The 144,179-nt window shown below is 45.1% G+C and overlaps 1 protein-coding gene across 3 annotated transcripts; it reads right to left on the minus strand.

Annotated features, from left to right (window-relative positions):
- Window positions 1-30,570: 30,570 nt before the first annotated feature.
- LOC111144413 (interferon regulatory factor 2) lies at window positions 30,571-112,305 on the minus strand. 3 transcript variants are annotated; one of them, XM_022498690.1, is made up of 9 exons: window positions 112,102-112,305; window positions 69,716-69,808; window positions 61,868-61,967; window positions 60,485-60,661; window positions 60,135-60,181; window positions 50,668-50,785; window positions 39,506-39,670; window positions 32,538-32,584; window positions 30,571-31,242 (listed from the first exon to the last, which is right to left on the minus strand). In XM_022498690.1, the coding sequence occupies exons 2-9, from the start codon at window positions 69,800-69,802 to the stop codon at window positions 30,934-30,936; spliced, it is 1,050 nt and encodes a 349-aa protein (XP_022354398.1). In that variant the 5' UTR covers window positions 69,803-69,808; window positions 112,102-112,305; the 3' UTR covers window positions 30,571-30,933. The 3 variants fall into 3 exon arrangements, with proteins under 3 accessions (XP_022354398.1, XP_022354399.1, XP_022354400.1); XM_022498691.1 differs by lacking the exon at window positions 112,102-112,305 and adding an exon at window positions 111,679-111,730 and having other exon boundaries at window positions 30,934-31,242; XM_022498692.1 differs by lacking the exon at window positions 112,102-112,305 and adding an exon at window positions 110,578-110,866 and having other exon boundaries at window positions 30,934-31,242.
- Between the last annotated feature and the right edge of the window lie 31,874 nt (window positions 112,306-144,179).

Here is a 144,179-nt window from a genome sequence, read left to right on the forward strand (position 1 = left end):
ATCACAAGTAGGCAGAGAGGCAGGCAGAGAGAGAGGGGAAGCCAGGCTCCCCGCTGAGCAGAGAGCCCCATGCGGGGCTCAATCCCAGGACCCCGAGATCCTGACCCGAGCTGAAGGCAGAGGGTTAACCCACTGAGCCACCCAGGTGCCCCTGTACTGTTTATTTTAATGAAGCAGGTCACTATCAGAAACAACGGCCCTATGATCATTCCATTCTTGAGGAGAAAGCACGAGCCTGGGATGGACTGACTGATGGAGATGCATGCCAGTGGAGGTTAACTGCGCTGACATTTTTATTAGCACTGTTACCGGTTTTATTAGTGCTCTGGTTATAAATTCAATAAGCTTCGAATGATCTACCCCAACCATACTTTCCCTTTATAAGCCCAGTTATTCTTCATGCTTGATTTTGCAGACGTAAGGGGTTTTGTGGGGGAGGGGAGAATATATATACGGAATTATAGTAGAAACCCAAGTATTTGAGAATTTGTGGCTATTGACCCATGACACTGTTTTCTAGATTCTTGTATCATTTAACTTTGCTGTTTGTATTAGTTTTCTACTGCTGCTGTAACAGATCTCCCACAGGCTTAGTGGCTTAAAAACAACACAAATATCTTACGGTTTGAAGATGAGAAGTCTAAAACGGGTCTTCCTGAACTAAAATCAAGGTTAGATATTCCCTTCGGCCTTTTCCGTCTGCTGGAGCCTGTTTTCATTTCTTGGTTCAGAGCCAACACTGGCCAGTCAGGTCATTCTCATGTTGCATAACTGACTTTCTTGCCTCCCTCTTTCAGTTAAAGGGTCCATGTGATTACATTGGGCCCAGCTGGATAATCCAGGATCACTTCCCATCTCAGAGCTTTGATTTACTCATATCTGTAAAGTCCTTCTTGTTGCGTAAAGAAACATATTCAGTTTCCAAGGAATAGGGTGTGGACATTTTTGGGGAGGGGGGGGCATCATTCTGCTACAACTCAGTTCTTTACCATTCTGTGTGTTCGTACTTTATCGAGGGCACTGTTGCTTTGTTATTTTGCCTTTTTATTCCCCACAGCAATTGCCCAACTCAGATAGTCTGATGGCATTTTTATTTTTTTTAAGATTTTATTTATTCATTAGAGAGAGAGCACGTGCACACGCAAAAGAGAATGGGGGTGGGGAGCAGAGGGAGAGGGAGAAGCAGACTCCCTGTTGAGCATGGAGCCTGACTCAGGGCCTGATCCCAGGAAGCTGGGATCCTGACCTGAGCCAAAGGCAGACGCTCAGCCGACAGAGACACCCAGGCACCCCTAGAGGGTATTTTTAAATGAACTTTCCTTCCTGACTCTTAATTTGAATAACACCCAGGTGTACTGCTAGGTTGAGGTTGTGTTGACCCAACCATGGCATCTTACCTTCTTCCTAGGTCGGATACAAAGATAATTAACGATTGCCCCAGTTTTCAATAAATTTGAAATGTTCGAGATGACTGGTCAGCATCCAGGCTTTTAAAAACATGAATAACACATACAACTAAAGATAGAAATAAGTGTGATACAAGATCGAGCACAGGTTTTCAGAGCAGGGATAGAGCTGGAATTAAGGGAGCCGAGGACCAGGGAGAAAGAGAGTCAGAGTCGGTCCATTCTCCCCACATTTGGAATAAGGTCTTGGGGGAAACCAAAGCAGTAGGGAGGAGCCAAGATAAAGTGTGCGAAGATGTAATGGTATCGAAATGAGAACCCAAAGGATATCAGAGTATGTTTATGCCTAAATATATCCAAAGAGCAAAGGAGTGCACACTTTATTTAAAGCGATACAAATAAAATGTTAAGATGTAGAGACTCTTGGAGGGAAGGGGAGGGCAGGAGGAACTGATAGAAGCAGCTTCCCCGTCTTTTGCTTTGTCAGTCAAAGGCTCAAATGAATCCAGGTTCCATCAGCAGTTCAAGTTTGTCTCCATCTGTCCCTGAACCGCTCTCCAATACCATAGTCACACGATGTACTCACCTTTCCCTGTACTTCCCACCTCCCTGTATTTATGTGTTTATGTTTATTTTAAATCAACTTAACTAACAACTAGTGTATTATTAGTGTCAGAGGGAGAGTTTAGTGATTCATCAGTTGCATACAACACCCACTGCTCATTCCATCATGTGCCCTCCTTAATGCCCATCTCCCAGTTACCCCATTCCCCCACCCACTTCCCCTCCAGCAGCCCTCAGTTTGTTTCCTATCTTAAATGTCTCTTATGGTTTATCTCCCTCTTTAATTTTGTCTTATTTTATTTTTGCTTCCTTTCCGCTATGTTCATCTGTTTTCTTTCTTAAATTCCACATATGAGCAAAATCATATATTTGTCTTTCTCTGACTGACTTATTTCACTTAGCATAATTCCCTCTAGTTCCCTCTGCATCATGGCAAATGGCAAGATCTCATTCTTTTTGATGGCTCAGTAGTATTCTATCGTGTATATACACCACATCTTCTTCATCTTCTTTATCCCACCTCCCTGTATTTAAAAGTGCTGTCCCCTCTTGCCTGCCATATCTTTCCAGGTTTAGCTAAAATGCAACCATCGATGAGTAAAGATTCTTCCCCTCCCGGACCCTCAGAGCACTTTCTTTACAAAATGCGGAGCACAGACCACGTGTGGCTTCAAATTCTGCAGCACAAATGCTCACACAACCTCTAAAAGCTGATTCTGCTGTGGCTGTTGGTATTTTCCAAAGATGAGAAGATGACAGCTTCTACCCAGGTACTTCCAGAACTTTGCCACTAACCTGCCAAGAGGTAGTCTAATTCTCTTTCCTTTGACTCTGGGCGAGGCTGTGGCTGGGCTGCAACCAATGGAACGCAGCAGAAACGAGGCCGCAGGACTTCCAGGTCACAAAGGCCATTCACTGAGCTTTGTTTTGCTCCTAAAGCACTTACACTTAAACTTACACTTCCAGGTTAGACGTGCAACTACCCTAGGCTGCCATGCTGTGTGGGAACCACACCACAGGGAGAGGCCCTGGACGGATCCTCAATGAACTGTGCTCATCTTCAAATGCTCCCAAATCAGACACCAGATATTTGAGTGGAAGAGTCTTTAGATGATTTTTCTCCCAATTCCATATCCCCCAATATTATGGAACAGTCATTTCTGCTGTCTCAATTTCAAAGCCCCAGAATCCATGAGTATAATAAGACCATTGTTTTAAGCCACTGAACTTTGGGGGTAACTTCTTCTGTAGCAACAGTGACTGGGTTACCAGGTATGAGCTGTATATGCATTTTCACAGAATTTACTGTTTAGGAGTGTTTCTGAATCCGAGTCATTACTCTAGCCATTTTGTCATCGGGTAGATTAAATTAGAGGACAGTCAGCAACTTCTCCAGAGCCTCGGGCACTATGAGGGATGAGAGAAAGACATGATAAGGTTCAAGAAAAAAATATTTGGAGGGCATCTATCACTTTTCTAGAAGAGAAAAGTGAGCAGATGTGGGTGCCTACAGTCTGCTGAAAATAGGCACAACTCCCTCCCCATTATCTTCCTGGGGTGAACTGTCCCCCTGCTCTAGGGAAGACCACCACCCAGCCTGGGCATGAGTGGTCACTGCGGGAGGAAAGGAGCAAAGGAAGCATCTCAGACAGATGAGGAGTTTCCAGGCAGTCCTGAAAAACGTCCTTTCTGTTGCTTCTCATGTATGCCTTTTTCATGCCACATTGTGAGTGACACACACACATACACACACGTACACACGCTCGTGCACATCTGACAGTGCACAAGACTTCCCGGGGACTGGACAAAGTAATTGTTGCTGGGAAGAAAAGGGAAGTGCACGCTTCCGGTGAGTTTTGCCCTGTGTGGCTGACGTGTGAGGAAGTGGGCAAACTTCCCAGCACAAGGAGTCTTTGTGACAGGCTCGCAAAGGAGAGGAGAATTATCCCCAGCGAAGTTACTGAAGTGAAAGTGAGCCGTCCTCACAGGGAACCCTGTGCTGATAGGGGGAAGGGTTGAAAAGAAAAACAAAAGTCAGTAGGCATTGTAATGTTGTCTCCACCGTTAAGGAGTCGTCGATCAATATCGTTAAGACATTTAGAAATCCAAGAAATTATTATTTCAACTACTATTTTTTTTCTTTGCTTAAGACAACTGAATAATTTTGCCCAGACCAGGACAGGAATCTAAAGTTCTTGGATGCTATTTCCCAATTAAATTAATCAATCAAGAAGTAATTACTGAGCAGGAAACTCCAAAACTGTTCATTTGGTTAAAGAAAGTCCAAGAACGAACTTCTCGACATCTGTAGTAAATGGATGTTTCCTGCTGTATTAGCTGTGGCTTCTTATGCATTATAAATCCACTCAACATTCAAGGCTCCAGACTTACATATAAATTACCAGGCTTCCCTTTTCTTATCCCAAAAAGCGTAAACACAAACTGAGTATTGGTTTAAGGCACATAGGTGTTTCTTAGTGTAATCACCTACCCTACACCCTCAATTATCTGATTACCAAATAGACAAATCTCCAGCATGCCTGCGCTGACATTCTGGGAAAAGTCAATTACAAATCATCTTATTGGGACACCTGGGTGGGATCGTCGGTTCATTGTCTCTTAGTTTCAGTTTAGGTCATGATCTCAAGCCTTGCATCGGGCTCCATGCCCAGTGCGGAGTCCACTTAAGACGCTCTTTCCTTCTGCCCCTATCCCCCACGCTCCCTTTCTCTCAAATAGATAAAGCTTAAAAAATAATAACAACAAATACATAAATCACCTTGTATTAGTTAAGGCGGTGTTGGTTGCTATCACACATAAATCCCCAAAAGTCAGGGGCAACACTGTAGTATTAAATATAAAATTTTACTTACGAGGTTTATTCCCCCCTCATGTGGTGTCCAATGGACACAGGGCTCCACTCGACACAGCCCTGTGGAGACCCCAGCTCGAGGAGCAAATGTGTGAGTCCTCAGCACACAGACCCCAGCGCTGCCCTCTGACATCCAACCAACCGCCAGGTTGCGGAGACAAGGAATTATGTTTCCAGAGGCCAACACTGGAATTGTTTACATCCCTTTTGGCTGCATTCTAATGGCCAGAACTCGTCACGTGGCCCAAATTAGATGCCAGTGTTTCTGGGCAGTGTTATCCCTGGCTGAGCGTCCACTTCCCAGCAGCACAGAAGGCAGCATAGTTCTTTGGCAAACAGCCAACTCTTCTGCCTACCAACTTGTTTCCACTATGCATGCTATCCATCCCCAAGCCCACAGAGTAGTGCCACAGATGATCAGATCAAGCCCAGTCGCCACCAGATCCATGCTTTGCTGCCTTGGTCGGCATTATATTTAGTTTGGAGCAGTGCCGTGGAGCTGGGAGATGGTCCCTCCCATGACGACATGGCACCCATAGGTGAGGTTGTGCTGTCTCAGCTCACACTTGTAGCATGGTGATGCTATGACTCTCCATGTTCCCAGGGTTCATCTACTCAAGGGGTTCTCCCATATGTGCAAGGACTTTGTGGAAAAGGAGAGTGTTCCTTCCGTGCTGAATGACAGATGGCACATTGGCATGGTTGGTGACTGTAGGCCAACTTTGGGAAGCCAGCACCAGGCGTCAAGAAGATTGCTATGGGACTAGGCCCCTGCCAGGATCCCACCACCTAATAAATTCTAGCTGCCCTCATTCTTCTGCGAGCAGCCACTAATGACGTAATGCCCAGGACAAACAGACCTGTGTAAAAACCTGTTCATTTGCATAATAAATTGGCCTACTCTGGGGGCCCATCACCCTCCTTCTATATAGATCTAGGTTATTTTTTTTTAAAGATTTTGTTTATTTATTTGACGCAGAGAGAGGGATCACAAATAGAGAGGCAGGCAGAGAGAGAGGGGGAAGCAGGCTCCCTGCTGAGCAGAGAGCCCGATGTGGGGCCTGATCCCATGACCCTGAGAACATGACCTGAGCCAAAGGCAGAAGCTTAAACCACTGAGCCACCCAAGTGCCCCAGATCTGGGTTATTTTTAAGTAATGGCCATGTAAACCACATTTATTGTTATCCCACTATACTGGGCACTGTACAAAGTACAGTACGCGGCTTTTTATCTATACTAGTAACAATGGTGACATTATTGGTTTTGTTTTTAAAATGAGGTACCTCAGCAAGGTCTAGTAAGTTGTTCAAAGTAAATGAGTGGCTGAGCTGAGATTCGAGTCTAGAACTGCGTGACTCCCAAATGAGCCCTCCTGCCACCGCGCTGTCCACCAGCTGCCCCAAACACACCACGAGACGCTGACCACCAGCTGCTGAGAGCACATGCTAAGCACACACAAGGCGAACACCAACCCTTCATCCTTCCCTGGCAAGACTCACCGGCAGAAGGCCTCTCAGACTGTTCGGGGCCAGCCTGCGGCCTTCACATTGATTGAGTAACCCCCGTGTACAGGCAGTCTGATGACAATAGGTTCTTCGCAAAGCGTGTGTTCATTGTACACAACCATGCACAACAGCCTACGATCAGCGGCCACACCCTTTCCTTTTCAATCTCACACGAAGGGTGAGCCCCAGAGACACAGCGGCTGTTTTGGATCATTGTGTTCATGTCATCATTACAAGGCCCGCTTCTCTTCCCCTCACACGTCTGCTGCTTCACCTTCAACAGTCAGGTGTCCCTCCTCCATGATTCAAACAGTGACAGAGACAGCCTTTTTTGCCAAGCCACGGAATATTCTAAAAGACGGCTCCTAAAGCCAAGAATCCCTATCACTTAGCACCTTCTCTGGTGGCACATTTGTGCGTGTTTCTTTGGAGACTTTAAGAAAAGGCAGAGCCTTTTGGGGTTGGAGATCACAAGAAAGAAAAGAATGCCACACGGTCCCTGAGTGCCTTCATTAAAATAATGACTTCATTTATCGGAGTACTTAGGGTTGCCAGGCCCTGGGCTGAAGGATCTACACATACTGTCTTACACCATCTTCACAGTGATCCCACAAAGACTGTATTCTTATTTCCATTTTACAGAAGAAAAGCACAAAACAAAACCCAGAGTCAGATTAGGTAAATTCATCACGAAAGGGAGCCGCAGACCTGGACCCCAGGTTTGTCTGTCTCTGAAGGCCGTGCTCCTTTCCCCGAACCAGCCCACCTGGAGGTCCCAGAGCTGTCTGCAAAGAATACCAGCCCTAAGGAGATCCTGGCGTGGAGCAGAAAGCCTCTCCAGGGCTGTGTGGCAGGGCCTTTGTTGTGCAATTACAAGAAAGGGAACACAGTGTTCTGAAATTGCACAAGGAATGTAAACAAGACAAATGGAATCTCAGAACTGGTGCTAATCCTTTGCTAGAAGTTGTTTCCAGAAAAAAGGTCTTTTGTGTAACATTTGACAAGGAGGATAGGCCCCCAAATTGCTGGGGAAAAAGCACTGACAGCAATGGCTGAGTTTTGCAAAGGTGTGTATCCCTAAAGGAAATTTATTTCTTCCTAAGCAAATGGTTTCCTTGTTTAGACCAGATCTCAAATGCTTGCTGAGCTATTTTAAGAATTCCAAGGAAAATGAGAATTAGCTTTTATAGGGAAGATCCCAAAGCCAGCATTAGTTGATGAAAGTAACTTCAGAAGGTGTGATGGAATGATCTTGGTACTTCATAGTGAACCCCAATGGCAGCCACTTATGGGGACACCGTGGGAGGGAGTTGTGTGAAGGACCCCTGCCGTATGTCTCTCCATATACAACAAATAGAGAGATCAAGGCCACAAACTCCCCAAGAATTGCTTCAATCGCTTCAAATGAAAATGTTCACATGTAAAAATACCTATCTATTTGGTCATATTTTCTTTGTAGCAGAAGCTTCAGAAACTTATAGTACAAATGAGTTCATAAGATGTAACCATTCATGGAGCATTTACAATTTGTTAGGTCCTACACATAGTATTTATTCAATATTGAAAATACCCTATGAGTTTGTGGACAAAAGAATTCTCATGTCCATGCTACAGGCCAGGAAACTAAAATCTGGAGAGGCTAAATGATTTTTCCCAATATCAAATGACAAAAATAAAATAATAATGCGTTTGATGTCCTTTATTCAAAGGAAAATGATCCCCAGAATGGGGGAGTACAGTTCTTCTCAGGCAGTAAAGTACTCTTCCCGAGGGAATCTGGGCAAGAATAGATTGTTTAGAGAATAAGACACAGTAACTCAGAAACAGAGCATGATTGGCTAGGAGGTCAGTGACTTCCTTCTAAGGCAAGGGTTCCTATTTTCAAAGCGAAGGTAAGCTAACGCAGAAGGTGACTGGTGTGTGCTAGGTTTCTTTAACAGTGATGCATTTCCCTTACGTGTGACTGACTTAGGTTTCATTCTGTGTGGTGGGCCAGGCCACTTGGGCGGCCTCCATTTTGTGAGTCCAGTAGAATTACCTTTATCACCAAGATCTCATGGTCGTGGGACCCAGCCCTTCATCAAGCCCCATGTCGGGCTCCACACTGGGCATGGAGCATGCTTAGGATTCTCCCTCTCCCTCTCTCTTAAAATAAACAAACAAAAATCCAAGGTTTTATATGAGGTTCAAAGATGAAGGAACATAAGACCACATACACGTATATACTTATATGTATATATAGTTCCTTCCCCACCCCCAGAGTTGTAGAGATAGATAGACAGATAGACAGACAGACAGACAGACAAAATGAGATATAGATTCCCCTGAATGAATTTACAAATATTACACAAACTAGTATCTGCCCTGGGGTTTCTTAACAGACCACCATCTTCATGGGGCAGCTCATTCTCACAGAAATACCCAGGGCACTTCCATTCGTAGACTCAGCACCAAACTGAGCCACCACTTCAGAGACAGGGAAGTTGTATCCCTTCATCTCAACCCCAGGCCCTTATCTCCTGCCGTAGAATTTATCTTTTGCCAGGATGATTGCCAGTTGAGATCATGACCTGAGCCAAAATCAAGAGTCAGATGCTTAACAGATGCTTAACACCACTAAGGTGCTCCTGGAGTAGAGCCATGTTAAACGCTATCATGTTGTCTCAGCCATGCCATGAGGAATTAATGAAAATCCAGGCCCATGCAGTTGGTAGAAAGAGTATAGAATGCAGTGTCATCTCCTCCCTCAGGCTGGTAGCAGGAGCAATCTCTGGGAAAGGCCAGGTATGCCCAGTAGGTACATGGACATGATCCTAGGGCGGGTCAATTGCAGTGTGACCAGAAGGTCAAGACGGAAGGCCCCGAGAAACCTACCCTTGAGTTCAAGTCAGACAAAACTTCATGAATGGCCAGCAAACAACTGTGAAGACAGCCAATGTGTTGCAATAGTATAGCCAGGCGCCATGTCATTAGGACTGTCTGTTGGCTACATTGTGCCCTGCCGAAGACAACCAGCCAAGGGGGTGAGTTTGGGCTGAAATCTAGCCTGTGCTCCACTTACCAAGTGTGCAAACTTGCATGGGGCTGTGTCCATCTGGCAGAAGTGGGTGCATATTTCCAATTTTCAGAGAGGTGTTGTATGCACTAGGGCAGCCCAAATGCCATTGTAGTTTGACTTACACTTTAAAAAGTACAACTCTGGGGTATAGTTAACAGAATAGAGTCTATGTCAGGGTGAAGAGGACTCAGATCCACGTGAATTGACCCATGAAACAGGTTCGAGTAGAGAATTATCAGGGGGCTTGGGCAGTGGGCCAAAGCAGGTGGCATATCTCCTGTCAGAGAATTGGGAAGGGACATATATAGTGCCGTTAGCCAGTATTTGGAGTGCAGGGTGCCTTGGGCATTCATATCTATGTGCCACAGGATCCAGGAGAGCTGACCTCAGGGAGCATGGGCAGATGGAGAAAGGCCTGTGCTGTACCTTGGCAGCCAAGACATCTTCATAACCTTCTGGAAAATTCCAGAAACTCCTAGGCTCGTGCCAGGGAGAGTCAGAGCAATATAAATCTGTGACTACCAGTTGGATCTCATATCCCAACTCCCATCACCATCAGTGGCATAATCTAGGAATTATGGCTTACATCTAGGGTGTGTTGGAAGGTTTTATTTGTATACCTTCTCCCATCAAGACTTCCTTGGGTCAGGGATCATGTTCCATTCATACTTGTATCCCCCAAGAACTCCTCTAGTTCCTGATATGCAGTAGATGCTTAATCTATGTTTGTTGGTAGGACAAAGGATAGAAAGCTACAGGATGTGATCTCTACAGAGCTGGGCATATCATGTTCCCACTTACTGATTTCTGGCTGCACACAAGTTTGGGCCACCCAGTTTGACACTGCCGCAGGGTTAGGGAGCTCGGAAAAGGTTAAGATGTGAGAGAACAGCTGAACCACTCTTTTTTTTTTTTTTAATATTTTATTTATTTATTTCACAGAGCGAGATCACAAGTAGGCAGAGAGGCAGGCAGAGAGAGAGATAGAGGAGGAAGCAGGCTCTCCGCTGAGCAGAGAGCCCGATGCGGGACTCGATCCCAGGACCCCGAGATCATGACCTGAGCCGAAGGCAGAGGCTTAACCCACTGAGCCACCCAGGCGCCCCCAACTGAACCACTCTTGACAGTCATCCTGGGACACTTGAGCACTGAGGATTCTTGACTCATCATCTGCCCAGGCTAGCCAGTTCTCTGACTGACGAGCTGGGTGTGGACAGTTTGCTGAGCCGGGCAGACGACCAATGAGAGGAGAGAGTGCACAAAAACCTGAGTGTCAGAGTCCACTGTTTCTTCTAGTGATGGATGCAATCCAACTTAAAGACAAGAGTGGACTGGGGGCTCTCCTCTCCAACTCCTTGATTTCATGACCAGTGTACCAAAGGAGAAGACACAGTTGGGGGATATGGTTGGTAGGCTTGGCCACAAACTCCTAGTTTCACTTACAGGTTCCAGGAGATCGAGGTGTGAGCTTCATATTTCCATTAAATATCTTCTTCCCATTCAGTCAGGAACTGTGGGCAAACTTTTCTTTTTGACATTTGTCCTTGGTGCCTGGATAAAGGGAGAGTTCACATTTAAGTGAACTGATGTAAACACCTGTTAATTTACTTTAGCTGAATTCAACAGGGGTTTAGAAGCAGGAACTAAGCACACAACTCAATGCATCAATGGACTTATAAAAAAAATCTAGGATATCAGGGACTTCCACTAACTATCCAGGTACAGAAGTAGAACTTTGGAAAAATCTAGAAACAAAAAAGGCAGGATTTGATCAAGAGTCCCCATGAGTGGCCCAGTCACTGGGGAGGTCTGAGAAAGATCACTGTGGACTGGGAAATGCTCTCTGTGGGCATGAGCCAGACAGCCAAAGCTTGGTGGGTTAAGGGAGAAGAAGGGAAGGGGGAAGGCATTTCAAGTGGGTAGAATGGCATGAGCAAAGGTTTGGAGGTATCATGACTGATACTTCAAAAGTGTTTCTGTTAGGAATAGGAAACAAAGGGAAGTAAGGTTGAATGAGTTGGTTGCAAATAGATTAAATGATCTACAGAAGAGTATATACTTGACCACATGTACAGGCCAGCGTTTGGCAAAATATTCTCACTGGAAGACTAGCCTTGTTATCTTGAACATAAGAAAAAAGTTCCATGGTCAAGTAAAAATCACAGCCCCTGCTATCTTCCCATTGGGTAATTCATACTGTGCATTAACGTAGTGCTGCAGTAAAGAAAGAAACTGGTTTCTCTTGGTTTAAAGCCCTTTTAAACATGAAAAGATGTGCAACATCGTTAGTAGTTGGGGAAGTGAAAATTTAAAACATAGTCCCCTATTAGAATGACTTAAAAAAAAAAAAAAAAACTGGCAATACTAGGTATTAGGGAGGATGCAGAGCAGATGGAAATCTTGTACTACTGTTGGCCAGAGTGCAAAATGGTACCACAACTTTGGGAAACAGTTGGGCAGTTTTTAAAAATAAAGTCAAATACATACTATTTTAGCTCAGGGCTGCCATAACAAAATACCGTACCCTGGGAGGCTTAGCCAACAGAAATTTATTTTCTCACAGTTCTGGAGGCTGCAAGTCCTGAACAAGGTGCCAGCGTGGCTGTTTTGTGGTGAGAACTTTCTTCCCAGCTTACAGGTGGCCACCTTCTCTTTGTCCTCAGGTTCAGTCTGTCATCTATGCTTACTATACACCTAGCAATCTCACTCGTAGGTATTCACCCAACAAGATGAAAACTTACATCCACGTGAAAGTAGGACACAAATGCTTAAAACATTTTATTCATCATCACTTACTAACAACCCAAATGTCCTCTGAAGGGGACAAGGATATGCCACTTTGGTATAAGGATTAAGTTGAGCTGGAGGCAACTGAGAATGAACAGAGGAAGAAAGAAGCCTTCTCAGAGCTGCCCCTGATTAAGAACAGAAACTTCCGAGAAATGAGGACTGCTATAAATCCCCTCTCCTGGGGGAATTTTATGGCCACAAAGAAGATAGAAAGTCGGCACCAAGATGGACCTGCACAAGCGAGTTATACTAAATAATCCTTATCTCCCATTAGTTTCCCCATATATTTACCTTCCCACAATTTACCACCCCTCGAAGCTCAAACCCTTCTCCTTTGTCTTATTACATCTCCACAAATTTATTGCCCTTTTGCCAAATTGACATATAAACTTTCAGATCTGACTGCCTCTTTAGGGTTTTGATTTCTGTGAGGCCCTCCTTATGCATATGAAATAAACCTTTTCTTCCCTGTTAATTTGTCTTTTGTCAGTTTAATTTGCAGGCCTCCAGTCACTGAACCTAGGAGGGTAAAGGAAAAAGTGTTTTTCTTCCCCTGCACCTTTGAGGAATGAATGGATGAACAAACTGATACATTCGTACAAAGGAATACTCCTCCACAACAAAGAAGAATCAACTACTGACATGCAACCATATGGTTGAATGTCAAGTACATTGTTTACAGGGAAAGAAGCCAGACTCAAAAGGCTACATATTGTATAATCCTGGAATAGGCAAAATGTGTAAGAGTAGAAGGCTGACAAGTGGCTGCCAAAGCCTGGGAGTAGGGTGAGGGTTGACTAGAAAGGGACAAGAGGGAAGCTTTGGGAGTGAAGGAGACTCTTTACATCATGATGGGGGGTGAGGGGGGGATGGCTACACAATTGTGCATTTGTCAAAACTCACAGAATTGGATGCATTTAAAAGGTTAATTTTATTGCATATAAGTTGTGTCGCAATCATTTCTTTTAAATGAGCATAAAGGAAAAAATGACACAGAATGAATGTCAAACAAGTAAAAAAAGAAAAGTACCTATTCACATCCCTTGGAACTATGTTTACGTGGATCACAATTTGTAACTCGGGTTTGAAATCATAGATGAAGCATTCAGACAGTTACACCAGGATCCATCATTCATTTATTCATCCCACAAATATTTAGTGAGTACTTACATATACGTTGTTCTAGATGCTGGGGTATTTGAGGGCACATGCGAATTAAAAATAAGAAGCTTAATCATTCTTGTTGAAAATAAGAGAAGAGACACATCACCCTGTTCTTTCAGAATTTCTTTCTCTGTTCTTTGCCACACTATGGAAGAAAATGCAGGAAGGAGATTACAGGATGTGAGGAGTATACATTTGTCATTGTTAATATGGTGTTGAAAGAAAATCGCAATGAGCAATTGAAATTTAAGCAAAAACTTGTAAGAGATGAGGAAGAAAGCCATGAAGCTATCTAGGGGAAGAATGGTCTGGGCTAAGGGAACAGTAGGTGCCTAGCCCCTGAGGGAGATTGTACACCCGATCTTCAAATGCTCACATCTCACTGCCTTTTCTTCTTTTGCAAATGCTGCTTGCTGATCTCCCCATCCGATCCACTCACCATGCTCACAAAACAAAGACTCACCCTTTGGAGGAAACTGGCCTTTGCTTATGTCCGTCTGCACTCAACTTTATTATGGTGATTCTATTTCTTCAGCATCTTCTCTAAAGAGACCCAGTAATCTCACTTGTTTGAAGTCATCCCCAGTCCTTCATCCCATAAATCTCCGTTCAAGCAATCTGAGATGCTATTTCCCCAATTCTGAGATGTTACTGATAGTAAAATGCTCTGTCACTTAATAGCCTTTCAGTGGGAAAAAGAAATGAAAAAAAGAAGTAAATAAGAGAAGTTAGGAAGAAAGGGGGAAGGGAAAAAGAGAGAGAGTGGGGGCTAAATTTACTGTATATTCTCTTAAATTCTTTAGGACTTGCTTATCTATGCAATTACATGCTGCTATTATTTTCCTATAAACCAGCAATGAACAGTGGATTTTGAAATTAAAAACACAATACTATTCACATTGGCACTCCCCAAAGTGAAGTACTTAGGTACAAATCTAACAAAATATGTACAAGATCTTTATGAGGGAAACTATAAAACTCTGAATAGTATTAGAAGAACTAAATAAATAATAAATGGGGGGATGTTTCATGTTCATGGATAGAAAGACTCAAGGTTTTCAAGATGCCAGATCCATAAGTTCAAGGCAATCCCACTAAAATCTCAGCAAGTTATTTTGTGGATACCAATAACCTGATCCTAGAGTCTATATGGAGAAGCAAAAGATCCAGAACCTCCAATACAGTATTGAAGGAGAAGAACAACATTGGAGGACTGACCCTACCGGATTTCAAGTCCTGTTCTCAAGCGGTAGTAAAGAAGAAGGTGTGGTATTGGTGAAAAGAACAAGCAGATCAATGCTCAGCAGAACAGAGAACCCAGAAACAGACCCCCATCAACATAGTCAACTGATCTTTGACAAAGGAACAAAGTGATACAATGGGGGGAAAGACAGTCTTTTCTACCAATGGTGCTGAAACAATGGATGTCCACAGGCCAAAAAAAAAAAGATTCTGGACACACAAATCCTCCACTGTTCACAATTACCAAAGCCTCACTCTGGCTTATTTCATAATCAGAGACTATTCTTCCAGATCATTTTGGACCCCCCCCCCCATTATTCATAATCTTGTGGGGACTTGCTGCTTTTCAGCCACACTTAAGACCTTGGCCTTAATAACACATTTAAGATTGATCATGTAATTTGGAGGCATCGTGGAGAATCCTAGGGATGTATTGGCATTTCCTCTTTGGTTAAAGTTATAATTTTGTTTTTCCTTTTTTAAAGATAAACATAAACATAAACCTTCTACTGAAAGTCACTAGAAATTTTCTGTAGATTCTGGATTTTGAATAACAGGGTTTGGTTTTGTTTTAACAAAAAACCACATGAAGCGGTCATAACAATTTCCCCTAGCTTTGAAAACCCACTCTGTGTGGTGAGGCAATTTGTAATGTTTGGTGTGTGTTAGGCAATCTTACACATACATGACGTATGTTTGTTTCAACTCAGTAAAGCAGTGTAATCTTCGTGAAGTCATTTCCAGTGACCATTAGGGACCCACATCTAAGTTAAGAGTATGTGGTGCCACCAAATAAAGAAACAGAAGTAACGAAGTGAAGAGGTACTTGTATTTTGGCTCAGTCTGTGTGGCCATCGGCAATGCCAGCCACACGGGCACCTCACCCTTCTGCGCAGCCACTGGGAAGTATTTTTGACAGAATGTGCATTACAATTCCATAAGAGTTAACATACAGGGAGTCTTGAACTAGAGGAAATATGACAGCTCTCAAAACTCACAAGGCCAGGGGTGACTGGGTGGCTCAGTCAGTTAAACGTCTGCCTTTGCCTTAGGTCATGATCCAGAATCTTGGGATCGAGCCCTGCATCTGGCTTTCTGCTCAGCAGGGAGTCTGCTTCTCTCTCCCCCTCTGCTGTTCCTCCTGCTTTATGCTCTTATGCTCTCTCTATGTGTCAAATAAATAAATAAATTCTTAAAAAATAAAATATTAAAGAAAGTCACAAGGCCTTGAGAATTCTCTTTAGCCCACAGAGCTGGATCCTTATCTACCAGCTAAAAAGTTATGTCTACCTCTATACTTTCTGTATTCCCAACACCCCCTCCAGCTCCAACCCTGGAGATAACAGAATTCAAATCACCCTTTGGAGGGAGAAACAATCTAAAAAGGAAAAAGAAGACAATAGTTAGTGTTTATTTTAAACTTCCTGCCTGAAATACCACAGGACTAATTCCTTTCAGATCGGACTTGGTTTCCTGAAGGCTCCTGGGCAAACATGTATTTTCACGGCTTTGCTAAAACTTGGAGTCTCCCTTTTCTGGGGCATTGAACCTCACTTGACTTAGTGACTTAGTTGTTGTGAAACACCAACTCACCTCTGATAATAGGAATTAGGAATTCATCCTAGAAAAGTAGCCTGCCGTTTCGTGTGCTCATATGTATGGTTTTTGTTTGTTTGTTTGTTTGTTTGGGGTGTATTTTGTTTCTTCCTTTTTGAATAAAATCATAAAGCAAGAAGCTTTTAATCATGGTTACAAGCTATCCTACAGCAAAACCCCTCCCTTCCTGTTTCAGCAGTAAGAGCTTTGCCTTGCTGCCTCTGGAAAAATTCCCAGCTTTTAGAAAGACAAGCCCCCCCGCCCCCCCGTCTAGAAATATGTGACAAGAACCTGCACAGGAGGGCAAAGCCATACCAGGACAAGATGCAGGTGTCTGGAAGAAAGAGTCACTTTTTGGGGGACTCAGTGCCTCTGCCTGAGAGCCAGCCCCAGGGTGAGAATGGGGGTGGGGAGCTATACCCTGCAGCCACAGACAGAAGGAAAGCAAACAGGGTCACAGGCCTCCACTCCACCCACCTTGGTAGTGTTTGGTTACTGGATAGAAAAGAACAACATCTCTTCCGGGGCGGCTAAAAACCTTTTCCTGTCACGTCTGGCCATGAAATCCTCTACATTCAACGCAAGCTCTTGGATATCTCTTACTTATTCCAGTTGATTTCTTTTACGAGAAAAGGACTTCTTTTCCATTACCCACTGTCTCTGCATGGCACAGCACACTCGGAGGTCATGGAATTTCCTGGCCACCGGCACGGCCGAGGCTGAGCAGCAGTGCCACCCCCCAGAACCGATGGCCCCTCCCAGGGGCACCGCCGTTGAAAATGAAAAACATCATTTAAGAAGAACAGACCTTTGATGTAAATAAAAAGTCAGCACTGAGTCACAGCGATGTACAGAAACGCATCTTTTGTACCTACTGGTGTTAGATCGCCGTCTTCAAGCACAATCCTCTCAAAATAATTACTAACTTTTGGGGCGCCTGGGTGGCTCAGTGGGTTAGGGCCTCTGCTTTCGGCTCAGGTCATGGTCCCAGGGTCCTGGGATCGAGCCCCGCACCGGGCTCTCCGCTTGGCGGGGAGCCTGCTTCCTCCTCTCTCTCTCTGCCTGCCTCTCTGCCTACTTGTGATCTCTGTCAAATAAATAAAATTTAAAAAAAAAATAATTACTAACTTTTGACATTGATGCTGATCGTTCTTAAGACAATTTCGTCCACAGGTTTTCTTGCGGTCAGCCCCTGGCTGGATGGTAAATGTCAGCAGAAATTTGGTGTCAATTACATTTCACCATAATTTCCTTGAGAATGAGGAAATCAGTAATATTTTTTTTTTCACTAAACATGTACTTTGTAAAACTCGTATTGCTCTCCAAATTGTTTATTATAAAAGAAAAAAAGGAATTACTAAATGTCAAAATAAATAGTTGTGGATTCACAATACAATACGGGACAAAATCACGTGGGAGCATTCAGGGTACGTGGTCTCTGTGCTGTGGGAGCCGCGCTCAGCTTTTGTTTCCTGCCCACATGACACGACCAACCTGTAGTTTCCCGAGTCTGCCACTGCCCCTGCCGAATGGCAATGGGATGACGCCGTACATCTCACCGGCCACAGCGCAGACCACCCGGCACGACCTCGGGAGGTCCAGAGACTCGGAGGAGTCATCACCCCCTACACACAGGTGTCTGAAGGCATTTTATATTCTAAGCATCCCACAAGCTGTCCTTCAAAAGGAGGTATTCGTTGTGTTGTGTCGGGAAAGGAAGAGCTCGTTTCACTGCCCACGCGTCTCACGCAGTAAACGCAGACGTCTACCAGACTTGCCCGGGTTCACTGAACGCGACCCTAAGTAGAAGTATTTGACGAAGTTCCCAAAACAATCCATGTTCATTACGTTTGAAAAGAAGACAGAATCTCTATTATGAGGGCACAGTATTAAATATATATACAAGTTCTACCTTATTATTTATTAAGTTGTTCCAAACATTTATATCTTTATTTTCCTTCCGTTATACCTGTTATGTCGATTGTGTCATGTTAAAATCTGTTTTCCATCTTCTTCTATTCTCATCTCACCTAATTTCTGCTTTATGTTGGTTGTCTTTGTATTATATGGTACATAGATGTTTATAATTTCTCTTCATTGTGAATTGTGGTGATCAGCCTTAAGTGTATTTTTTGGTCTCTTTTAAAGCTTTTTGGCCTGAATTCACCTTAATTATTAGGAGTCATTACCCTGTCTTCTTATTGTTTTTATTTTTCTGGTGTATTTTTGGCCATTTCTTTATTTTGGGTCTTTTGAATCACTCTGTTTGGCGTGTGTCTATTAAATATAATATGGGATCTGCTTTTGTCTTGTGAGCTCATCTGAGAATTGGCTCATTTGTCCCTATAGCAAGACAAGAGAAGAAACCAGCAAAGTCCATTCTATTACCTAATATGATTTACATGTTTAGGGTCAAGCCTATTAAACTATGGTATAATTAGGCATGTGTTATATTTACTGTATTTCCTACTTAGTTGGACATATTTTCTTTGCTATTTATTTTCTTTTCATTGTTTTTGCCATTTCACAATGTTTGTATGTTTGTTCCAATGGCTGTCTTTCTATTTGTTCCATTTATGGTGCCCTTAATCTCCTTTAATTTTTCATACTGAGACTTTGCCGTCTGGTATGTCCATTTGTATCTTTCTTCACTTATTAACTATACAACTATTGATTTTACTATTCTACCTTTCTATTTCTCTCCCTTCCCTTTTTTTGGCTGTTTTATTTTTACTTTTCCAAAACATAAAATATAGAGATGCTGATCTTCAAACCATATCCTCACCCTTGTTTTAGTCTTAGCTGTGCAATTAAATATATTACAACATAGATCAAATAATAATTAACTAATATTGATAGGCTAATATGATAAAATTACATCATAAAATAGATTTTTACCACTAATTCTCTGGCTAAAGTTTTCCAGTTATCTCTCAGTTAGATAAAACTCTTCCTCTAGGGATGCCTGAATGGCTCAGTTGGTTAAGTGTCTGCCTTTGGCTTAGGTCATGATCCCAGGGTCCCTGGATCAAGTCCCGCCTCGGGCTGCTTGCTCAGCAGGGAGCCTACTTCTCCCTCTGCCTGCCTCTCTCCTTGCTTGTGCTTGGCGCATGCTCTCTCTGCTCTAGAAAAGCCCTACAGCATATGTATACAGTATTCCATGAGTTACTGAAGGTTAAAACCATTTCCTTTAACCTTGGTATTTGAAGGACAGCTTGGATGGATAGAAAATCTTTGGCTCACACTCTTTGTTCTTGGGCTTCTTAAGAATGCTGTCCTTTGTTGACTGGCTTTATAAGTTGCTCATGAGAAGTCTGATGTCAGTTTAATATTCTTACCCTTATAAGTGATTTGACCATTTAGTTAGGAGGCCCTGTAGTGGATTGAAGAGTGACTCTAAAAAGATACATCTATCCGAGTCCTTGGAACATGTGAATGTTACCTTATTTGGAAAAAGGGTCTTTGCAGGTGTAATTAAGAGTTTTGATATTAGATCATCCTGGATTACCCAGATGGTCCCTAAATTTAATGACACATGTTCTTACAAGAGAAAAGACAGGGACATAAATTTGAGAGGCCGTGGAAGAAATGCAGAGGAACAAAGAGGAGAAGGCCACATGAAGACAGAAGAGAGGTTGGAGTGAGAAACACCGGGAGTCACCAGAGGCTGAGAGAAGCATAGAGGATTCTCTCTTAGAGCCTTCAGAGGGAACACAGCCATGCTGACACCTTGATTTTGGACTTCTAGACTCCCGCGCCATAGAAAAAGAAATTTACGTTGTTTTAAGCCACCAGTTTGAGGTATGCTATTATTAATACAGGCATATTAATACAGGCTCTGAGGATTGTGTGTCCGTGTGTGTGTGTGTCTTTAAAATCTCATGGTTTATTAGCAGCTGTCTCAAAATGTCTCTTTCTAGATAAATTTTCCTAGATATGCAGTAGCCTTTTCAAATACTTATTTACAGTTTTCCTTATTTCTGGAGAGTTTTCTTTAATTACAGTTATGTTTCATTGCTTTGTTTTTCTTCTTTAAGAGCTGCTACTGTATGTATGTTGGACCTTATTTGCCTGTCTTCCATTTCAATCACATTGTCTTCAACCCTGGTAACACCTTTCTTAATTTTATTTTCATTCTCTCGATTACTTATCTGCCCTCCTCCAATGCTGAAATCATGCAACACCCAAATCTGTTTTCTTTTGAGCACTTTGTATTTGTTCTTCATTTTTGAAAAGTTTTTGTATTTTTCTTCCGTTTATTTCCCTAAATCAATCAACTCTTACTGCATTTCTTCCTATTTTGTACCCATGTATGGCCTTAATTTTTAAATTTATGATTTTGGTGTTTTCCTAAATATCTCCCTTACTGAAGTAAGAAAGTGTTACTGTACAGTTTTCTTATGCTTTGTGATTGGTTTGGGGTGGAGAATTTTTATCAGTTCAATTGCTGTGATTCTCATTTTCTGTGTTCTTCTAATAGCAACTCTTTACAGAGTTAGGTTGATTTTTTTTTTTTTATTTTCCTGGGCATTTTGTAACAGAGTTTCTAATTCAAGAATGTTCTCAGACCTTAGCTGTCAGTGCAGTGGAGCAAAATGTCATTAGTGGACAGTGAGGGGAGCAGAGCCATTATGCCATATTTATATGTCATTTCTGCAAGATCCTAAGTTTTCTCATTAGTTCCTTTCTGTGTCTCTTTACTCTTTTCCCCAGAGATTTTACGTCTCTTCTCTCCTACACTCTGTTCCCAGCTTATAGTGACAAGTGATAGGAACTCTCTTGGGATATGGTGTTCATTTCTCTACTTATCGGTAATTTGAAGTTTGAGGTATTCTTTCTTCTAATGCTGAAGTCATGAATCATGGATGGTTTTCTTTCATGTTGAATTTAAGGTCTGTATGAAGAGATTTGATTTCAGGTGGCTGCACTTTTCCTCCAAATATGGAAACTCCCTTGATGAGTGCTTCTTAACCCCTTTGAACCCATTTTCTCTTTTTATCATCATAAAATCTCATACACTATTGAAATGTTTATAAAATGCCAAATAGATGAAATCAGGTAACTAAACCAAATCAAAGCTATGAGACAAAGCACTATTTTCTTTCTAGACACACACTTTCCTCTCCTCAGATTCTCGTGTGTGAACATTTCCTCATCCTCTGCTCCAAATCCCTGAACTGAGTAATTTCCAGAGCCATTGTCTTAGTCCATTCAGGCTGCTATACCAAGAATACTATAGACTGAGTGGCTTATAAACAGCAGAAATGTATTTCTCACAGTTCTGGAGGCGGGAAATCCAAGATGAAGGCACCAGATGGCTGTGTTTTCCTGTGTCCTCACATGGCGGCAGGGAGGAGGAAGCTCTCTAGAGCCTCCCTCATCGGGGCATGAATAGTATTCATGGGAGCTCTACCCTCATCATCTAATCACCTCCCAAGGCCCCACTTCTCAATACCATCCTATTGGGGGAAGGGGCTTCAGCATATGAATTTTGGAGAGACACAAATACTGTCTGTAGCAGCGGTAATATAGGATCAAGATATTTTGCCATAGTTGTTTTGATGCAGGAATATTTGGATACTTCTAGACTTATGCCTTTTGTAATACTTTTGGTCTCTCTTTTTCTTAACTTGTTACTGTCTGATCTGTCCATTTTAAGTGGTTTGATAGGACTTTTACCCTATAACTATCAATACCATTGATAGAATGACTAATACAAGAGAATGAATAATGAATGCGACAATTGTCCCTTCTCTTTCTTCTTCTACCATTCTTCCCCCTTGGCCAGAACACATCCTGTTTACATACTATTATTTGATCACGTCCCCATCCTTGTTTTGGTCTTTGCTACACAATTACATACATTCAATGTTCACCATCAGTGCTTTTGTTGAAGTTTCCCCATTTATCCTTTGCTGGAAGCAGCTCATCCTTCAAGAGAGTTCCCTCAGAGAGCCTGTGTGTGTGGTATTGATTCCCTGTAGGGTCTTCAATGTAGCACTAAGAGAAGTATTGCTTCTGGAAGAGAATCAGACACACAGAGACGCAATGGTGGTCCTTGCAGTTCTGAAAGTGAAGAAGAAGACAAGAGGGGAAGTCTTGAGAATCTTGAAGAAATGAAAGAAATACACGTTTACATCATTATGGTCACACTACAATGTTTTTATTATTCATTTGTAATCTGAATGTCCCAATGTTTCCCAACCTTTATACAAATGATGCCATATGCCACATAGACTAGCTGTCCTAAACTTGGAAGTCCAGCCTATGCAACCTAAGGCTTTCAGAAGCATAACCCCTGCCACTACTACCACCAGTTTTTGAGGTCCCCCTGGCTCTAGTATCTTAGGTTCTCTGCTTTGTGTACCAATCTACTAAGTACACTTCTGGCATCTTTAGTCTTGGAGCTGCTGCTTCCTGTGCCAGCTGCCAGCCCTACGGCCTTGTGATTTTTAGCCAAATTCTCATTCCTTGGTTATGGCTGCTACATGTTCCACTGATGTGATCCTACTCCAGAGTGTCTGAGAGCTTCTCCTGGCCTCCTGCCTCTCTCCTTTCTAGGGTAGTTCTTGTCATTCTACTTAATCTGCCGCTCAGGCTCAGGCCACAGCTCATCTAACCACTACTAAGGAAATAAGGAGGGTGATGGGTCCTCAGGTGGTAGCTTTCCACACCTTCACCCATTCTCTCCTTGGGGGACACGCACTGCTCAAGCATGGCCAAGTGTCCTTACAGCCTCAAGCAAGAGTCTTGACACTACTGAGAGCAGCTCACCTGTTCACCTACCTGGTATATGTTTGGGCTCTGACAAAGCATCTGCCATGTAAGTTTCCTTGTCCCATCCGTAAGGCGGGGTAACATTCTAGGAGAGGGTAGGATATATCAAGAAAGCACAAAAGCTTAATTGTTTATTAGGCTGTTTTATAAGTATGTTGAAGTACACCTACTTTTGAAATTGCTGAGTCAAATATCAAGCATCACATGCATCTTGTGGGAAATACAGAGCACATCGGTCTGTAATGGATGGGTATTATACTGCTGACCCAAAATGAAGCCAATCAGAGCCACCTCAATAACCAAACATTTATTTAATTCCACTTGGTGGTTTTATAAGGCATTTAAAAAATTTGGTTGGGTCTATGTTGTTAAAATTGAAAGTAACTACCAGCAGGTTCTGACCCTTTCAACTTTTACCCAAAAGGAATGTTTTCTTAGCTCCTTCTAAGCCACTAATAGAATTAGCTTGTCCCCAGAAAAGATAGTCCAGGATCTTAAAAAACAACCAAACAAAAAAATGAGACCCACTGATTTTAACTATGTAGAAACTGGGGTCATGCATTTGAGCTCTGGGATCCTCGGTGGCAAATCCTTGAATTAATCTAAGTCTGGGAAAGAATGGGTAATTTGGAATCAGCCCTCCAAAATACGGATATTAGCTATTTTATATACAAGTTGTATGGTTGATAAAATTGAATCCCTACAATATGCCCCATATTTTTATAGCATCATCTTACTTAATGCTTATAACATCCTTCCAAGTGAGGTGCTAATACCCCATTTTATATACAAAGAAGCCACTTCTCATAGATCTTAGGAGATTGCCCAAAGTCATCAATAAGTGAGAGCTGAGCCTAGGTTTATCTGATTTCAAAAACCTAACGTCCTCCCACTATACCATGTTGCCTTCCCATATACCCTGGCTACACAGGATGAAGTCTCCATTCCCTGGACAGTCTTACCTGGGATTTCCTACTTTCTTTGGTGTTCTTGGCAAAGAGTGGCCTCTTCGAGGTGCATAGATGTCCTTAGTAAGCACTGAGTACCCATTTCCAATTTCTTCTAGTGTGCCTTTCTCTAGTGGAGAGCTTGGAAATCTAGCACCGCATTTCCTAGTCTTTTTTGTATCTGGGCTTCTAACTGTGAGTAATGTTCAACTAATTAAATCCATTTCCATGAGACCGGAAGTCAGCATGGCAGCAAAATCCACCTTCCTGCTGATTTGGCTATAACCCTTGGCGAACATGACTGTGAAGACACTGGGGCTTCCGGTCACTAATTCAGTGGGTGCCAGGAGATAGTCAGAATGAGGGTGACAGGGACTTCCTGATTCTTATATTTCAAGGACAGCCATGTGTTTCCAGGGACAGCCTCCTGATCGCCAACCTTCACAGCCATGGCAGACGTGGAAGCAGCCTGAAAGTTGGCTCCTCCAGCCTTTCACACAATGCTAGAAACACCTGCTTCTCTCTGTTCAATGCCTTTCTGCTTAAAATAGCTAGAGTGGTTTCTGTTTCCTGCAACTGAACCCTGCTGATACACACTGTTTTCCTTCTTTCCCACTAACTGCGGGCCTTTGCAACTGCCATCATTTCAACTGATCTTTTAAGCTCTAAAATGAAAATTTAAATATCCCCCATTCACTCCCTATCTCTCTTATCCAGCTTTATTTTTCTCCATAGTTTATTGTCACTCGAAGATGATTTATGGGTTGAATGTCCACCCCTCCTAGAATTTAAGCTCCACTGGAACAAGGACTTCATTTTGTTCATGTCTATACAGTTCTCTAACACTGAGAACAGCCCTGGCAAAGAGTGGGAACGTAGTACACGGTGTTGAATCTATGAAACCAGCCTGTGGTTTCCTTCCCATATCATGGCAGTGTTGCAAGTGATCCCTGAACCCATCAGGTGGAATTTGGGCAAAGGCTTTGAGCTATATTTCACACTTTTACCACGATTCCTGTGTCTATCCCCTGGATTGTGCCAGAGCTCAGCCTGGGAAATGAAATCTCTTCTGTATTTCATAATTGCATTAAAACTACGATTCGTCAACTTCGCAGAGAAAAAAGGTGCTGCAGAATTTACAGCACGAGATCCCGTGGGGAACGAAAGAGAAGTCAAAGTCCATAATCTCTTTGGGAGTCAGAAGAGTGAACTCCAGAGAATATTTTTATTTTATTTTTCCAGGTGTGGGCAGAGGGAGAGAATTATAACCAGCCTCCACATCCAGCATGGAGCCTGACATGGGACTCGAACCCATGACCCTGAGATCATGACCTGAGTTGCAACCAAGAGAAGGAGGCTTAAATGACTGAGCCACCCAGCCACCCCTAGAGGATATTTGTCAATGTTATTTCTTTTTTTTTTTTAAGATTTTATTTATTTATTTGACAGACAGAGATCACAAGTAGGCAGAGAAGCAGGCAGAGAGAGAGGAGGAAGCAGGCTCCCCGCCGAGCAGAGAGCCTGATGAGGGGCTGGATCCCAGAACCCTGGGATCATGACCTGAGCCGAAGGCAGAGGCTTTAACCCACTGAGCCACCCAGGTGCCCCTATCAATGTTATTTCTAAGCCATTTCTATTTCTTGATAGATTAGTTCCCTAATGCCAAGGAACTCACCCCCTTTAGCTGCCATGGTTCTCCTGAAACTTCAGACAATGGGTTCAAACATAACTTGGGGAGGGGTGCCTGGGTGGCTCAGTGGGTTAAAGCCTCTGCCTTCAGCTCAGGTCATGATCCCAGGGTCCTGGGATCGAGCCCTGCGTCGGGCTCTCTGCTCCACAGGGAGCCTGCTTCCCCCTCTCTCTCTCTGCCTGCCTCTCTGCCTACTTGTGGTCTCTCTCTCTCTCTCTGTCAAATAAATAAAATCTTTAAAAAAAAAAAACATACCTTGGGGATTGGAAATGTCAGCACCTTTGAACTAGTGCATTAGAGAGAATCTGGAGAGTATAAGCCTTCTCTGATCTCTGACCCAGGCTCCCGGCAGATGGAACATCTTGGGTATTCTCTTTGCCTGATGATTCACGGGGACGGGTGTTTGGGTGTTTAGATTTTAAAACATTCTTCTCAACCAAAACTGAAACCGAGAGGCGCAATCACTCTGGAATTTTTTGCACCTGCAAAAACAGCCGTGTTACTAAAATCAGCTGCTCTTGCCATGCAGGCTGCGGCGTGTGATGGTGGTGTTTCTCCAGCCATGCGTGTTAGGGCTTCACCGCGGGGCGCTTACACGGTTCCGGCATGGGACCTCTCGTGGAGCCAGCATTCTCTGTTCCGACGCGTTTATCAAGCAGATCCAAAGAAACGGACCAAATCTCCAAAGAGCAGCTCGCTTAGAGCAACAGAAGATCACGTGCAGCTTCTCTCAGTAAGAAATTGGTCAGAGGACTCCAGAAAATGCTTTTCAGACTGTGTGCACTCTAAAATGTCCTACATCTTGATCCTTCCACAGCATGACTCAAGTTCTTGGACTGACTTAACATTTCTGCTAAAACCAGCTATTAGGCCTGGCCACTTCCTTCCTTCCTGGCACTATTTTCAGGAGGAGAGACCCGGAGCCCCTGCACCTGTTGCTGGTGCGGCCACAGGAGGAAACCTCTACAAACCCTCATTTGTCCCCACAGCACAGCCGGGGTGCCCGAGCTGCAGCAGGGGCCAGTGTCAGTGTCCAGAGGGGCCAGCTGGGACTCCGAGGCCAGGCAGCCTCAGGAGGGAACATTTCCCCAGGCACTTCTGGGTCTGCAGCTGGCCACATTCCCCGGGGACGCAGCCAAGAATTCCAGCCCTGTTCTTTTGATACTGGGATGGCTGATCCCATGGAAGGAGGAGGAGGTTCTGGGGGTGACTGCCAACCTTGTTCGTCATGTTGGGATGCAAATGTGACTGAGACGCAGCTCTGAGATGCTTACAGTCCCTCCCTCGGGCCATGATGCTCTTAGGGAGGGGTCCACTGCCCTGGGAACAGATGGCGAGCTGGCTCCTGGCCCCCTTGGCTGGTCAAGGGTCGGGTCCCGCTGGCTCTGATCATCCTGGCCCTGGACATGCCACTGCGTGGAATTTTAGCATGAGGTACCTGAACACCACCAGGTCAAAACCGATTTCTGCTTCTGTTCTCTTTCCAAACCAAAACTAGTACGGAGACATCGGATATCTGGCATTGCATGCCAGGGACCCATCTTGGCTACCTCCTTGAAAACCTCTTCCTAGCATGCTTTTTGTCTTTCTTCAGTAGAAATCTGGCAGAAGAGCGGGGTTCTTATTCTCACCTTTTATCTGGGTCTGTTTGTCCACAGCTAGAATAACAGAGGCTTTTAAAAAACCTAATGAATTCAACGTTCAAAGAATGGCCTCAAGCAAATGGAATGTAATGGTCCCTCTCCCCAGCTTAGGGCAGCAGGGAGGCCACAGGGGTTTAACATCATTTTCATTCACATTCAAAATATTTCCAAAAGCACAAGGTTTTTAAAATTCAGCATCCTGAGACTGAATCCCCAATAATCTTCCTCATTCCTAAAATGTTTTTTTCAGTAGCGGGTCCCTGATAGTTTTAATATATTTTAATATATTAGATGTGGAGAAAAAGGGATGGATACCGTTTGGGGGTTTTGATGTCCAGTGGATTTGTGTGTATTTCTTATCCATGTGTATTTCTTCTTCTCTATAAATACATTTGAATAGACTAAACACCTCCTTTGGCCAGCTACTTCATCAAAACATTGAAAAAATGCTACGCTTGAGCACGGATTTATTTAGATATTTGCAAATGGGGTTCTGGAAGCCCTCTGCAGTTCGAGGATGGGCTGGGTTCTCTCAGCCTTCTGACTGGGAGGAAGCTGCTGTCACTGGATTCACAGTTCACAGCTATACCAAGCTCCTGTTATCAGGGGAGAGAACCGAGCGCCAGCTGCAGAGAATGGAGATGATTGTCCCAAAGGTTGCTAACATTGAACTTGCTACTTACACACACACACACACCCACACACCCACACACATGCCTATCATAAAAGCCTATCAGCTCACACAGATGCTGGCCAAATGAAGCACGTGTCCCTAGTACTTCCTCTAACTGACAACAACAAGGTCTGAGGGTTGCATCCCTGAGATGGCCGTCTCATCTGCCTTTCTTCCTCACGTCAACCCTGGGCTTCGTAGAACTAGCTTGCCTTGCTACACTCCCAGCAAGTAACACTTAGAAATGATGCAGCAGATGATTATCTTTTTAGTACTTCAGTTGTGCATTCCAAATCCTGAATTTTCTTTCAGCTGGTACGCTTCTGAGTGTGGTTACAGCCACAGAGGAGGAGGGCACAAGCGGGGATGGTGTCTGGGAGCTGCAGGGCTGAGGAAAGGGGCAGGATGGCAGGATGTGAGCTGGTTCCTCTGCTTTCGGAAGAGGGAAGGGGGCCCGGGATCAGGAGCCACCCTTAACCCTCTGACTGCCAGACCACGTGGCTTAGGACCACTTTCTGCTATTATTTTTTCAATTTATTTTAAAACAGGATGACTAAATGAGAGGACTTAGAAGTCACAAGAAACCGGGCTTCTTTATTTAGGACTCGGCCGAAGAGCAGGTCTTCACTGAAGAACAGAGGGCTTAAGAGGCTGGGAGCATCTCCTTCCTCTTCAGGGCTTTTTTCACTAAGAAAGTGAGGCTTCCCCATGAAATTGAGGTAAACACACAGTCAACAAAAGGGTTCCTCATGGGGGCGCCTGGGTGGCTCAGTGGGTTAAAGCCTCCGCCTTCGGCTTGGGTCCTGGTCCCGGTGTCCTGGGATCAAGCCCCGCATCGGGCTCTCTGCTCAGTGGGGAACCTGCTTCCTCCTCTCTTTCTCTGCCTGCCTCTCTGCCTACTTGTGATCTCTATCTGTCAAATAAATAAATAAAATCTTAAAAAAAAAAAAAAAGGGGTTCCTCATGGAAGCAGTCAACCATCAAGATGTGGCATTTCAACCCAACACATCAACCAGTAAAATGCTTCTGTTAATTTCTGTTCTGAGCTGGATAATTTTATGACCACTAATTATGACTGCAGCCACACATGGAGAAAAGCATAAAAATAGCTCTCTGTCCTTTCACTGAAAGAACCTTTTCAAAGATTAACTTAGCAATCTCCTCCACAACGCCCAGGAGTAAATGGGCAGGTAAGTCTTGGTTTTCTGATTTTATAGACATCATGGACGCATGAGAGGTTCGTGCAGTGGTTCTCCCAAGGTCAGGGACGAGCCTTGAGATGACAAATGGGTGATGGAGTCTGGAGTTCTATCATGCAGAAAGGCATGGCCTAAGAACCAAAGACGGCTTCTCTGGGGCCCTGGGTCCTGGAAAGAAGACTGAGGCAGAGCAGAAGCCCAACGTGTATTTCCAGTTACCGGAAACGTCTTGCCAATGGGCCTGCTGTGACATAAATACAAAGTTTTCATCATACATATAAGCCCATGGATAAGAACAGGAAAAGCACAGAGGTGGTGGAATGTGCCCGCAGTAGAGAAGGACATAGTGGGGTGGCTTTGGACTCCCTCCATAATCACACCAAACTTGGCCATCACTCACGCCCTTGACTCTTATGACCCAGGTGACCTTGAGGAAAGGCATTTTTTATTTGAAGCCTCCATTTCTTCCACGTGAAATGGAGCTCGGTCCCTATCTGGGACATGACCTTGATGAGTGAAGAAGGTAGCTTATCCAAACGTGCAGCTGAGCACCTGGCTCGGGCGAACACTCGAAACAGAAGGCTATTTGATCTTCGGAGTCAGGACCCTTTCAGGGCTTCTTGTGGTTGAAAAGGGAGAAAGTTTTGATCCCCAAGAAGCACAGACGCTTTGCCACCCCTTGTCCCATGGTGGTACTCTCAAGCAGACACAGACAAAGTCAGGCATGATGCCCATTAAAAATTTAACTATATATCATATTCATTTATTATCAATCCACAGGATAATTTGATTGCTACATGAGCTCATAAAAGCTTTTTCACCTTTACAAAATTAAAAAAAAAAATGTGCCACAAGGATGTAATAACAACTGCTGATAAACAAGAAAAGGAAATCTTAAAATTATAAATTTGCTGTAGAAAAGATAAAAAACAATTATATTTTCTTTAGAATTTTACCTTGAATAAAATATTCCCCTGTATAAAAAATAAAAAAGCTTGCTCTGGTTAGAATTAGAATATTTTTGTCTTCAAATCTGGGAATTTGCATAATATCTCCATGATAGTTTTCCTTTGTACCGCGTGGCATTCAAGCACAGCAGATTAGATTTTCTTTTTCTTTCTTTCTTTCTTTTTTTTTTTCTTTTAAAGCAGTCTTAAAAATTGGATCTCCGTGGAGAAGCTCCTTTTCTTCTTCTCCTCCTCAGGGATGTGGAACACAGCCTTTTCGGGGAGGAAAAGGAGGAAAGGAACTGGATGGGATGGGCCGGGAAGCAGGACAAAGGGCCATGGTGGGGAGGGGGGGAGGGGGGCGCTGAATGTGCTGAGAAATAGAGCAAGGTCACAAGAAGAAGGTCTATCTGTAAGTGCTTTAAGATAAGGTGCAGAAGCAGACGGCCGCGTCGCTAGTACTGCCCTATGTACATATTCACAAGAATAAAAAATTCCAGCTAGTTCACATTTTCTCATCCGTTCTGAGGCATCCACTCCACCATGCCGGCCTTGACCGCAGGCAATGCAGCACCTCGCCGCCCGTGTGAGTGTTGGTCCTATGACGTCCTTGAACTTGAGGGAGCAGCCCTGGGAGATCCAGCAGGCTCTAGAGATATGTGTCTACCAATGGGCTGGAGTCCTGAGTTAAGAGAAGCCCCAGTACTGGAGTTGGACACAGCAATCAATGTTCTATTGTCAAGGCTTTTTCCCTTAAGGATTTGTCTAAAATAGGCGTCAGAGAGGAAAAAAATAAAATACAAACAAACAACAAAACAAAGCCAAGAAATCCCAACAACCACTGGGGGAAGTCGAAGGCCTAACAGCTCTTGACGCGGGCCTGGGTGATATCCGATGTCTTCTTGATGACGCTGGCCCGAGTCTCCCGGTCCGGCCGACTGCTGCTGGGCGCTGGGGTCACAGAGGGAGGGAGGGGGAGGTCTGGTAGAGTGGGCCACGAGCTGTTGTAAGGCACCGGACAGCTCTCCTCTTTGATGGTGACCTGGAGGTCAGGTTTGTTGGAAGTCACGAAGGTCGCCATGCTGGGCAGCAGGTAGGTGCTTCGTGTCCCCATGTTGCTGAGGTACTGTTTGCCTTCAATGTTCCTCTTCCGCCAGTGTGGTCGTCCCTTTCAAAGAAAAGAATCAAGAGACATATTTTTTTCCTTTGCCTTCTATCGAATGGCTTAAAAAAAAAAGCCCCCTGTTCCCACATGTTGGTGTGTTAACTTGAGTTTCTTAAGAGGCGTGGAATGAACAGAAGTTTAGCGACTTCACGTCCCTCAACCAAGACCCACACCCGGCTGCTCACATCCCAAACAATGGTTTCTCTTCCCTTTTTATCAATTTCCATTTGCTACCTCCCAGAAAAATAGGCAAAACAGTTCTATGAAGGCAGGAAAACAAGGCAGCAAGTTGCTTTCTGGTTCCCCTCTCCTCCGGCCCCCCAGCCTGATCAGGAGGTAGGTGTTAAGTCATCCTGGCTGGTCTGTCATAGAGTCTTGCTTCCTCACTCATGGCCTAGTCCAGTCTTTTGAGTCAATCTGTGCTTGCAGAGAAAGGGAAGTGAGGAGGAACTCAGAGGGCAAATGCCTTCCCACTGTGTTCAAACGGGTGCGGATTTAGAGCTCCAACATGCCAAGCAAACAGGGGGTCTCAGGGGTGACTTCACTCAAAGAAGGAGCTGGAATTTCTGACCTGGAAGAAACAGGGTTGGAATGTCTGTGAGCAGCTACACTTCCTGTCTTTTCAGAGTTCCTGGACTCCACTTGAAGTGTTTAGTACACCAGGAAATCACGAACTGAAACCACCATCAGTCAGTCTCTTTTTCTCTCTCAAACACAGACATGAAGCAGGCGGTTAGAGCCATTTCCTGCCATTGTGTGAGCCCAGCCTGGAGCAGGAGAATGGGAAGCAGGAGACTCTGAATCCGGACTGAACACACACCTAGCCTCTGGGCATGGACCGCCGAGGGAGGGGACCCCAGGTACACGTGGAGATATTTTTGCTGAGCCCTTTCTGACGGTGACTTCCAGTCACTGATGTTGGCCACTCGGCCCTTCTGTTTCTGCTGGTGAATCGGGATGTGTACAGTGGTGAGAATATCAACAATATCAACAATGGCCTCACTTCAGTCTCCATTTCCTGCCGTCAAAGCTTCTTTTCCTAAAAGGAACACCTTACTGTCTCTCCTCCCATTCAGCCCCCAAAGCTTAAATGTAGAATTCAAAATCCAAAAGTATGGTCAATTTTCATGTTATGTGTATTTGATGACACCCCCCCCCCACCAACACAAACTCTTCTGGTAGAACCCATGATCGGATATAGAGAAACGTAACCAGCAGCAAGGAACCCGAAGTGGTGGGGTGGGGGGAACGCTTTTCCACAGCGTCTGTTGGAGCCAAGCGGTGGCCGCCATGCTTACCTCGACGCTCTCTTCATCACTGGGCACACTATCGGTAGTTTCGCTTTCTGTTCACAGAGAGAAAAACACAGGGCCATCATTCCTGCCGCTCAAACCGTGGTGAGGCTTAGGCAGTGTTTAAAAAATATATCCACACTTCTTTTTTTAAGAAAAGAGAAATGGGTCAGTGAACTCATGACCTTCACCCCCTTCGTGAGGCTCAATAAACACGTGTACTTGGGAGATGCTAGAGTGGATTTTATTTCTCCGATTTTGGCCGTTCATCGGAGAAAGGTTTTAGAGCCGGGGGTAGCTCCCTCTCCGAGGGCCAAGCTATGTCTTCTCACTGCCACTACCTCCCAGGATTGGGGTGTTGGCCCCCATGGTGCCAATCCGCTCTCTGCTTCCCAGGACCTCTGCTCACCCCCTTTTCCTCTATCCACACACCCCACGTGTGCTTTCTCCCACTTCACGTCAGTCCCGACTCAGAGCCTTCCTGGATCACCCCCACTTACTTGGATCCCTCCTTCACCTCATATCCCTTTCATACTTCTATTTCGGGTTTATAAAGTTTCCTCTTCCACCCAGGTTACGGTGGTGGACAGATTCTGGGGGGCTCCCATGATCCTCCTCTCCTGGTGTCTACTCGCTTGTTGGGACTCCCTCCTCTGGAAGGTAGCTGGGACCTGTGACTCGCTTTGAGGCCACAGAACACAGCGAGCGATGGGATGTTACATTAAGTAACTGAGCCCTGTCTCGTGAGGAGACTTTCTCCCTTGCTGGCTTTGAGGAAATAAGGAGCCATGTTGGGAAGGTTTGCATGACAAAAAAAACCAAAAAACAAACAACTAAGAGCTGCTTCTGACCAACAGCTGGTAAGAAACCAAGGCTCTCAGTTGGACAACCCACGCCTACGCTTTACCTCAAATCATGTGAGCTTAGAAGTAGACCTCCTCCCTGCCATTCTGCCCTCAGACGAGCTAGCAGCCCCGGACCGCACCTTGACCACAGGTCTGTGCGTGCAGTGGGCTGAGCAGAGAACCCCGCTCAGCCATGCCTGCACTCCCGACCCTCAGAAGCTGGGCTGGGATTCATAAATGCGTGTTATCTGAAGCCACAGAGTTTCTGGTTATGTTGTGATGCAGCAACAGATAACTAATTCGCTTATCATCCTGAGCTAGTGTGCCAGCTGCGAGACACAGAACAGCTTCCCTGACTCCACAGAGTGTAGCTTCCTCATCTAAGATGCGAGTATGAACATCTTCCAGAGAGGATTGAGTGATGAGTCCGGGGGAGGATGTGTGGGAAAAGGCCGAGCACAGGGCCTGGCCCACAGCGTACACTCAATGAGTGACAGCACGCCTTCGTCCTGAGCTCATCAGCCTTGCTCACCATTGGCTTTGCACAACAGGCTAGATGAACAGAGTCAAAGTCAGTAGCTAGTGATTACACATCATCTGTATGTATAATACAAGTTTTTTAAAATAGAAAAACTTAAGTTAAAATTTTTAATTTTTTAAAATATTTGTCATTTCTTTAAATAAAAAATTGATGGTGGGCAGCTCTTCAGTGTCTACGGCAGTGGGAAATGAAAGCACAGAGGGTAGAGAAATACACTGAGCCTTAGGGATCCCTGAGTCTGGGTCCTTCCTCTGCAGACAGGGCCTACAGAGAGCATCACGGGGAACGTTTATAGAGATCCGGGGGCCAGGGCTGTACCCCTGCAGAGATCCTCAGCGGGAAGCAGCTCCCACCGCCACCCCTGCCCCTCATGCAGAAGAACTCAGGTGCTCTAGCACCTTCTACCTCCTTCCGTCCCAAACCTACAGAGAGGCTGACCTCCAGTCTCCCATCTGGCTGGTGGCACAGCAGGGACCAGACGCCTCGGCCCAGATGGAGCCTTTTCGACCATTCAGAGCACTAGCCCCATAGGGCTTAAAGGTTAAAGAACAAATGGCCAAAGTGAGCCTCAGGGTCATCCCGTCAACAATGAAAACGAGAATGCTGACCATCCTCAGCCACTCTCCAGGGACGTCCCCTGGGCATGAGTGACCCCAGAGGGCCCACTGGGAGCAACCAGAGCTCGGGCCTGGCCTCGCCTCTCCTCAGACCTCCCCAAAGCCTCTCTAGCTGGGAGCAACAGCCGCCTGGAGAAGGCTTCGTCTGAGCTGACCATGGCCGTGACTATGCTGACGGGCGATAGCAGCCAAGCACACAGCAAGGTAGAAACCCTGCTCCCCTAACCCTCATGCTGGCCCAGTATCCCACAGAGGCAGCAATCAGTATGGCCACTCCCAGGAAGAATGAGGAACAGAGATGTTGAAAACCCTGCCAAAGCTGTGGCCTGAGTCAGCACGGAGGACAGAAAACAAAACTGCACATCCGACTCTAGGGCCCCGGGCACAGAACACAACAGCTCCGCTTCCCGCCGCGCTCCTGCCACCCCGGCTGAAATTTCAAGATCCCCTTTCCATTTTTATGCTTAGCTCTCTCTGTGCCCTAAAGCCAGGGTTCCTCTTCCTCCCATACATGTCTAGACCCTCTTTGCTCCTAATTACCTTCCATAAATACCGTCATCTTCTGTTCCTTTTCCCCCTTTGAATAGCAACAAGCAAATAGACGCCAACAGACATGGTGCGGGGGGGGGTGGCAGGGACAGCTGGAAATCCGTGGAAATGAGCAATTACCACTAAGGTTCTGGGATCCAGCCCCAGCCCCAGCCCCAGCTGCGGGAGGAGGTGGAAGGCAGAGCCCGGGCAGGCTGCTTGGTAAGACCCCGCAGAGACCATGAACATGACCGGCATTGCTCACTGCCCTTAAGGACCCAGCTTTCAAAGCTTCAGGGAACCAGTCTGTGACAGAAAAAGACATACATGTTCTGAACTGACATTTTCGGCTAATGCAAATGTTCGTCAAGAGCGTGCCTTCTAAATTAAGATCACCTGCTTTTGGAGTGACTCTGAAGGCTCTCCACATTAGCAAGCTGAGATTTCCAGCTTTCATTGCTTAAAACCATGGTCCTGCATGCCTTTCCCCCCGGAGCACGAGATGCCTCAAGCTCCAGCCTGAGGACTCAAGAGCCTTCTCTCTGGAGTAAGCCTGGCTCCCGGGGCTTTGCTGGGCATGCACAGACCCGTGTTCCTCTGTTTCTCTGGTTCTCCTTCACTGTTGCTGTTCTCAACATCCCTTCCTATATCGCACGTGGGTTCACGGCAGCTGCTGCGTCCAGGTCAAGGCCACCGCCGAGTATCAGCGTGCACTATTATTTCATTTTCCCTTTTGAAGAGTTTAGATTTTTTTTTTTTAATTGGTGGTGAGTACAATGGAATAAAAAGAAACTGCAGTTGCTTCCGTAGCGTGGCATGACTAAGCAGAAAAGCTGGTATGTTGAGTACCTGTAACAGGTACACAAGTAGCTCTGTTTTAACACTGTGGTCCCAGTGTCCCTGAAAATGACTGGTGAGAGGGAAGGGGATCAACCCCGGGACGGGCTGATCTCAGAGGTCCTTCTTCCCGAGCTGTGGTTCTGGGGAGACACTAGTCTTCGCTTCACACGCCCCTTCAGCCCCGTTCTGACTGTTCAACCACCTCAGGAACATTCTGGGGAGGGAGACAGGAGGCTTAGTGTGAAAGCCTTTTTTGCATTCTGACATCCTGGTACATTTTCTGGAAGGTTCTTGTTCAACAAGTTTTACTAGTAAGATTGGCAAGGATTCCTCTCCCTCGGTCTTTTTCCTCAACTCACTAGAAAGTTCAATCAAAGGGTCCGAATCAGAGGCTTCTTCATTTCAGAGCACTTTTACCTTTGCCCCACCCAGCAAAAGGCAAGGTTTCTCTGGTTTCCATGGAGACTCAAAGTCTTCATTGCTAACTGCTGGTCAAGAGGCGATCTCCACTCTCTCAGTGACAACAAATTAATCCTTTCTACTACGCTCTCTTCTCCATCCCCTCGCCCAGTCCTCCATAAAAATCCTCCTTGGGCTTTCTTTTATTAAACCATCAATAATCTACTAAAATCTTGGGGTTAGACACACATCAGTCAAGAGACCACCATGCAGAAGACCTTGAAATAGAAAATGACTGTCCTCCGGAGTTTCCCAAGGCTGGGCTCTGGGATATCTCTCCACAGCATGAAAGTTCTAATAATCCAATGAGAATCTTATGTTGTCTTAACACATCCCATGCAAGTACCTCCACTCAGGGAAACCTCCTCTCTTCTTGCTCACCACTTAGACCATAGAGAAGATGGACTTGCAAAACAGACTGTGGTTTTGTAATACTACTGGATTATACTTCAGTGATCAGTAAGGATTAAAGAAAAAAATCGCAAACAACAGTCTCCAAATACCAGTTTCCTAAGCAAGTGAATGAAATGGTGAGAGGAAGTTGAAATTCAGTTGAATTTGAGTCCAAACAAAGGAAACTTATCACCAAAAAAAAACAAAAAACAAAAAAACAAAAAAAACAAACACCAAAAAAACACCAAACAAACCAAAAACCAAGCAACAACACAAATCAAAAAACAAAAACAAAAAACCAGACAAGCAATAAGAGGGGTGAATGACAACCCAAAAGCTGCCTTTCCCAGCAGAAGGCTATAAAGTTCCTCGACCAAAAGACCTCAACCAGCCACAGTCCCTAACAGGTAAACTCTGGGTCTGTAAGCTCTGGAAAAGCAGCAACGATGAAACATCTTGGCTCCAACCAATAAGCCTCACTCCAGAAGGTTCTGGAGAATTCAGACAATGAAAACAAGGGAGAGAACTAAAGGCCAGACTGAAGAGCCAGCCTCCGACAAAACTCCTGCTGCCTGCCAGGCTGGCACTGCGATCCTTCTTTTCTAATCTATGCAAATGTCCTGAAAAGGGTAATGAAATTTTCATTTCTCTCTGCACGGCTCAGCTGTTCCTGGGATGATTCTGCTGAGGCAAAATGCCACTGAGGGCAGAACAGTAAGACGTCTTTGCAGAAGCCTCCAGAAGGCTTCAGGAAGGCTCTAACAGATACACAGAGAAGTTGGTTCTGAAGCTCCAACCCTTGCAAAAATTTGAAACAGCCACATGGGTTGGAATAATGCCCACAGCGGCACCATGGAGGAGAAAGTCACACGTTTCCAGCCATAGCTGTGCAAAGTAAGCAAAATAGCCTAGTGTTATCTCAACTGTAAAACAAAGGCATAAACATGCTACTCTGGCCCCTTTGGTGGGTCCTGAAGATGCGGGATGAGGACGCGTTCTGTACCACAGAGCCCTGTGCACGTGTATGGGGAAGGGTAACTGGGGAAGGGTTGAGCACAGGCTTCTCGTACCAGCGACATGTAGGGAGTATCACCGTTCCTCTTCGGACACGCTGCCTTACCCACACCGGCCTTAGCTCCCTGATTTTTAAAAGAGGGACTAACGATGATACCCAGGCTGATGGGGCACAGCTCCCAGGGCACCATAACTCTGCAGCAAATAGGAGTTTATATCTTGGCAAAGACCACCAAGGATCTCAAACAGGTAGGGGCTCAAAATGTGAATGCAAAACAACCCGCGACCAGCTTATCCTCTTTGACAGATTATAGGCTTCCTGTAGCCAAGAGTCGCTCTCACGTTCCTTCTACGTTCTAGGCATAGAAGAAAGTCAGGATCTTGACAACCTTAGGCGGAATCAGCCCATCACCAAAGAACAAGCACGGTATAATTCCACTTCCGTGACCAACCCAGAGTAGCCAAATTCATGGAGGCAGAAAGTAGAGTGGGGCGTTGCCAGAGGGTAGGGGGAGGAGAGAGGAGGGAATTGGTGTCTCACGGGGACAGAGCTTTAGTTGTGTAAGATGAGAAAGTTCTGGAGCCGGACGGTGGTCATGGTTGCACAACAAGGTGAATGCACTTACTGCCACCAAAATGTGCCCTTAAAAATAGCAAAAATGGCAAATTCTGGGCTATGTCCATTTAACCGCAATTTTTTAAAAATCAGCTAAAAATATAGAAAGTTGGTGTTCAGAAAGTTGAAGGTTAGGTCAGTGGTTGATAATTCACGAAGACCCTGTCATTTGAAGCAAACTAATTCTAATACTGACTGTGTGCCAGCCACTGGAGGGGCACCCAAACTAAAGGGCACTGTCTGGAGGCACGTAGCGGACACTGGGAAGATTCCTGAACGTGTACGAGAGCGGACTACAGTTCCTCGGTTACAGGGCCTCTGTTTTCTATTTTTAATGTTTGCAAGCAGTAACACTGACTCAGAATTTATATTTCTAATTATAATCGAGTCCCCAGAAAATGAAGCGGAGATTGTGGGAGAGCGTAAAATGACGTAACGGTGGTAGACAAGGGAGCCACCACTTTGTTCTGTGAAGATGCAAGAGCCACCTGAACCCAGTTCTAATCCTAGGACTGCCTGGGTCGATTCCTGCGTCGTTATGTGGTCCTTCCCAGGGGAATCAGAGCCGGGCCCAGGCACCTGGCCTGATGAGAAGCTGCACCGAATTGAAAGAGAAGGGGAAAATAAATGGGAACTAGTAAACACGGTGGGATGGAATGAGGCTCCGGGTCTCAAGGCTGAGTTCAAGTCCTGACCCAAACACTCACTGGCCACGTGACCTAGGGCACCTGCCTTCACTTCCAAAAATTCTGAAGGAGCTGAAGGAATGGTCTTTGAGGTTCTATCCAGCTTGATCCGACTCAGATTCCACTGAAAACACCCTTCCGGATTTCTGATCGTTTATGCAAATAAAATAGACATCGATAAACTACTTCTCCAAAGGAAAATTGTTAGTCTTGCATGAAAATGTTATGAGTGATTGAGTCAAGAAATGCTGTGCCCATAGTCTTCTGAGAACACAAGTACCCAAGAAGATGTTCGTGGAGAAAATAAAGCAAGAATAATTCCCAGGATGGAAGAAAGGTTCTTTGCTGTGTGGTAAAGCAGTTGGCCCCACGGGAGGGGCTGCCCCCCGCCCCTGAACCTTGCTCAGCTCTAAAGGTTCCCTCCGACCCTCTTACCTGCATAGGAAGACACAGGGGAAATCTGCAGAGGGTAGAGCTCACTCATGCTGACCGGCTGTTCGTCACTCTCGGTGGTCACCTCTACAACCTGGCAGATGTCCGGAGGATTAGCGACAATCTCTTGATCCTCGATGTTGCTATCCAGGTGTGACTGTCCTACAACTTCAAAGACAAGACAGCCATAATGCACTGATGCCTGACTCCCTACACTAGCAGGCACTCTCAAGAAAGACAACCTTTCCCCAAAGAGTTGAAGAGTCAGGAATCAAATTCTCAGTCACCATACATCATTGGCCATGAAACTGAAGAACCCAGCCTTAGCTTTGGGTTAATATCTCCAGAGAAACAGCTTTGCCAGGAACCTGGCTCCCCGGGGCCATTTCCAGCATGCTGGCCCATGGTGCTTACATATGGCAATGTCCCAAACTCAATCCGGTCATAGCCAAGCCTGCAGGACCAGAGGTTGCACCCAGAACTAGCCCTAAGGCCAGACAGACAGTGCTCTGAACTTGACCCATTTCTGTCCTCTGCTCTTGCTCTGAAGGAAGCTGCTGTGCTGTGTGCCAGGTCCTGGGTCCAGAGAGACAAAATCAAATCTTACTAAGGAGAGAGGACCACCAGAATGCACTCCATTGTATCATTTCCAGCTGTGGGGGCTCTGTTCATGCTCCCAGTCCTTTCCTATCCTCCAGGCAACGTAACCAGGGGAGGAAATACCAGACAATGGGCCAGAATGCTTGCCCGAGCCTCACACCCGCTAACTAGGACACTGAGAAGATGAATTCCCACCACCTGGTTCTGAATCCTGCCTCAACTTTTTGTTAATTAAACTTTTTAGTCATTTAGTTCGTTGTAGATTCACATACAATTGGAAGAAACAATAGAGACAGATCCTGGGTGCCCTTCATCCAGTTTCCTCCAATGGAAACATCTTGGAAAACTCTAGCACAGCATCAGGGTACTGACCCTGGTAACATTCTACACATTTTGTTCAAATTTGCCCAGTCTCCCTCGTACTCCTGTGTGTATATGTGTGTGTGTGTGTGTGTGTGTGTGTGTGTGTGTGTGTAGTTAGTTTTACGCAATTTGATCACATATGTCATCTCATGTGTTCACCAGCACAGTCAAATTACAAAACAGATCCATCATCACAAGCATCACCTATACCCACCTTCCATCGGCCTCTTCTCCCCACCGTCTCCAACCCCTGACATCCACTCATCTGTTCCCCAGTTCCATAATTTTTGTCCTTTCAAGGATGTTTCATAAACGAGCTCACCCAGTAACCTTGAGAGAGCAGCTTTTTTCACTCTGCCTAATTCACTGGAAATTCATCCCTCCCGCCGTGTAGTGCATATTAATAGTTGGTTCCTTTCCACGGCTGAGTAATATTCCCCAGTGTGGTTATACCACAGTCTGTTTAACTAGTCTGCTCACTGATGGTCTTCCGGGTCATTTCCATTTTTTGGCTATTACAAATAAGGCTGCCAAGAACATTGGTGTATGGGTTTTGTATAAATGTAAGTTTCCATTTCTCTGGGATCAAGGCCCAAGAGTGCTGGATCACATGCTAACTTCACGTTTCCTTTTATAAGAAACCGCCAGACTATTGCTTGGCGTGGCTACACTGTTTCACACTCCTGGCAATGTATGGATGACCCAAGTCAAGCACATTCTCACCAGCTTTTGGTGTGGTCACTATTTTCCTACTTTGGCCACTCTGAAACCTCTCAGAGTTTTCACTGTAGTGGTATCTCACTGTTGTGTTAATCTGAAAGCCCTTAATGCCCTCCCCTACTTTCAAACAGAACTGACCTTATACTTTGTTGGCAACGGACTGAATGAGATATCCTTGAAAACTGGCACCGATAAACAAATGGAAACAACAAAGCAATCACAATGTTTCCCCAAGGGCCTCAAAATACTTGGCCACCATAATCACTGTTTTACTCAGGCCTGTGTAAGTTATTTTAACATTTCGCCCCCGAGAATGACAGGTAAGCCATCCTAATCCTTTTATCAATGAAGAAGCTCAGGCACAGAGAGGTAGATTAACTTCCCCAAAGTCACACAGCTCAAGTCCTGAGCAGGGCTCCTCATCCCTCCCGCTTTCTTGACCATCAGGTTAGGCTAAAAGGCCACCACGTCCCTATCTTCTTGAGAAGTCTGCCATCGTGAACAAGTTCTTGTCTTAACCATTCAGTATTTTAATTGCTCCAGTATTTTTGTTTATAAATGAGTTCCTGTTTTAATTGCTTTATGGAGAGAGATGAAATGACTAGCATGAGGTAAAGAGAACATGACCCGATTCTATTCAGAGAAGCCTTGAGAAGGGAGTGAGAATTCTCGGGTTCTGGAATGAAGAGAGGGAAGGCACCCAAGAGGCTGGGGGAAGGAGATGTGGGGATGTGCTAACCGTCCACAGAGCCACAGCACTTCCTCAGAGAGGAAGGGAAATGGAGTGTTGTTCAGGTTCTCCTGGGGTGCAGGGGTATACAACTAAAGAAAAGGCAGACAGGCTACAAGTGGCAGGTAGTCTCCCAAATTCTTTTTTTTTTTTTTAAGATTTTATTTTTATTTATTTGAGAGAGACAGTGAGAGAGAGCATGAACGAGGAGAAGGTCAGAGAGAGAAGCAGACTCCCCGTGGAGCTGGGGGCCCGATGCAGGACTTGATCCTGGGACTCCGGGATCCTGACCTGAGCCGAAGGCAGCTGTCCAACCAACTGAGCCACCCAGGCGTCCCAGTCTCCCAAATTCTTACTTTATCCCTTAGACTATCCTACTTGAACACGAAGAGCATCAGTTATACTGTTCACCAGACCCAGACTGAGCGCAGACACTGACCTCTCTCAAGTCTCTTCTGCCTCTTCTCCCATGGAAGATAAAATGGCAGGAAAACCAGATTTCCCAAGTCCTAAAAGCAGCTGGCGGATAGAAAGCAAACAGGGTGTGCATGTGTGTGTCTGAGGAGGGCTTGGCGACAAGCGACACCCTGCCCACTGAAGCGACTGAGGTCTTCTATAAACTCGATTTAAATCAAAGCCGCTCTCACTTGCAACCCTCTAAAATTCACTTCTCTTTTGCCCTGTCATTCCAAGTAGACCACAAGTGAGCCGGGAGCACACATAACGGCAGCAACTCAAGTGTCTTCCTATCCTCACAGCCCCTTGCTCTGACCAGGAAGTCTCTCCCTCGCTGCTTCTCCTCACAGTGCCCAACTCAGCCAGTCATTCAACTCACGGGACATTTACTGAGCACCTACTTTGTGAGGGACATTGTTGTCAAGTATGAGGAGGGGCAGAGCACCATCAACCCAGTCAAGGGCCTGGTTTGTGAGAACTCTGGTGGGGCTCTGGGCCAGCAAAGAATGCTCTAGAAGTTAAGTTTAGGACAGTTGTGAAAAGAAGCAGAAGGGAAGGGGGCCAGGGAGAGGCCACATGAAAAGAGTTGAGAAAGTGATTTTTTTCCAGTCTGAGGACTCAGAGGCTTCACTGAGGCAGGAGCACATGGGCGGGGGGGGGGGGGGCGATGAGCAACAGGCAGTATTCAGAATGCCTCTGCTTTCTCTTCTCCTGACCACCCCAGAACAGAAGGACTTCTCCTTCCAGAGCGCCTCTCCCTCACTGTCCCCAGTGCTCAGCTGAAACTACAACGTGACACAATCTTGTTCCACTTCTTGACTTTCTACCTCATCGCAAGTTAATTCTGTATCTCTTCCTGTAACTTTTTACTTGTGTGCCTCATCTCCCAACCAAGCCTCGGCTCCTGAGAGAGTTGAAAAGTGGGATTAGAACCTTCTGTACCAAGTCCCAGCACAGGCTCATGGCCTCTGCCTCAAGCAGCCCATGAAGCTCTGCTAAACAGACCGACCTGAGCCCAAGTCCCGCAGGAGGTCACAGCCACATGAAGACACGGGTAACAATGAAAGCTTCCTAGTGAATTTCAAGACTTCTGGCAAGGGGGCTTTTCAGAACCTAGAGGAAGTGATGGAAACAGAGGGGGCCATAGTAGCCAGAAACTGGGGGCAAGAGGAGGAAATGTTTCGGGGGGGAGGTGATCAAATGTCCTGGGTCTTAAACATAGTGGTGGTTACACAACTGAGTGCTTCTGTCAAAATTCACAGAACAGTACACTGAAAGGGGTTCATTTTAGTCTATTTCATGTAACATCTGAAACATCATGGGGGGCCCAACTCACAAGCGGCAAGCCCAAAGGAGCAAGGACTTGCCAACATCTGAGATGCTCTCTGGATGCTCTATAGGCACTAGCCCTAATCATCTGACCGATCTCTCTCTTTCATGAGTTTCCTGAACCACCAGCCTTTGCCCCGAGTGACAACACAGACAGCAACACTGACTCCTGACAGTCAAAAAGACACACGCATCGCAAGCCATCAGCAATCTGCTACAGTGATTCAAGTCAGAACGGACACCATGTGGGGCACCTGGGTGGCTCAGTCATTAAGCATCTGCCTTCGGTTCAGGTCATGATCCCAGGGTCCTGGGATGGAGCCCCGCGTTGGGCTACCTGCTCAGCGGGGAGCCTGCTTCTCCCTCTGCCTGCTGCTTCTCCTGTTTGTGCCCTCTCTATCTCCCCCACTTTCAAATAAATAAATAAAATATATTTTTTTTTAAATGGCACCATGCAGGGCACCCGAGTACCCTGACTGATAATTAAGGGTAACAAAACCAAACACTTCCTGAGCACTTACCTTTGCCTTTCCCACTCTCCCCTGACCTCCCACCTGGAAGGCTCCACAACCCCACAGGGAGGGTACAATGATCACCCCCATTCTAGATATGAGGAAAGGCATCGTGGAGAGTTAAATTTTAATTCAAGGTCAGAGGGCCCGTAAGTGGCAGAACCAGGAATCGAATTCCACTCTCCCTGACTGTGGCTCAGCTCCAGTGCTCTGCCAGGTGGTCTCCCCCAACCAAAAGGGCTCAGCAAGTTCCCACCGGGCTGCTCCCACCTTTCTAAGCCCATCTGAGGCTAAAAACTGACGACTCTCACCTTCATGAGACTCGGGGCTCATAACCAGTAGGGAAATTGCTTTTTTCAGCAGCTCTGTACTGGGTGCCAAGGAAATTCTCTAATGGTTGGAGGGGCTAGGAATCCACTAGAGCTTCTCCAGCACATTGGGTCAGCCCATCAGGAAAAGAGTCACCCACAGGAATGCAGTTTTATCTGGACCTAGTTGCTAAGAATTGCAACAATATTATTCATGGCTGCTTACTGATGCACCAGTTTGGTTCCTTAAAAGGTCATTCTGACTTTATGAACAATTGCTGACTTAGTGTGGGCCTCCACCTGAGAGAGCCGTTGCCGCCCCATGCCCCACAGAAAGCTCTCGGAGCAGAGACTATTAGAAATGAAGACACGGGGCTCTGGAAGAGGGGAATGGGGTGGTCCGACCACTTTATAGCTAAAGAAAGTCGAAGCCCAGAGAGGCCAGCCAGACTGCCAAGGTCACCCAGGTCGCTGTAGGGTTCAGCATAAAGCTTATCAGCGGGCATACAAAATCATGCTATCCACGGTACTGTGGAGAGAAATTTCTTCTTGATCCTATCCGAAAGTTCGAGAATTAAAACTGTTAATATTAGTGCTGACGATGCAGCACAGACGAGGCTACCCTCCCTACTCAAATATATTTCAATATAATTTTGATAATATCATAATCATAATATTATTTTGCCACCTTCTAACTACACAGTGATTTTCCCACTATGCTCATTTTGTGCTCCCAACAACCCTGGGAAGTAGGTAAGATCAGTATTATTATTACTTCTGTCTTATATTTCAGGAAATCGAGTCTCAGAGAGGGTAGGGAGTTTGCCCAAGATCATGTGGTAAGTTAAAAAATTGTGGGAGTAGGTCTAGAGACTATGTCTTGTGACTCCTAATCTGTGTGCTTTTTATTTTATTTTTTGTAATAAAACGCAGCCATGATTTGGGTTAGATGCCCATAAGCCACGGTAGGAAAGACGGTCACTATGGGGTTAATGGAGAATGGACCTCTGTCCTTGCATGGGCCAGGCGTCCCAGCTGCAGCCTGTGCCCACCTCACCAGGCTGCTGTAGGTCAAGGCAAAGTAAGAGCGTGACTGGGGCAGTATACACTCTTCACTCCCACAAGAAAACAGCGTTGCGTGCTACCGTAACAAAGGGAAGCAAATAATCTGTCCCAGTAAAATCTCAGTTGAGTTAATCAACACATCTCGAGGGTCGATGGGCTGGGAGCAGAGATGTGGATGAGACTTCTTGGGGTAGCGGCTTACACTTCCCAGCAGAATTGCCAAATGTCCATGTCTTTCTGGGTCATGTGGATGAGCCCTCACGGCCGCTCCACAAGGACGACGTGCAGAGCCCACCTAGCTTTCTCAAGGGACAGGCACATGGAAGTCAAAATGTTCAGAATAATTCAAGTTCAAAAACAAATATAAAAGGGGTCGGCAGGGACCAGGTAGCAGGGCTCTGGGGACACAAGAAAGAGTCGGGTCTTTGTCTTGCAGGCAATGGTGACATGGCGAGACTGGCATTTAAAAAAAAAAAAATCCCAGGGTGCCTGGGGGTGCTCAGCCGGCTAAGCATCTGCCTTTGGCCCAGGTCATGATCTCAGAGTCATGGGATTGAGCTCCGCGGTTGGGCTCCCTGCTCAGCAGGGAGTCTGCCTCGCCCTCTCTCTCTGTCCCTCCCCCTGCTTGTGTTCTCTCTCTCACAAATAACTAAATAAGATCTTTAAAAAAATTTTTGTAATTTAAAAATTACAAATTAAAGAAAAAAAATCTGTCCATGTGGAGAATGAGTGGGGAGGGGGCAGAATGGAAGCAGAGCCCCGGCAACAGTGAAGGTGACTGGGGGTGATATCAAAAAGAGAAAGAAGGGGCTGGATTTGGGAAGTATGAGGGGAGACAGGAGGAGCTGATGGTTAATTATAAATGAGGGGGGTGGCAAGGGAGAGGAGAGTATGAGAAATATATAGCTTCATAAAAGAAGACGGCAGATTTCTTGGGCAAATAAAAACGTCTCAAGGTTGAAGGGCAACAGCCAAACCACTGGCAAGCCTCATGCTGCACATAGCAACTGAGAGCGTCCCGTGCAGTCCCGCATCTGTGACCAGGCTTCCCCAGGTCCAGTCCCCTGAAGAAATATAAGGTGCACTATCGGTTCTGGGTCTGGGTCTGGGTCTATTGTGATGTTTGGGTTTCATATCTCACATGGAGTTTCATATGCTTAGAGTTTTCTAGGAGTGGTGGTAAAATTGGATGCTTTGTCCCTCAGGGGAAGAGAGCTCAGCCCTCCCCGAAGAAGGCATGGGGCACGGCACACAGCCCACAGAGAAGGAGTGTGGAAGACCTTCACTCCCTCCCCCTGCTGAGGGGGGGGCGCCTTCCACCTAAAAATCTACCTCAAGCTATTTTGTATCTTGTAGATGGAGTTTTTGACATGGTACGCACCAGGAAAAATAGCAAAAAAGAAGAGTGGACAAAGGGGCTGGAAAAAGATGAAGACACAATTCTATAGCCTAGCAGCACTTGTGGCCACCCTCAAATCATTACGAATTCTGGTACCCGAGGCTGCCAACCTTGAGTCACAAGCACGAGGCCCCCGGAGGGACCCAAAGATGGTCTCTACGTTGTGAATCTGTTCTCTTGCAACTGCAAGTCCTCTCTGGTTATACCTGAGTTTCTAAGCTTGTCTAAAAGAGTTACTCAACCTTTACTTTTCAAATCAGTCCAACTTGGGAGCTATTACCAAAAAATGTACATCCCATAAGGTGCACTGTGGGCAGACAAAAATCCAAATCGCATTATTTCCTAACGGCTATATGTCTAGTCACCAAGGATTGCCTGATTGACCTGGGAGTACTGAACAGCCTCCCTGCGTGCCAGCAATCTCTGCTTTATTGAAGGGTGGGGTCACCTTTTACCAAGAAACACAATGGGGTTATAAAGCACTGCCCAGCGAGCCTGACAAAGCACCCGCACCTGCAAACTTTTTACCCTGGCCTGGAGATGATTTCCAATCCAGCTCAGCAACAGCTCTGCTAACCCGGGCAAGACGCCAGCAGGGTCTCGTTAGAACCATTCAACATGTTGCTGGCGTCTTCCGCTTCCTAAAAACAGAAGTCACTGCACACAAAAAAGAATTCAATGCTAAAGAAAAGTAAAAATAAAAATGAGGAGGTTTTTCTGCTTTGTTTTGTTTTGTTTTGTTTTGTTTTTTTCTGCCACCCTTCAAAGGAAAGCAGGCTTAGGCCTTTGGGCCGGCTCACCCAGGCCGTTTCATCATCCAGGAGAGACGGAACGTTAGAAGACAAGACTTAAGTGCTGAGACACCGTGCTCTTTTTTGGGGTCCCAGCACAACTAGCTAAATCGGAAAGTGCGTTCGGCTGTCAAGGACAAGACCAGGGCCCAGCCCACCAACAGCCACAAGCATGCACCCGTGTGTGTGTGTGTTTCTGCTGTGTAATTCGTGGCAAAAATAAAAGTCAACCACAGCAGCCACCAAATAAGAGTTCTCCTGTCACAGCGACTGTTTCGTTCACTTGCTGGATTCACTCACAGCAACCTCCACCTGGCCTGGAATGAGAATGTACTAGGCAGCTGGCCTCTGCTAGCTTAACTTACTAATTTTCAATCTATTTTCCTCGCTAGGAACCGAGAGACCATGTGAAAACCTGCTACCAACAAAACACTCATTTCAGTTCCCAATTTAAAATATTATCCACATATATGCTTATAAAAGCAGAATGAAAAACACCCAGAAGCTTCCTTCTTGGGGTCTGAAGACAAAACTGGGATGAACTCTGGGCTCAGAGATGCATGAACTGAAAGCAAGGAACGGTGTCATTTTTTATAAAATCAGGCATTTTTAAAAGGTCGAGAGAGAGAATCTCTCAAATTCCACCATGGCCTTGGGAGTCAGAATCCCTGTGTTCTCATCTCGGTCCACAAATCACAAAGGCCGGGGATGGCTAATTAATGGTCACGGCAGGAGTGGACATAAAAGCTCTAGGAAGGGTTTAAAAATCCGAGGCAGTGCTACTGTTCACAAAGATCACAAATTATCCCCTTCTTTAAAATACTTGCATGGATCTACTTGCTGTATTATTATGCACCTTTGTAAGGGCCACCAGCTAATTAGAGATATTCAAACTCCTTTTACTGACCTCATTATTATTTTTTTATTAGGCCAAGGAAGAGACTCAATTAATCCAGCAGGTGATTTTCTAACCAAACTGGGCATCCGGCTTCCGGCTTTGCCCCGGAAGTAAGGACTCATTAAATCAGCACCAACCCCCATAGCAGCAATCATACCAAAGGGCAAAGAACAATCAACCTGACAGAATTTACATGCCAAAGACTCAACCAGATGGTTTGTGTTTTGTTTTTTAAAGGTAAAGAAAGCTCTGCACTACTGTGACTTTTGTTCACCATTTTATACCAGGCTGAATTCACCTCATAATTGAAGGAGAGCTCCAAACCAACCAGCTCACTCGACAGAGCTGAATCTTAAGAAAAAGTGCCTGGAGGCTTGGCAAATATTTCCTTTCTTTTTTTTTTTAAAGGGCTCATTGGGCAAGGCTTTCCAGAGGCTGCCCACCAAAGACAGGAAGAGCGTTGAGAACCCAGGAGGGGTTGAAGCAGCTCCAGGCAATGATGACCTGAGTGCTGGTCACTCCCCAGGGGAGGTGAGAAGCCGACTGGCAGGCATGGGCTCCCATCCTTCCCTCACACAGCCTCTGCCACAGCCCTCAGCGTTCAAGGGAGTCCTTGCATATACCACCCTACTTCCCAAACTCCAAAACCCAGGGGAAGAGGGGGAGGAGGGACTAACATTTGTAGCATCTGAGGGTCTGGAAGTGAAGGCACCTGGACAGGAGGTTTGCGCTCCTAGTTCTGTGTGATCTCACTGGTTTTACCAGCATCAGAAGCCCTGACAGTCTACAAAATGGAGAAGAGTTTAATGAACCACAAGGTGCCCAGGGGCAAAGCCTGCTTCTGGATTCTGGGGCTGGTGTTGGAAGATGAGATCACTGCAAGGCCTCCACCATCCACTCGGAGCCATGGCCCAGTGGGATCTGGCTGAGATGAAATTCACTCTGGTCCCCCTCCTGCCTGAAATCCTCCAAGAGGTGGGGTTTACAGTGTGTGTGTGTGTCTGTGTGTGTAAAACAGTTGTGTACTTGACTGTCTCTCATACTTCAATTTAAAAAAAAAAAATTTTTTTAAACACACCCTCCAGCAGTTCGGGAATAAAACCCAATGTCCTTCCCATGGCCGGAGAAGTCCCCAGGACCCCACCCTTCATCCCTCTCTGACAGACCTTCGTGCCCCTCTCCCTAGGCTCACCTGCACTCTGCCACTCTGGACTTCCTTAGCCCTCCAAGCAGGTTCCTATGTGGGGATCCACACCAGGCCATCCCGGGGCTCCCCCTCACCCACCCACTTCAGAGGAAATACCACTCTTTCCAGAAGCTTCCAGAAGCCTCCCATCTGACTCTGGCCCCAGATATTCTCCCTTGTTCTCTTCTTTGCAGCATTTCTCACACATGCTAGTGCGGTAGTCATCTGTGGCCATAGGTGTTTACTATCTCCTTCCACAGAATTAGGGATGGGGCTTGTCCTGTTCCCCAACCTATTTCTAGCACTGTCTGGTCTGTGGAAGGTGCTCAACAATCTTGGTGGAATCAAACTGTGCCATCTGGGCCACAGGTGTCTGTGCCTCAGTTCCTTCATTTGCAAGAAGAGCTCCACCTTTGTGGCAGATTGTGCCACGGACCGGGTTCTGAGAGGACCCTCTCCTTGTTCCTGAGTTCAAAGAGTTAATTAACACTTTTGTCCATGGGACTGCTTACTGAAAGATGGAGAACCGCTAATCATGAGGGCGGAAGAAACCCATTTCATCTACTGGAGTCTCCTGGGAAGTCACTCTTGGCCTATTTTCTTGAGGCTGACCCATCAAAAGTTCCTTTATCTGGTCCTCAAAGGCCTTTATTCTTCAGCCCTGAAATCCGGGGGCTGGAACTTCACATTTTGAGATGGTTCCAAGACCTCCTCCCACTGACTATGTTATTTCAAATCACGTTTTACAAATTTTAGACCCCAGGGGGCTGCTGGTGTAGATAAAAAATGAGATGTCAAAACAGTTTACCTATGATGTTCACCGTACTATCCACTTCATTTTTTATAGCTGAAGTCAGGACGGCATACTCAGGAGAAAGATCACTTACTCCATTACTAAGCCCCAAAGATGACTCAACTGGTTCTTGCTAGGAAGAAGAAAAGAAAAAAGAATTGAGAACACTTCTTTCCCCCTCCTTTTTCTTAGCTTAAATTCTACCCTCTGTCTAATTATTATTATTATTTTTTTTTTTTTTTTTACTGCTACGGTCACGTTCATCCCCTGAATGCATTCCCTGATAATTTCAATCAGCCTGGAGCTAAAGCAGCACATTTCTGCACGGAATGTCCTGTAGGTATTTCCCTGCTTTCATTTTCCTTGGAGGAAATGGTAGGAGCACATCCGGTCGGCTTTTCTGAAAGGCTTACACCTATAGACAACAGTCTGGGGGTTCAGCAGGGCTATGCAACTATCTGTGGAAAGAACCCTGCGCCCAGCTTCCAGGTGGAGGGAGAGAGTGCTCAAAAGGGTTAACTCCTGGCTTTCTAAGGAAGAAAAGCTTCCGGAAGCTTCCTTTACAACTTCAGAGGAAAAGGTCTGCCTCCACCATTGCCAAGAGCAGGAAGCCGGGGAGACTTTGTGAATAACTTCTCCTCAGATAAGGTTTGCCCTGGACCCTGGCCACCTGAGCACTTGTCACTGAGGGGGTGGTCGGTAATGAGCCAGACTGCTCAGAAGGCCACCTCCCCCTGTGGAGTCTAGTTGGGCAACTCCAGAGCCATGGCATCCCGCAAATGCCTTTCAAGTGTCTGAATGTTCCAGACAGTCCGAGAGGCTATTCGTTCATACTAATGAAATGATGCAACAAGTTCCTCATCGTTAGTATAGCTCTCACTTCTGGTCAAGTGCCCTGGAACCCTCCCACCTCTGAGAGGGTTGGGGGACTTTGGGGGAGCCAGTCCTGAGGTACACATGGACTTTCAGGACGTTGACGAGAAGAGTTTTTCCTCATGGGAAGACTGCATCTGCATCTATGACAGCAATCGAGTCAGACAAAAAAAGCCACACAGGACAGCTCCTTGGGAAACCAAGATGGAGAACAAGAGCAGAAAGAACACAAGACTGGAGCAGAAGATCATCAGAGGTAGACATGCCTATGATTTGAAAAACCCAGAGAGGTGGGCATCTCTCAGGCATGCAGGGTGTTCTTACCATTTATGGGCTACCCGGAATCAGGGATGAGCCCCCAAAATCCTAGGGAAGCCACACAGGGAAGGAGAGGGAAAGCACCTCCTCCTTCATGATCCCCACCTGGCAAACTCCCATCATGAGAAAGAACTTCAACTTGGAAGACATCACTTCAGTATACAGCTCAGTCCTAAGAACTCTCCCACACGCACACTGACAAGAGGCACCAAAGGGCAGGGGAGGGGCCCAGGACCCAGGGCCGCCCCCCAACCCCACCCCCAGGTGGAGTCTTTGCTCCTTTCTCCTGCAGCACCTTGCATTTGCCCATTTTTCGAGGCCTTTCTGGGGAAAAGTCGCTTGCCTGGGACTTGAGTCTCCATCCTTTCTCCTCCTCCCTTATGCCCCTGCTAGAGCCTGTGGTGGGTGGAAGCCGCCCCTCTGGCCTCGGCCTCAAGCTCCAGGCTCCCGGGGGGCCGGTATGACAAGCTCATTGTCTGTCAGGCTTTGCTGTCATGCAGGGGTCAGAGCCTGGCTCCTCACCTCACGCTGGATGAGGGACCTGACTGAACCTTCTTGGAGCCTCTCCCGGGGCTGTGCAGACAGCAGGAACCTGAGGACAGAGAGGACTCCCCTCCCAGGGACCACGTGAAGATTGAGATAAACAGGCACCTGGCACTTACTATCAAGTTAACACTTTCCACTACCCAAGCATAAATAAATGAGGCTAATAAAACTGCTCTCAAGTACAGGGAACTGTCTTCCAGGTCTGTCACCCAACCCCACACACTGACATCCAACAGGGAGGAAGGACTGTGCTGTCCCTCTTGACAATGCAACTGTCCCATGTTACCGTAATTCTCCGCCTTCTCATGGCACCTGCCTCTCTCACTGCCTCCTCTGGGGCTCCTATTCCAGGCCTCCCCCCAATCCCCCCAGTCATGCCCCAGATTTCATTCTGCTACTTCCTTTTCCTTGATGGCCCCAAAGAAACCATGTACAGAACATCTAAAGGAATTGTCGAAAGACCCCCCTAATCTGTATGGGTTCCTTCTGTTGTCAAGTTATTTTTTTTTTTTAACTCATTCTGCTTTAGATTTCTGATAAAAGTCATGAGGCAGTCAGACTTGCATATATTTAAAAACCTAAATTACCTTGCTCTCAGCTGAAGGCTGCTGTTTCACATGATCTACCGTTTAATTAGTGGCAAGTGATACTTCTATCACTTTCCACTTGAGAAAACTATGACTCAGAGACTAAATTAATTTTCTAAGATCACACTACTTCTAGCCTAAGGAGATACAAGAACTGAGCTCGGTGTTCGGTCACGCGACATGAGCCCATTCCAGGAGTTTTCTGCCTTAATGAACCCCGCGTGCATCCCAACAGAAATTCAGACAGAACCATTTTCCATGTCGCTGTCCCCAACTCACCCCGACCTTGTGTCCTGCGCTACTTCTCTGATGGAACCCTACGCTCTACCACTGGAGACCGCATTGGACTATTTTGGACAAGGTTTTATTCCTCCCATCCTGCTTCAAAAAATGCCCTGTTGCTTCCAAAGTCTCCAGTGCAAACCATCTTGCGGGTTCTAGCACTCCGGAAGGACAGTAGTGAACTGTCCCATGAGGGGCAACAGCCAGCATCTCTCCGAAAGTTCTCCACTCAGGGTGCAAAACAAGGATCTTCACTGATCTCAGGCCTCAACTAGACACCTTTTTTTTTTTTTTTTAAGCAAGGAACTCAAAATTACGGGGCACACAGTTCTCTGTGGAATATGCACACGGAGGTCTCTGTCCCGTGTCTCCCGGTCCTGTATGGTGCCCGCTCCCGCTCTGTTCCTGCCTTGCCGTACCACGGCCTTGCCTGACCGACCCTCAGCCAGACGCCTTTCTGTTCCCTTTCTGGCTTTAGACATAGGCTCTCCTATGAATCAACTAGTTTTGGTTTCTAATCCACCCCAGAGAGAGCCAAACCGAGACCATGCGTAAGTTCAGACCCCTCCGTGGTGCGTTAACTCTGCCAAATCTTTATGCCCAAGAACCTTCCTTCTCCGTGTAGATCTAAACTTTGGCCTGCAGTTTAAGGGGTTTGGGGCAAAAGCAAACTGGCATGAGAGAGAGTCAGTCCAAGGGCAGGAGCTGCTCTCTTTAGACCTCTAACATCTCAAAAGCTGAGCTTGCTGGAGGGGGCTGGGGTGGGCCCGAGTCAGAGGAGAGCAAGGCCACTCAGCCTCCATTCCAAGTCCAGTCCATCTCATCCCTGGGCCACAGCCCCTTGTCTAGATGTCCCTTGCCTAGAGGCAAGATACAGTGGCCGTCTGAGCTTTTCTGTCTACAACCCAGTCCCCTGCTGCCAGAGATGCCCGAATTCATCTGTGCAAAGCCGGTCTCTCTGCAGCCCAATTGAAGGACATCTCTAGATCTTTCTACTAACTAAAATTTCAGGCTGCCCACTGGCCTTCATAAAAGTAGCCTGGGGGTGGGGCGCCTGGGTGGCTCAGTCGGTTGAGCATCTGACTCTTGATCTCAGCTCAGGTCTTGATCTCAGTGTTGGGAGTTCAAGCTCAGCATGGAGCCTACTTAAAAAAGTAAAAAGTGGCCTGGAGGGGTAGGGTGAGGGGTTTGTACACTCCTCACCATGGGGCCACTAGTAAGATAGGTTGACGCCTCCTACCCAGTCCTACGACATGTTCCTTCCTTCCTTCCCTTCTTTCCCTGGAACTAGACTGTCTTCATCTTCTTCCTACTCTCATTACAACCTCCCAAACCTCCCTTTAACTTCTCTCCTTGGCTCCCTTTCCTTTTTATCTTGTCCTTGGGGCTTGTGTTCTTCTCATCAGCTTCTCTTCTTCTTTTTCTACTGTCAAGGCCCCCAGTGTCATTCCTGAGCACCTGACCACACACCCACCGTCCCACACCTACCCGAACTCTGGGCCCGTTAGATCCCACTATCATCTCACACTCAACACGTTCCAAGTTAAACTCACGTCCTCCTCCACCAAACATGCTCCAGTCCCAACTTTCCCTTCTATAAGGCTTGAAACTTTGATCTGCTGCTGTCTACACCCTCTGTATCCTCTCCAACATCTCCCACTCTCCGAGGGCCCCCAACTTCATCTACACTTGCACTGCGCTCTCCTCCCCTCCATTCCTTCCCACCGCCATGAGAAAGACCTCCCCCCCCCCTTTAAATATCAACTCCACTGTGCACTGCTCTTACCCAAAGAACTCAACCAAGCCTCGTTTCACATCATCCCCCAAGGTTACTCAGCCACAGAGCCTCCAGACTGAGCTCTGAGCGGTACCCCCAAGAGCCACCAAGAGCGGAAGGAGGCAGCAGCCCCAAGCAGGCGGGCCCTCTCTCCTGCTCCATCCAGGGCAGCTCTGCGTCTGCTTGTGTTTCAAGTGGGCTGCCAGTCTGTGTTTTCATTTGATTAAGGTCTGAAAACTGAAGACCTCTTTCAACCAATGATGGGATCGCTCTAGTACCAGCCCTGAGAGGTGGTCTCTGGATAGTGACGGGGAGCATGTTGCTTTTAATCCAGCTCAAGGTCACCGTTAGAGTCAACAGCTTGATTAGAAAGTCCTGCTAAAAGCCAGGTCCTGCTTTTCTGTAACTTCTACCCAGAGGTCTAGGATCAGAACTAATACAGACTGGGCCTGCTCTCCCAGGTGACTTGAGACACCCTCCTAGAATACAGTTCCCATCACAGCACCAATGCTTTGATCTGGAAGCACGTTACAGGTACAAAGTATGCATGTTTCACTGTCAATCCTAGGAGGCAGGAACTATTCATTTCTAACCCTCCCCACCCACAGTCTTTTGTTTCCCACTGTTGCCTCACACCAAATCCTGCTCTAATTAAGCCAGTTTCCTGACTCATCCCAGGAAGACCAAACAGCAACTCTGACTTCCCGGCCTTTACGTCATGCTCCTGGTGCTGGGCACTGACCGCCATGTTACTCCATCCATGCCCGAAAGCCTGGCTCAGGTCCCACCACTTCCAAAAGGCCGAGAGGCACCAGGTGTGGTGAAAGAGTGTGGGATTTGGAGCTGGACTGACCTGGATTTAAATCCCAGCAGTGCTACCTTGGAGAAAAATTACTCAACCTCCCTGTGCCTCCAATTCCTCATATGCAAACAGGAGATGACCCGCCCATCCCAGGAAGAGCGAGATGACATATTAATTAGAGCTCAGAACTTGGTAGGGGCTCAAAAATGTCAGCTACCACTCCTCTGTTTATCCCCTTCTCTCTTTACTGATCTTGGCCTCTGTGACCTTTTTTTTGAAACACACACAGTATGGGACTGTCCACTCTCCTGGGTCTTAAGTCTTATTTCCTTAGATGGGCAGTTACCTCCACAAAGGCAAGGCCCGGCTCAAGTAAAACACAGCGCACTGAGTTCAGAGCATATATATTCACAACAGAGAACACTGAGGAATATTGAGGCAGAGTTTCTGCGCCTACTACATGGCCGGTAGGCCTCGGTTTCCCAGTCTCGGGGGAAGCGATTTGCTGAGGGAACTTATAGCATGGAGATAAACTGCCTGAGTGACCTCAGAAAAATTCTGACACTTAGCCCACAGGTTCTAAACCTCATTTGCTAGTTAAAACTTCAACTCGAACTGAATGAAGATTGGGAGGAGTTTGTTGCAATAGCAAATTTTCCCACCTGGTTCCTACACAGAAGACCAACGTTCTCAGTGGGAGAAGCCTATCTAGTCGCCCCTGTCACACACTGGCATGGGACCTATTAACTCAGAGCTTGGGCACTGTGACAACAAAAAGTAATGTATTAATAGCTCAGTAAGGATAAAGTCCTTCAACTGTACAATTCCAGACAAGTTGGAGAGATCCCCTGGGAAACGTTCTACCGAAACATTTTGTGAACGCAAAGGCATTCGCTGTCGGGAGCCACAGAGCTTGGGAAGGCTACTGGCCTTATCTACGTTCAGAGGCCACACTGTGGGACAGATACAAGCAGATTTAAAGTCAGAAGTGAGGCTGTGCTTCTTTCTGATGAACCGCCTGCCTTCTGCTTAAGGGACAATGTCCCTCTGAGAGACAAGTCTCAGGTATTAACCACATTGTTGTCACCGGAGGATTTCACAGTATACACTTTGCTGGGGGCTCTCACTTGCTTCCCTGGGCCACCGTGGCCAAGCCTCACCGGGGATGTCCCTTCCACCCCTTGCTCAACTGTGCGGCCATAGGGAAGACACCGCCACATCCCGTGCTTATGAGAACAGCTTGTGTCATCAACTAGAAGAGGCGCATCTTCTCGGATGTCCCCAGCCCTGAAACAGAATGTGCCTTGTCATCAAGTGTGGGCCATGGTCTCACCGCAAGCATTTTCTTGCTCAGACAGACCTAAACTGATGGTGTTCTCTTACTGAGGGATCTGATATTCGATGGGGCATGGAAGGCATGTTTGAGCAAGGTTTGCTGATGGCGAAGGTCGGTTACTCCCTTCTCATTGTCTATTAACTGAGATGAGGAAATTAAATCTGTGCTGCGATGTAACACCCCACTCCGACCTCATGCGTTATCTCTATTTATGCATCTACTTAGTGATCGAATATGTACTGATTATCCGTTCTGTACCAGGCACTGAGCTAGATGCTATGAAAATAGTAGTAAATACTACACAGTCATACTCAAGATTGCAGCAAAGTCTTCCAAGTCACCTATTTATGGGGAAGTCATACTTTTCTGACTAAACAATACTCATTAAAGTGTAGGGCCCCGCAAAAAATCCCAACTCTGGGAAACCTGATACAAATAATAACTAGTGGGTTTTTTTTTTCCAATTGCAAGGAAAAATTAATTTTTAAAAAGATTTTATTTATTTGACAGAGAGACAGCACAAGTAGGCAGAGTGGCAGGGAGAGGGAGAGGGAAAAGCAGCTCTCCGCTAAGCAGGGAGCCTGATGTGGGGCTCGATCCCAGGACCCTGGGATCAAGGCCCGTGTTGGGCTCCCTGCTGAGTGGGAAGCCTGCTTCTCTTTCTCCCACTCCCCCTGTTTGTGTTCCCCTTCTTGCTATGTCTTTGTAAAATAATTAAATAAAAAATCTCTTTAAAAAATTAATAAATAAATAAAAAGTGATGTTAAAGGAGACCTACAGATTAAGAGAAAACTTAAGAGGGGCACCTGGAGGGGCTCAGTCAGTTAAGCATCTGCCTTCAGCTCAGGTTGTGATTCCAGGGTCCTGGGATCGAGTTCCACATCGGGGTCCCTGCTCGGTGGGGAGTCTGCTTCTCCCTCTGCCTCTGCCTCCCTTTCTCTGTCTGTCTCTCATGAATAAATAAAATCTTTTTAAAAAAAATTAAAATAAAATAAAACGTAAGAGATACAATGTGTGAACCTTACATGGATTTTAATTCCAGTAAATAGACTCTATAAATATGACATCATTTATGAGACAACTGGAAATCTGAACACTATTTCTTACAATATTTGACAAGACTGAGGAATTACTGTTAATTCTTCAGCTGCAATAATGCTACTGTGTTATTTTTAGAGTGTCCATATTCTGAAAGTAATTGAACCAGTAATTGGGGGAAAATATCATATAATATGGGATCTGCTTCAGAGTAGTGCGCTGAACCATACGAAATGGTTTGAGTCAAAAATGGCTGAATATTGGCCACTCTCATGGGCTGGAGGGACGTGGATGGCAGCACCCACTCCCGAAACAAAAAAGTCCCGAGCTATTAATTGGGGTGATGGAAATTGGAGTGATGGCCACAGGGCAAATTCTCCTCAGTTGTCTCCTTCTTGTGCGTATAAAATTTTTCCACAACAAAAAAGTTAAAACAAAATTAGGCCTCAGTACTGTGCTGTATTTAAAATAAGTCGCAAACTAAAAATATTTAGGATGTAACTGGACATGTCACTTCTGAAATATTCTGCTGAAAGTATTTGTTTTCCACTCTGACGGGAAGATGAGCATTTCTGAAACTTTAACAGTCTATCTCAGCTGCCCCTCAAATTCTATCCACCTTCACAAGTCTCCCTTTATCTCAGAAGTAAATACTGTTGTGTTTTGTCTACTGGGACTAACTGGCTTGTTTTTAAATACGGTGCTGTCTGGATAGTTGGGGTTATTCCTCCAACAGCGATTCTGGCTTAGGAATCGGAATAGTTGGCATTGGGCTCCTGGGTGGCTCAGTGGGTTAAGCCTCTGTCTTTGGCTCAGGTCATGATCTCAGGGTCCTGGGATTGAGCTCCGCATTGGGCTCTCTGCTCAGCAGGGAGCCTGCTTCCCCCCCTCTCTCTGCCTGCCTCTCTGCCTACTTGTGATCTTTCTCTGTGTGTCAAATAAACAAATAAAGTCCTTTAAAAAAAATTTTTTTTTAAAAAAGAATAGTTGGCATCACCTTTAAGTTCAGTTCTAAAGGACCATGCCACTTTGGCCACGTGTGCCACCGCCCTTGGACCCATGTCACTCAACTCCCTCGAACCTCAGTTTCTCCATCTGCAAACCGAGTGTCGTGAGCCTTAAGACAATCTGACGATCTTCTCTCTGACGGTCTGTAGGGCTGGGAGTGTAGTGTCTGCTCTCCTCTCAGCCATCCTCAATTTGGCACAGGTATCTGGCTATTCTCTGACTGTTTAACAAGGCCATGCCACGTAGGCACAAAGACCCTCACACTGCAGGGGGTTCCAGACCACACAGTCTACTGAAAGGCTTGCACGTGTGCGCGTGTGCGCACACACACACACACACACACACACACACACATCCGTATGGAAAGGCTTGGGGAGTCGTGAGAGTTAGTTCTGAGATGGGGCAGAGAGAGACTAGTGAGAACCACATGGACAAGGTGTTGTTCGAACAGAACTCTGTGCCCCCAACCTTAGGGCCTGTCATGGAATATAAGCAAAACACGGAGATGATACATTTTAACATAAGTATATAATACTTAATAGACTTTAAGGTCTATTTACGAGCCTGAAAATATGATATCATCAGATTGTAGCTGGTTGCTGGAGCTCAGCTAGAACTAAGGGACCAGCTGGCAACAGTCGTGGGGATCAGATGGAGGCTGGAGTCCAGCTCAGTGTGAATTTGCGACTTCATTCATAAACTGCTCAGTGACACTGGATTAAGCAGGGGGTACAGGTACCAGAGTCTGTGCTAGGGGATAAGCCAAAGAGGAGACATGAAAAGCACATACAACACAGGAGCCAAAGAAGAAAGATGAAATACTTCACAGTGATCACGTTGCTTGTTTTTATGAGACAGAATAGGAATCATTAATATGGTCAAACTTTGGCTTTCTCTCTGAACAATAAAGATTACCTTGATGTGCTTAACTCTGTCTTCTTTTTCTGTCTTTGGTTTCTTTCCTGTGGCAACAAGAAACAGTCTGGGGTTAATTCATGAGGAACATACAGAGAACAGTTTCCCCTCAATTCTTTCTGGAACTTTCAATGAACCTGTACGTGCTTTCACCCACACACGGCCAAGTTTCTCTGACTACCTTCAGCAACCTGATGGTCACTTCCCCCAGCCAGGCAAGGGGAGGACTATTACCCACAGTGTGAACAACTGTTCTCCCCTCGGAGTGACCACAGATGTGGAAATAAAGAAACCACAGAGATACTACAATATATATGACGTGACCATTGTTTTAGTTAGTAAATATCTACCTTTCTTCGAAGGTCGCTCAGATAAGGGCAACATCCGGTATACTCTGAATGCATTGTTTCCCTTCTTTATACTTTTATCCTTGACTTCTTCAATGTCAGGCAAGGAGTTCATGGCACATCGAAAATTCGCCTTCCATGTTTTGGGATCAGGTTTATCTACTCCAGGCTGATGCTTTCCTAACAAAAGAGCCAAAAGAATGAAGGTTAAGAAAAAGAGCAGGGAAAAATAGAGCGTAGAAGTTTCTGGAAACATATAGGCTTGCTGGCCAGATAGTGCACACATCCCTTTTTAATTCCAGGCTACTACAGTGACCAGCCATGCTGCTTTGTCTGGGACCGAGACCGAATTCCTGGGATGTGAGAATTTTTGTTTTAAAACCTAGACAGTTCTGGGCAAACTAGGACAAACCGGTCACCCCACCTCTACCTAACAGCTTGAGAAAAAAACTAGTATTGGTAGAATGGAGAGTCAAGGTAAGTAACAGAGAAAGCTGGCAGACTGGGGAGGTCTTCAAGCCCAGGTAACTAGAGTGTCCCTTTTTCATCAAACTCTCAAATATTAGTAAAAAGTCTAATTCCTGTAAATAGCATTCCATCCTTAAATTCTGTTATAAATAAATATATTCTTGACTACATTTTGGAGAGAGAAATTCAAACCAAGTTTACCACTCCAGAACAAATAAGTTTATGGGGAACATGATCAGAACCCCACATTCACAGGAAATTTAAGGACTAAGTGTCACTTCTGAGCAAAGCATCCCTTCGGAGTGAGGAAGTTCATGCCCCCCCGTGTCCTGGCTGTGCCTGGGGACACGCCACAGGTTTTTCAGAGCTGTCTTCACGAGGCCATAAGCCTTATGTGTATAGTAAAAAAGAAAATATTTTCAATGGTTAACACTATACTGTGTAATCGAAATTTGCTAAGAGAGTAGAACATCAACGTTCTCACCAAAGCCAAAAATAATAAAAGGTAAATATGAGAGGTGATAGACGTGTTAATTAATTTGATGAGGAGAATCTTGTCATAGTGTAGACGTCAAATCATCACGTGGTATACTTTAACTATCTTACAATTTTATTTGTCCATTATATCTCCAAAAAGAAAAAAAAAAAAAAAAAAAGACACTGGGGCGCCCGGGTGGCTCAGTCAGTTAAGCGTCTGCCTGCAGCTCAGGTCATGATCCTGGGGTCCTGGGATCGAGTCCTGCGCCAAGCTCCCTGCTTTATCGTGGAGTCTGCTTCTCCTTCTCCTGCCCCTCCCACCACCCATTTGTTCTCACGCTCTCTCTAATAAATAAAATCTTTAAAAGAAAAAAAAAAAAGAAGGCATGAAATCAACAATAAACAATCTGCTTCTGTGCCCCCATGCGGGGGCTTTAATACCTGTGTGGATTGCCCAGTTTCGAAAGAGGGGCGCATCTTTTTCAACATCCCACCCATGTCTAGCCGCGTGCATCCAAGGGATCTGGAAAATCTTCTTTTCCTAAAAAAAAAAAAAAGAAAAAAAGGAAAAAAAAAAAAAAAAAAACAACCCCACAGCCATGGGGTTCAGGCCACCTTCACAGAAGTTTCTTACATCCTAACCAGTAAGATGCTCTCCTACGTGACACTGGGTTTGCGAGGCATCTACAGTAAAATCCACTAGGAACCAAACCCACCTCCCCCACTGGGCTCCAGATCTCGACAGCCCATTCAGAAGAGATTCAGAGTCCTGTGGAGTCTGGCAGAATAGGAATGCATTCCAAGGTCAGAGGTGTTGATTTTGGGATATGCCAATGTGTTCTGCTATCTGTGCCATTTTTTCTTAAAGGACCACAGGGAACTGGCCACTGACTGAAACCTCTAATGCTTATTGTTATCGTTGGTTTCCATCATTTGCTTGAGAGGAACTCCAGTTGCCTTAGGTAAATTAAAACTTGGGCAACTTTCCAAAATTACACCCATTTGTGCTCCTAAAGGGAAATCGGGGTTATCCGAGGTCACTGCCACAGAGATCAAACACCTCAATCTGCTGTACAGCCAACAGAAAAAGACTGGGTCTACTGCCCTGCATGAAACAGCAAGAAATGCAAATAAAGATGTATTAAATGTTTGGAGATATTACTTTTTTAGAGAAAAGTCCCTTGGTTCAATTTCTACAACAGACCATTTTCCATCTTTTTTACTGCTCAAGAGGTAACTCAAAATAGCTTACATGAGCCCTGGCCTTTAAACACAGGATTAGAAACCAGTGCTTTGGAAACAAAGTCACACTCAAGTGCAACTTCTTCAACCAGCTCTCTCCCACCAGTCTCAGCAGTTAGTGATTTCCCACAGCACTTTACATGTGACCGCCCATGTGTTCACGTGGTCTCGGTTTCGTTTTTTGCAAGAATCTACAGAGTTCCATGGACGTCATTATCTCTGCCCTACAGGTGAGGAAACTGAGGAACAGAACTAGATTCTATGGCCAAGGAAATGATGGTAGCAAGCATCTGAATTCAAAACCAGGCTACATGATCCCATCCATATTCAATCACTGTATCACACCACACATTGTCTCCCAGTGGTCAGACTGAGGTTTCCCATCTTATGATACATCCGTTGTCTTGACTTCTGTGGAAACCAAGCCCAGGAAAACTGTCCATTTTTAAGCCCTAAAGGTAGTTCAGGTAGTTTCTAGGTATGGGGATCTGGGGAAGGAAAGAAAATGTCAGTAGGGATTTTCCACCACTTTGGTCTCTCACACAACGAAAGATAGAAACCATCCCAACTGACCCCAAAGGGACTTGATGCCTCTACAGAAGCCTGAACTAAAAATATTTCAGAATATTTGAGAGTTCCCCAAAAACAGTTTAAAGGGAACATTCTACTGTATTTAAAACTCAGTTAATAAAGAACTGAAAGCAAGAGACTTTTCATAAACCCCTCCTCATTCGGTCTGCCTCACCCACCGAGATAGCGTGGTTTCAGGTTAGCCATTTCCAAAGAGCAGTGATCAGTCAACGGCTGAGGGAAATTTTATTTTTTAACGCAGATGAAAATCAGAGCGCAAAATCATTTAAGGCAGTTTTTGATGTTCACGTGAAAATGAAAAAAATAAATTTATTTCGGTGAAAGAAACTTCTCCCGAAAGAGCGACCAGATCTAAAGGTTTACACTTAAACAGGCAGACCCTTTATAGAACCTGCTGTTGCACATTTCTGTAAGTCAGGGGAGTTCAGAGGGGACACAATCTAAAGTCTAGCTCATGAAACACAAAGTTGATGCTGGTAAGTAGGTCTTTTTAAGCATTTGCACGTGTGCTATTACATGCACACACGCAATGATCTCACACATGCACCAACCAAATCAAGTCTCACAGAAACTGTGCCCAAATCACGAACCCACAAACAGAGCGGCTAAACCTAGCAATTATCCACCATGCATCCACGGATTATCTTTCCTGGGCAAAAGGTCTGAGAGGACCTTTCTCGAAAGACGATAACTAAATGGCCAATAAGCACATGAAGACACCCAACATTGCGAAGCATCAGGCGAGTGCCAATCAAAACAACAATGAGATACCATTTCCTACCCCCAGGGTGGCTAGATTAAATTATTTAAATAATTAAATAATAAGTTGGCGGTAAGGATGTGGAGAAACTGGAGCCTCCCTACATTGGTGGTGGGAATGTCGCCCAGCATAGACACTGTGGAAACCAATTTGGCTATTCTTCAAAAAGTTACACACAGAATGCCCACATGACCCAGTAATTTCACTCAAAGACTTATAAACAGGGATTGAAACAAGTATTTATACATGAATGTTCAAAACAGCACGACTCACACTAGCCAAATGTCTACCAACGGATGAATGGATAAAGGAAATGTTGTACATGCATAAAATGGAGTATTATTCAGTCACAAAAAGGAATGCAGTATTAACAGGGGCCACAACACGAATGAACCTTGAACGTCACGTTCAGTGAAAGAAGCTTTCTACAAAAGGCCACATCGTGAACGGTTCCACTTAAATCCAAAGGGGCAGAAAGCAGATTAGTGAACGCCTTTGCACAAGGAAAGGATGTGAAATGCTTTGCAATGGAAAGTGACTGCTTAATGGCCAAGTGTTTCCTTTCAGGGTGATGACAGTACTGGGATTATAGTGATGATGACCGTAGACAACATTGTGAGCAGAAAAATCCACCAAATTGCACATTCAAAAATAGATAAGTGGTGAATTAAACAGAAACCATGTGTAACTTTTTTTGGGGGGGGGGGTTATAATAGAATTTATTTTTCGTCCTTATCTTTTTTTTAAATTTTATTTTATTTCTTTTCAGTGTTCCAAGATTCATTGTTTATGCACCACACCCAGTGCTCCATGCAATATGTGCCCTCCTTAATAAGTGTAACTTTTAACTAGTTTTTCATATTGCAAAAAATAAACTGCTACTAAACATATCACATCTCTCTCTCTCTCTCTTTTTTTTTTTTTTTTTTTAAGATGGTGCTGAAAGACAAAGTAGGTAAAACTGGAAGAGATTCTGAGCAGCAAACATTCTGGTCTTCGATCAGTGTGTACTATAGGATGGTGACGGCGTTGCTCTGTGTCTGTGTGGACCCCGGGCCATCAGTCTGTGCTACCAGAAGCCCTGGGTGCCCCATTCACAGAGGCTGTTCACACCGTGTTTGGAGGGACAGCATGTTCTAGACTCAACCTATGTTTATAGAGAGAGAATTGTGCCTACCTGAGGGAAGGAGAGAGAAGCAATGCTTGAGTTGACAAGAACATTTACGATTATCTTGAGGAATGCAGAACACACCTTGGCCCTAAGTGGCAACTAGCTCTCTTCATTTCCTCTGCTCTTCTCTCCCCCAGTATTTAGAAGATGTTCCAATTTACTCTGCTGTTTTTGCTGGGGCTCCTCACCTTGTTCTGAGATGACCTAACATTTAGACAAGCACGAGCCTGCTTTCAAAGTGAACAGAAGGATAAGGTCTGAAACTACCTGGTGACACCACAGGCCTGGGGAGTGGCCTCGGCTGCCGGGTTCCAGGCTGATCTCCCACATGCAATGAGCACGTCAATAACCAGGGTGGAAATCGATCAGAGCTCCAAGAGAAACAATGAACCTGGTTGTGGCTGCCTCCTTCATTCCTCAAGAAAAGGCCCAGAGAAATCACAAGCAAGCATTTGCACCAACCCAGCAAGGACCTGGTCTCTTCGACAAGTCAAAGGCAAGAAGGGGGGAAAAAAAAGGAGGGGCTACTGTTCATAATCAAGGACAATCAGGAAACACTCCAAGTCTGAACAGCCTTCTCTGGATTCTGACTGAACAGATCAATTGTAAAAAACACATTCTGGGGAACACAAACACATACTCAGCATAATATGGATGTGCGGTGATGATATTAAAAGTTATGATTAATGAGGAGTCATCTATGGTTAGTCGATTGATAATGGTATTGTGAATATATAGAAAATGGCCTTAAGTCTTATAGACAGACATATGCTGTCACAGAGCTGCTTTCAAATGCCCCCGCCCACATGAATATTCTAAATGTCAATAATCTTTAAATCTGGATGTGAATTTTGAAACCACATGAGAATTCGCTACACTATTCTTTCTAGTCATTAGACAGTTCAAACCTGCCATGTATGTTTATAAATACTCATAATAAGAAGTAACGGGCCCAAGCCAAGGCCTTCTGCATGAGCTTGTGCTAATGCATCTTCGCCAAACTTCCTCACTGCTCCCTCAGAGGACATGTGCCATCACCGTCCTCCTCAGCATGCAGATGGGAGACCAATTTAAGGCATTTATTAACACCTATTTGTCTCTTACTAAGAATGTCCCAAATATAATGGACTCTCCACTTGACAGAAACATGCCAACTGCCAACCCAATGTTCTTAAGTCCAATTATCTTCACAGAACAAAGACATGGTCACCAATGTTGCTCCTCTTCAAGTACACATCGTTCTCCCATTTACTCATGGAACAGTGCTCACCCAGAACTTCCTCAGGTGGCCTAGCACCGAGCCAGCGAGCAGCAACATTCAAGACAGGCCTGGCCCGCCCGCCGGGGCCATCCAGCACGGAGTAGTTCACCCCCAACACCAGCACATTCTGTACAAGGCAGCTGAGGCGTTAAGTGAGTAACAAAGACCAACAGTGATTTCTGTGTTATAACCAGTCTTCAGTGGGAGAAGAGATTTTACAAAGACCTCAAACCACTCAACACACAATCGGGGATTCTTAGGCAGAATGCTTCTGAATAAGAAGGAAATAATAGGGGGCACCTGGGTGGCTCAGTCAGCTAAGTGTCTGCTTTCAGCTCAGGTCATGATCCCGGGGTCCTGGGATGGAGCCCCACATGGGGCTCCCTGCTCAGCGGGGAGTCTGCTTCTCCTTCTCCCTCTACCCCCCCGGCCACTCTCTCCCATATAAATAAATAAAATCTTAAAAAGAAAAAGAAGAAGAAGGAAATAACAGTAAGGTTTCCAGTGAAATCTTTACATGGGCAGAAGAATGCCAAAGCCAAAGTTAATAGAAACCTATAAAAAGATGGCCTGAGGAGGTGTCGGTATGGAGAGAGAACATCCACAGTGACTGGGACAGCCCTGCCTGCACGTGCAGACACAGCCACAGGCACATTCCGCCCAGGCCCGTGCACGGCCTGCCTGACCGGTCCCCCGGCGCCCCAGCCCCCCGGCCTCATGAGATGCGTCATCTGCTGAAGCCAAGGTCCGCTCACGTTGAGGCCAGACCAGGTAGGTCAGGGGTCTCCTTTCCCCCACCGCTAGAAGAGACCTCACAAGCCAGGGGCCCGGAGGGCCACCTATGAGGGCCCAAGTGTTCCCACGCCCTTTCCAGTCGTCTATCAGGAAAACAGGGACAGAGTAGACGGATGAAAAGGTGTCTTAATGGAGAGTCCCAGTGAGGAAGCAACCGTAAGAGGGTGCATTCGTTTCCCAGAGCTCTCCTAACAACTGCCACAAAGCGGGCAGCTTACACCACAGGAATCCATCCTACCACAGGTGTGGAGGCCAGAAATTTAGAAGCAAGATGTCAGCAGGGCCACATTCCCCTCACAGGCTGCAAAGACAATCTTTGCTGGACGCTTCCGGCTTCCGGTGGTCCCAGACATTCCTTGGCTCATGGCTGCATCTCCGTAATCTCAACATCTGTCTTCACAGGGCCTTCTGCTCTTCTGTCTTACGTGGACACTCGTCACTGGACTGGCCCAGCTAGATACTATGGGGTAATCCTGAGATCCTTCATCTTTTCCAAAGAGCCTTTTTCCAAGTCAGCTCACATCCACAGTTTCCGGGGCCTAGGGTGTGGATATATTGTTTGTGGAGAGAGGGGGTGGGAGGCACAATTCAACCTACTAGAAGGACAGTTAACTACACCGTATCAAGTGCCTTCTCGTGCAGGGGACGCGATAACACAGTAAGTTTGCCCCTGCATCAAGGCAGCCAAAATTGGTGGATGTATTTTTTAGAAAGAAAAAAAAAATTACTTCTCTTCAGAAACCAGGAACTTCTGTTTCAATGCCACACTCTAAATCAATATAGGCGATGCCATTTTGTTCTTTAAACATAATCCTACTTGGGGCGCCTGGGTGGCTCAGTGGGTTAAAAGCCTCTGCCTTCAGCTCAGGTCATGATGTCAGGGTCCTGGGATCGAGCCCCGCATCGGACTCTCTGGAGCCTGCTTCCCCCCTCTCTCTCTCTCTCTGCCTGCCTCTCTGCCTACTTGTGATCTCTCTCTCTGTCAAATAAATAAATAAAATCTTTAAAAATATATATATAATCCTACTTAATGTCTCTGTGTCTTGGCTTCCTTGTCTATAAAATGGAAAACATCACAGCATCTCCCCCATTGTGGGGATTATGTGAGTCAACGCACGTGTCTCACTTAAGAGGAGCACCTGGCACTTCATAAGCATTAATTTTTATGATTATTATCATTATCGAGTACCCTATGTTTCTTTAATTCTCCTTGACGACAGTCTCCCCTCCCCTTCCTTGTACCACCACCTGTGGCCTGCTAACCAAGTAGGCCAAGACCCGACCTGACTTCTTGTTTGTGTCTTTGGAGCAGGCTAATTACTAAACCCCTCCAGGATACAAATCAGAAGCGCCATGGATATAGCTTGCCTAGAAAAAGAAACTATTTGCCGAGAGACCTTAAGATAAGGGACCAGTTCCCATGGAGCGACCATATGGTTTACTTATTTCCATTCACTTGTTACCCCCACCTTGTTTCAGAAAAGGACCCACTGAAACCGATGCACTCAAATACAATACCATTACAGTTAAAATAAGTGAAAAAAAAAATAAGTGGGTGAGGGAAAAAGAGATAAGGCTCGAGAGATATCTAAAAAGATAAGACAAAGCCAGGAGAGAGAGGAGTAAGCACAATGTTACAGGACCCTCCACAGTTGTTAGAAGTGGGCCACAATCAGGCTCGAGGCTCTCAAGCACGCCATACGAAGAGAAAGCCTGACCAGCTGAATTATTCATCGGGTCCTTGAGATGAAAATGAGGAGGAGGCAGAAGAGGAAAAAGAAATTTACTCAGAACTGCAATATTCCTGGTAGCGGGAGAGAAACTTCTCCTTTGGGCCCTCTTAAAGAAGGCGTGATATGTTAGTGGCTTTTCTAGGTGATAACTATATATTTTCAGGTGTTCTTTATTTTAACAACCACTGTCTCCCTGTTTCACTCCTCTAACAGGTAGGATCAATTAGATTGAGAGTCTGAGGTTGGTAAAGTAAGGGAGGATCTATGTACGTGTGTGTGGTGTGGGTGTATACATGGAGGGTTATAAATGACAGTCTGCTTTCTTAGGACCACATCACGTGTTTCACAATAAAAAGAGGAGACTTTTTTTTTTTTTTTAAGATGAAAAACCAGAAAGTTCTCTTTACACAGACAATACTGAGAAGAGAGCCAAGAAGTTTCCTTCCCAACACAGAACCCCAGAGTTTCCATGTTCTCCAATCCTAGAAGCCAGGAAAAGCAAGAGAGGCATTTAGAGAAGGAAGGGGGTCAGAATCATTAAAGAATAACACAGATCATTTTAGGTTGGTTGGTCTTGTAATTAACAAGCATAAGATTTTGAACACAAAGAACACAATTTTACTTTTTGGCCGTTTCCAGGCACATCTTTTAGTAAGTATCTCTCTCTCTCATTCTCACACACACACACACACACACACACACACACACACACACACACGGGCACCAGCACACGTACCTTGTTAAGCCACTTCAGCCCAGGTATCGTATTCGAATTGATCTGTTCCTCCAGCCACGGGCGCATTCGCATCCTTTCCACTGGCATGGTACCCTTTGCAGAAGAGAAACACGGCATTAGGTAATTCTGCTAGTGACCGTCAGGTGTGACAAGTTCTACACCCCTGCCTGACCCTCTTCCACGTCCCCTTCCCCAAAAGCGCACAGCTGACGTGCACCGGGGATCGGAGGGCCAGGCCGGGCGTGAGGGGTCCCTGCCCGCTGGGGCACACTCAGTCCCAAGGAGCCGTCTCAGTGGGGCAATGGTTCGGGCTAAGCCTGCTCTCAGCTGAGAACGCCCCATGGGTGTAGGTGGTCTGAACTGGCAGAAAGCCTAGACACCCTAGTGACCTGGCCTAAAGAGAGACAGTCCTATCCCAACCCGGTCGTGTTGACAGCAGGCCCCTTCGGTGTATCAGGCGGGTATTGGGGGGACCAGAAGTTTACAAGTAACTTTTGGGTGTTACCTTTCCAAGAGCCCAGGGTGGACCCAGCAAAATAGTCGTGGGAAACAGTGCTCAGAACCAACTCATGGCTCTCAGGCATCGAGGTGACACAAATGTTCTGAACCACAAATGTTCATACTTGAATGTCGAAAAGCATCCATTCACTTGGTATGCTATCTACTTTCAGAGCCCAGCGGCATCTTTGGCCTGGCTTCAGCTCAGGGCTCAGGTTCATGTCCTCTCTTGCTCCCTCCCTCAAGGGTCTCCCTTCATGGCCACCTCCCTCTGACCCGAGATCCTCCTCCCTTTCCTTTAACTAACCTTCCCTCTGGAAATGGCTGCCTGGTCTAAACACGGTTCTTGTACCAGCCCGCCCACTGCCTCTCTTCCCTCCTTGCAGATACATTTCTAGATAGTCTTTCCCTTGGCCACTCAAATACATCCAGAGTTGTCACTGACGAAGGGCTGTCTAGCACTCATCTTCATCCTATTTGCATGTAATTTAAATGGGATGTGGGATTCAAAAGCAAAGATGAGGTCCATTCAAGCCTCCCCTCTACAAAACTTCATGGGCAGTGGGACATCATCTTCTTTTCAACCCTTAGCTGTGTCTTCCTTCTTTTACTCATTTCTTCCTTCAAAAATGAGCTCCGAAAATTCTATTGGGATGAACTTGGGTTGCAAAGATCAAAGTCTCGGTCACTCTCTCTTCTAGCTTGCAGGAAACTTCTCTCCCGTCTGTGCCTCCCCCAGCTCATGCCAGCGTGCGAGCATCACTATGTGAACCATGTATGACCACAGCCTTGGCCTCGAGAGCCTGATGACATTCTAGAACTCGACTCTAGAACCTGCACATCTCTCCCAGTTCAGATCTGTTGCAGGTGCCTCCTCAGAATCCTTGCTCACACGACGCTCTCTGCTCCTCCTTCCCAGGCTCTGCCTCTCCTCCCCCATCCTCCAAGACCCAATTTCTGCCGTCCTTCTCCATAGGCCTTCCCAGACCACTCCAGCCTGAAGAAATTCTCCTCTTGGACTTCCCCAACGGTCACTGATCTTACATGGCTCATTTGAAAATCAAACATTGCTTGAGAGCAGACATGCCATGCTGTCTTTATTCTGTTCCGACTCTTGCCTGAATTATAAACTCTTCCACTGTGTACACCTCTCTTCCTAACCAAACTGTTAAGTTCTTTGAGAGCAGGAACTCTACCCCTTGTAGATCTTTTTATTCCTATAAAGCCCAAACGCTGTCTTCCACCCAGGAGATATTCAAACAAGATCCAGGCCAGTTCTGAAGGTCAGCCAAGCTGGGCTGCCATTGCCGGTTGGCCTTGTCCACATATGTGGAGGCTTAAGGCCACCATTCTTTGAGATAAGTAACAGGAAGCTCAGGGACCCCAGGGCCTCCGCCCCCGGCACCGCTCCTCTGAGTGGTTTGCAAGTCATTCTAGTCCCTCGTGCATTCAATCCACCTTTTCAAGATCATTTGTTGAAAACAATATTCCAGGAACAGGAAAAGGCAAGATATCCTCTAGTATCTAAAAACTCCTAGTCTAATAGGGGACAGGAAGGAAGAGATGACCATACCACACGAAGAGTCCTGCGTACAGAACAATACTAGAAAGCAGTTGGCAACAGGGAGGGTGCCAGAGACAGGGCCTGGAAAGCCATGCCTCGGGATTGTGTTCATCATCCCAAGACTGGAGGGGAAACTGAGGATTGATGAAAATGAATGATACAATCCATTTTGTGGACAGTAAAGGGAAGAGTGGATGCCAAAATCCAGTCCAGTACACCACAGCAATACACCATATTTAACGGGCACACAAATATTGACTTGGCAGGTCTAGGTGAGCCCTGTGATTCTCTACTTCTAATAAGCTCCAAAGTCCTTGGACCAGACTCTGAGGAGCAAGGCTCTAGATCGACTTCTATTTTTAATTACGAGCCACCTGCTCATCTGTGCTCTTCCTGAAGAGTCTGGTCATTCTGGCAGGCAGACCCCCTCCATTACGCTGAAAGTATCACGTTCTGTATCACCTGTCGGTCCATCCCTTATTTACATGCTGTGCCTTTCTAACAAGGACACAGCTCAGCCAAACCTCGTGCTCTCACTTACCTAGCCAAAATACCGTGGAAATCATACACATAAAAAATGTTCTAAATCTTGAGTCAGGACTGTCATTAATCATAAGCAGATTTTTAGGAAAAGCAAAGATAGCAAGTATCGCCTTATCGGAATAGGTTAAGCTCTGTTACAAAGGGCTTCTCTTATTTCAGGTTCTACGTTTCATCTTGTTTTAATTAAACACCTAGAACTTCCCCCAATATTACACACCGAAAAAAAAACTAATCCTTTTACATGAAGCTACTTCTTCCAATTATACTTGATCTTACAGCCTGGTCCTATGTCCCACACACTAAACAGGTAAAGAATGACCAGTGGTCTCGCCATATGACACAGAAGGAAACAGGTTCCATCTGACATAGGTCTCCCATGATTATCACAAGTTGAATGCACATCCTGACTTCTGCAGAAGAAAGCGAAGATGGAATTCTACACTGAGCCTAGCGCCAGAAACTCATCACTTAGTTTGATACAAAAAATAAATGAAATTTCCAAAGATTAAAAGGCTAGGAGGACAGTCACAGAGAGTCAGAGGCTAGATACTGAGAAAAGAGGCTTCCTTGGCATGCATTTTCTAGCTTCTGTCAATGAAATTCACGGTGACAGATGGGTCTTCCTTCTGGAAGGCAAGTTTCCCATGGGCACCCGGTTGCATGGGCCACAGGAAACTTGAACAGAGCTGGGAAAGGTGTGGAACAGGTTAAAAAAGACAAAGACGGGCGCCTGGGTGGCTCAGTGGGTTAAAGCCTCTGCCTTCAGCTCAGGTCGTGATCCCAGGGTCCTGGGATCGAGCCCCATGTCGGGCTCTCTGCTTAGCAGGGAGCCTGCTTCCTTCTCTCTCTCTCTCTCTGCCTGCCTCTCTGCCTACTTGTGATCTCTTTCTATCAAATAAATAAACAAAATCTTTAAAAAAAAAAAAAGACAAAGACATGCTATTTTTGGCAAGAGAATCATATTCCACCAGAAATCAAAGACACTCGTGTCCCAGTCCTGACCTTGTCATTACTGGCATGTTTCCTTGGGCTAGTCACCCACCCTCTGGTCTGCACTTCAATGATGTAGGAAAATGAGAGGTTTCAAAAAGATAATTTCTCAAGTGATCTACGACTCTACGAATTCTTTTGTGACATGAAGGCTCATAATCTGATTTACCTTTTGTGTAAGCTTCTATGCTTAAACACTGGGTTGTTTTTAAGAGTGAAATGCTTGGGGTGCACCTGGGTGGCTCAGTTGGTTAGGCCTCTGCCTTCAGCTCAGGTCGTGATCTCAGGGTCCTGGGATCGAGCCCCACATTGGGCTCTCTTCTTGGCAGGGAGCCTGCTTTCCCCTCTCTCTCTGCCTGTCTCTCTGCCTACTTGTGATCTCTGTCTGTCAAATAAATAACTAAAATCTTTAAGAAAAAAAAAAAAAAAGAGTGAAATGCTTGGGGCGCCAGGGTGGCTCAGTCAGTTAAGGGTCTGACTCTTGATTTCAGCTCAGGTCATGATCTTGGGGTCTTGGGATCAAGCCCCACATCCAGCTCCTCACTCAGCAGGGAGTCTGCTTAAGGATTCCCTCTCCCTCTCTTCCTGTCTCCCTCCTGATCGCATGTGCTCACTCTCTCTCTCTCAAATAAATAAGTAAATCTTTTTTTTTTTAAGTGAAATGCTGAAATTATGGCTCTTCAAGACTAAAATATGAAGCATCTACCCTCGAGCCCGACAAAGGCACTTTCTAAAATCACCTATCATCACTCCTTTGAGATGTGGGACTGGGATCATCTTTTAAAACCATGGCATCAGCCTCTACATCAGTTCAGTACACAGTGGGTATTTAGAATATTACTGGCACCGGTGTTGCTGCATGAACGCATGCAAGCTACTCCCCGAGACTCTTAGGAAGTGAACAGCGCCCCGTGAAGTTGACAATGGTAGGGTCATGCTCAGAGCCAGTAATGGCAGTCATGAATTTTAACCTAGTTAACTGAATTTTGGATCTTGGAATAGTAACAGCAATGGCTACTATTTACTGAGCACATACTATATGACAACCCATTAAAACCAGAGTTTTTCTGAGTTTCTTGTGTAATTTTTACAACCCTAGAAGGTAGGGACTTTAGTGTTCCATATTATAGATGACGGGATAGGTAAAGGAAGTGCTGAAAGGCAAGCTGCTAGTCAGTAGGAGAGCCAAGACTCTCATTCTGATCTCCCTGAAACGCCCAAGCTTCAGAAACCCTAACACCTGCTTTTTTCTTACTCTAGAAAGCACTCAGTTATGTTGGTCTTTTAACTCTTCTACTTTAACTGAGCCTTTCCCAACTCCTGTCTGTTTTGCATACCACTGACATATTAAATTTCCTAAAATACCACTTAAATCATGTTAATGTTCTGTTCCAGAGACTTCTAAACATCCCTGCTGGATTTAAGATAATAAAATCCTTGGCTGGGGGAGGCAGTGTGCTTTTGATAATGACACAATAGGTAATTCAGACCTAACTCTCAAGGCGAATAACAAGAAAACCTACACAAAACATGTTTTTCAAAATCTGTTTAGAAGAATCAGAGAACTAAAAGGCACTAAAGAATTAGGAGAGGAGGATCTGGGAAAAGAAAGAAACCTAGGAAGGTAAGCCTGACATTTGGCACGTTCTTCTCCCAGCCTTGGGGCATCTGCTGATTCCTCAATAGGAGGCTACAGGGCATGTAGAAACTGAGCAAAGCTTCTGGCATGTTCATTCATTCGGGGGAACAAGGGGGAAAAGAATTGAAGATCAGGACCTAAGTAGGAAAGGGAGTGCGGGAAACCAAACACACACACACACACACACACACACACACACACACACGCTTCATTTGGGATAAAACTAACTGGAAATAGACTAACCGCAAAGGCAGAAGCCTAGCTTTGAATCACTTCAATCCCTGATCCAATTAAAATGATCCGGAACTCCCAGAAGTAAATGTAATCATATCTTGAGGAAGACAACATTATCCTAGGATTTATATTATCTCTGGAGTTTTTCATCCATACAATCAATATAGTTGAGAATACAAGGATAAAAGACAACAAAATAAAAAATCAATGAAATATGGACAATAAAAAGAGACCCACAGGGATTCAGACACAGGTCTTAAACAGATTTAAGGGATACACAGATACCAAAAGTTTTCAGACACAGTTTTTGAGACAGGTATGTCTAACGTGTTCAATAGCCTTTAAAATAAGTACGCCTACATAACAAGACAAAATGGACAACGTTGGCCAAGAACTAGAAACGAAAAAAGAAATTCTAGGACTAAAAGGCAAATAATTAAAATTAAGAACTCACCGGATGGTTTTACTAATAGATTAGACACCATGATAAGAAAAAAAACAAGAAGAAGAAGACAGGTCAGAAGGAAATAAACAGAATGAAGCACTTAGAGACCAAAGGGTGAAAATGTTATCTTCCAACCACAGATTTAATAATTTACTACGAACCCCAAACAGACAAATACAAGTAACACCACACTACAGTACGCATGCTGGAAAACAAAACCGTAGCAAAAAATTTTAAAGACAGCCAGAGGGAAAAAACAGGCAGGCATCACCTTCAAAGAACATATAACAAAACCCCAAGACCCAGAAGCTTTAGGGAGGCTACTCCGCAGAAACCATGGGAGACAGAAGACAATGGAAAGGTGTCTGTAATGTACTGGAAGAAAAAGTTGCTATTTTAAAAATCTGAGCTACGGCAAAAACAGCAGCCCCACAGCTCATCAGTTCCCAGTTGTACGGCACAGGAGGTGGGTTAAAATTAGGGAAGACGGTAGGCGAGTATGGGTGCTATGCCGCAAAGATGAGGGCTTCAGCCTGAGTCTGACCACAGCAGCGCTCCATCCCGTTTCTTCAGCACCTGAGACATTGATCTGCTCTTATTAGTAACCTGCAAGGGCTCTTGTCACTACACAGCCGTGTGCCCACCCCTCCTACAAGCCTACAGAAATGCAGCCCTTCTAACAAAAGCTAGCTCCAGTCTCTTTTCATCTACGAAACCTCTCATCACTCTAACCAATGGACCCTCTCCTCCTATGGCAGCCCAGCCATCCAAGGTATCACAAATATTTGTTATTAAACACACGTTTATTGCAAGGAACTCTGCTAAGTGTTAGGGAGGATTCAGAGATGTGTGAGACACGATCACTAGCCTCAAGGAATTAGTAAGTTAACTGGGGGTACGAGACATAAATTCTATAAAGCGACCTAATAATACTCTAATTACGATAATAAAAGACTGCACTAGAGATCAGAAGGCAGTATACGATTAATTGCCAACTACGTGAACTAGTTCGTGAGGAATCCATAAATCGTCATGGGATGCATTGGTAAGGCAAAGCTTTGCGGCACAGTTAGAGCTTCCAGGAAGGGGAAGAACAGTCCAGGCATGACAGGACGGCAAGCGAGCCAGGCAAAGGCGAAGGCTGGTATAAAGGGCAGAGGCAGGACGGGGTAAGATGGGTTTGCGGATGCGGGCGGAGTAACGGACTTGGGCACCGGTGTGGGCGGAGCTGCGTGAGAATCAGCGAGCAGCGCGGGCTGGGTGGTTTACAGAAATCATCGCTCACCCACACACCGGCCGTTATCAGTTACATATTATTATCCCCATTTTAGGGAGGAGGAAAAGTATAGCTTGAAAAGGTAACTTTAAAAAAAGAAAGAAAGAAAGAAAAGGAAACCATGTCCCAGCCACCTAAGCCCCTAGAAAAGGGACAGAGGCTTGCACCCCATCACCCAGCTTCTGTACAGAGGGTCCAAAAATACTGGCTGTGCGCCTGAGATTAGTCGTGTGCAGCAGTCACACAGGGGCAACCGAGGCAAGGAGATGAGCCAGAGGCGACTGCTCTCTGGTCCAGGACGCTGGCCGTGGGAACACAAGCCGCGACACCCGCGCAGGAATGTACTTGGGACATTTCCTAATAACTTTTCCTGGGCATACGGTCATCTTCCCCCAAAAATGTGAGCGACTCTTGCATGAATATTCTACACTCCTCACACTGACCTTTGTACCCTTTTGGCAAAAGCTGAAAATTCTAGCTCCAAATTATGTGAATTGAGAGGAAGCTGGCGTTGCAAACTAAAAATCCTCACTATCACCATCGTCATCCTTGGCCCCATCACCTGGTCCAAGTGCTTCCTGGGAATCAGCCCCTAGGCCAGGGCTTTTCATGCATTACTTCATTTAATCTTCAAACACGCTAGATGAGGTAGAGTGTCTTATCCGCATTTTACAGGTGAAGAAATGAAGCTGCTTACCAAGCTGCACAGCTATTAGGCGGTCAAGCTAGGATTTGAACCCGCATCCACCTGATGCGAAAGAAGATGCCAGAAACCCCCCAAGGCCAGTGTTTTTCAAACGCTGTGTCATGAAATCAATGCATGGCACTATAGTTTTCAGGTATGTGAACACACAATACAAACGATGAGAGTTCCCCCAATAAGGGTAAGGAGTTTTATTAAGCTTTTTTTTTAAACCAATTTTATTACATTATCCTGGTACTATGGTTAAAAAGGGTATATAAAATGCATTTTACTGGGCTGAATCGCTCCCCAGCTGTGTATACAGATGTGTGTGCACCTGTGGGTGGCAGGGGGGGGTCATAGTGGAAAGTAGGAAGCAGAAGAGAAGGATATAGCAAACCTTAGAACCCTAAAGAGTCCTGGAAGACAGAAGTGAAAAGCACAAGATAAGTTTAACAGCAAGTGTCCGGCATGAAAAGATTGTGTTCAGAGCTAAGTAACAGACTGGGGTTTGAGACCTGCCCAGTTGGCAATCCTTAACACTTGTCTGCCTACAGCATTCCCACCACTTGGCACACTCTGGTGGGACCCTGGAGGATGAAGTCAGCAATTCCAGTCATGAAATCAGGAAGACATTTTAACCCTGGTTTGAGCACCAGACCCAGAAAAAACGTGCCTCTCGCTGTACATGTTACCTGCACCAATGCAAAACCAACGTCAAAAGTTGTATTAAACTGCAGGAGTGTTGATATGCAAGGGAAATCAACTGTGATGCCTACTATGGTCAATGATGTAACCCTCATTCCAGGCACTTATTGTTTTATTTTACTAAACTTTCGAAGATGCGTGTCACAGATTCCTTTAATAATTTTAGTCTCTAAACCACTTTTTCTCAAGGTTTTAAGCCTGAATTCTCCATTCTCCTACTATGTGGGTTTTTCAAGAGCTCAACCTTGGAGCACCTGGGTGGCTCAGATGGTAATTAGTGTCTATCTTTGGCATAGGTCATGATCTCTGGGTCCTGGGATCGAGCCCCGCATCAGGCTCCCTGCTTACTGGGGAGTCTGCTTCCCCCTCTCTCTTTCTTTCTCTGCCCCTCCTCCCTGCTCATTCTCTCTCTCTCTCTCTTTCTCTCAAATAAATAAAATCTTAAAAAAAAAAAAAAAAGAGCTCGACCTTGAAAAATGGGGGCAGGATTACCAGAAATGGCTACCCTCAATGTATCAGCACCACTCGTTATACTTTTCCATTCACCTATACCAGCACCCCCAAAAATGCCTGTGCTACATTAGTACCAGGGGAATTTTTTTTTTAAGATTTTTTATTTATTTGACAGAGAGAGATGACAAGTAGGCAGAGAGGCAGGCGGGGCAGGGGGAGGGGAGAAGCAGGCCCTCTGCCGAGGAGAGAGCCCAATGTGGGGCTCGATCCCAGGACCCCAAGATCATGACCTGAGCCGAAGGCAGATAGATACTTAACCTAACCCACTGAACCACCCAGGTGCCCCATTACCTGGGGAATTTAAAAAAAAAAAAAAAAAAAAGACTCCCTGGTCCCATCTTAGACTCACTAAATAAGAATTATTAGGGATTAGGAACCAGGGATTTTTTTTTTTTTTTTTTAAATCCCAGGGCAATTTGGATATGCCGCTACATAGATATCACAGTCATTCAGTCCCATCAGCTCAATGGCCTTCTAGATCCCGTATATATAATAAACATCTCCAAATGAGTCATAGGAGAATGAGGACGCCAATGGTGAATAGATTTCATCATGAATAGAATATAAATACGTATGAAATTAGAATTCTAAAATGCCTTTAAATACCACGGAACAAGTTTCCCATACTGAGAATCATCCAAATTATAGTTTTGCATATTCACTGTTCCACCCATAATTTTCTTATTGGATGTGTTTTCTATATCCCTTCAGAAGATATTACCATAGCTATTTTTAAATTATTTCCCTGTCTCTGACCACAAACTACTCTGGTACCTGCAACAGCGTGATTGAGCCTCTGATAGTAACTCTGATAGCATCGTTGCAACCGAAAATGACTGATGGCCTCCACATGTGTGCTCGAAAGACACCAAAAGGTATCACTGGTTTTCCGTACTGTTGGTGAGCCAACGGTCATTCTAGGAAACAGTTCTCAGTGCAGCCTAAAGAGAACAGGGGTTCTCTCCATCCAGAGAGCAAGCCTGGAAGGAAACAGGGGACACAATCTATGTAGACCTGTGCTTTTTGGAGAAGGGGCCCAGAGCCCTGCCCTCCATCCCTGCCTAACGACCCCCACTCCCCTGTCCCCTCTCCCCAGAGAACACACTCTCTGGCCCCACTCTCTGCCCAACACAGCTACTCTAGCACTTCTCCCCTACAAATGGGTCTCACTTCCTCCCTCTTGCTTGCTCATGTGGCACAAACTCATGCCTGGGCTGAATAAGGCCCAGTCCTGACACCACCATGACACCTTGATGGTTTATCACCTCACCTGAACATTCAAATTCCTGCTTCTCCCTCATCAGCCCCTGCCGCTGTTCCCCACAGGAGTGATCTCAGATCTTTCCTTCCTCGAGCTGCCTAATTCACCTTCACACTCATTGATCCCAGCAAAGGCTCCTGCCTCTCCCTTCAGAGAGAAAAACAGACGCCACCGGGCTCTTCTTTCTGAATTTCTGACTCCTCTCCCACTTCAAACTTATCTGGACTTCCATGCCCTCCTTTTTTCCTTCTCAGACCAGGCAGGTAGTGATACCATTCTTTGCAAGGGGAATGTGGAAGGTTTAAGAGGAGAAATAATGAAACTGGTTTGGGTCTATTGGCTTTGAGATATCTTTGGGATATCAAAAAATAAAAAAGAAAGTGTTGGGTGGGCTATTAGTTCCATCAAGGCTAGAGCTCTGGAGAAAGGCCTAGCCTGGAAATAGCCAGCCACCCCACCCTCTTTGCAAACTTCCCTGGAACTCCTAAACACTGCCTCCAACATATATCCCATGCTCCTTTCAAGCTGCACACCTGGGTTAACATTGCTACATATATTAACATGTACATCTGTGTTGTCTTCTACTTTGCATCCAGCAGGCACCTGATAAATACAGACCAGCCCTATCCTGCAATTCTGCACACATTCTGTCCCCACACAGTCCAACAAGGGAGCCACCAGCCACATGTGGCTCCGGAACACCTGAACTGTGGCTGGTGTCAATGAGGAACCACTGGTCCCCAAAGACGAACAGGGAGTTTCAAGGCCAGTTCTAGTTTTTCCAAATCACAGTGAGTGCTCAGGTGTCTGGTCAAAACAAAATGGCTGTCTAGGACACCCTAGTGGGGGTTTTGAAGAGGCAGGTTTACCACCTGACATTGAAACTGCTCTATTTTGAGAAAAGCCTGGGGGTTTTGTTGTTGTTGTTTGCTTGTTTGTTTTTTCTGGTTTTTTGGGTTTTGTGTTGTTGTTTTGGGGTGTTTTTGTTTTTGTATTTGTTGTTGTTGTTGTGGGTCTTTTGTTTTGTTTTGTTTTTGTTTTTTGAGAAAATTCTGGTTTTAAAAGGCCTGACTCACACTCTGCAGGCTTAACCACCTTTTGAAAGGCAACCTGTTGGAAAGTGAGGGAGCTTCCGTGTGAGTAATTCGTATCCCTGTTCCGACCTGCAGGCCTCTGGAAACACCACCAGCTGGCAGGTCCAGAGCATGCAGGATCCCATGCTATGTGACAAGATACGAGCAACAGCCGGTGAGTCTTAAGTGCTCAACAATGTCAGGCCAGTTCTCAGCTTGTTGTGAGTATTAGTTCATTTGATTTACCTCCATCCTGAATGGCAGGAGCTCCCAGAATCTCCATTTTACAGATGAAGAAACTGAGACACGAAGGTTAATAAGTAACTTGCCCAAGATCCCAGATCTACGGAGTGGCTGAGTTCACATTTAAACACAAGGGGTCTGAGGCCCTTACTTGACCTTTGGACCAGGAGGCCAAATTAGGGTCCACATAACGAGGCATGGAGGGCCCAGTACCTCCCAGTCTGACACAGTGTCCACACTGGGAGCCTGTTCTGAAGGGGCTCCCTGGGCCAAGACAGCCCCGTGGCCAGTAAGCACTGCTCCAGCCACACTGGTCAGTCCGATGCATAGAAAGCAGCTTCCCGACCTCCTTTATCCAGCACACCCCCCATTAATCCGTACTTCCTGTCCCTCTTGCTGCCTATCCTGGCTGGTGGAAATCAGCAAGACGTAATGCATATCCTGTCCAGCCAGAGCTTCATTTTTGCAATTTGTACTGGGAAAACAGTAGTTCGCCACTCCAAAATAGAACCATCTCCCTCCATTCCACCCCTTCACCTCTACCTCCATCTCCTCTTCAAGAAAGCAACAGGAGAGAACCAGAGGGTTTGTTATCTGTGTGTCTGTCACTGGCCGCATTCTCCCGTTGTTTTCCTTTCTGCTTCTGCCATAAGGCAGGGTCACCGGGCCCCAAGCATGGGCCACCTGAGTCCTGGGTGGTCTTTAGAAAGGGGGGGAGGAAGAAAGTGAGCTCTGCCCAGCCTATCCTTTTTTTTTTTTTTTTAAAGATTTTATTTATTTATTTGACAGAGAGAGATCACAAGTAGACGGAGAGGCAGGCAGAGAGAGAGAGGGAAGCAGGCACCCTGCTGAGCAGAGAGCCCGATGCGGGACTCGATGCCAGGACCCTGAGATCATGACCTGAGCCGAAGGCAGCGGCTTAATCCACTGAGCCACCCAGGTGCCCCTGCCCAGCCTATTCTTTTTTCTTCTTCTTCCTTTTACTTTTTTGTAATCAATTAATTACCATATAGTGTATCCCTAGTTTCAGAGGTAGATTTTAGAGATACGTCAGTTGTATATAACACCCAGCGCTCATTACATCCTGTGCCCTCCTTATATGTCCATCACCCTGTTACCCCATCCCCCCAATCCCTTCCCCTCCAGCAGCCCTCAGTTTGTTTCCTAGAGTTGAATCTCTTACGGTTTGTCTCCATCTCTGAGTTCATCTTATTTTTTCTTCTCTTCCCTTATGCTCATCTGTTGTTTCTTTAATTCCACAATGAGGGATTCTTGAGCCCCAAGAACTATTTCGGGAGCACGCATAAGACCCACAGACACTCTACCTCAATGCACATTTTGCATGAACATTTCTGTAAGGTCCTGAAAACCGCTCAGGTGGTAAGCATTTGGGGTATCTGTCAATTTCCAAGCTGGCTGTGTGTATGCTGAACAAACATGGGCCATGAAGGCATTTTGCTTCTCCCTCATCTTTAGAATCAGGACTTCTAACAAGAGTCAACCCTCATGCCCGCAAACGCGACGCCAACCTGCCTACATCCGTACATCCCTCCGCACCATGTGTGTCCCACATCCATCCACACCAACTCACTCCCCTCTTGGAATGAAGGGCCAGTTTTAAATCCACCCTTCCCAAAAAGCTTTCCCTGACCAATGCAGGTTCAACTCGTATGGCAATAGCCTTCCTGCTCGTACAGAGAGAATGGCCCCTAGAAATAGCTGGATGTTAATGATAATTGATCCTGTCTGACTCTTCACTAATTAAGTTGACCTGGAACTTCCCAATAAGTGATTACACAGGACCTAGCACTATCTTTATTTGTCACTGACGAGCACAGTGGCCACGATACACGGCTGACAGGCACCATGACTCAGGGACAGCATGACCATATTAGTGGGGTGAGACCTGGGAAGGCCTTGGAGGCTCCTGTGTCCCAAGGAGCTAGTGCCACATCCTTATCACCATGCCCTGTATGAGACTAGAACTGAGGAGTTGTGACCCTGAGAATTCAACCTGTCATTCCTCTAAAAAGTCAGAAATCTCTTTAGTCCCACTACTTTCTCCACAATTAGAGGGAGCACACAGGTCTAGGAGTAGTTGCCTCAGCAACCCTGGCCATTCCCCAGGGCACTGCCTCAGGAACCAAATGCAGAGGGGAACAGAACCCCAGATCCTTAAGCCTCAGTATTCTCATCTGTAAAATGAGGACAGTTTGTGGTAGGATTAATAAGATGTATAAAGTGCCTCACCTACTACCCGGTCAACAGTGGATATTTAATAATTAATGGTTTCCACAGACACAAATTTTTGGTCAGGGGTATTTGATGGAGTGTCATTTCCAACACCCAAAAATGTAAATTGATCCAAATACCAGACAGTAGGGACACGGTTACATAATATGCGGTAGACTCAAATAACGAAAAACCACGACTCTAGAAGAGGATTTCATCTGCGTGGGAAAGTGATCAGCATACATATATTAACACAGAGCTAACATATTTAAATATATATTCTATATATTTTTATCTATTCCATCAAAGTGATATATAAGTTAATATAGTTCAGAACATAATACTAGTAAATGAAAAAAAAAAAGCAGGCAGCACACTTCCAGAATATGCTGAGTCGGGGCGCCGACACAGAGCACCCCTCTTGACCACAGCCAGAACTCACCCCCCACACACGCTCTAGCCAACTCCTACAGCGGCCGGCGCCTGAGACAGGACGGACCCTGTGCATCAAGACACAGTTGTTTGGCCAGGAACTGGGTGGCCAGGGGCCAGGGGAGTCCCCCAACCCCAGCGGTACCAGACCAGGTGAAGAAGTTTGCTCAACAGTGAGTAAAATGCTGTTCTCCATTACAGCACAGGGTGTCTGGGGGCAAGGTACAGAAGGGGAACAGTCCCCAGGAGGAATCCTAAAGCCATATCCTAATGAGTGCCATCCTGTGTTCACTCCAAGTCCTGAGGTTTCCAACAGCCCTGATGGCAGCACAGTGCTCTAATTTTAGATTAGAGAATATGTACAGTATGGCAATAAAGAACATTCTTCTCAGAATGACAGGGTTCCCATCTCGCCTTCCTCCCCTCACCCTCCCTTCACAGATGATGTTGTCCAAAAGCCTGTTAGCCGGAACCATGCAAAGCAGATGTACTGTGTTGGAAGACTGTGGCCCCCAAATTCATGTCCACCCAGAACCTTGGATATAACCTTATTTGGAAATAGGGTCCTTGCAGATATGATCAAGTTAAAATCAGGTCATACTGGGTTAGGATCCAACACGACTGGTGTCCTTACAAGAAGAGGGAAGTCTCAGGGCGCCTGGGTGGCTCAGTGGGTTGAAGCCTCTGCCTTCGGCTCAGGTCATGGTTCCAGGGTCCTGGGATCAAGCCCCACGTCAGGTTCCCTGCTCATGGGGAGCCTGCTTCCCTTCCTCCCTCTCTGCTTGCCTGCCTCTCTGCCTACTTGTGATCTCTGTCTGTCAAATAAATAAATAAAATCTTAAAAAAAAAAAAAAAAAAGAGGGAAGTCTGGACAGATGACACACAGAGAGGGGAGAAGGCCGTATGAAGACAGAGACGGGGGTTAGGGGGAGCCTCCATAAGGCAAGGAACGCCAAAGACCCCAAAGTGAGGAGAGAAGCAGGGAGCAGTTCTCCCTGAGAGCCCCCGGAAGAAACCACCCTGCCAACACCCTGATTTCAGACTTCCAGCCTGAACTGTGAGACCATGAATTTCTGTTGTTTAAATCACCCAGTTTTGTGGTACTGTATGGCAGCCATAACAATCTAAAAACAGACATTTGGGGAGTAGCACAAAAGCATGCTAATGTGGGGTCCTGGCATAAAGAGAGGGTCTCCCCTTGACATAAAGAGAGGAAGCAGTGGCACATAGCATGGGGAGTAATGAAGCCCATGTGGGGTAGCAAAGATAGACACTGGGGGAGATGGCAGCCTGGAATGGGGTGTCAGGGCCCAAGTGGGGTGACTAGGCTCCTGTCCAGGGGCAGCATTCTCATCCAGAACAGAGCAGCCTGAGTAATGAGGTGCGGGGGCAAGCTCATTGCCATGGGGAGGCCGTGGGGATGTGCAATGAGATACATACTGGTAACAGAGTAATTAGTTAACATAGTAAGGATAATAGGAGCCAGGTTTATCACTTTTGGATAGAGAAGTTCAAATATAGAAAGAAATATAAAATAACTCTGGGTGTTGGAACAGAGTAAGGGCTGAGTTCATAGTTGATCATATATCTCAATAAATACAGAACTAAATATAGATATAAAAATCTGTGTCTGGGGGTGCCTGGGTGGCTCAGTAGGTTAAAGCCTCTGCCTTCGGCTCAGGTCATGATCCCAGGGTCCTGGGATCAAGCCCCACATGGGGCTCTCTGCTCAGCAGGGAGCCTGTTTCCCCTCCTCTCTCTCTCTGCCTGCCTCTCTGCCTACTTATGATCTCTGCCTGTCAAATAAATAAATAAAATCTTAAAAAAGAAAAAAAAAATCTGTGTCTGCATACAGTACATACACTCCCTACCTGCTAAGAGGGTCTGAGGGCGGCAACATACCATTGTTGAGTACACATAATGTCCCAATCTTAGTTTCTAAATAATATTCTCCACTTGAAGGAATCAGGGCTTCTTGGAAAAATGGCTGATTACAGGTCTAGGGCATGCAACGCAAAAGATGAGCAAGAACCATTTTGGGGGACCGGAAAGAAGTGTCCAAAGAATTCTGGGGACACAGCAAGAGGATAGAGCAGGCAAATCGGGGACAATCTGAACATTGAAATACTCATAAAAGTGTGTTAAGGTCCACTGAATGAAATAGGGATCAATGAAAAAGTAAACAATATAAAATAAAATATAAAGCAGAATGCCAGGCAGTAAGCGTAAACAGAGTATGGAACCAGAAATCACCACTTGACAGCTACAAAAGAAATAACTACCAGCAAACGCCAAGGGATGCTAAAATGAGGGCATGAAAGACTCATGAGGACTGGAACACTTAGAAGGTCTTGAAGTACCTCCCACAAAATATCTTTTTATGAAAGGCGTTGGGGCAAAGGGAGAGAATCTTTTTTTTTTTTTTTAAAGATTTTATTTCTTTATTTGACAGAGAGAGATCACAAGCAGGCAGAGAGGCAGGCAGAGAGAGGAGGAAGCAGGCTCCCTGCTGAGCAGAGAGCCCGATGCGGGGCTCGATCCCAGGACCCTGAGATCATGACCTGAGCCGAAGGCAGCAGCTTAACCCACTGAGCCACCCAGGCACCCCAAAGGGAGAGAATCTTAAGCAGCCTCCATGCCCCCCATGGAGCCGAAGAGGGGTTCGATCTCATAACCCTGAGATCACGACCTGAGCCAAAATCAAGAGTCGGGCACTTAAGGGACTGACTGAGCCATACAGTTGTGGTGGGTGGTGCCCCATCCACAAAATATTTCTTATTACAAAGGGAAAAAGAATAACCTTACAAGGGAGAAACCTAATAGAGACCTCTTTAAGCCAAATGATCAGATGAATATCACTGGTAAAGTCAAGGTCATTCACCACCTAGAGGATGCAGTGAGAATGGAGTCCCATGTCTTGATACTCTTGCGGAAAACACACCACTCAATCTAGTCATGAGTGAACGTCCAACAAGCCCTAATGGACAGGCATTCCATAAGACAGCAGGGCTCGTCACTGTAAAAAATCTCAAGGTCACAGAAGTTATCGGAAGATGCAGGGCACAGGACACCTGAGCCTAGGTGGGATCCTTCTGCCATGAGGGTCCCTGTTAAAACAACAGGCGGACCTGAACGGAGTCTGTGGATTAGGCGGCCCTAATGTCAACAGCCTGTTTCTGCACGTGATCAGGTTGGAACGTGCCCCTGTTTGAAGGAAAGACAGACTCAAGCATCCAGGAGTGATGGGATGTCCTGTTGGCAAGTGACTCTCTTTGGGGGGAAAAATGCTTTTTTTACAGTGTTCTTGCCATCTCAGTGTAAGTCTGAAATTAGTTGGGAGGAAAAAGACTTGGTGAAAAAGACAATAGCAGAGTACATGAGTGATTTGCCGTCCAGAGGGGGAAACAATGGCAAATACATTTTTCTGCAAATGCAACAAATTCCAGAAAGTCCCTCTCTGGTGCTTCAGTTAAACTGTTGGCAGTCTTTTCTCAGTCCAAGTACCACGACTGGATTAAGGACACACAGCAATCATGATCCTTGAGGGGCAGTGCCATCAAGCACCAATTAGCTCAATGAGGAGCCTGGAAACTTCATTTCCTGGGGAAGATGAGGAGTGATAGTCCATAATTCACTTAAATTGCAAGTTGTTTGGAAAACCAGACGTGACCAGGAGCTCGCCTGCATAGTTTAGAGAAGGATCTCGGAGTTAAGCATGAAACATTGACCTCCTAAATTCTGTACTAATATTTAACAGCAGTTAGCAGTTATCTAAACTCGAAAACATGATGGTGGTGTCCTAGGGACGTGGCCTCACCCTGACAGTGAAGTCAGCAGCAAAGAAAAGCAGTTCGAAGCCCCCAGGCCTGGGCTGCCTCCGACTGCCTTTGCCGGAGAGCCGGCCTTCAGAGGCCCCACGCCAGTGTACCCTCTGGAGGACATTTCAGGCCCTCGGTTGTCACTCGGTGCCCCCAAAGCTGGCATTCCTGGCATAGTTTCATCCCTCTGGCGAGGACGGCTCCCCCTCCCTCAGCCTGTCAGGCACTTGGCTCCCGGAATGCCCGCGGTGAGTAAGGGTTTTGCTGCTTGCTTCTCATTGACAACTTTTCCTCAACTTGCAGACTTCAGAAGCATGAATACCCTTCAGTTCTACTTGCTTTAACTTGGCGGAACACTGCGGTAACAACTTTGGCCTCAGAATCAGGAGCACAGATTTCCAAGAGAGTAACTCTCGCGCTGGGAGAATAGAAAGTGCCACCCGTGGGTCAGGAACAATTCCTTCCTTCAGCAGCGCCAGTCCCAAGCAGCCATTCTGTGAGCTTTGCATCCCAGCCCCAATGCGAAAGCTACCCGGCAGCCAGAAACACCCCCCCCCCCCTTTAAAGCCCCTTGTTGCCTCTCCCTCCACTGTCCTTCCTCCCCAAACCTCCAGCTAGTGGGGCTGCCCCAAGGCCTCTGCCCCTCCATCTCAAGAGCGTCCCCTTTCACTGCCTGACCTCACATTTTCCCCATCTTAGCTCCCCAAACCAGCTCCTCCAGCAAGCCTCCAAATCCATGTGGCCAGCTTGATGAGAATCTCCATGAGACCCCAGAGCTCATCATGCTCTAGACTCTAGGTTCTAGACTATGGCAAAGGCTGAGGCTTCATAAATAAACCATGAACTTAGGATGTATGCTGGGCATCAACAATCATGACGGGGAAACAGAGAGGGGCTTGCAAACTACAAAAAACAAGGCTAGTGCGCAAGCAGTTACAATAAGGGAAGCAAGGATATGCCATAATAAAAAGGTACACATACCTGCTGTGGGGAATCCCATCTAAGAAAGCAGTGGGGTAGGTATATATACCTTTTAAAAATTTTTCCTTGTAAACAGCTTCAAATTATTGTACAGTTTCAAGATGTAATGTGGAACCTTGTTTATTTCAAAGCTGTATATATGACAGCTCACTAGAAACTGATCGACGCCCATCACCTCCGCGCAGCCGTCCCCAGGAACTTGCTGATGGTCGGGATGGCAACCAAATCATTTACTGTCCAAAATGGAACAGTTCTAAGCATGAATGGGGCCTTATTAATAGTTATACCTTGACTCTGAACAGATGTAAAGAGGGGCTGTCCCTGGAAAAACCAGGACATGGGGTGTTCTTGTTATGGGAGGTCAAGGCTCTTTTATTCAAAATCCTTGGACCAGGCAGGTTTCAGAATTCAGCCATTTGGGGATATTAGAGGCAGAATATGGTGCATCTGCCTCACAGAACCTGAACACCCCCAGGAATATCTAGAATAGAACCCCTTCATCCAACACAGCAATTACTTCCGCAGTAAAACATGAACCCTCACACTGATTGGGATGAGAGAAAGCTACAAATCACTGTATGCCAGTTCGGGGCAGACCATCCTGCCAAATGAGTCATGACAGAAACTTTTAGTTTGCAGGACTTTTTGGATTGCAAATAAAAGATGTGGGATCTGTAATTAATTTCAAGTTATTTCTACCCTTGGAATATATTAGTGTTCCCATATTATACAAGGAAATCATATCTTCTTCCTTAAACTGTACTTACATCATAAATTAATCTGGCATGCACTATGCTTAAATTAGCGAATAATAATAGCACAGTTTTAGTCCTGAAATGGGAAGGTTTCATGCAAACTTCTTTTGCACGTTAAAAAGTAGGGAAATACTTCTGCGGAATATTTTTATAAAATTTGCAATCTTAAGCAGCCATTTAAAAATTATTCTTGCCTTTATGTCAGATCTCCCTGGCAATATGGATATATTTTCACTTTACCAATCTTATATATAAAATATTTATTTGTTAAATAAGAAAACCCTTAAATAAGATGCAAAATGTCTTTGAAATATCCTCCTTATGCATTTGTTGTTGTTGTTGTTGTTTTTTAAAATTTATTTATTCAACAGAGAGAGAGACAGCAAGAAAGGGAACACAGGCAGGGCTATTGGGAGAGGGGAGAAGCAGGCTTCCCACTGAGCAGCGAGCCCCAAGCCGGGCTCGATCCCAGGACCCTGAGATCATGACCTGAGCAGAAGGCAGATACTTAACGACTGAACCCTGGAGGCGTACCCTCCCTAGGCATTTGCAATGACATTGTTCCTTCTCCCATAATATTTTAAATATTTCATTTCCAAAATGAAATTCATGACAAAAAAATACTTCTACGTGTGTCAGGTTAGAACGAGTTTGTTTTATTATTGTGTCATCTGAGCGAGGACTGCACCATCCATGGACACAGATGGGTACAGGAACCACGCTCCCATCTGGCCGAAGCTCTATCATTGCCAGAACCAAAAGCACTAAATACTCAGCGTGGCACAAAAGCTCATTTACTTGAAGAACTGTCTGGAAAGTTTACCTGCTCCATTTTTTTTTAAAATCACTTTAAAATAACTTTGAAGGAAAGAGCCTCACTGTCATGGCCAAGTGAGAACTACAGTACCCGCTGGACTTGGGCAGAAAGTCAGTTCTGAGATCCGGAGGCACACAGCTTCTCCGGCGTGAAGTATGAAGAGAGGAAACACACTAAGGCTAATGACGGTCAAGGTGAAGAGCCCCCAGAGAGCTTCCTACCCTAAGGGCTAAAGCACTTATACCAGCTTTTACATTTACTGACTTGAACTGTTTATAAATATTCATGTTAAAAAGTCAAAACTTGCTTAAAAAAATAAAGCTGTCCTGATTCTTTAGCAGATAATGATGGTGGCGTCAGTGGATGGCAATGACTATTTCTAGAGCACCCACGATGCACCTGGTATTAAATTCTATGCCTTCTAAACATGATCTCATTAACCCTCACAGGAACCCTATGAGGCAGGCGTTACCATTTTAGGAACAGGAAGATGTGGCTTAGCCCTTCCTAGAGCTGATTCCGTCCGCGCCCCCCTCCCCGCCCCGAGCTCCATTATCATGAGACCCAGCGTCCCAAAATAGGCTCCAACCTTGAGTGGACAGTACTCATCCCCGTGTGCCCTTTCAGTCCTCAAACATAAATGCTAGAAAGCTGGTGTGTTTCCCAAGCTTTCCTTGGGACACTGCCCTCCGTCTGACAGTTGCCTCCTCCAGTCAGTATCGTTTCAGGAACAGGAGCCTTCAAGTCAGTCACCCAGGGCTTGCCCGTCAGAAAGAAAACACAGAGGGGCGCCTGGGTGGCTCAGTCAGTTAAGTATCTGCCTTTGGCTCAGAGTGCTGGGATCGAGTCCCCACACTGGACTCCCTGCTCAGCAGAGGGCCTGCTTCTCCTTCTCTCTCTGCCTGCTGCTCTGCCTACTTTAGCTCTATTTCTCTCTGTCAAATAAATAAATACAATCCTTAAAAAAGAAAGAAAACAGAGCAGAACTGTAGCATTTCCTAACACTTTCTGTTTCACTGGGTCTTTGTTCTGAGCGAGGTACAATTAAGAACACAAATTACCCACAAACAAGAATGGAACAAGGAGATAAGTGAGATGTCTGGAGCTTTTTCTAAAAGAGGGAGCCATTTGGCGCTGTAGGACTCCAGGGCTGCGTTGATGAAAACACTTGCTGGGGTGTGTGACCTATGGCACCAGATCCAGCAGCACAGATAAGCAGGGGGTTAAAACCTGACATCCCTAAACAGAACTTTGAAGAACCTTCCCCGCGCTCCCTGGTGCTGCTGGCAACCACGTGATGACAGAGGCACCAAGAGGGGTCATCAGGGTACAAGATTTCATGCTGCCCTGGCTCTTTGCTTAGCCTCCAGCCTGCAGCACGAGGCAGGGGAGAAATGAGGAAAGGCCTCATGAAGAAAGGTGCTTCCTTCTTGAAAGTGACTGCTTCTGAATAACACACTTTCCTTAAGAATGGACAGACCAAATGTTTTGGTTCAGGGAAATCGTTCTGCACCTGTCCTATCTGCTGCATTAAGAATGAGGGCGAAGGAGATTATAGCCATACCTGGGGACTCCCAGGAGGCTGGAAAAGTCTCATCACAGCATGACTTTGTTCATTTTCTCCCCGACAGCTGCCATGAAGGTAACAGAGCAGAAAAGGTCACAGTGTGCAGTACGGAGTCTGGCCCAGATGCCTCTTCCCAACTCTAGCTCTATTGCTCCTTATCTGGGTGACCTTGGGCAGGTTACTCACCCTCTCTGTTCTCATAGGCTTTTGCAAGGATTAGATGAGGAAACGTAATACCTCTAGAACAGCTCTTTCTATCTCTCATGGGTTATAGTATAAAAAGCCACAAATTTTCTAAATAGCAGCTTGGCCACAGGTATCAAAAATTTTATTTTATTTTTAAAAATTTTTATTTATCAGAGAGAGAGAGAGCGAGAGAGAGAGCACAAGCAGGGGGAGTGGCAGGTAGAGGGAGAAACAGGCTCCCTGCTGAGCAGGGAGCCCAGTTCGGGGCTCAATCCCAGCCAAAGGCAGATGCTTAACCGACTGAGACATCCAGGCATCCCAGTATCAAAAATTTTAAATGATATCCTTTAACCCAGCCACGTCACTTCTAGGAATCTTTCCCAAGCAATTTAAACAAGCTTGTATGAAACATGTTTTCTTTAAAAAAAAAAAAAAAAAAACTACAATAATCATGAAATCTGTTACAGATGCAAAGGTAATATTCTCATTCTTATTTAAAAAAAAAAAAAAAAGAAAGTTGCATATGGTTGCACAGATAAATTACTCCCCAGATACATCTAATTAATGAACTAAGAGCATTTTTAAATCCATCACCTTTTTCAAGTATTTTCCAGAAGAATTCATAGAAGGACCTCAAAGGGCAGAAATCACGCTGTGACTGCTGGGTGTGTTCGGGCCCAGACCTCAGTACCTAGATGGCACTGATTCTGCAATTCAGCAAAGCAAGAATCGTGGACAGATTTCCAAGCATATGGACTCAGGCTCATCCTGCATGTTCAAACCTTCTTTCCATATGGAAAACAAGAAAACAAGCGACCCTAATTTTCCCTTAATCAGCATGTCCTCTGAGCACTGCCTTTGCAGTACAGAAGTAAAGCACTCTGAAAGGCAAGGTTTCTTTGCGAGTTAAGTAAAAAGTTCACTTAAGACTGTCCCTCATTCCATGAATAGGTTGGTGTCCCCTGGGCCACTGATCTAAGTCAGCAGAACAAAAGCCTGGAAAAGACATCTTGGTCCTCAGGTATGCCAGGAAAGTAGGGAAGACGTTCAAGAAGAGGGTGCATGTCAGAAAAGTGTGGACAACAAAGTGGGTAAGTAGGCCACGCTCACACTCGCTTGGGGAAGGGTACACAGCAGCAGATAGCAAGGACCTGAATTCACCGATTTATTGCTATCACTCAAGTCCCTGTAACACTCTGCAGACCTCCAGTGGGCATGCTTGGTCCCGACTGGGAATACAGAAAGGTCAAGGAAGGGGACACAAGGAAAGAAGGGAGGGCAACGCTTTCGAGGCTGAGGTTTGAACAGACAAGTCACCGGGATTCTCAGGAGGGCCAGCATCCTGGAACCGTCTAAGAAAACCTGTCTGCCATCAAATGAGAAAACTGCCATCTGATTTCAAATCCATTTGTGGCGGACTATGTTGAAAACCAATGCCTTCCCAGAAAAAACAGGTGCCTGAAAATAATTTGTTCTGAAAAAGGTTGACTTTGAAGGGCAACTGCCTATCTTTCCCCCTCGATGAGAATAAAGGTTCCCTTCCCTCAGTCCACATCCACAGGCTGTGCCTGAAGTCCTTCTTGCTGCCACTTTTCCTTTGAGGATTTCCTTTGAGTTGTCCCCCCAGCCAGTAAGCTCTTAATAGAGGTTATTTCTTCTTTTTCTTCTTCTTCTCCCTAATATTATTATTATTATTATTACCACTACTACTACTACTACTACTACTGCTACTGCTACTATATCACCTGGTGCAATGTCTTCCAGCAGCTGCAAAAGGCCGCCTGAATAAAATTTGAGCCACAACTCAGCCTGTCCCACCTTCCCGTCTTTGTATCCCACTGATTCCTCCCAAAGCTCAAAGCCTCATGAACTTGAGAACGGGTGTATCTCTGTATAAAGTCCTTGTGAGCAGGAATCTCATCTTATTCATCTTTAAACCTCCCCAGATATCAAGCGCAGCGCCTTGCAAATAACTTTACATAGTAATCGTTTACTGATAAGTGTTGGAGAAGGTCACGGAAGAGCCGAAACTGCCGGCTGAACTGTGAGTTGGACCCCAGCAACAGGACACTCCTCACCCCGTCCCCTGTCCTCCGAATGTGCATTCTCCTTGCCTTTCCAGCTCCCAGAAGTTCCTCCAAGGTCACAGCCTTGAGATAGTGATGTGATGTTGAGAACACCTGCACAGTGTATGTGACTGAACCCAGTTAAGGCCTCTGTAGAAACGTGTAAGGTTTGGTGGGCAAGTACAGAGATCCAATCGTCGTGCTGCCCGCAAGACAACCCTAATTTCCAAGTTCCCTTGGCTTATTAAAACTGCCACCTACCAACCTGGAGTGGCCTGCTTCTTTCTCCATCTCTCTCTGCTCTCTAAGTAGAGGGGTCAATTTCAGATCACACCGGGGAAGCTCCCGGGAGAGTTGCAAACCAGCCAGGAGGAAGTGGATGGATCCCTCCATGGGTGGGGGGGGGGAGGAAAAAGCAGAGGATATGAACTACATGTTGTGATAGAAAGAACTTATTATATGAGTAAGTGATAAAAAGTAGGGGGGACTAGTGATTACAAAAAGCATGCAACCCAAAAAAGAATAATTTTACTATTTTCATGACATTTTCCAGAAGAATTGAGCTTTGTATGTTAACAAAGCTCTGAATTACATTTACTCAACTTTTCACTCAAAAAATCTTATTGAGCCAGGTACTATAAAGAGCCCTATGTACCAAGCACAATGACAAAATTTGGGATGAGGGGGTGAGGAAATGAGGACATGATCTCTGTCCTCAGAGTTGACCCTGTAATGATGGACCCAGGCACATAAGCACCCAACTCCAAAAGGAGGCATCTTGTCCTTAGGTAACACTAGAGAAATAAAAGGAGGACAGTAGAACTTTCAATGATGCACTTCAGGATCTAAAAGGGTCTGTGATAACTGAACGGGGCATTCAAAACCCCTGGGCTGTGGTTCATTCTCCACATCAGACTCCCCTGTCCCCATCACCATTTCATCAGCCTCACAACAGTGTGACCCTGAACTTTATAGAGGTGAATTTCTTTTGCGAGGCATTTTGGGGGAGTTCTACTGTATTATGTAAAATCCCCAAAGAGCTAACTCTGGAAGACTTCCAAGAAGAGGGGGCATCCTGGAGAGGGAAGGGATCCTCAGGTGAAAAGCAAGAAGAACATTCCAGACAAAAGGGGGAATAACAAATAAAGGCAAGAGGGAGGAAGTGTGCATGGCATGTTTGAACCATTAGTAACAGGGAGAAGCTGTGCCCCAGGGAGAGGGTGAAGTGGTGGAGAAACAGCTAGAAGGCTTGTCTGAGGCTGGCTAATTAACAGAGAACCATTCGTCCTCGCACCTTAACAAGGGTCCCTAATGACTGATGAGGGGAAACACCCGATGCACCCCAGGGTACATACAAACACGGCTGATGTGCTCTCCACCTGCCGTCTGGTCCTGTTCCTTACTAGGCAACACAGCACATGAGTCCTGTTAGCTCTAAGGTACTACAGATGGGCCCGTGTCTGGACAGGAAATAAATGGAGAACTAGGCCAATCATTATAATTTAATGCAGCCAACATTTACTGAGTATTGGGTATATGAAGTCATCTTGCTGAGCCCCGAGGAACGCATGACAGCACTCCAAAATTTATCAGTGGAGTCGAGAAGGCAGTCATTAATAATAGATGTAGAATGTGATATATTGTAATATAACCCAGAAAATTCTAGGGCCTTTGAATAAGACCTTCAAACCTTAGCCCGACAGTGAAGTGGAGAGCCCAGCAAAGATCCATTATATGCTCTCAAGGCAGCCAGTCAACCAGGCTGACGTGGCCTCCACACTGGATGGAGGGAGCCATTTTGACTGCAGCTGTGCTGAGGGAATGCAGATGGGAAGGAACCTTTCCGTGGCACGGCCAATCTCACCAGTTTCCTCTGGGCTTCCTGCGTCCCTGTAGTTTAGGCCTGACCCTAATGATCCATGAACCAGCCCTTCCATGGCCTTGGCCTTCAGGAGGGGGAACTCAGAAAATGTGAGCCAGTGTACCTCACGTCTGGGCATGGAGGAGCTTCCTAACCCAACCGCCAATCTCACTCCTGAGGGAGGAGCAAGATCCCCATCACTCTTTGAGCCAAAAGGACACTCTAGCCTGAAAACTTCTGGCACCCTGCCATCCACACTCTTGGTTCGCTTGGGTTTCTCATCCATATTAAGGACAACCGTCTACTGTAAACCTATTCATAATCACTTCCCTCTCTTTATAAACCAGATCAAAACAAACAAAAGAGAGCACAAAAAAATATTTTCATACCTGGGCATCACTTCCTCTTGGGAACCTATGAAAACACCTCAAAAGCAGGCCTGGTTCTCATCAAAAGCACAATCCGGTCCTTTCTGCAATGCCCTTCATGCGTAGAATGATGCACACACACCCCCTTCCATCTCCTCTCCAGTGGGGCAGGCACACCGCCCCACCACACCCAGCCAACAGTCATCCCATACCACTCTCTAAAATGTAAGGGGGCGATGTTCCAAATCCCCAATCACCTTCCCCCCACACACCCACAGAAAACTTGCTCTATGCTCAGAACAAAGCCTTTCCTTACTGGAGCACACGACTTGTGGTAGCTGTGGTCCCCCAGACCCAGCCGGTCACTCCCATGATCCATCTGGTCCTGCCCCACCAAACCCCCCTCCACGCACCAAGACTGGAAGGAATCTTCCACCCGTCTTTTCTTTGCTCTGACTGTTCTTTCAACCAAAGACGCCCTGTTCACCCATTTGCCACCAGTGGCCATGGCCGTCCTCCTGTGGTAGGTGCAAAGTCCGTGGTGGAGCACAGCCTCCATTTCTCTGGGCAAAGACACAGATCCTTTGGCTTGCTGGGCTTGTATCAAGCACACATTTCATTCTTCTTGTTACGACAGATGGTTATCTACCGCCTGTCTCTCTAAGTAAATGATAAGCTCTTTGAGAACATGAAATTGTCAACTTTATGTCTCCACAACCACCAGGCTTCACACACACCGGTTCTTAAAGGTCTGTTGAAGGAATTAATTCTCCTGAGACTTTCATTTAAAATATGTGCTTGCAGAAAGGAGCCTTCAACTTTATTTCATCACGATCGTATTTGTTTTCATAGTCCTGGAGGCAAATTCTGAGGACTCTTTAGAAAAAGCCTGGGCCCCCAACCTGAAGGGAATATAAATTCCACCACTACCCCGCCCCCCTTATGTCAGAGACATTATGTATCTTCTTCCCAATTAGTTACAAGTCGCACTTAGTTATAATCCGTATGTTCTCTTGGCGGGCTGTATGATTTAATAAAGACCAACTCCACAGGAGGATCTGGTGAAATGAAAAATCTGAGCACAACGTAAAAGCAAACCAAGAGTAAATTTGCTACTGTACATTTGTGATATTTCACTGAATTTCCTCATCTCCTATCGCTCGCATAAGAACAAATACACGGGGCGCCTGGGTGGCTCAGTGGGTTAAAGCCTCTGCCTTCGGCTCAGGTCATGATCCCAGGGTCCTGGTATCCAGCCCCGAGCCAGGCTTTCTGCTCAGCAGGGAGCCTGCTTCCCCATCTCTCTCTGCCTGCTTCTCTGCCTACTTGTGATCCCTTTCTCTCTGTCAAATAAATAAATAAAATCTTAAAAAAAAAAAAAGGAACAAATAAATGGTTCCTTATTTGGTCGATAATTCTCAATAAATATACAGATGCTTTCATTTTACTTTACAGATCTGTTATTAAAGCAATAAATTTATTTTTCATCCACACAAATAGTAGTATTAAGCCATTACTGGGTGCATTACATTTAAATTCTCATGCCCCAAGTGTTAGTCTAAGGCTCCTTTTACTCACTTTTATCCTAATACCACAGTGGTGATGAACCTGAGGGTTTGTTTACTGAGCACCATAGGAAGAGCCCACTACAATTAATTCATTAACGTGTTCAAGCACTGCTATGACTTTCCTTGTACCAGAAATCTTAAAATTCAAACTACAACACTACGAAAAGTTAATTCTTTACTACAGAGTTCAACACGACATACCAAGTACTTCACCTGGCCACAAGATCTTGGGCAGGTCATTTGAAGTCTCTTGCTAAAAACCTGAAGCAGCAGACCATAATCGCTAAGGAAACTTCCAATTCTAGTACTCTACTAAAAGATTAAATACTTTTATCTGATTCCCTGTTTACCAAGCCACCCTGATTTACTTCATGCAATGTAATTTAATTCCTCAATGTGCACACTTTATCAACTTTACAACATCGCAAATATTACAAATGATCTTAGGCCCCGTGCTATATATACTATATGAGGAGGGATCGTTGTTAGCTTTACAGATCATCTAGCAAGTCATTTTGGAACTAACAGGAAAGAATGACATAATCCTACAACTCAGCAACCAAAAACCCAAATAACCAAATCAAAAATGTGCAAAAGATCTGAATAGACATTTCTCCAATGGAAATATACCAATGGCCAAGAACATCAGCAGCTATTAGAGAAATGCAAATCAAAAGCACAATGAGGGGGTGTCTGGGTGGTTCAGTCCATTAAGTATCTGTCTTTGGCTCAGGTCATGATCTCAGGGTCCTGGGATCAAGCCTCATGGCAGGCTTCCTGCTCAGCAGGGAGTCTGCTTCACCCTCTCCCTCTGCCCCTTCCTTACCATTTATGCTCTCTGTCTCTCTCAAATAAATAAAATCTTTAAAAAAAAAAAAAAAGCACAATGAGATACTGCTTCACGGCCATCAAGAGAGCTAATATTAAAAACAAAAACAAAACCCCTGAAAAACAGAAAATAGCAAATGTTGACCAGGATATGGAGAGAAACCGGAACCTTCATGCATTCCTAGAAGGATACAAAATGGTATAGCCACCGTGGGAAAGTTTGGTAGTTTCTCAAAATATTAAAAACATGCAATTACCATATGATCCACTGGACTGAAAGAATGGGAAGCAGGAACTCGAACTGGTACTTTGTAGACCAACCATCACAGCAGCACTCTTTACCATAGCTAGATGGTCATGGTAACCTGAGTGGCTATGAACAAGAGCATGGAAAAACAAAATGAGGGAATACTATTCAGTCTTAAAAAGGAATGAAGTTGGGCACGCCTGAGTGGCTCACTCTGTTAAGCGTCTGCCTTTGGCTTGGGTCATGATCCCAGGGTCCTGGGATGGAGCCCCACATGGGGCTCCCTCCTCAGCCAGAAGCCTCCTTCTCCCTCTCTCTCCCCTTGTGCTTGTGTTTCCTCTCTTGCTCTAGCAAATGGATAAATAAAATCTTAAAAAAAAAAAAAAGGAATGAAATTCTGGCACCTGCTACAACGGGGTGAACCTGGAAGGCATTCTGCGACGTGACCAAAAAAAAACAGACACAAAGGTACAAATATTGTATGATTCCACTCACATGAGGTAACCGGCATCATCAAGTTCATAGAAAGTAGACCGGTTGTTGTCAGGGGTTGAGGGTAGCAGGGTTATCGTTTAATAGGTACAGAGTTTCTGTTTGACATGGTAAGGATGCTCTGGGGTGGATGGGCTGACAGCTGCACAGCATCATAAAAGCGCTTCACGCGACCAGATTATACCCTTAAAAATGTCTATAATCGGGACGCCTGGGTGGCTCGGTTGGTTGGACGACTGCCTTCGGCTCAGGTCGTGATCCCGGAGTCCCGGGATCGAGTCCCGCATCGGGCTCCCGGCTCCGCTGGGAGTCTGCTTCTCTCTCTGACCTTCTCCTCGCTCATGATCTCTCTCACTGTCTCTCTCTCAAATAAATAAATAGAATCTTTAAAAAAAAAAAAGATGTCTATAATGGTAAATTTTATGTTATGTAACCTTTACCACAATTAAAAAAAACAAATAAGTAAGCAGGCATTTACGAATTCACTGCTGGTTGCACTGCTTCCTTCAGTCCTGTCACGGATGATGGTGATTCTTTGATTCCAGGCAACCGGAAGTTTTCATTAGCCAAACGCGTGCGCGCGCAGCCAGTGGGCGCATGCGCACAGACCGAGCCTGAGAGGAAAGAGAGGGAAGCAAGGGGGGAAATGAGGATTTTCAAAATTAAGTAAGGGCCAATTTCCTGTTCATGGTGATGACACCTCAAACCAAGTGAGGGGAAAGCCTCTCCTGGCCATGCGCACGGTCAGCTTCTCCCAGCACCCGCCTCTGGGGAGGGGAGAGAGCAGTGAAATTGATTCGCAGTGCTGCTAGTTACAGCGCCTACCTTGAAAGAAGGGAAGTAGAGAGCCGAGATAAAGATCAGGACTTCCCCCACGTGGTTTTCCTGAACGATAAAAGATACCAAGCAACAGTTGAATTCTACATGCCAAACGAAGTGTGGAAGGATTGTAGAAAAACAAGGGTGACAACAAAGCAGTATGCTGTTTTGTGCCTGTTATATGGTTTATTATTAAGAATCTTTTAGGGGCGCTTGGGTGGCTCAGTCGTTAAGCGTCTGCCTTCGGCTTGGGTCATGATCCTGGGGTCCTGGTATCGAGTCCCACATGGAGCTCCCTGCTCAGTGGGAAGCCTGCTTCTCCCTCTGCCTGCCCCTCTCCCTGCTTGTGTTCCCTCTCCCGCTGTGTCTGTCAAATAAATAAATAAAATCTTAAAAAAAAAAAAAAAGAATCTGTCTTTTAGGAATTAAAATGTATGCACCCGGCCAAAAATGTGTGCTATTGGCGCTGCTGCTTCCCCTAGGCTCTAAGACAAGGCCATGTGGTCCATGAAGACCTCTAGAGGGGATTCACCCACATCGAACAGCTCTTCCAGAAGTGGGGCCTTCCCAACTGCTTGATTCTGTTTTATATAGCTGTTAAAATTAGTGATCTCCTTGCAGTCATATCCTCGTAGCTAGGAGCACAAATCCTCTACCTAGCTAACTCAAATCCTAGCTTATTACCTTGTTAACTTTTTCAACCACCCTTCCACAGTTAGCACTGAGTAAATAAATACCTGTGAAATACATTAACTGAATGAATGAATGATCAAAATAGTCCATGGTGCCAGTGGAATGACTCATCTCAACCTAAATTGCAACCTAACTTTAAAGGATTTTTTTAAAAAAATTCTTAAGTCTTAACGTATGAAAAGCACCTGTAAGAGAGGCAAATCCTCCCCGGCAATATTGTAAATTCATCCTGACTCCTCCAACTCCCCAGTATGACCACACCCAGAAGTGGAAATGTAGTTCATCTGTCTACATTCCCCCCCGGGGCCTCCTTGGCAGGCTCCCCATTTCTACTTTCATTTTATAACCCAGAGGAGAAAAGGGAGCACTGCCATCTGTGTGGGTCTCTGGGAGCACCCAGAACACCCCCACAAGTCTACAGTGTCCTTTTGGGGCAAGAGCCTCATGTCTGACTTCTCTGTCCCCATTCTATGCTGAGAACCTTAACTTCCAAGGTCAGCTAAACAGTGCACACGAGTGAAGTTTTTCCATATGAACAAAATCCCAACATTCCCCAAAACGAGTCAATAAAGATTTACCTTCAGGATTACTATTTTTTAAAGTGAGATTATACTTTCCTGTTCTTCTGTCAGTTGCAAATCCCCAAACCTACTAGAATTCACTTAAAACTAATCTGCAGTGTTTTCATTGGTAGAAAGCAATCAGGAAAGCTCTGACCCACTGAGCAGCTGGGAATTTCTATGCTGAAGGTTTGGTTTAGTCTTTATTTTTCTAGCTGCCGGCCCTGCTAACATGATTCAGTGAAGGTCGTATTTAATCTCACGGAGAAAAGCTACCTAAGCAGTTCTTAGGTAGGCTTCAGTAAAAATAAATTGCCTTGGCTCTGTGGAGAAGAAGTCTGTTGCTTCAACCCAACAATTATAGTCAGAGGGAAGAAATGAAGGCAACTATAAAATATTGTACTTGATTTTCAAAGAATTTCACTGCTTACACGTTATGGCTAAGTGTTCATTAATAATAAGGTTATTGTTAATAACTAACCCACCAAGAAAGGAGCAGTTCCCAAATACCCCCAAATCCCAAATATCTCCGGTTTATCAGTGACTATAGCTTATTTATATGTACAGGGAGCAATTAGTACACTCGCTGGAACTTAAATGTCAAAGAAAAGGACTGGTAAAATTGTTTTAAAGTCCTAGGTACAAAGGAGAAGGAAAAAAAACAATTTTTCACCTTCTGAATGTTGAACCCCTAATACAAAGCAACAAATCTCGATGTTTACGTGCCCAGTACATATACCATTAGGTTTCTAACCCAACGCAGCTCTGGCCCATCCATTCTGAACCGGAATTCAGTCTTCTGAGCTAACCTTTGCTTCGGGGCTGAAAATCAAATCAACAAATATTTACCTACTTCTTACTGCATATCAAGTACTGGTGGGGAACACCACCAGCCTAGCTCACAAATCACAGGCCGTGTAGCTGTTATACATGGAGAAACCCAAGGAACCGAGGATTGTCTTAACAGTTCAAGGGGCCAGAAATGTTCAGGATGTTTGAGGTTGATCGCCAAAGGAATGGCACATGCAGTGTTGCTTCTAAAGGAATCCAGAGCGTTTTGGTATCTTAGGCTGAAGAGATCAAGGTCGGGTTTGTCTGGGGGAGGTGGGGGGTGGGGGAGGGCCGTGCAGTTTTCACCGGATGACCAGACCACATCACCAAAATGACCACTCAAATCTGCTTTCCATCAGTCCTGTTAGGTTCAGTCCTTTTCCCCATACTTCTCCTCATGTCCTAATCCTGTACCACACCTAACATGGCAGCCACTTGTGGCCACCGCACCCTCGAAATGCAGCCAGGCTGAATTTAGATGTGCTCTAGGCACAAAAGACACACTGGATCTCAAAGATTCTGTACGAAAAAGGAACATAAATGACCTCATCAGTATTTTCATATGAATCACATGTTGAAATGATAATATTTTGGACATGCTGAGCTATATTAAATAGTAAAACTAATTTTTCCACTTTCTTTTACTTTCCTAACATGGCTACTAGAAAATTAAAAATTATGCCTGCAGCTCATGTTTCATTTGTATGGGACAGTGTTTTGTTTTGTTTTTAAAGCTACGCTTTGGTACTCTGCCTCTGCGCCTGGTTATATCCAATACTAGCTCATAACAATCCAAAAATGTCTCCAGGATCTACAAAGGGATGAAAACTATTCTAAACTTTTTTATGTTTTTTTTTTTTTTCAGATACAAGTCAGGGATCTGGAGGTTTCGGCAGTTGTGAGAAATCTTACGCCACACTCTGATGGAGTCGTACACTAAGTCATTCTCCAATAAAGGTTGTTGTGTGACAAATAGAACTCTGCCGGATTCCTCAGTGGTCCTGTGAGATACTCCATCCCGAGACCCAGGAACATGGGCAATACAGAGAATGTATAGGACACAAAGATAGGGCATGTCTGCATTCACTTCCCCTAGAAACATTTTATTCTTCACTGGGCCATGAGAATTCGATCTGCAGCCATTTGTCTAAATTAATTGCTCTGATCCAAGAGGATAATTGTACTCTTACCCGCTCCAGGGGGCCAACTGGTTACAGCTGGGACTAGGTTCCTGGGTTAAGTTCCCAGGGTGCCAGAAAGACCTGTCTCTAAGCATGGACATTTCAAATGGAATGAAGCCCAGATCTTAGGAATACTCCTAGAAAAAGCCTGACATTCCAAAAGGTTAGGATGAGAACCCTGAATCCTTTCCATCCACTCTCACAGGAGCGTAGCCCACATCCACGTTCCACCTGCTCTCACAGCATCATCTGAAGGTCTGGGAATGGCTGTCCATGGCCACAGCACCACTCTGGCTGTTGACCTGGCCATGATGATGGCTAAAGAAGTCTTTTCCCCTCACCCAGTGTCTTGTTTCTGCCGTATTCACGTACATAAAGGAGGTATCTGTGAAGTGCGATAACATTTGTGACCCCCCCCCCACACACACAGTTTTTGACAAAACATGTCCCACCCTCACCAAGGAGCCCTCAATCTCAGTGGCTTCAAGTACCAAGAACTGAAACTGGGACAAAGGCATCTCTCAGCATGAGGTAGGAAAGCCCAGCTTCTAGAGCCTGGCTCCATCCATCAGGGCAAACAGAGCTCAAGAATGGCCACATCCAAGGGTGCCTGGGGGGCTCAGTTGGTTAAGCCTCTGACTCTCCATTTCAGCTCAGGTCTTGATCTCAGGGTCATAAGTTCAAACCCTGCATTGGGCTCCATAATTGGGTGTGGAGGCCACTGGAGGAAAAAAAATAAATAAAAAATGGCCTTATCCACGTACAGCACCCTCCTCCGCAACGGCCCGATCTTAACCTTTATCAAGGTGAGGTCAGATGGCACACTTCAGAGTTGTCCTGAGAATACTTTCCCGGTTATAAAAGCAATTGTACTGCTATATTAATTTGGAAACTCCCAGTGTTTCAAGGGGAGAAAAAAAGCCAAGCACCCTTGATCCTACCATGCAAATAGTTTCTGCCAGTTATGTCTTTAATGATGTATACATGCATACACACACATTTGTAAAATAAAGTTAGGGTCACTGTTAAGTATCTCTTTTCCTCCACTCAACATACATCACAAGCACTTTTCCATCAATGTTTTTAAGCAAAAACGTGAATTTGATCAGCTATCTGTCCTCATCGTCTGGATGTGCCGGAATTCATTTACATGCATCCCCATTGTGGGTACTTAGACTGCTTCCAAACTTTCACTATAACAAAAGCTAATTCGATGAACATCCTCACAAAGAAATCCGTCCCATCTCTGGTTACTTCACATGAGTACATTCCTAGAAGTGGGATTATTGGAACAGAGAGTTTAACATTTTTAAGACTTTGAGAATGTAACATCAAACTGCATTCCAGAAGGTTTATTTCAACATACAATCCCAACTGCAACACGGAGTGCTTACTTTCACCATCGGTGACCTGCGGGACCCAGTGATGGCATTCGGGGCTCAGCCTTAACTTTGCCACCTGTTCTTTGGCGGGGACATGGAATCAACCCTTACTGCTTTCCTGATTCCTAGTCTCCTCCCACAACCTGACCCCAAATAAAAGAGCAGTGAGGAAGACCAGCATGGGTCTAAGAGAAGACCAGCATGGGTCTGAGAGAGCGATTCCAATATTTCCAAAAATTTGTATCACCATGTATCTTCCTTTTGGGGCCCATGGTTGCCTCCAAAGGCAATTCTGGACCGAGTCTGAGAGAGGCTGAGGCCTCCACTCGGGATATCAATTCCCCTAGCCACCACAGCCCCAGCACTCCTACCTCAAAAGGCTTCAGCCAAGCCTAAGAGACCCACAACCTCCTGTTCACTTGCCCAAAGTCGGCTGATGCCTAGCGATTTTCCCATCAGACTCTACGTCCCGCAGGATAAAAAGGCTTAATTCCAAAGTCAGACATGGGGGGGGGTAGTATTTCAACTTGACCTTGCATTCCTGTTAATTAACTACCAACTTGCTCCCTGCTGCCCTGAAATTCCTTCAGTGATACCTGTAATGAGACAGAAAATCTACCTGCCTGAGTCCCTCTTTTCTCTCTCTCCCATTCCAGAATTCAGGAGGTGCTATTCCGCCCTACACCTTATTCTGTTTTTTCATCATCTCCCCCTACAAAAGTGTCACCTTCCAAAGCCCACCCAGTCCTATCCCACCCATCCACGGACCCACTAACACCCCCTATCCAGGTGTTAGGGCGCTCTTCTCACCACTGTAATTCTCATCCGGTTTAATAATTCTAAGGTAAGGAGAACAAAAAAAGCTCTCTTCAAAAATAACACATTAGGTATTAGTTGGGGGGAAAAAAAAAGCAATTTGTATGCAGGCCCTTCTCAGTCAAAATGTCAACCTCATGAAATGATAAAGTCAGTAGGATTCTAAGATTATGGGGACAGGACAGTGTATTCTATCTATAAAGTATTTCTTTAGATACTACACAAAGCTGACATTTATCAGCTCAATAAGAACAAATTACACGAGAAGCTCATCCTTCCTTCCATCACACTGGGTGTGCGAGCATAGTAACAGATTGTTCAGTAGGCCTGAGAAGAAATTATTTATGAAAATTACACAGCAAGTACTTAACTCCCAAAAATATTGGTTTAATGAAAATTAGAACTTTATCACACAAAATCCTAAATTAAGATATTTTGGTAAATGACACCGGCCTTGCCCTTGAGATAAACATGCTCAGAATCCCTCATCAGAAAGAACCACATGAGCCTTGTTTCTCATAAAAAGGGGGACGATGCTCGAATCCACGATTTTCTCTTGTTTTCGGAGCTGAATACCACACTGATAAAGGGGGAAATGAGCTGTAACAGAAACAAACACAAAACAAACCCCTAACTTTGGATGGCCTTCCTAGACCAAGAGAACATACCCATAAAACAAAGCCCTTCTTGCCTCTTCAGAATGAAAATTCAAGGATCACAATCATGACACTAATATCACATTCATAGGACAAGCAAGGTTAACACAAGCAGGCCAGCGGAGAGTGACCATGGATTCCCTACTCAAAGCCCTGTCTAAAATGTGGCAAACGGGTCTGCATAGCACGGCCCAAGACAATACAAAAATAAACGATCAGGCCCTAAGAACAGACACCTGATTCAGTGGTTCTCTGCCTTTGCTCTGGCCCATGCATCTGAGGGACAGGGATCCAGGAGGCTCTGGTACATAAAAGGCTTGCTACAGGGGTGGGGGTAGTGGGTTCTTTGGGTGAAAGAATCAAGGAGAGGAAGGCACTGTAAACACTCTTAAGTCTAGAAGTTCCTTGTGGCTTCTGAAAGCCCCCTTTCCCCAGGTGATGTTGAGGCCATACCCCGTAGCAAACAGAACCATGCTGCCCCATTTTACAGATGTGAAAACTAAGGTGCCAAAAGGAGAAGTGATCGGGAGAGTTAATGAAAGGGAGCAAACTCAATTCCGGGCCTCTGGACACTTGAGTTCACTGCACCTGCTCTACACAGACCCTTGAACACAGCTGGTGGTCAACAAGTATTTAATAAACTAGTGACAGACGGTTACATGTGTGTTTTCATTCAATAAAATAACTGCCTGGGTTACTACAATGGTTCACATCCTGGGATCCCTGGATGAGTTCCCCAGCAGAACTCAATGTTCTTGCCACCAGCAGGGGTCCTGGGCTAGTTGCAGAACTCAGAAAGCCTACAGGGACTATGAGTTTTAGATCAACCAGATTTGAGGATGCTCCTCCTCGCGGGTCAATCAGGAGTTCTGCCTAGAAGTCTCATGCCATTCTCATAATAAACACAGGCCTCAAAGTCTTCCTAACTAAACACAATTTATTTCAGGCACAGTTTGCCAAAAGATGGAGCTGGTGAGGGGGAAAATCACTCAAAAAGGATGCTTGAAGGTAAAATGCCGGCAGCTAGGGAACTGCTGCCTGTAGCCCACAGGGCCTGACAGAGTCCCCAGGACAGGATAGGGCTTGGCATCAGGTGCCCCAGGGCTGGATTTGCTGTTGGTATATTATAGGTAATTTATCAATCTTCGTTGAAAAATCAAGATTTATTCAAACTTCCTCACTTCCGTTTCCAGCATCCACTTCCTTGAGTGCCATCCCTGAACCCTGCCTTGGGCAGACATTCTGCACCCAACAGCAATCACACTCAGGACAAAAGCAGGACACATCTGGGGCAAATGAGCAGAGGGCCCTGACCTCCTACCCCATATGAGAAGGACCTGGTGTCCCATACAGACAAAAAGAAGAACTGATTTTATTCTTAATAAAACTGACACTTCACAGCAATTTACATTCTGTTTATATATTACTTTATGTACTTTTAGATGTTATAGTTTATTAAAATATACTATGTTTATTATATTAAAATTTTCACATATGCAGTGTTGGGCATACAGTAAGCATTCAATAAGTTAAAGTTAACTGAATTCCCTTAAAGATGTTACAGCTAGGAGCGCCTGAGTGGCTCAGTGGGTTAAAGCCTCTGCCTTCGGCTGGGGTCGTGATCTCAGGGTCCTGGGCATAGGGCTCTCAGCTCAGGAGGGAGCCTGCTTCCTCCTCTCTCTCTGCCTGCCTCTCTGCCTGCTTGTGATCTGTCAAATAAATAAATAAAATCTTTAAAAAAAAAAAAAAGATGTTACAGCTAGATACTAAAATCAGCTAGGGGCATACCCACAATAAAGATAGTGAATTAGACAGTCTGAAGCAACTGTGAAGAAAATTCACACTAAAGCACCTTGAGCCTGAAAAGATGGAGAGAGAGAGAGAGAGAGAGAGAGAAAATACATTGGCATCACTGTTATTTCCATATCATTTGGTCTCCATGGATACCATGTAACTTCTCTTCTGACAGGAAAAAATTCACTGACAATATTATATTTCACTATTAAATTCTTTGATGCTTTACATAAAAAAGCTATGCTGTGTTAATTCCTCGCCATTATCCATATACTCTCAGAAGAAGTTAATCCTTTTTGCTGCAAAGTCTGTAAGAGAAAGTCACTGTTCAGTCCTGATTTCCTGGCTTTTTCCACATTAAAAATAATGACAGGATTCTGAAAGTTAATGCCTTACACATTTGTAGATTGCTGTAACTTATATAACCTTCTTTCAAACCCAGTATCTCATCTGTTCCCCAAAGCAACCCTATCAGATAGGCATTTAAGTATTATCATCACCTTCCACAGAACTAACCCCAAAAGGTAATCACCGGTTGTGTATTATCAGCTCACCAATTACAATACAATTTCCACAGAGGGTAAGGAAATTCTTCTCCTGTTCTGAGTTGAACCCGCAGAGCCTAGAACTGTGTCTGGTGCTTACTGAATATCCCAAGAATACTTATTAAATGAATAAATAAGGTCCTTCATCTGCTTTACTCCCTTTTTTGGTGTAAAGCACAAAACAGAACCATGTCCCAGATACCCCATTTAGAGTTCTGCTCTCTATCAAAAGGAAATTGAGCGAAAATGTTCTAGAAACAACAGAGCTCATATTTGATAATCATAAGAATAAAAGGACAGTGTCCCTGCAAACATGAAGCAATGGGTGCCCACCAAAAGTTAAAAATCCTACATCTCAAATGTTCCACTACTCCTTGTGAGGTTCACAGCCTTAACTCGCTTGGTTATATTCAACATCTGCCCAATAAAGGACTCCAGAAGGCAGAGGAATAGAAAAGTGAGGCCATGGTTCATAGAGCTGTTAGGACCTTAGGACAACCATTTCTTTGCCATAATTTGCTTCCAGTTTAACTAAAAACTCTAACTCTTGATTACCATGACATTTTTACAGGTAAGTCTGAAATATGCAAAATTATCTCCAACTTGTGAAGATCAAAAGAAAAAAGACAAGTCACTGAGAATGAAGCATATAAATGTTTAATATTAGGAAGCAATTACAAATCATCACAGAACAGAACTCCTGAATCCAAGAGGCCAAAATCTAACTTCTTACACAACAGGCTGCGTTATAAATTATAATCATTCACTAATTAGGAAATTCCGGACTTTGCCATCCATCAATCAATAGACGTTCCAAGGTTACCCCGCAGAAATGCCCGTTTAATTTCCAAATATTCCATCTCCGAAGTTTCCTTAGAAAAGATAAATTTTTCTAGGATTTTTTAGGTTTTTATTTCTACCCCCTTCCCCCTCCAAAAAAAGAAAAAAAGGAAAAAAAAGGAAGGACATGGCGTTGGGAAAATTAGAGAATTTTGAATCTGTGTGCACCCCGAAGTGAAACAGGGATCCCTTCCAGGTCCTGGTCTGGGAGCGCGCCTCTGCCTGACATCAAGACGACCCACCTTTCGAACTCAAGTCTGTCACCAGACCTCTGTCTGCACCTGCCCAGCGAGCACCAAAAAGTGCAGGCTCCTAAGTTCCAGTGCCATTTGCAATCGGTCTGAAAACTAGTAAATGACGGCAGGCTTGACAGCAGCCTTGGCGATTCCTGAAAATCCACAACAGGAAATGTAACTATCCTCCACCCTCCCAAGCCATTCATCAAAAGCAGACCAAGTCGCAGCAACAGAGAGGCCAGTGACACAAGGCAAACGCCAGCAGTTTTCCTCCTGGAGAAAGACTCTGCGTTTTCTTATTCCGCGACCAAGGACGGGGAGCCCTACCCACCCGCCGCACCGGAGGGAGGAAGCTGAAGAGGGACGGAGCGGCTAAAAAATGTCCCCAAGTTCCAAACACTCCACTAAGGGGTTGCATACGAGTGAACGCCGCCCCGCTCGTGTGCGGCCACCCCGACTGCCAGTCACAGGGGGCACATGTACAGCTGATGCCCCAGGCTTCTGCCTACACCCCCAGACCCGGGCGCGCGCCCGGAACACCGTCTCTGCGCCCAGCTCGGGCTGCCAGCCTCCTTCCCTTCTCCCCCTCTAACAGGGCAAGGGGGTAGGGCGGCAAACGTACCGAGACCTGGAGCCAAAGACAGATGCCGGCGCGTCCTGGCGAGGGGACGTAGTTACACCCAGAGGCCCCTGGAACTTGCAGCGGCTTCCCGAGCCCCTCTCGGGGGCCAGCCCCCAGGCCGGGGCACCGAGCGCTGCCGCAGGCGGGCGGGCGCCACGATTGGCCGCGGCGGGCAGCGCTCGGTGGGCGAGCCGGGCCGGCGAGGCGGAAAGGAAGTGGCGGCCACGGCTGTGCACCAACCACGTTCGGCCGGCGGGCGAATGCCACTCGGCGCCCAGAGCGGGGTCGGAGGGCGTGGGGCGGGCACTCGCGTCCCCACCCCACCGCTGCCCGCGCCCCTGGACCCCCAGGGGACGCCCGCCCCCACGCCTGCCAGCAGGGCGCCGCTCGGTCCCCGGAGGCTCCCCGCCCCCACCTCGCCCGCTCCGTAGCCGAGGCAGGTCAGGCCCAGCGCGCCAGGCCGGCCCGGGGGCGCCTGCGGGGACCCGGCGGCGCCCGGCGCTAGGCCGCGGCCGGGGCGGATGACCCCTCCGCGCGGCGCCCTCCCGGGACGCGCCGCCGGAGCCCCTCCCCGCGCGCCTGGACAAGTGCAGTGACAAAGCCCCCGGGCCAGGCCGGACGCTGGCCGGCGGGAAGGAGGACGCGGCGTCGCTCCGGAGCGGCGCTGGCGGCAGCGGCCCAGTTCCCAGGAAGCCGGGCGTGCCGGCCAGGCCCGGCGCCCAGACCGGCTCGGAGCCCGCCCGCCGCCTCCGGCCGCTGGCACCCGACGCCCGCGGCCGCTCCCCCAGTCCCGCGGGCCGGCGAGCCCTGGGACCGCTGCGGGGCGCCCCACCAAGTTTCCTTTGGCCGAGGCGCCAGGCGCCTCTCCTGGCCGGGGCGCGGGGCGCAGGCGGCGGGGCGGACGGCGGGCTCCTGCTTGTTTTCGCTGGGGCTGCCCAGAGAGAGGCGCCGCCGCCGGACACCGAGAAGGACCCGCTCCCCTCCTTCGGATCTGGTGGCGACCGCGTCTGTAAACACACACGCACGCAGACACATGCACACGACAATTTTGTTTTAAAAGGAGGCCCGACTCCGGCGGACCTGCACCCACACACACAACACCTGGGGCGCAGAATCACACAGAGCAGGTCTGTGTCCATGGAGCCACCTCTCCCCGTCTGCAAATCCAAAAGTGAAATTAAACCTCCACCAACCTCCTCCTCCTCCTCCTCCCTCTCTACCTCCTCCTCCTCCTCCTCCTTGCAGCCTCAGCAGCCCCAGTAGCAGCAGCAACAGCAGCAGAACCTGCTTCCCCTAAAATCAGATGATCCATAAGAGCTCCGACCGTTCTTCCAAAAATCGGTATTAATATTCATGAACCCCAGCATTTTCCGCCTGCAAAACACTGTGTCAAACCATCAGGACGCGCGCGCGCGCGCACACACACACACACACACACACACACACATCCCCTCCAGTCCTCACAAACATGCCCTCGAGAAAAACACACACGCACAGTCACAACTATTATTTGAAAAATGTTACCTCTCGGTGTGCTTTTTCACACTACCAATACAATTCCGCAAGGTTTAAGTGTTGCTAGGGTGTGTGAAATGGAAATGAAAGCCCGTCAGTTGAATAATCGCAGGAGCAAAACTAAAAGTTACTCCCCGGCTTGCCTGAGAACAGTCCAGATCGAAAGCAAAACAAGGAGAGGAAACTGCGAAGAGCTGAGGCTGGAAATCCCCCCACCCCCCGCCCTCCTCCCTGCCTGGCTCCCTCCCTCCCTCGCCTCCCCCCTCCACCCTCCTCCCTCCGCCCTTCCTCCCCAGTGTTTGTTTCAAGCTTGTGCAAGCGGGAGGTGGAGGCGGAGGGAGGGCGCGCGCGGCCAGGCCGGGAGGTGCGGAAGTTCGCCGCCGCCGCTCATTGGCGGGCCGCGCCGCTTTCATCATTTCTCGGAAAAGTCAATTTCATTTTCACTTCCCCACGTCGCGGCAGCAGGAGCAACAAGCGGCTGCTCGTGAGTCTGTTGTTGGCACACCGGGACGCTCCCACTAGCCGCGCACACCATCGAGGCTGGGTGGGAGGGGTGGGGGTGGGGGGGTGAAGGGGGTGGTCCGGGAGCGACCCGGGCGCCTGCTTTGGTTCAGGCCAGAAGCTAGCGTTGATAGGAGAGGAACGCAGGTACCCGAGCCGCCATCCTCGGGGTTACCTGGAGGTTGGGAAGGAAGGAAGGGAGGGGGAGGCGGCGGAGGGCGGCGAGGGGAGCAAAAGGGGCGCTTGCTTTCCAGCTGGTGGGGCAGGTGTGAGTGGTGTTGAGCACCGCTGTTTTCAGGGGGGATGACAATTCACTCTGTGACATGCCCGCCTCCAAGGAATAAAAGGAACAATGAACTGACAAGACAGCAGTACTTCGATAGTCAGGCAAGAACTGGGCCCGCCGAGGACCGGCGACCTTAACCTTAACTGAACCGTCGTCAGGAGTTGAGGGTGTAACCATTTGGAGGGCTGCCGCCATCTCTGGCACCACCTGGAGCTCTGTTCGGGAGCGAGGGCGATAAAAAGGGGTGTCCCTCTGGTCGGTCTACAGCAGCACACGCGAGACCGAGTTATCGCCGGTGCAACAGAAGTTTCTTTAGTGCAGGAGGAGGTGCTCGAGGGTGTGAGTTAATCTTACTTCCAGATGGCTTAATCGTGGCCGGTCCAGGAGAGAGGCTTCGTACTGTGATAACGTTCGTTCAGCCAGATTGAGATTTGGCCCCTTTAACTTAGTAGCTGGGCCTGCTCCGTCAAGTTGCTCGACCAAAGGCCTCGGTTTTCAATGCTGTGAAACGGGGATAAGAGATAGAACCCAAGAATACAACTACAGCACCTGTCCCCTTCAGGGTGTGTGAGCTCACACCAGCACAATTCATTTGAGACCTACGGCTTTGGGGTCCTTTGCCTTAACAGTATCAATTCTCATCTAATTATACCTCTTTCTTCCCTCAACTGCAGTTTAACCAGCCTTCTCCCAACTTCTCTCTGCCACCAAGAAAGACCCTTCCTGGGCGGCCGTAGCTATTGCATGTGAACACTTCTAAAAACATAGCTCCAGCATCCCTCTTTGCCACTGAAGTATTGAATTCTGTGGATTGGAAGAAATAAAAGTCTCTCAGTGTGCATATGTGATGAGGAGACGGCTGAGTGTTTAGGATTCTGCTTCATGGCTGTGATCTCGGAAACAGGTCTCACATACGCACATTGCTTCTTCTTCCCTCTCCTGTAACACAGGAGAGTGTCTGACACAGACACTTGCTTCCTTATTTCATAGAACATTGACCACTCCAGGCACTGAGAGTCCTTATAGACAAAGTCTGTAGGGCAGCTGTCCCCCTTTACCCACCTAGGGACACAAGTTAAAAACCCAGTAGTCATTCGTGATGTCTTCTTTCCCCCAACGTACATCCAATGGGTTGCACCCTCCTGACCTGTTGATGCTAGTACATGTGGACCTGGCCCCTTCTCCATCCCCACTGCACTCACTGTGACCAGTTAAGGCAGCTGTCGCCAACCATGCCCACCCTTGGGCTCCTCCACGTTAGCAGCCATGCTGCTGTCCAATGCAGTAGAAAACTGACTTCAAATAAAGCATGATTCTAACCCTAACTCTGCTTCTCATAAACCGCTCTGTAACCTTCAGAATAAAGTCCTTTTTTTTTATTACATATTTATTTATTTGGAGCGAGAGAGAGCGCAAGCGAGGTGGGGGGGTGCTAGAAAGGAGGCAGGCAGAGAGAGAGAATCTATGGCAGGCTCCACACCCAGTGTTCCGTCGGACACAGGGCTCCATCTCGCAATCCTGAGATCATGACCTGAGCCGAAATCAGGAGTGACTTCACCGACTGAGCCCCGCAGGCGCCCCATCAAGTCCATATTATTTAACAAAACCTATAAAATCCATTATGACCTGGCACCGAGCTACTTTTCCAGCCTCATCTCCTGCAACTGCCCCCCCACCCCGCCGCCAGCTCTCTGCTCCTCCCTTTTGTCTAATCAGCTGTCATTTCTTTCTGTAAATCACCAAGAGCCAGCCTCTTTGTTGTTTTATCCTTCGCAGGGTACCCAGCACACAGACACTCAAATACTTGTGAATTAATAATCACCTGCCCTTTTTTTCTCATGAAATATTTTAGACTTTTCAGAGTATTTTATTTTTTAATATATCATAACTGATATTTATTGTACAGAATGCAGAAAATGCAGCAACGTTGGGAGAGGAAGATAAGCCACCTGAAATGTTACCAGTCAGAAACTGGGCTGTTGATATTTTTATGCATTTCTTCCTTTAATTTTCCTAAAGGGCCATTTCCAGTCCTCATTGGCACAGTCTCTCTGTATCATGTAGAAATGCCCATTGCGCTGCCCATTTTCCATGATGTCTGAGTGACTTCCCTCTGTCCTGTTCTGTTTCTTGGCCGGCTCCTCTTCTGCTGCCAGCCCCCTAAATTATGGTGTTTCCAGACATTCCATCTTAAACCCTTCCATTTTCTCATTCCACGTGCTTTCCCTTTGAGTGCTCTCACTCAAGGCCAAAGCTTCAGATAGCTTTATTTGGTGTTAGCTCCAAAATCTGTAGCTTCTGAGGGCTGAATGCATGACCTCCTGGACGGTCCTTGGGTTCAACGAATTATGCACATCTAAAACTGAGCACATCACATCTTTCCCAACAATCTTGTATATTTGTCACCTCGCTGACCCACCCAGCAGACTGGCAGACATCCCTGACTCCTGCCCTTCCTGAGCCCCCTGGAGCTCCCGGAGGCATGGGTACTGTTTCCAATTTCTCAGGCCCCTGAACACATAAAGCATGGGATGAATTTCACTCTGTTCTTATGACCTTGATGACGTATCGCTACAGACCAAAAGTATAAATACGCCCCCCAAATCCACATGGTATTGATATACACAGTCAAGAAATATTTCTTAACCCTTTGATGAGATACATACACTCATAAATCTCTGGAAAATGGATTGATGTAGCAAAATATAATCTTTTTGAAAGTCCCTGAATAAAGTGACCTTTGCCATTCCAAAGAAATTTGACCAGACACCTTGGACTAATGCAAAACCATTGTTCAAGCAGTCTTCTGTAATGAAATGAGAGTGATCTCCTTAGTGAGGTCTGTTAATGTTTCACCTGTGGAATGGAACCTTCTAAAAGATCAGTCTGCATGCATTAGAGCTAATTTCTTTTCAAGGAAGTTGAGTCAGAGCAGTGATTGGTTGGGCCTGTAGTGATTGATCTCTGTGCGGTGAAGGATTTCAACTAAGGAAGAAATTTAAAGATACATTCAAGGTTAACCTCTTTCAGATGGGTTTTTCATTTATTCTTCTAACAAGAATGGTTTGATAAAATAATCATTTAAATAGCAAATATTTATTAAATGCCCACAAACTTTTCTCAGCGCTGGGAATACAGTACTGAACCAAAACCATTGGAAATCTTGGCCTCCGGAGAAGGTTTCTTATAGTCTAGTAAATTGGCATGTTAATTTCCATTACATTGTCCCCTCCATCTATAACCACATTAAAGTTAAGAATGTGCAATACAATGGCTGGCTCACTAAAGTGTTAAGTATTTGTAGTTCTGATTAAATCAGTAGTCTCTCATCCATCGGTCAATGGATGTCCCAATCCTCTCCACCTTATCAATGATACCACTCTGTTCTGGTCACAAAGCATCTCCTTCATGGTGTTATAATTCAGGGGATTATAAAATCATAGAAAAGTATTCCACATGTGTAAGAGCAGTTGGACCAATACAGAGTCATAGACTATAGTCCTGAACTCCAGAGAATATTATTGTGAAGTCCACGTTAAATAAATATACAGTCAAGTTGGGTTTTTGTTGAGACAATAGAACTTTGATGACATTGAAAAGCACTCAGTCAAAGTTCAAGGATCAGAGGCATCAAGTTGGAGAAATTCTTTTTTTTTTTTAAGATTTTATTTATTTATTTGAAATACAGACAGATCACAAGTAGGCAGAGAGGCAGGCAGAGAGAAAGGAGGAGGAAGCAGGCTCCCCACTGAGCAGAAGCCCGATGTGGGACTCGATCCCAGGATCCTGAGACGATGACCTGAGCCGAAGGCAGAGGCTTAACCCACTGAGCCACCCAGGTGCCCCAAGTTGAAGAAATTCTTGACTATTACCTCATGTAATGCTTTCTCCCACTTCACTAGAAACTGAAATGAGGCTCATTTTGTTGCAATTATTCTCTGAAAGTCATGAATTTAAATTGAGTGATATATTGCCCAGTCCTTAGTAGTAAATATTAACTTTGTCCTGTTCTGATGAAGTAAGGGAAAAAATATTCTTTAAAATTGCCAGGATAGGGCACCGCACCCTGGCTGGCTTAGTTAGTGGAGGGTGTGACTCTTGATCTGGGGGGGGGGGGGTTGTAAGTTCAAACCCCACATTGGGTGTGGAGATTACTTAAAAATAAAATCTTTAAAAGTAAATAAATAAAAGGAAAAAATAGGGTGTGTATGTGTGTGTGTGTGTGTGTGTGTGTGTGTGCATGAGAGAGAGAGAGAAAAGGGGAAAAGAGATTATCTTGTCTAAAAGCAAGGTTTACATTTTGAAAACTTCGTAAATCGTTTTTTGCTAAAATTTCTCTATTCCATCCCACATAGCTTTGAAATATTCATCACTTCTTCAAGGTGATAAACTATAAAATAGTACTTTTATTTTTCAAGTCAAAAGGAAAAGGTGTAAAAAAAAAAAAGGAAAAAGGGAAAAGCATCCATGGTTTGTTCTTGTAGTTCTTCAGAAAGAATTACTATAATAATTTCAAGTATTAAAAATATTTTAAACAAGAAATAAATTTCAAGTTTTTAATGCAAACCACACAATTCACTGGATCTGGATATTTAGAGAACTTTTTTTTTGTTTTTTGGTGTTTTCAAATGACTGACTTTATTTGTTTTTAACTGATGCTTATTTTTTTATATTTTTTTATTATGTTATGTTAGTCACCATACAGTATGTCATTAGTTTTTGATGTCCTGTTCCATGATTCATTGTTTGCATATAACATCCAGTGCTCCATGCAACACATGCCCTCCTTAATACCCATCACTGGGCTCACCCATCCCCCCACCCCCCCTTACCTCTAACACCCTCAGTTTGTTTCTCGGAGGCCATAGTATTTCACAGTTGGTCTCCCTCTCTGATAACCCTCCCCCTTCATTTTTCCCTTCCTTCTCCTATATTCAAATCAAAACCACATTGAGATACCACCTTACACCAATTAGAATGACCTAAATTAACAAGACAGTAAATAACATGTGTTGGAGAGTATGTGGAGAAAGGGGAACCCTCCTACACTGTTGGTGGGAATGCAAGCTGCTGCACCCACTCTGGAAAACAGTTCCGAGATTCCTTAAGAAATTAAAAATAGAGCTACCCTATGACCCTGCAATTGCACTACTGGGTATTTACCCCAGAGATACAGATGGAGAGAAAAGAAGGGGCACCTGCAACCCAGTGTTCATAGCAGCAATGTCCACAATAGCCAAACTGTGGGAAGAGCTGAGATGCCCTTCAACAGATGAAGGGATAAAGAAGACGTGGTCCATATATACAATGGAATATTATTCAGTCATCAGAAAGGATGAATACCCACCTTTTGCATCAACATGGATGGGACTGGAGGAGATTATGCTATTTAGAGAATTTTTTGTTACAGCTTCCACTCTTTGTAAGTTCCTCACTTCCAGCATATGAAGTGCGATGACACTCAGCATGTTCTCTTTCTTGCATTCTGAATGACACCCCTTTGTTCTACTTGCAAATGTTTGGAAATTTGCCAGTCAGACAGAAGAGTGTCATGAAACAAAGGATTGAGAGTATTTTTAAGTCTGACTTACTGGGAAAAACTTCACCTCCACTAAATCCGACATGCACGTCACAGTTCACACACACACACACACCCTTGAAGGTGGCAGGAACAAGACAAGCCCCTCCTCTCCCAGAGTTTACATCCCAGTGGGGGTAATGTCAACAGACAACCCAACCAATAAAAAAGTTACAGATTTGTCTTGGTGTTTTGAAGGAAATAAACAAGAGCTTTGACTGAAAATACCAGTGGATCTAGGTGGTCAAGGAAGGTTCCTCAGAGAAAACGACAGTTAAGCCAAGGCTTAAAGAACAAGAGGATAGGGCACCTGGGTGGCTCAGTTGGGCACCTGCCTTCCTGATCCTGGGATGGAGCCCCACATCCACATCAGGCTCCCTGCTCAGCAGGGAGTCTGCTTGTCCCTTTCCCTCTGCTGCTCCCCCTGCTTGTGCTCTCTCTCTGGCTTGCTCTCAAATAAATAAACAATATCTTTAAAAAAAAAGAAAGAAAGAACTAGAGGGTCCTGTGTTAGTTTCCTAAGGCTGCCATAACAAAGCACCACAAACCAGGCAACTTAAATAAACAGGAATGACTGTCTCCCAGTTATGGGAGCTGATAGACCAAGATCAAGGTGTCACAAGGAAAATGTTGATTCCTTCTGAGGCTGAGGGAGGGATTAGCTCCATGCCTCCTGGCTTCTGGTGGTTTGCCAGGAGTCTTGGCCTTCTTTGCCAAAGATGATCTCTGATCTCTGCCTTTATCGTTACATGGTGTACATGGTGTTCGGGAATGTCTCTGTGTCCAAACTTCTCCTTTGTATAAGGACACCAGTTATTGGATTAGAGGCCCACCCTACTCAGTATTGTCTCATCTTAACTAATATCTGCAAAGACCCGTTTCTGCATAAGGTTGCATTCTGTGGTACTGAAGGTTAGGACTTCAGCATATGAATTTGGTTGGGGGGTGGGGGATGGGGAGGACACCATTTAACACATAACAAGTTCTAGTCGTGCACTAAAGTCCTGGGGCAAGGGAAAGCGTGGGGACAGAGGCCCTAAGAAGCGGAAGGGTCTGGTGAATTCTGGAAAAAAATGACTGAAGATCAAGGAGTTTGGGTTTTATTCTAGGATCAATGGGAAGATTTCCATGGGTTCTGTGGTTTTAAAAGGTCATGTTATAAATTTCCTAGTTGTTGCGTTAGCACTGCAATGCAAAGATTTCTTAATTTGTTGGTTTCTCAGGAGAATTGGCAACTGTTCTTTTTTTGCCCTCTCAATTCATTATGTGTGGAATTTGCTGAGGAAATACAACATATTTATGATATTCTGAAAGTGCTGTCTTTTTTATTTTTTTGAAGATTTTATTTATTTGTCAGAGAGAGAGCATGGGCACAAGCAGGCTAGTGGTACCACTAGCCTACCACAAGCAGTCGTAGGCAAAGGGAGAAGCAGTCTTCCTCCTGAGCAAGGAGACTGACAAGGGACTAGATTCAAAGATCCTGGGATCATGAACCCGGACTGAAGGCAGATGCTTAACTGAGACACCCAGGCATCCCCAGTTTTGTCTTTTTAGATTCATTTTAATTTCTCAGTTAAAATATTTATTTCCGGTTAACTTTTTCTGATTTTCATCTCCAGAAATGAAGTAAGTTTTTACTTCATTCTTTCTATCCCTAAAGAAACTTTCCTTAAAGAAGAAAGAAAACAAGAAGATATATTCAACTATAGATTCCAGGCATTTTCCTCAGACTGTTTTGAGTGAACAGTGATCATTTTCAAGAGATTGTGTCGCCACAAAAATCAATATTCATTCCAAAGTTCAATGGCTCCAAACTATTTCAGTGTTTTGATTTCTAAAAATTTTCAGATTTTTTTCTGTCAGAAACTCCTCATGTAATAAATCATTTTCACAAAACTGAATTTTTGTTGGCATAACAATCAGCATAAGTAAGACTTCATGGTTTGCCTTGAATGTTCTGTAATTTGAAAGCAAATATTGGTTTAAACAGCCCCTCACGTATTTTCTCAACCTCAAGTTGTGGATCCTGATTTCTGCACCACTCCTCTCTTGGCAACCAAAAAACGGTCAAGTTTTTTTCTGTTTTATGTATTGAGGTTCTGAGTAAGCTTTAATTTAGGGAAAAGGCTCTGTTGCTTTTAAAAAAATTTTTTTTTCAATTTTAACACTAACAGCCACAAAAACTGGTTGTTAGTTTTACTTCGTTTTCAGATAATCGGAGAGAAAAAAGAAAACACAACCAACTCTAAGTGGGAAACCACTAAAGACTGAAGGAGAGAAAGGAATACAGACACCAAGTGACAGGAGACCATTGTGAATGTCCATAGAACAGAGCCAGGCCCCTTAGAGGTACCAATGTTCTAGGCTCATTAACACTTGACTTGCTCAGGTGTTGGCTCCCATTTTTCTTTGTTTTTATTTCCCATCTTGATGAGACCTTCTTGTGATGCAGAACAAAAGAATCGTGACCATTTGTTTTCATGTATGCAATTAAGGTTTGAACAGACATTTTTCCCTCATTGAGAAACTGGAAAAAAATGACCCCCCCGAGCCTGTATCTTTCATAATGCTCATGCATGTTTTACCACATATGCACTTTTCCTTTTGTTGGTATTTTTGCTTATGATGAACTTAAGTATGATAGTAAGAAATATTTATACCACACTGAGGGGAAAAGGAAAATAGAGTTTATAGGTATGGTATGACCACCCCAAAGATGTCTTATGAATAAGGCCAAATGAAACTACATCAAAACCTTAACAGTGATTGTCTCTGAGCAATGGAACTATGGATGATTTTTGTTCCTGTTGAAAAGTTAATTTTCTTTGAGAATAGATTTCACTTTTATTAATGTAAAATTTTCAATACTACTGTATAGGTGATTTTGGAAAATGTAAATATTTTTTGATATATGATGTTTATATAAATTACTTGTGAGTTTTAGCTAGTTTTTTCCATAGAACTTCAAAAAAGAAAGCACTGATGAATGTATCTTATATTTTAGACTACATTCTTTTAAGAATTTTTAAACCTATATCTCTTTAAATTACATGGAAGATAATTTTTTTCCTACAGATAAATGACATGGAGCTTCTCCTAACCTTTTATTTTATCAAAACATTCAACTTTTTTTTTTTTTAAGATTTTATTTATTTATTTGACAGACAGAGATCACAAGTAGGCAGAGAGGCAGGCAGACAGAGAGGAGGCAGGTTCCCTGCTGAGCAGAGAGCCCGATGTGGGGCTCGATCCCAGGACACTGGGACCATGACCTGAGCCGAAGGCAGAGGCTTTAACCCACTGAGCCACCCAGGCGCCCCCAAAACATTCAACTTTTAAAACCCATTTGTGTTTTTATCCTAACAGTTCAAATAGTGACTCTCCAACAGAACATATATGAACAAGCTTATAATGTGTATCCAGATAGGTAGCTATTAATAAATGATACATCCCATGATCATTAATATTTCAATAACCTTTTGCTTTGATTCACATCATGGCTTAAATATGCTATTTGAAAGCAAATAAGAATTAAGAGAAATCCGTAACAACTAAAAGATCTTTTCTAATTATAAATTTTCGTTTCACTTATATGCAAATTTCAGTTACTATATTCTTAGCAATCAAATTCAAATTCTTAGATCTCAAACATGAATGAGGACTAAGAAAAATATCAAACTTCTATGTTAAATTTGTTCTTCCTGCATCTCGTCTTTCTGACACTTTCATATTTAGTCATCACATTTCCTTTTCTGCTTGCTCAGTTTCCACATACAACCAGATCAGCAGAAGGGGAGGGAAAACATCTCATTTGAGGGCAGTGAAGGAAAGAATCTCTCTTTATCTATCCGTCTCTCTCCCTCTCTCCTACATAGGCGCACACACGTGTGAGTGTGCACGCGCACACACACACACAGTAGAGGAGGGTTCTCTGCGTGCAAATGCTCATTTGGAATTCAGAATGTATTTTACCACAGAAATAATAAGAAACTATAATAATGTAAGTAATACAGTTTACCTTCATTGTGGGTTAAAATAAGAATTTGTAGGCTGGCTTTGGAAGCCAGTTTGACGACATTACATATGGGAAATTTCCAGTCTGAAATCTTAACAGCTGTTTTCCAAGGACGTTGTTAGAGTACTTTGGATTGTGTGGGTCTGGGACTGCCTGCCCTCTGCAGTGCTGTGCTTGGCAATTTGGAAGAGAAGAGGAGGAAGGAGGCCTGGTTCCTGACCTCAAGGCATTTGCAGGTTCCACTGGGAGACAGGGCCTGCAATGAAATTGTTACTTCATCCCAGAAACAGGTTGGTGGCTCCACTCCCAGATATCATTTTAATACATTTATTTGCCTGTTTGTTTAGCAAACAAGTTCAGTGTGTTTCTTGACTCTATATTTGCTTCTTACATAATATTTTCTAATATAAACGTTACGTGATTATACTAGAATATTACAGCAATACAGGCCTATTTTGTAGTGACAGAATCAGAAAGCACTTGAATGTCTATCGGTAACTAAATAATTGAATAAACCGTGTTGATCTCTTCTATGGGATGTTATGCACAAATGAAAGGAACACATTAAGACTCTCTGTTGAGCTAGGAAGGAGACCAGGGTAGGTTTTTTTTTTTTTTTTATAAACATATATTATTAGCCCCAGGGGTCCAGGTCTGTGAATCACCAGGTTTACAAACTTCACAGCACTCACCATAGCACATACCCTCCCCAATATCCATAACCCCACCACCCTCTCCTTACCCCCCTCCCCCCGGGCACCCTCAGTTTGTTTTGTGACATTAAGAGTCTCTTATGGTTTGTCTCCCTCCAGATCACATCTTGTTTCATTTATTCTTTTCCTACCCCACCAAACCCCCCATGTTGCATCTCCATTTCCTCATATCAGGGAGATCATATGATAATTGTCTTTCTCCGATTGACTTATTTCACTAAGCACAATACCCTCTAGTTCCACAGGATGTATTTTAAAGAGAAAATGACAATGCAAAGAGCTGTTCATATTATGATCTTATTTTTGCAAAGACAACAAAAAATGGTTTGAATTAAAAAAGGATACAGGTATATATACAAAGCTGTTAATATTTGACAAGTGGGTTACTAATTTTTTTAATTTATCTCTGTGTTGAGAAAAAATGATATTTTAAAAATGAAAATCTGGAAATACAGAGCAGATTTAAGAGAAAAAGTAAAATCACTTTGCTTTCTGATTTTTATTTTGTTAGGGTAGTGTGTGTATGGGAGAGAGAGAGAGAGAGAACAAGTCTGGATAATTGATTATTAATAAGTAGATTTTTCTTGACTGTCCACTATGTTTATGTCACTTCAAGGGCCTTCTGGCAAAAGTGCTTTAATCCAAAGCCACCTGTAGACCCAGAGTGGAAACGCTTCTAAGCAGGCAGGCATTTCAGTTCCCTTTGGGATCTGCCTACTCTCCCTGTGGGAATGGCCCATCTTAGCCTGTTCTGTACATCTCTCCTACCTAAAGGGAAAAGACTTTCCTAAAGTGTAAAACTGTGGGAATAAAGGGTGTTGTTCTCATACCAGTATGAGCCCTGCTCTTGTTAATGGTTCTCTGCTTCATACTGATGAATTTTCCAACATCGTCGTAAAGAACCAACATGACTTCCCACCAGGCAAGCTGGATGTACTCACAGGAAGGAAGCAAGCAGATAATGGAGTCCGGTCTGCTAACTACGTTTTAAGAAAATGCTGTATACATTTCTGCTCACCATTACCTTTAAGCCCATGACACAAGTTCAGTGAGCTCTGAAAAAGGAGTAGCTTAGTCCAGTATTCTCTATATTTCTTCTGAAGAATTATTCACCAGGAGGTAGATAACCATTATATCAACATGACACTTTCATCAGTACAAAACTGAACAATTCCAGATAGTAAACAACAAAGCATGGCCAGGACTTCCAAAGGAAAACCTAGTAGGCTTCCCTAAGGTAGTAGGATTTGAGCTGTATCTTAAAGAATAGGTTAATAATAGAGTAATTAAAAATATATATTTGTGTGTGTGATTAATAGCCAGCATTAAAAAGCCTTGACAGAAGCTTGCAGACTTTAAAATGTCCTCTCATCCCACAGAGAACACCCATCTAACAAACTCATCTGGTCCTATAGTCCAAGCTAGTTCTGTATTTAAGCCAAAGAAATTTTGTCAAATTATACATTAAATGTATTGATAGGGTTAGGAACTAACTTCTTCCATTAAAAATTGGAGATAGGGGGGCGCCTGGGTGGCTCAGTGGGTTAAGCCGCTGCCTTCGGCTCAGGTCATGATCTCAGGGTCCTGGGATCGAGTCCCGCATCGGGCTCTCTGCTCAGCAGGGAGCCTGCTTCCCTCTCTCTCTCTGCCTGCCTCTCCATCTACTTGTGATCTCTCTCTGTCAAATAAATAAATAAAAATCTTTAAAAAAAAAAAAAAAGAAAAAAGCCTTAAAAAAAAAAAAATTGGAGATAGGGGTGGGGAGAAAGATTCCTAGATCCAACATGTGGAAGAAATAAACATGTGTGTTTACTATGATCTCTAACGCAGATCTTTAGCCTCTAAAACTGTAGATGGAAAACTATTTCCCTGAAATATTTTAACTGATTCCTTGGGAATGAAAGAAAAGTTACAGTCACCAGATGGTGCCTGTAGATGTGAATTTCTTGGATCCTCTTAGGGCACGCAGCGGTGGACAGCTGACACTATGATGGTGATGAACCTATTCATGGTCATGGTCAGGATGTACAGAAGAGTAGTCTCGGCTTACTTATCAACTCAGCATTCCAGTCACAAGTGGCTTTGATTACAAATCTGTGTCTGTTCCATGATACCAAACAGCTGGTGAAAAACTTAATACCTTTTGTCTAGATGTTTAGCTTGTGGTCATATAGGCAAAACACCTGTGCACTAACCTAGCATTTCATCCAGATGTTTGATGGTGTGTGCCTATGACCCTTTCACTATATGCTTTATTTCTTCCTGTTAGCCAATATAAAGCCCAGATTAGATTAAAGTTCAATTTATCTCCAAGTTTAGGGTTTAATTAAACAAAAAACAAAGGAATGCTAAGAATCCACATATGGTGAGCCATGTTTTCTGCTATAAAAATGTGAGAGACTCTTGAGTTCAGAATAACAGAGTAAACACATAACCCACCCAAACAACTTTTGTCAAAATTCACCAACCAAGAAATTCCAGGGAGAACAGGTAACAGAAATGTGTATCAATCATTAGGAAGCTAAATGATGTCCATACAATATATGGAAATAGATTTTAGAAAGAGGAATAACAGCAAGTAGCAAAGGCTGAGCAAAGAGAAGGAAAGTCAAACCCTAACACCTGTGAAGAGTTGGAGGGATAGCTGTGAGAAGTGGGCTAATTTTCCACACAGGACCCAGAAAAGACAGAGGAATAGGAAATACTGGGAAGGGGGCAACAGGATTAAATTAAGTCTATCTAAGGAGCAATTAGATCCACTTTTTCTAATTCCCAAGCAGTTTGTTGACTTCTTCTTTCCCTTCAAATACTGAAATGGGCAGAGGTAGAGTTCCTTCCAAAGTCAGTGAATCGAGGTAGTCTGTTTGTTGAACAGTGAAATCTCCATCTCCCTTCCAGTCTCAGACCCAGAACACCACCAATATCCAGAATCAAATTCCTAGATTGGACATTGGAGGGTGTTACCCCAGAGAAGATACTGGCCAACAATATTTAGAGAGCCTCAATAGAAAACCAACTGGTCCCCCCAAGTTTGCCTCAGTGAAAATCACCAGCTCCTGTTCAAAGAGCTTCTGGCTGGGTCAGCTTTTTGGTGCCTTAATCTTAAGAGTGAACACCTTAACATAACCACAGTGAAAACAAAAAGAATAAAGAATTTCTGCAACAAAGATGATGCAGGAAAGAAAACATTTTTTAAAAAAGTTCATTAACATCATTAAAGATATGAGAAAAGATACTGCATCTATAAATTAGGAACAAAATGATATAAAAAGGAACCAGTGGAGAACAAGAAAAAGTTCCTAGAAATTAAAAATAAAACAGAATGTTTAAAATTCTGTAGAATAATTGGAAGACAAAGTCAAATAAATCTTATATAAAGTGTAATAAAATAATAAAATAAGAGAAAAGGAAAATGGGAAAAATGAATGCTCCCAAGACATCCAAAATCTAGAAGAAATTCCAGAAAAATGATAATTAAGATAACAGTGGAGAGAAAATTAGTAAAAGCATAAGAAAATTCCTCAGGACATTTTGAGGAACATGATTTTCCAAATATAAAAGGCATATTTGTCTAGCACCATGTGGGAAGGAAGATACTTGATGATCTATACAAGGATTATCATCACAATGAAGAACCGAAAATACAGTTTGGCAATGAAAAAGTAACAAGAACTATACCTGACCTTCTGCAGTGAGCAGCTAGAAACCTGGACAAAACATGGAACAACTTGTTTCAGGCATTGACTAGAATCCTTGAGAAAAAAAGGAAAAAATAAGCCAGCTCTGTGCTGTTAGAGGCAATTTCCACACTGTGGTTGCAGTGATGGGGTGGGGGGAGGGGAACCAAACAGAACCAGGAAAGGGAGTAAAGAAACAAATAAGATAGGTCAGAGAGGCTGAGGGGCTGGGAGTTGTGAGGCAGAGCTCTCAAAAAAAGGTAGTTATAGGGGCACCTGAGTGCCTCAGTGGGTTAAAGCCTCTGCCTTCGGCTCAGGCCATGGTCTCAGGGTCCTGGGATTGAGCCCTGCATCGGGCTATCTGCTCATCGGGGAGCCTGCTTCTGCCCCCCCCACCGCCCCCGCCTGCCTCTCTGCCTACTTCTGATCTCTGTCTGTCAAATAAATAAATAAAATCTTTAAAAAAAAAAAGAGGTAGTTATATAGAAAAAAGATTCAGAAATGTGTATGGTTCCCTTTAGTGTTTGCTGACTCCTGAACCAGGCATGTGGAAACTAGTACTCCAAAATGCTGGACAAAGAATGCCTGGCAAATTAAATGTTCCCAGAGCTCACACAGACCTTGAAATTGAACATTCAACCCCCAACAAGCAGAATGAAGAGGACTTACTGATCATCCAAGGCATTTACGCCTCTCAGGTTGGGCTGAACAATCCTGGGAGTAAAGGCTACTTTCAGTATGTCTTAGCAAAGCTTAAAAACAGACCTTAAAGGGATAAAGCTGATATGGAAGTAAAACTACCTGCTCAAACAAAGCCAAAAACTCTTTACGGTAAGACAAAAAGCAAACAAAATCCAGACATTCAACAACATAAAATACACAGTGCCTAAAATCTAATAAAAAATTACTAAATATGACAAGAAGTTAAGAAAATGTGACCCATAATTAAGGGGGGGGGGGTGGATCAAGCAATAGGAACAGACACAAACAAAAGCCACAGATGATGGACTAGCAGACAAGGATTTTTTTAAGCTGTTAGAACAGTGGACACATTGAAAGGAAAATAAGAACTCAATGAGGAAATACATGGAAGATATCAAAAAGAACCAAATAGTGAAATTTCTAAGATACAGAAGTACACCACCTGAAAAGAAAGTTTAACTAGATGAAACCACACCCAGATCTTGGCTTCTCCAATAGGAGATCACCAAGGCTCCTTGGTGATCAAAATTACTATCATTGCTCATAAGTCAATGTGGATAGCATATATCCTTAATATGATGTGATGAGAATGGCACTTTACCTCTGTGGTCTTCCTCCCCCAAACCCATAACTCCAATGTGGCAGACAAAAAAAAAGTCCCCCAAAATGTTCACCTTTCAAAGCCCAGAGCCTGTGAATATGTTACCTATGGCAAAATAGACTTTACAGATGAGATTAAGGATACAGTCTTTGAGATGGAGAGATAATCCTGCATTATCTGACTAAACACAATCAAATTGCATGAGTCCTTAAAAGTAGAGACCCTCTACTGGCTTTGTGGTCAGTAGAGGGAGAGAGAGAGAGAGATGTGACAGGGGGAAAAGCATCAGAGAGATGGAAGGGTCAGAGAGAACTCCTAGGTTTGTAGATGGAGAATAAAACTACCAGCCGAGAAATTGTAGATGGCCTCTGGCTGCAAAAGACAAGGACACAGAGTCTCCTGAGAGCTGCAAGAAAGGATCACAGCCATGTTGACACCTTGATTTTGGCCCAGTGAGACTCATGTCAGACTTCTGACATACAGAATCATAAGAAATAAATTTGTGCTATTTAAGCCACTAAGTTTGGAGTAATTTGTTACCTCAGCAATAGAAAATAAGTCTAATCATGAAAAAAAATCAGACAAACCTACACTGAAAGAAACCCCACAAGATACCTCCCCAAAACTGTCAAGATCATCAGAAAAAAAAGTCTGAAAAACTCACAACCTAGAGGAACCTAGGGAGACATGATGACTACATGTAATGTGGTATCCTAGAGGGGAAAAAGGATGTTGGATAAAAACTAAGGAAATGTGAATAAAGTATGGACTTTTATAATAGTAATGAATTGACGTTGGTTGATTATTTGTAACAAAGGTACCACGGTAATGTAAAGAGTTAAGAATAAAGGAAAAAATATTATGTAGAGAAGAACAAAAACAAAGAAGACAGCAGACTTCTCATCAGAATTTTGCAAGCCCAGAAGACAATGGAATGGTACTAATTAATAATCTGATTGATGAATTCAATTTAAAAAGCAGCATAATACAAAAAAAGCATAATTAAACAAGTGGAACTATAAAAAGCTTCTGCACAGCAAAAGAAATCATCAACAAAATGAAAAGGCAACCTATTGAAATGGGAGAAAATAATTGCCAATCTTGTATCCCGTAAGGGGCTAATATCCAAAATATATAAAGAACTCCTATAACTCAAAAGAAAAAAAAAATCAAACAATCAGATTAAAAAATGGGCAGAAGATCTAAATGCATATTTTTCCAAAGAAAATATGCAGATGGCCATCAGACACATGAAAAAATTTCTCTACATCATTAATCATCAGGGAAATGCAAATCTAAACTACAATGAGATATCACCTCATACCTGTGAAGATGGCTAGTATCAAAAAAACAAGAGATAACAAGTGTTGGCAAGGATATGGAGAAAAGGGAACCCTTGTGCACTGCTGGGAATGGAAAATGGTACAGCTGCTATGCAAAACAGTATAGAGATGTCTCAAAAAATTAAAAATAGAACTATTATAAGATGCTGGAATTCCACTTCTGGGAATTTATCTGAAAAAAAATTAAAACACTAAACTCAAAAAGATATGTGCACCCTCATGTTCATTGCAGCATTATTCACAATAGCCAAGATATGGAAACAACCTAAGTGTCCTTTCTATGGTTGGATAAGAAAATTATGGTATATATACAATGGAATGCTATTTATCCATAAAAGAGAATGAAATCCTGCTATCTGCAAATCTATGGATGGACTTCAAGGGCATTATCTTAAGTGAAGTAAGTCAAACAGAGAAGAAGAAATACTGCATGATCTCTCCATATGTGGAGTCCAAAGCAAAACAAAACAAAACAAGACAAGGCCATAGATAACAGAACAAATTGGTGATTGCCAGAGGCAAGGCACGGGCAGTGGAAGACAGAGGTGAACTGTTCTTTGTTTTCTTGTTTAAATAAATGGACTTTGTATTTTATTCTTTTTTAAGATTTTATTTATTTGTTTAACAGAGAGAAAGAGATAGTGAGAGAGGGAACACAACCAGGGGGAGTGGGAAAGGGAGAAGCAGGCTTGCCGCTGAGCAGGGAGCCCAATGCGGGGCTCCATCCCAGCACCCTGGGATCGTGACCTGAGCCAAAGGCAGATGCTTAACGACTGAGTCACTCAGGTGCCCCAATAAGTGGACATTTTAAAAACCAGAAAATGGGATGCCTGGGTGGCTCAGTTGGTTAAGCAGCTGCCTTCGGCTCAGGTCATGATCCCAGTGTCCTGGGATCGAGTCCCACATCGGGCTCCTTGCTCAGCAGGGAGCTTGCTTCTCCCTCTGCCTCTGCCTGCCATTCTGTCTGCCTGTGCTTGCTCTCTCTCCCTCTCTCTCTCTCTGACAAATAAATAAATAAAATCTTAAAAAAAAATAAAAAATAAAAACCAGGAAATGAAAATTAAAGTGTTTTTTTTAATGATATTGTAAAACAATAAGAAGAAAATATCTTGGAGTGGATAAAATCAAAGTCTTGGAAGTCACTGAAGAAAAAAATTAATAAATTTAACTACATATAAATATTTTTACATTCAACATGAAAAAACAAATAAGACAAATAGCAAACTGAAAACAAATATTTGCAACATATATAACAAGGTCATGATTTCTATGAAATAAAAAAATAAATAAGATTTCTTCCTAAGTCTACTTATAAAAAGACCAAAACTCCAGTAGAAAAAAAGGACAAGTACATAAACAAAGGGAGATATTTCATAGAAAAAAATGGGTACTAGACACTTTATAAAGATATTTGATGGCAGCTATTAGGAAATAAATGATCCTTAAAGTAAGAATTTTTTTTTAAGATTTTATTCACCTATCTGACAGAGATCACAAGTAGGCAGATAGGCAGGCAGAGAGAGAGGAGGAAGCAGGCTCCCCGCTGAGCAGAGAGCCCCGACGCAGGGCTCGATCCCAGGACCCTGGGATCATGACCTGAGCCAAAGGCAGAGGCTTTAACCCACTGAGCCACCCAGGCGCCCCAAAATAAGAATTTTTAATAAAAGATTTTTGGCAAAGATCAAAAAGCCTGATAGGAAATAATTTTCTGCAAGTTCAAGGGAAAGAGATGCTCTCACACACCTGTTGTAGGACAGAAAATGGGTGCAACCCCTTGGGAGGGCAACTTGACAATATGTATCTTAATATAAACTTCCCATGCCCTTTAACCCAGCGTTTCTGGATATTCATTGTATTGCTAGCTTAGTAGATATAAGCTTAGGCACTTGGTATTCATTGCAGCACTGTTGTTGTTCTTCTAAAAATGTGCAAAAAATCCAAAACTTAAAAAATAAGAAGCTCTGTAGTGGACACAAAACTTAGAATTTAGTTAAAAAGACAAGATTTGGGGCACCTGGGTGGCTCAGTGGGGGGGGCCTCTGCCTTTGGCTCGGGTTTCTGGGTCCTGGGATCGAGTCCCGCATTGGGCTCTCTGCTCAGCAGGGAGCCTGCTTCCTCCTTTCTCTCTGCCTGCCTCTCTGCCTACTTGTGATTTCTCTCTGTGTGTCAAATAAATAAAAATCTTAAAAAAAAAAAAAAGACAAGATTTACATACTGGAATCAATTAGAAAATAATCCTAGGGCAATGTATCCGCTTGCACATTGTACACAGACAAATTATGCTGCTGATCCCCTAAAGTAAATTCTTTAAAAAGTACAGAGTCCACCATTGTCATGGGTTAAATAGTGCCGCCCCCCAAAGACATGTTCATGTCCTGACACCCATTAGAGACTGGGCCTTTGCAGACATGGTTAAGTTCAGGAAATTGAAATAAGATCATTCGGGATTATTCTGGGGGGCCTAAATCCAAAGACAGGTGTCCTTAGGAGAGACAGAAGAGGAGAAGACACACTCATAGAACAGAAAGTGTCAGGAAGACAAAGGCAGAGAGAGACTGCACAGGGGATACTTGCAGCTCCAGAAACAGAAAAAAGAAAAAGGAAGGCTTGTCCTCCAGAACCTTTGGAGGTCAAGAACTAGGGTCGTTTTTATGTTTTTGCTATATATATGACGTTACTAACTACTGATTAACCACCCCTACCTTTCAAAGTCCACAAAATCAAGTAGATGTAAGATCCTTAACCCTACAACTGTCCACATTATTCCTCTGAACTCCCAGATTCTGGGTTGCATAGAATTTCATCATACCACATCTCAACTTCATGGGCCCATGTGGCCCCATATGGGGTTCTGGGTGCTTTGTCCCCTTTCCAAGTTGATCAGTTGTCACTCTCAGACAAATGTCTGACCTTGGTGTTTTTTCCATCTTTATTCCTATTCAACGCCAGGAGAGATCAAGCTATTGGGAGAAAATGGAATGGCACATAAAGATTAGTTTTTGCTTTTTTTTTTTTTTTCTATGCTTACAAATAATTTTTAAAAATCTTTTTGCTATATTAATACTTCCAATGAAAACAACTAAATAGATTAAATGTGTTTTCAGAGGAACAATAAGGCCAGTGATCTTTATAAACCCTAATCAGTGCACATATTTTAGCTATTTCACAGGGCTCAGTAAGAATAATGAATGCACAACCTTGAGCGCCCCCTGCCACACACACAGGTGTCCTATCGCAGACTCATTAACAAAACTTAAACACTCACTTTAATGATATTATCTGACCTATTTTTCATAGAATGACCCATTTTTCTAAAAGACTTAGACCAAACCAATATTCCCAGGTTTGGGACCACCAAAGAAGGAAGGAAGCAGACAGAACTAACATTTACCGGGTGGATGTTACGTGACAGGCTCTCTTCTAGATGCTTACCCACACTCTCACCCTGAGAGCTCATTCCCTTTGAGGTTCAGGCTCTAATTCCATTTCAGTGTTTTATCATCTCTGCCTGGTCGGCTGGAGGAGGCTTCTACTTTGGTTTCCTGACAGCCCATTCTGGACTCGGATGCACCAGAGTGTGATTAAAATAGATCGCGTCACTTTCCTGCCTAAGCCCCTTCAGGCACTTGCCATAGCAATTAGGATGAAATCCACACTCCTTTCAATGGCCTACAAAACCTCGGCTTGTGGTCTGGCCTGCACCCTACTTAGTTAGCTCTGTCTCACTTCATCTGGGACGACTCTCCTCCCCACTCACCCCCGAAGCCTCAGCTCTGGGCTCACTCAGCACAGTGCAGCCCACAGGCAAAGAGCTGACCACCAGTCTCTGAGCGGTCCCTGAGCTCAGAATGGTTTTTCACATTTGTAAAAAGTTGGAAAGAACCAGAGAAAGAACACGATTTGGTGACCCGGGGAAATGACAAGCAATTCAAACATCAGGGGCCATAAATAAAGTTTTATTGGAACCCAGCCATGCTCATTCGTGTATCCATTATTCAGGGCGGCCTTTGTGCTACAAAGAGCTGAGTAGTTGGAACGAAGACTGAGCAGCTCACAAAGGCTTGAAATCTCTACTAGGTGGTCCCTTGGCAAGAGAAGTTTGCTGGACCCTGCTTTACTCACACTGGTCTCCTTTCTGTTTCTGAGACTCACCCCGTGCATTCTTTCCTCGGGGCTTTCTATTTCCTGTTCCCTCCTCCTGGAATGTTCTCCAGCTCTCCGAGTGGTTAGTGTATTCTCCTAGGGTCTCATTATCATGGACAAAACCAGCAGAAAGTCACGTACTGTGAGATTGTATCTCTCGCCAATGAAAGGGTCAGACTCTGATCCCCCGATAAAGGATTGGATTTCAGATACTTCCTTTCCTATCTGGCAACGGCAAGGAAACAAGAAGCCTTTTGGAGGCCAAGGTTGGCTCTGAACTGCACTGACCTGGTGATTCCCTCTGCAGCCGGTGGGAATGGATGTCCCTTGCCGGTCGCACTCAGGACTCTAAGAAGCTGGAGGAGAGACTGCGTGTCCCATCTTCCAGACTCGAGAGAACAAAGGAAGCTTCAGACACTCTTCTCATGCTGTTTCAGCCACATCTCAGTCCCATTACAGCCAGCAAAGCAGGTGCACAGCCCAGAATTCTTAGTGTAATCTGCAAACATGGGAATACAAAGGAGGATGAGGTTTCTATGATTACAGCACACTGGTACACGGAAGACAGTAGCCCTCAGTATAAAAGGTAAATACATTCGGTCTGCGGTGTCGTTCAAGTGCACAGATCTTGGATCAGGAGACCGCCTCTCCCCCTATCAGCGGCAGGATCATGCCATTTGTTGACCCGCTGAGTCAGCTTCCTGTTCTGTAAAATACCAACTTGCTTAATCCTCTTTCAGATTCCTAAGGATCAAATGAGAAAACATTTGTAGAACTGCTTCTGCAAACTAAGTCTTAAAGAAAAAGTATTTCACGAGCCCTCTCGTAATGTTATGGAACAAGAGAAACATATTCTGCTTAATAAAGTCCACTGTGACAACTCCCACAATTTTGTGCATATTTTAAGGCTTTTTAATTAAATTGGTATATGCTTAAATGTTATTTTGTTCCGAAAATAGGTAAAGAAGGGGCACCTGCGTGGTGCAATGAGCCGAGCATCGGACTCTTGATTTCGGCTCAGGTCATGATCTCCGGGTGGTGAGATGGGGGCCCATGTCAGGTTCCGTGCTCAGTTCAGAGTCTGCGTGAGATCCCCTCTCCCCCACTCCCTCCGCCTCCCTCCGCCCCCGTTCATGCTCTCTCTCTCTCTCAAATAAATAAATGAATCTTTCTAAAAATAGATAAAGAGAAGATACATATAAGATTCTAGGGGTTGTCAGCTTAAAATTCAAGTACATTCAGTGAAATGCAGGAGGCAGCCCGTCTGAGGTGAGGCCAGGACAGGAGATTCTGAAAAAGAAAGGCATGGAGATAACAGATCAAGGTCAAGTGGGAGGGAGAAATGCACAGTACCTCCTCTCGCATTCATGTGGCAGTTTTAATTTAAAAACAATATATTTCTCAAGGCACCTGGGTGACTCAGCGGGTTAAGCCTCTGCCTTTGGCTCAGGTCATGATCTCAGGGTCCTGGGATGGAGCCCCACATCAGGCTCTCTGCTCAGCAGGGAGCCCACTTCCTCCTCTCTCTCTGCCTGCCTCTCTGCCTACTTGTGATCTGTCTGTCAAATAAATAAATAAAATCGTTAAAAAACAAACAAAAAAACCCAATATATTTCTCAAAGCAATTGGGTGAATGGGGTGTGCTTCAGGAAGTGTTGCCGTGTAAGTGAGCATACACAGTGCCACGGGGAGCATTCTGATGGAGCCCTCTGAGGGAAAGTGTGAATTGGAAAATAGAAGAACATGCAATAAATCTGTAGTCAGCGAGGACAGCTCTGGGCCAAGAGCCGGTTTTAACATCAACCCGTATGTCTGTTACAACCTGAAAGAGGGCCCCATCCCTGGGGTCCTGAGACGCGGGTCCAAGTGAACGCTCTAGTGCCTGCTGGCCATATGAAGTGGCTCTCTGGGAGCCAGCTTTCTCATCTGCGAAATTGGGACAGTCTGCTCTATCTTACAGGGTGGTTGTGGGTAGAGATAAGCGTGCAAAGCCGCTTGCACTGTACGCTGCGCAAAGGGAAGCCTTTGGGGCAGTTCAAACTGGCCAGGTCTGTAACTACGCTTTGTTCAAACAGCCCCGTCTTCACTGGTTTGCAAAAGATACCAATGTCACAGCGTAGCCAACACTAGAAGCTGACAAGTCGTACCTGGGGTCCTGGAGATGATTCACGGTAAAAGCCCTGCAGGAATAGACAGAACCCAGGGGCCAACGTCGCAGTGCGGATATTCATGTGACTCAAGAGTCTAGTGTCCAGGACGTGACTTAGATCAAATGAGGCCAAAGCCCCAGACCTAGAGAAGCAACCCTCACTGTCGTTGAGAAGGAAAGCCAAAGCCTGAGCCAGAAAAGCTGAACGGAGCACCAGTTTGGAAAGGTAAGAATAGGAAGCAGAAAGTAGACCAGGACCCAGGAGAGTCCTGAGCAGGGCGTGCATGTGCATGGTTGACATGGGATGTCCGCGCTAGGGTGTGGCAGGGGGCTCTTTTTTCCATGCCACTGGGGAGCTAGCTGAACTGCCCACAGCTTCTGGGATGGACCCTTGCCCAGCTGTCATACCCTAGCAGCTTCCCCAGCTCTGTTCTTGTTCTTTCACCTGTAAAGAACAAGAGTATAGAGTAGGGAACAGAGGTTGGCCCAGGTGAGAGGTTGCTAATGCTGGCCAGCAAGTGTAGGTGAGCACGGAAACTCCAGACCTGTAGCAGTCTGGAAGGTCTCCTTGGTACAGATGGAAGGGGAGTTTCCATGCATCAAAGGCCAATCTCCTTGCCCACCTACAGACCCAAATCCCTCAGCACAGATCTCTACAGAAACTCACCAATCGCCTTTGAAGACGTAGAGGTGGTGACAGACCAGCTTCATAGACCTGGGGTCCAGGGTGGGTGGCCTCTCCTCCACCTCATGTCCACCTTCCCTTCCTGACCACCAGCCCCAGCTGGCAGATGAGATCACCACACAGTAGTTCAGTATTCCCAGTGAATATATAGAAGATGAAAGACAATTTAGGATTACCCATAATGTATAAAACAATGGCGTATACAAAAGATGATTACTGGACCTTGCGTAATCTTTCGTTACAAATGTACGTCGTGAATTTTCAAGAAAATCTAGCATGTAGCATTTATCAAACTTTATTGTACTAATAGAAAAATGTTATGGGCTTCCCTATTCATATGTTGAAGCCTGAGCTGCCAATACCCCAGAAAGTGACTGTATTTGGAGATAGCACCTACAAAGGGCCAATTAAGTTCAAGTGGAGTCATCAGAGTGGGCCCTAACACAATGTCTTTATAAAAAGAGGACATTAGGACACAGAGATACCAAACAGGTCCAGGCACAGAGAGATGACCGTATGAACACACAGCAAGAAGGTAGTTACAAGCCAAGGAGAGAGGCCTCAGTAGAGACTAACCTTGACAACACCTTGGTCTCAGACTTCCAGCCTCCAGAGCTGTGAGAAAATACATTTCTGTTGTTGAACCCACCCCCTCTGTGGTACTTGGCTGTGGTAGCCCTCGCAAACTAAGGCAGAAAACCCGTTAATATCTTAATGCCCAGTTTGGGATATGCTGGAATAGCACGAATAATCATTTCAATACGATTTTATTAAAATTTATGGTGGATATTTATTCATTTTTATGCATCGGTTACCTAGTAGCCCTGGTTTATAAGCACTAACTTAGCCTTTGTGTGAGTTCTTTGCACTGGACCCGCGCAAATGCCCCAAGGGGCAGACTCTACCATTACAGACAAACTCAGTATGTTCTCGGGCTGTGCTCCTAATCCCTAGCTGAGGCCTTTGGGACCGTGTTGGCTTTGTACCAAGACCATATGGCTAAGCCGGAACCATGTTTCCCGGAAATCAGGGGGCAACCTTTGGAAGGCGGAAGTGACATGGAGGCCATGATTGAAGCAGAAGGTCGGTGTGGGTGGCAGCTCGCGCACCATGCAGCCCCTCTGCTGGCTCTCCGCTTCTCCAGTTTCTCTGACTCCTGGCTAGGTCTGTAAATAACTCCACGACGAAGTGCACCAGCTCTTCTGCAGGTCTGCTTCATCGTCGAAGTCTCAGGAAAGGCATCAAAGCCCAGTGTGGGACCTACAGGTCCCTTCTCTTCCGCGCAGGTTCCAGTCCTCGCCTGCGCCCCTCGCGGCTCCACTTCGTATCCGTCTTCCCCTCCTGAAGCTAGCCCAGCCTGCTGACTTCAGACCCGCGTCTTGACGCGGGGACAACAGATTGCACAGACTGCTTAACCAGCTCCCATAATCATGTACATTCTAATCCCTACAATAAACTCCTTGTTTCACTCAAAGTGGTTTTGCTTCTCCAATCAAACTTTAATTGATACAGATTTTGGAACCAGAGTGAGGGCTGCTGTAATAAAAACCTAAAACATATGCACTGGCTTTGGGACTGGCCTTGAAAAGTCTGTCAGCAAAGACTTAAATAAACATGAGGAAAATATTATTGGAATCTGAAAGAAAGGAGACATTTTTATGGAGTGGCTTAGGGAAGTTTAGCAACATTGACACCCACGGTAACTTGGAAAGTAGAAAACGCACCAATGAACTGTGTGATCTGGCTGAGGAAATTTCCAGGCACAGTGTTGAAAGTGCCACCTGGCCTCTTCCAGCTGCCTACAATAAAATGAGGGAGTTATAAAGATAAGCTAAAGAACAAACAATTAATTATAAAGGTGACAGGACTTGCTGAGTCTGAAAACAAAATGGCTTCTCGTGCCCAGATGGCAAACAAATCTAAAATTAAGAATGGCTTCTGGATCTCGTTCCAGTAAAGATGGAGCAAGCAGATTCCATAGTCTCTCTCCCACTGGTTACATCTAAAAACACTAGACAGAACATGTAATCAACTAAGGAGAATTCTGAAAGGAATAATACCGGGAGGGTTGGGCAGGGAAATCAAAACTCCAAGAAAGGCCAATAAGGTGGTGAGAAGTCTGGGGTGTTTTTCCTTCCCCAACTCTTGGCATAAACTCACAACTTGAAACTTGGAACAGCTTAAGTTGCAAAGACAGGAAAATATCTCAGAGAAACCCTTTCTTTCCGATCAAAAGAATAGGGAGGATAGGGTGTCCGGGTGGCTGAGTCCGTTGAGGATCTGACACCTGATTTTGGCTCAGATCATGATCTCAGGGTTTTGAGATGGAGGCCCTCATAAGGCTCCTTACTCAGCAGGGACTCTGCTTAGGATTCCCTCCCTCTGCTCCTCACCTCTCTCTCCCATGGGCTCTCGCTCTCAAAAAAAAAAAAAAAAAAAAAAAAGAGACAGAGAGAGAGAATTGAAAGGGGAGTCCCTTCATAAAAGACAGTCATTAGGGAAATCCTCAATTTTGTTTCTTTCTGACCTGTCCTGATTCCATAAAGCATTAAGACTTAGGGGACTTGGGGAGGGGATGAGTGTATTTTGCTTGTGGGAGGGGTGTGAGTCATTGGGGCCAGAGGGCAGACTATAGCTGACTATATCACCTAAAGAGACCATAAGAGTATCTCCCGTCCCACCTACTCTTCTGACAACACGATCTTATCATCTCTGTTAAGAGATGAAGTCTGTATCTCTTCCCCCTTGAATCTGTGTGAAGCTTTGTGACTACCTCACGCAAAAGTGATACTAAAGGAACTTCCAAGGCTAGATCATAAAAGGCGATGCAGTTTGCTCCTGGCTTATTCTTTGGACATGTGTTTTTGGAGGCCAGCTGCCATGCTGTGCAGAAGCCCACAGCACATGGGGAAGCCAGGCATGAGTGTTTCCCTGCGGCCCCAGCTGAAATCCCTGCTGACAGGAAGCGATAACCTTGGATTCTAGCCCCAGCCGCCCCCAGACTTCAACCCAGCAAGAACAGCCTACCAAAGCCAAATCAATGTCTACAATTATAAGAGATAACAATAATAAACATTTATTGTTGTATTATGCCACTGAAGTTGGGGTGGTTTGTTACATGGCGATAGGTCACTAAAATGGGAACCATAAAAACAGCTGTTCTGATTTCTTGCTCAACAGCTCTTTGGACTTTCTCCAAATCTATTCTTCTACCTCCCACTTGGAACAGCCAGCCCTGCATATTGATTGCCAAAGCGTTCCCACCTTGTCGTTCTCATACTGTGGTTCACACTTCTCATCTTCATCCTCAGTGACTGGGAAACCCTGCAGCCCAGACACCTACACTAGGAATTGCCTCTAAGATCCATCCTCAAGCTTCGCCCTTCAGATGTGGGACCAGCAGAGCAGGAAGGAGGACCTTTTATGACTTGGGGATCATAAGTGTAGAGAAAAGCTTAGTAGCCCCTTGTGAAAGTGAGAGTGAGTAACGGGTATAATTATTACGATTATCACACTACAGAAATCTAGAGAAATGTTGTCAAAAATACAGAGTAAGTCCTAAAGGGAAGAAAGAAAAAATCAGGAGAGAAAAGAGGAAATGAAAGGGACATGTCAAGAACATGAGAAAAATAGACACAGGGTTCTGAGAAATGGTGGGGGGATACAATCAGGAGGTAAGAAATGGAAAATGAGGGCAAAAACCCAGGACCAGTGCCTAATGCTTGAAACGTAGCCTAAAAGATCTGCTGAGGCATACAGACGTGTGTGGAGCACCAAGACAGCCATGGTGTTGTGCAAAGAATGTGCTAGCACTCTACCATATGTAATCTATACTTCATTGAAAAAGTGAACAAGAAGAAAGTAAAAAAAAAAAAGCCCTAACTGGACTAATGTATACCTATCTTCTGCCTCTGCTGTCAGAACAGTAACATTCAAATCAGTTATATATCTAATAATAATGCAAAACTATGAGCTTTGGAGATGAGGCCTAAAATTTTGAGGGTATTACAGGAAGAGATTTGACAAGGATGACTCTGCTTTCAACAGTGCCTACAATGGTGACAGAGCATACTGAAGGATGGGCATTGGCTTCCCGACCTCTGTTGGGATGTTAATCATTTAAGGAACAAAGTGTGCTCTACCATTAAATAAATTATGCTGCAAGAAGATGAGAGCCATGACAGAGGTCAAGAAAAGCAATAAAAAAATAAGTGATATGGTAGAAAGCAAGAGTCTATAGAACGTGGCCCCACTTTACTGAAGGACCCCAAACCAAAGAAGGATGTTCTTTCCTCCCTATAGCCCTGAATGAGAAAAAAATTATCCTACGAATCTGAGACAGATCCCAAGAGAAGGTAAAATAATCTGGCTTTACTTCTCGTAGCACCCTGGTTTGAAAGGGCATTTGATGGAACATTCTAGCCAGGGTGCTTGAGCAAATACGGTACAGGTGGGCCAAACTATTGAGTCCCTCATCCCTGGGAGAGGCCATGTGCAGCCCCATGCATTTACCCCTGCATGCAATACACAAATATTATCTATCATTATGATTTTTCTATGTGTCTCCAGTGAGGTAGAGAAAACTGAGAGTTGTAGTTGAGTTGATCATTTATTGGCAAGACCTTCTTGTAAGTAACAAGTCTGTGCATAATCTACCCTGATTCCATCCTGGTTAAAGAGAAGGGAAATCCACTTCAAACTACTTTACTATCCACTTGGAACCCTCCCTCCAATCTGGGCTTTACACCCAAATTTATGTGGGGAGAAGTAGGCTAAGGTAGGGGAAGGGTAATGGAGTTTACTGACCAGCTAAGTGACCTTGGGCAAATTACAAATATCATCTAATAAAATCCCTTCACTGTACCCATGAGGAGCCCAGAATGAGGTTAAATGGTTTGAAATATCAAAGCTATGGGTTGGGGTAACACCAAGAATACAACCCCTGTTCTCTCCAGTGCCAGTATGAGGCTGCCCCCGCACTTGAACCAGACTACTGCCCTGCCTGCCATGAGTAAATTACTCATTTAAAGAACAAAAGAAAAAAAACCCACCATGTCACAGGGAAATCAGCAGGACCGTGGTCCAAGAGGACTGGCTGGCCACCAGACAGGAAGCTCATAATGGGCAAAGGGCCTTGACCTACTCCTCACATTTAAAGATCAGGGTTCTGCTTTGTTGATCCAGAAACCCCAGAACTGGTTGCATCATGGGAGGACAGACTCACACCAGCTGTCCCCAAAGACCTGAAATATAAACCAGCATATTCCTTGATAAGGGGGACTAGGTCCTCCCAAGGACTATTTCCGCCATCTTCAGTCGCTACTTCCAGTCATCCAGGTCCCTTAGGGGCTAAGCTGAGGAGCACGAAATCAGAGCACCCCAGCCTCCATGAGACCTGACAAAAATCCTGCTCATAATAGGGGATCTATGACTACTGCTTCCTCCTCCACGCCCATCCACCTGCTGCTGAATTCGGCTGTCTGGCTCCTCGCCTGAGAGGCGTCGGCCATCCCACTCCTAGTAACACTCGTCCTTCCCTATGTAGAGCAAACACAATTGATTCCTGGTCCTCTGTGGTAATAATGACGTTCAGTCTCAGATAGGCTTCTATAGATGTCCTGATATAACACAATGATTAGTGGGGGGCATCTCTATTTCCTTAGTCAATAATTGACCAACTATCCTTAGTCTGACTTCCCTCACTATCTTTTGATACGTCCTCACTTAGTCCCAGAGGTGAACTTTATCTCAAAGCTGTGACTTCTTGTTACCGCATGCACTGACTACAGATGCTTCTAGAAGAAATGCCTAGTGACTAGTTCGGGAGCCACCCAATGAATTCTCACTGACCCGATTTTGGGAAATCAGGAAGGTTAACACACATTAGAGTTGCTCACTTGGGATTTTTTTCTGCTCAGTGGCACAGAGGGGCTGATTTTGTGTCACTGAAGTACCCTTTAGTGTGACTTCTCCACTTACCCCTCCCTTAGTCCACTTTCCATTTGTTTTCTTCTTTTTGAATCTTTTGCCTCCTTTGCTCCTGCATATTTGTAGCGTGGCACAACCATTAGCTGCACTGACAAACCGCCTCACTTCCTCCTGGAGAGAGGCAGAGATGAAATCCTTGCCTTCGGTGCTCCACTGCCAATTCTCAGCCAGGAGACTACTTGGGGGGCCTCAATTTCCTCAACTGCAAAATGGTGACAGTCCCTTTTGTCACCTGTCTTCTTCCCAGGATTGTTGCAAAATTCAAATAAGATAATACAGCTAAAAATAGTATGAGAGGCTTGGCAAGCCACACAAATGTAAGGAAAACATGCAGTCATTTGCAACACAAATAATTAGGCATTCATGTTCATTCATTTAAATGTGGCTTTGTTCCTTTCCTGCATCTAATTAAATCAAGAGAAATGTCAGGTGTAAGATTCTAAGGGAACAGGATTATATTCTTGCAGGACAAGAGAAATATGCCCTCGAGTGCCTTGGAAATAGAATCAACTTGGTTTTCTTTGCTTTAGGATTAAAGCCCTATCTGGAATTCTTATGGCTTTTTATCTTTCCTAACCATTTTGATGCTAATGTAGGAAAGTTCAGCAGGGATGAATATTCTAAATATATATTACTTTGTTTAATGAGTATCTTCATTAATAGTTATGGTTCATCACGTGACCGGCTTTTTTCAAAAGCAAGAGTAAGCAGATAGCAAGCCAACCCTTGTGCTTGCTTGGAGAAGAAAATTCGGAGACCCAAATAAGTAAATTTAATTAGAGATTTCACATGGAATGATTGCAGGATGCAGGCAAATTTCACCCTGCCTTACAGTAAGAGGGCTTTGTCCTGGTGCATAGCGTTTCCAAGGCCCTTGTTCGTGGGAGCCCTTTTCCCCTGCCACATACAGGCTTTTGCAGCTGCTGTAAGGTGTAGAGATTTCATTTGAAACGTGGAATATTCTCCAGCTTCTGTAATAACCTGCAGCTGTTTGACCACTGGCTGCAAGAGGTTGAATGTTGTGCATTGTCCCTGGAGCTACTTCAAAACCAAAGCAAAATATTTTCCATTTCCGAGAACCAGTGAAGGGCCACCTCTTAGTGGAATTTAAAATATTTCCCCAATTAAGCACCAGACCTATAGAGTCAGTTTTGAATGTGAGAAGAAAGGGACAAGGAGTTGCTCTAAAGAAGGCTGTTCTTGAGATGACAAAGCTCGCCGTTTGGAGCAGCCTTCAGCCCTCCTTCTGAATAAGGAAACACCTGCGTGCAGGGGAAATACAAAACCATCATTCCCTCCAGGCAAAATGAAAGGGAAAAGTTTGTGGATTTTTCTGGGTTGTTGTCGAATGCTCAACACCTGTAAGTGAATGCCTGACTAACAAGTAGTGTGCATCGCGGACAGACAATAAGTTGTTGGTTGAATTAGTAATTAGTGAAAACTGTAACTTTAGGGAGGATTTCCTTTATAAAATTTCTTCCAACTGAGTTCAAGTTTTTCCTTCAAATTCTAAAAATACATGATTGCGAGATGCCTGGGTGGCTCAGTCGGTTAAGAGTCTGCCTTCCACTCAGTCATCATCCCAGGGTCTTAGGATCGAGTCCCACATCAGACTACTTGGTCAGCAGGGAGCCTGCTTCTGCCTTGGCCTGCTGCTCCCACTGCTTGTACACTCGCTCTCTCTCTCTCTCTCTCTCACTCTGACA

This window comes from Enhydra lutris, unplaced genomic scaffold (assembly GCF_002288905.1).
Source record: "Enhydra lutris kenyoni isolate GAN:26980312 unplaced genomic scaffold, ASM228890v2 scaffoldscaffold11, whole genome shotgun sequence".
Classification (NCBI taxonomy): Eukaryota; Metazoa; Chordata; class Mammalia; order Carnivora; family Mustelidae; genus Enhydra; species Enhydra lutris.

What these genes read in the sequence shown, in the direction of transcription:
- LOC111144413 (XM_022498690.1), bottom strand. Translation starts at nt 69,802, where the DNA reads ATGCCAGTGGAAAGGATGCGAATGCGCCCGTGGCTGGAGGAACAGATC. An exon ending in GGCTGAAGTGGCTTAACAAG is followed by an intron (nt 61,968 to 69,715) that starts GTACGTGTGCTG and finishes TTTTTTTTTTAG; the next exon opens with GAAAAGAAGATTTTCCAGAT. An exon ending in CCCTGTGTCTTCCTATGCAG is followed by an intron (nt 32,585 to 39,505) that starts GTAAGAGGGTCG and finishes CTCTGTGAACAG; the next exon opens with AAAGCGAAACTACCGATAGT.